Genomic DNA, 144,179 nt, shown 5'->3' with positions numbered 1-144,179 from the left:
GGCAATCACCTATTCACACCTGCCAAGGTAGGGTCACCTAGAACAGGTTATACAGCAACTGTTCCAGCTGCATTCTGCACATCTTCAGACAGGAAGACTCCAAAACCTCCCTGAGAAACCTGTGCCAGTGCTCTACCACCCTGAACATAAATAGGCCCTTGTTTGTGTTGATGTGTTTGCCAGTTATACCACAAGGGAAGACTTCCCTTTCATTTGCATTATTTTCACTACTCAGGAAAATTAAGCTTTGAAGTGAAAGCTAAAACTTGGAGGCCTGTTTTTTGAAAGGAGAAAGACTATTCCACTGACTCCATCCCAAAGGCTAGTCAGCAGAGATAAGACAAAGAGGTCCCTTCCATGAAACAGGTCTCTAGATACAGCTAGACCATAGCCATCATGAAGGGATTCCAGCACTTTCCTTCAGCTCCTGGACTTCACTGTGCAGGTGGCAAAAATTTAGCTGAAAGGAGGAAGTAGAAAGAGAGAATTCAGAGCTAAAGACAAATTGCCATTGGAAAAAAATGCCAGTGAAAATGCACTACTCAGGTGCATTGGTGCAGACTGGATTATTTCAAACTCTGAACAAGGCAGGACTGGGCTGCAGAAGCTATGGGCACAATCCCCAGCCTACAGACTGGCCATTGTGCCCCCCAGCACATGGCCCACATAAGACTGCTGTGCATGCACACTGCTGTAGCTGTGTGTAAATTACATGCTATTTATGTCACCCCTGAATTTGGCTTGTTGCTTTTTCCTTTTAATACAAGTTGGCTTCTACATATGGCAATTAAAACTAACCTGGCAAGTGGGAAAACACCTGTATAAACCTCTCATTATTCTGGCATTCCACATTAATTGTAACACATTTTAAGAATTCAGCTTTGCCTGAGGTGGACAATTTTTGTGACGTTTTACAGCCAATGAAGTTCCACCAGAGGAGCTGACACTTTCTCTGATCCCACAGTTTTAACATCACCAAATCCTGATTAGCTTTGTGGATTAATCAGGTTTCAGGCCTAACAGCCAAGATGGATTTTGCCTAAAGCTCTATTCACAGTTGACTGGGCAATACCTGTTATAATTTACAGGCACTGGCAGATCTGCTTCAGATAGCTCCTTGGAAGTAATTACCCGTCTTGCTTCACAGATGCCACGTGTAATATATTCCAAAACACTAAATTACATAGAATTTACTGATGGCTTGAATTTTTTTATTCAAACTCAAGACTGATCACATTCATCAAGAGGGCCACAGGCCTGGAACCAGCTTCCAAAGAACTGCAGCTTTCTTATCATGCAAAGGTAGTGACTTCACCCTGCTTTCCTGAGAGAACAAAGCAATTTGGATTTGGAACATGTTTTTCTTGGGCAATCTGAGACTGCTTAATCCTGAAACTACAAAATCCACATCAACTGACTATTTGCCTGAGTTTTGAAGAGAAACCTAGCTTCACAAATCCTGCTATCAAGGCAAAATCCTTTTAATTAAAAACAATCTGTTCTATGTACAGGATGCAGTTATAAGGATTGAGAAATACAAAGTTCTTCTACAATCCCAATTCTGTTCTCCCTGAGGTCAGTAATATTTTGGGCTGGCAGAAGGCACCATGCTGACAGAAAGGAACAAGATACCACAAAGAGGGCTTACCTGTGTTGATACCACAAGGGTTACTACATGGAGGTATTGGAGGCCAGACTGGATGGGGGCTCTGGGTAACCTGGTCAAGAGGAAGGTCCTCTGCCTGTAGAAAACCAGATTATCTTTAAGGTCACTTCCAACCCAATCTGTACTATGAAAACTTTGTGCTGCTTACTCTTTTGAGCCTTGAGAGCCCTACTTGACCTTCCCAGACCAGTCATGATCTCCATATTGGAAAGAAGGAGGGAAGCAAGTGATTCTGTGACTATCAAGAAGGGAAAAAACCTCTAGTCTCACTAGTGTGATCCTAAAATATCAGCTATCAATGAACAGAAGACATTCAAAATAATCCCTGTTAGAGAACAAAGGGAAGAGCAAGGGACAGAAAATTGCAAGGTACACAGTTTCATTCTTTAGTAGCCAAAATGATGCAAGAGCCACGTGCAAGCATATTATTAACCTCACTACAGTGAAAATAAAAATATTAAAACAACATTATTTGTTATTTGTGGTTTGACAGTTTCTTCTATCTGTTGGAATGAAGCACCATGTGAAATTTGTAAAACTAGAAGTTCAAACATGACTCCCCAGAAGAAATTTAGCAATGCCAACATCCCAATAACCTTGGAATGTTCAAGTATGCAGCTGAGCAAGGTCCTGCTACTTTAGTAACAGGTCTTGAAGCCTAGTATTTTCAGTAATATCAACGTCTGTCTTTTTGCTCTCCTATTTTACCTATTTTCCTTTATTAGTTTTCCTTATTTTTTAATCTCTTTTTTAATAAGGTTGGCCAATTATGGATTCCTGTGGAAAAATGGACATGTCAAAGTCTTCTTTCCAAAGACAGGTTTCTCATCCAAGTAGTGCAGCAGATGACTTCACAGCAGTTACATTAGATGTCTGGAAACAAGATGAGAAATCAAAACCTCAAATCTTTCATAATTTTTTTGCTCTCAGTGTTTATTTCCTGTAAGAGAATCTGAATCCTCTTCTTAAATTCTCAAAGCAGCTAGTAATGGCTTGGGGTTTGACTTGGTCCAAAAATTCAATCAAGTTTTATGTAACAGAGACAATAAACAAACTTCTGTAACCTACTCTAATTTCACTGGCATCTTTTAATTCAAATTCTATTGTGGGAATTTTTAACAATATAAGCTGTAAATCTGAATTCAAATCCATTTTTCCCCCTATCGCTCAGACCCAGTTTTTCAGTGGAGTCTGCTACAGAAATAAGAGTATTTACAAAAAACCTCTAGATTTGGATGCTTTTTAGTCAGCTGTTTTTCAAAATCATCTGTTTAAGAATACAAACCTCATACTTCAGAATTTTTGCAAGGCATTAGTGAGTGTCATCACACCTTCTCCCTTTGGTTGAATATTCACTTTTGCATCATCCTGTCCACAGGGAACTTTTTTTTTTATTTCATCAACTTCAACTGATCCTGTGTTGCATGCAGGCCTATGTGAGACTGAAGGACAGAGGGAAAGCCTAGGCAAAGTGAAGGAAAAAGGCAGCATCATTGCAATTCCCAACAAATCCTGGACAAAAATCCTAAGAAGGAGGCAATAGCATTGGGTGCTGACCCTAGCCAGCAACCAAACACCCATCCTTCCTCGGCTCACTCAGCTTTCCTGTGAGACAATTTTTTAAAAAAATCAAAGGAAGGAAAACAGTTTATAGATAGACATATTGACAATTTAATAAGAAAACCAAGTGCTGTGTAAGTAAAGCAAAAAGAAGGTATTCACACCTTGCTGTTGGCAAGCAGGCAGATGCTGAGCCACTTTCTAGGAAACAGTGCATCTCCACGTGTGGCAGTTGCTTGGAAAGAAAAACGCCACTTTTCCCTGAACTTTTACTGTTGAGCACATCATACAATATGGAATATCCCTTTGGTTAATTCAGGTCACTGTCCCAACTTTGTCCCCACTCAATCCCCACTGCTAGACTATTCACAGGGGGAAGCCCTGACACTGTGCAAGCAACATGCAGCAGCAGTCAAAACACCAGTGTTACCAACAAAGCACAAGCTCCTTGTGAGCTGCTATGAAGCCAAGTACATAACTTCATCCCAGCCAGGACCAGTACAAATACACATGCCATGGCAGGGTATAAACCCAGCCTGGGGTACTCCACCCTAAAAAGAGTTGGGATTCCTTGTTTTCAAGGAGTGCACCTCATGCATTTAACTTCACCTTTCCACAGCTTAATATAACAAAAATGCAGAACGACAGAACGTTGGGTTTGAGTACTTATCTGCCAAGTAAGTAATACAAAAAATGTTTAGTGTGATTTGATTAAATTAGAAGAAAGAAGTAAAAGCAGGACAACCTCTCATTCTTGCAGATTACTCTTAGATTTTAACACTTCCACTTTAACTCTCACTTTAATATCACTTCTCACTCAACCCACCTCCTTACAATCCCAAGAGCTCAAGCAAGTTAAAGTTGGTTTACTCAAGCTCAGCACTATCTTTTTTCCTTTAATTTTCAGCCTTCGATGGAAATGCTCTCCATAAGTGGTTCTGCTGCCAGTCTTATGCATGATTGCATTAATTAAAATGCTAGAAGGGTTGATTTAAGAGTCTCATCATCAGGCTTGGCATAATTAGACTCCCAGACCCAGTGTCAAATGCTCCCAGGGCTGCCCCAACCTTTCATCCTTCTAAGGCAGCTGTAGGCAGTACTATACACCATGCTTTGCAGCGAGAACCATTTCCAAAAAAAAAAAAAAAAAAAAAGCTTTAAGAGAAAGAAGACAAAGCCTTTCTTGAAACATAAAAAAATCTCCCTGGCACTTCTTCACAGAGTCCAGATTCCTGTTTATAACCACAGCCAAAGCAGCCCTAACATCTATGCCAGAAGTAGCCTTTTTTTTAGTAATGCCAAGTATATGAAGTTGAAAATTGCCTGGTGATCCCCTCTGGGGCAGAACATATGTAAATACATCACTATTTATATCCTATATAGGGCCAGTTTCAAACTAAAATGAGAAAATTAAATGGGAAAAAGAGGTCAGTGCACTTAGATATTCTCCAGCACTTGCCAGCGTCAATTAAGCACAACAGATCAAAGCATCAGAACAAGACTGTTTTCAAGGTGCCTCAGATCCTACTGCACTGAGTTGACAGCTGGGTCTGTACCACAAAGGCTTGGCAGACAGAGCCAGAAGTGAGCTGCTGCAGTCAGTGATATAGGTCTCTTAATTACTGCATTTTCTCTTTGTTCTTAGAGATTAGGTTCTAGCTTTTCCTGAACTATAAGTGCTGTTTTACATGCACTGCTTTTACAAATTAGAGAACGCTGGGGAATCACCCTAATTGTTAAAAACTCTCACCTGTTGTATAAAGGTAATATTACTACAAACAATCAGCTAAAATGCTCGTTTCTGGAAGACCAACTTAAGCAGGACATACACATTACTAAAATCTCACAGCTGGGGCCTTGTAGGGAGAACTTACACAGATGTAGTCAGTTTAAACAAGGCACATGGTAGTTTAAGTAAGCAGTTACCATAAATGATGCATTTTCACCACAGCTGAGGTGCCAGCCTTCAAGCTTTTCTGCACTCGCTATTTCTGTAAGCGTTGTTGTACTGCCATCTGGTGGGAAACACTCATAGGAATAAGGATTGTCATGAAGGTACATAACCAGAGGCACTGCAGTGAGTGAGAGTAAGGGAATTCTGAATTCCCTATTCCAATGGGAATATTGGAATATCATTTGTAGTTTAGGATCCAATCCCAAAGTAAAATGCAGATACATAGAAAACTGCTATATAGCTTCTACACAGTAAATAAACAAGACCAAGAGACTTGGGCTGAGTATCAGTGAGACAGATGCCACAGACACCAAAGACTGTGACCAGACCATGAATCAAGCCACATGAATAGATACTGACATTGCAATATGAATTATCTGAAGGCCCACATGAACAGAAACATTTTCTAGGGGAAAGAGATTTATATTCAGCAAGTAAGTCACTAACTGGGAACTATTATGAAAATTACTCCGAAGTGCACTGTGCTCAAAGGGCACACATAGCTCTATGGATGCATCCCTTCTTTGAGTTGGTCTACAGCTGGTCTGCATTTTACAGTCAAATGCACTTAACTAAAGGGCAAACTATGGCCTGTTTTAGTGAATTAAACAAATTAGTGCCTTACCTTGTGCCACTGGTTTTAATCAACTTGGGATGCAGTGCCAATTCTAACTTAGAACCGGTAAAAGGCTCTATTTACCCCATATTTCCTTGGTGGGGCTGGTCCAGTAGGGTCCAGAAAGGACCATCTGCCCCTCTTTAGAAGAGTCAAAGGTAAACTGGAAGGGCTGCTGGGTTCTTTCCTCTGCAGTGTCCAACCCTAATACAGATGGTGCAAACAGCTCTGTCTGGCTCTGAAAAGGAAGCAGAAGGGAAATTTCAGGGTAGACAAAGATGTCCTCTCACTTCCGAGACAGCCCATTTTGAAAGATGACAAGAAGGTCTTTTGAGGCGGTTTTTAGACAAAACGTATCCCATCAGTTGCCTTTAGCCAGTGAGTTTCAGGCCAGGACTTGAGATACTGGCATGGAAATGTGACTGATCTATCCATTAATACAGCATGTCACCATCAAATGGTATTAGTATTTATGTTTTATGAGGCTAAATGTATTTTGTATGTTTCTGAGTGTGCTTCCATTAACTCTCAGGCACAAAGGAACACGCTTGCATTTAGCAGCAGACTGTAGACAGTGTGTGAAAGCAGAAACTGGGAGAGTGCAGCTGAGGGCTGCCATTCTCAGCAACAGGCACTAACTCCACAGCAAATCCCTGCCTACATCCCAGGATAGCATGGTAGACTTAAAGAGGTCGGTGCTTCCATAAATACAAATTTGCTATTGCAAAAGGGCACAATTCATCTCACACATAGAGAGTTGCCAATAGCAATCAAAGCATTCTTCCTCTTTGGGTCATGTCAAAGTTGACATCTAGTATCTCGGGATCTACTGCCATGGCAATAACCAGGCTCTGGGCAGGGTATTGTTATCTTATTGCAAAAGTTCTAGACCTTCTTGGTGATTTCTTATGGGAACCTCCTCACAGCACTGACTCCTTCCTCTCAGCACAGCCAACAAACTCCCAGTCCCTTCTCACCCAGCTAACCCATTCTTTTTTAGCACTCATCCTTATTGGAACAGCTGTGGCCTATTAGGGAAGGCCTGTTCCTAACCTTTGGTGATTAGTACAGCTGCAGCTCCTGAGGGGTGAGATTGCCTTCTGCATTATTCTCTTACATTCTATCCTCCCACAAGTTATGGTCAGTGCTTGACCACAGATTTCAAAGAGCAAGGGACTGATTCACTCTTCATCACCCTGCTCTGAGTACAAGAACACAGTGAGTTACTGTGAGGTCTTATCCTGAATAATTTTTTATGAGTCTAGGAAATTAACAAGTGACAGACCAGGGGGTGTGCATCTCTATTGCTATTTGGAGGAAAAAGGGATGACCTTCTCAGGCTCAGTACTTAAGATAATACAAAGAAAATGATACAGAAAACCAAGAATATGGCACAGATTTTGAATAACATCCTTGCTTTGACAGAGTATCAAGCACTTAAAATAGTAGGGCCCAACCTAATTGGCTAATTTCTATTAGATGAGTCAGTAAACTGATGTACATAGTCAGGATTTGTCCCCATCATTATTTGTTCCATAAATTGTATCAGTTTAGAGTCCAAGTTAATTCAGTGTGAGTTTGGTTCTAGGTACCTCAGAGATAAAATCTTTTCTTTTTTGTTTTCCTCCCAAAAATGTGATTCTGTAGTCACTGAAATCCACAGACTCTCCCAGAAGGGCATCTTTTCATTTAACAGGAGAGATTGCTGACAGGCAAAAATTCACACTGCAGTAGGTAAGGGAAATGGAGAATTTTCAGAAAATGGCAATTAACTCTTCAGGAACATCACACAGTCTCTCTGCTTGACCAGATAACATTAGATAAGCTGAGAAAAAAGGCCAGTAAGAACTGCTCGAGTAAGAGGGAGGTGTAGAAACAGACCAGTGATGACAAGATAACTGTGCTGTTATTGCTAGTATCTTCTGCTCCTTGCCTGTGTCTTTAACTAGAAGCAGCTAAAATGCCTACATCTAGAACGGTGAAACTGAGCAAATGTTACAACAACAGACACTTCAGGAAGACGCATAGAAGCACAGAAAGGAAAAATGGAAGCAGATGCACCACTGGAACAGAAAAGACCAAAATATGATGAAATGGTACTTCAGAAACTACAGGGAGACAGACAAAAGAATAAGTTTACTGAAGTCAAACATGTATCTCCTCCTGTGGAAGATTGCTGGTCCCAAAAGAGGGGAAAAAAATTTGTAAGCTTACTTTTCTTGGTAACTATATTTGCTCCATTATAGCTTATATAAAAAAAGTTCCTCACAGAAAGGGTAGGCAGATGAATCAACAGATAACTTTACCCTTCAGTTCCACTGGGGATGTGATGGATGTTTAAGTATTTCCAGTCTCAGTGCCAGAAAAACACAAGGAAGTCTCTTGCCTCTTAACTGCAAATGTTTGGGAAGTTTGAAAAGGGTGGACACCATGACTTAATGGGAATGATATCATGACAATGGAACAAACCCCAAAACAGCAGTGATAGTCCATTGCTTGGGAACTTTATTGGTTTGGAAGCAGAAATTGGCCAGATTAAAAACACCCAGTGTTAACCAAGATCCAGACCTTGTATTACTATTCAGACTTGTACCAAATCAGCCACTTCTGAATTTTTCAGCAAGGTTCTATGTTTAACAACTTAAATAAAATAAACTTAAAGTGTTTAGAGAGCAGACAATCCAAAATCCAGATCTGGATCTAAACAGAAATAATCTTGGAAATATCACCTCTTCTTCCAAGAATTTCCAACTGAACAGAATCCACAGAACCACAATCATAGAATGGGTAAAGTTGGAAAAGATCACAGTTGGGTCATCTGGTCCAACCTCCCTGCTCAAGCAGGGTCATCCCAGAGCACATTGCACAGGATTGCATCCTGACAGGTCTTGAATATCTCCAGTGTGGGAGACTCCACAGCCAAATCTGTTCCAGTGCTCGGTCACCTGCAGAGTAAAGTTTTTCATCATGTTCAGGTGGAACTTCCCATGCATCAGGTTCTGCCTGTTGCCTCTTATCCTATTGCTGGGAACCACTGAGCAGAGCCTGAATCCGTCTTCTTGGCACCATCCTGACAAATACCAACAGACATTGACAAGGTCCCCTCTCAGTCATCTGTTCTCAAGGCTGAACAGGCCCAGCTCCTTGAGTCTTTCCTCATGAGAGAGATGCTCCAGTCCCCTTAATCATCTTTGTTGCTCTCCACTGGACCTGTGTCAGGAGCTCCAAGTCTCTTGGCCTGAGGAGCCAGAGCTGGGCGCAGCACTCCAGCTGTGGCCTCACCAGGGCTGAGCAGAGGGGCAGGATCACCTCCCCTGACCTGCTGGCAGTGCTCTTCCTGATGCACACAGGACACCACTGCCTTCCTGGCCACAAGGAAGGGCACACTGCTGGCTCAGGGACAGCTTGTTATCCACCAGGACCCCCAGCCCGTCTCTGCAGAGCTTCTTTCCAGCAGATCAGCCCCCAGCCAGTAAATGAAAGCTGCTTCCGCCTCTGCAGCAAAATGAATGAACTAACACATGGACAAACCTCCAGGTTCTCAGGACTTGGGTGCCCCTGTCCCTAAACAATTTGCAGTCTCTGGTGTTGGTGATCCTTTGAGCAGGGCACTCCCCCTTAGACACCTGGACAGGCTTCAGACTCCACGATCCTTCAGTCGGGGACCAAAGGTAATAACAAGGTAAAGCCTTGTGTTCCTCACTTTTAATACAGGAATGTATGCTAGTGATAAAAAGCACTGGAAAATGAACCATAATTCCACTGTGAAATTAACTAGGCATTTACAACCAAGTTGAAACAATTTCCAGCTATTTTATGCTACTCATTTAACTTCAAATATTTCAACTTTAAGATTTGTTATAAAGAGAAGGTACTAAAGGCAAGGATTCACTAAGTAAAGTTTCCTCCAGTTTTCCACCCATCAGATGGTTATTATCCTTAAAAATGCATACAAAGCAGAAAGCACTTCTCTTCCCACCACTTGATCCAGTATGCATCTTTTGGACATTATAAGCTGTCCCCTATCAAAAACCTATTATGTTTGTGCATACCAGCTTTCTCTCCCACCCTCCTGGGCATGAACAGTGCTTTTGAAATGGAACCAAATTAATTTCAGGGAGCTTTCTGTAGTAATATTTTATTCTTGTGTTGTCATGTCACAAATTCAGAGCTATTTCAGCAGTCTTTTAAACCTTCCTCTGCAAAAATTCAGTTACTTCAAATGAAAGGAAGGTATAAACAACAGGTACTGTATTTCTTTCTTGCTCCTTGTTACACAGACTTCATTTGGGAATAACAGCCTTGTTGCACATGGCAAGCAAGATGAATAAATAAGGATTCAGAGCAGTGTAATATTAGAAGCAAGCCTCACAATATAAAAAGCCTCATCAGTTAGTGTCAAACTACATTGGTATGGGCCAGTGGCTGCACAGCTGCATTCTCCCATCATGAGTCTGTTGCAAAAGAGCATCTGATAGTGTGGCTGTATCATGTCACAAGAACCTGCTAGGTGACCATGCCAGAAGAATACAACTGATGCTGTCACACAACTGTGATACCATAAAGGGACACTCCTGAGCCATTGTTGCTTGAGCCATTGTTGCACATTTCTGTCATAAAGGCAAATAATCTTCGGGCTGCAGCATATGGGATCATTAACATCTGATATGTATATCCAGATACTGCAGTGTATGGGGAGAAATGCCAAAAGCAAACAGATTTCATATCATCTGATTTTGGGTGCCTAAATTAGAAAGCTAATCACCTCAGATCATCCAGAGACAAAAATACAAGCATTCAAAATACAATTTATAGCTACAGTTCAAGCAATATTGTCCTTAGCTGCCTCCTGAAAGAACCCACTGCTACCACTGGGGGAAAACAGTCTAAGATAAATACCCACATTTAGATGTCCAGTGTTTAACACAGACTAACTTGATTTAAATAACTGCTTGTAAGATTATAATGCACAGGAGGCCCCACCAAACTCAAACAGAAATAGCGATATCTGTAAGTTAACATAAATCCATTTTTATCAGTAGAACTCACTAGCTCCAGACTGTCAAAAAACCACAACACAACTCGTTTGCTGCTGTATTCCCTTCCTGTTACAAACAGGCAGGCAGTATCACAATAAAGTATACTCAATCAGTAATTAAAAGCTTTTACACATGAATGTCACAGCATATATCACAGCTGAGACAGCCACAATACAATTTCAGAAAGCTTCAACCCATACACAGTAACAGCATACTGCATCAGAAGGCTTCAGGCATCTGCCCATACACAGTAACATCACTTCAGAAAGCTGCAAGCATCTGCCATTTCTTGTTCTTCAGCCCAGCCTTTTATCCCCTCATGTCGATGCCCTGCCCCTGTGTGCCTCTGTTCCCTCTGTGGTTGGTCAGTGCCCCTGGGCCCTCCATGGCTCATTGCTGTCAGTGCTGCTCACCTGCTGCTCACAGCTGTGCCCACTGGGGATGAGGCTCAGCCCAGCCCCATCCCAATCACCACAAACTGTGTGCCTACACATAAATATAAGAAAAAAGCCTCAGAGATAATTCAGTGATACGTTTGTTGGTATAATTTTTCCTTCTTTTCTTTCAAAATGTATTTTTAACAGGGTAGATGTGCACCTCACTGACCTCACTAAATGCCCAACTACATTACCACCATTTTAGTCCTGCTGTTAAATGGAACTGCATCGTTTATACATGTCTAAAAAGCTTATCAAACCAAGTTTTCAAAGCAAATAGAATAATCTCTTTGCAGTATTCTTGAAAAACACTGTGGTCCTCTTTCCTTTGAGCTGCAATTCAGAATTATCAAGATCTCACATAAGGCTATAGGAAAAAGATCAACAGCAGGCAAGCCAAGCCAAGTGCTTCCCCTGCTCTGCCAAGAATTAAACACAGAGCTCCATCAGCAGGAGGGCTTTCTTTGGTAACAAAATCTGTCTCAGACTGTATGTAAAAGGTTTCCTGAGGCTGAAAATTAAAGCTTAAAGACCACAAGAAAAGCCTCAAGACAAGGAGAGCTCCTAGAGAAAAAATGCTGTATAGAATTTCCAAAAATAAATAGGTAATAATTATTTCTAGTAACAACAAGAGTCCCTCTTTTTAATGATTCTCCTTCCCTAGAGATCTCAGCATGCTTTTTAATTTATATAAGCAGCAGTGTGCAGTTCATTTAATATTGAAATCCAGCCATCTCTGAGCACAACTGAAAAAGACAACATGAAATAACATTTCATTATGTAAGAAAAAAAAAAAGCTATGTTAATTTGAAATCACAAGGGAAGTTTCACAAGACATTTGGAGAAAGCACCAGGGCTACAAACCACTCCCTGGAAAAGTGCCATTGAATATGTAACAAACTGAAATGGTCAAGACTTCTTCCACGTCAAAAGGAAAAATTAGACTGCACCTCATCCCCTAACCCCTGCCCGCACTGCTCTCCATCAAGCTGGGGAGGCAGTTCTTCAGTGATTGAAAGGGAGAAGCCCAAACACTGTATGGGAGTGCTCTTAATAGCAGCTCTTAAAAAGGTTTGAAAAATGCACAGGCAGTACTTGCCCTGGAAATGGATTTATTGGGAGCATGAAGCAGCTTGCTAGTTCTGTTCCACATTGCATGTATGCAAGCACAGGCTGACATATGGACCATGCATCTGACTGATAATGTCATTCTAGTCTGACTTCTCTTAGCACAGTATTAAAGACAAAGGTGCAGTATGATGAATGAAACTATAGCAGTACAAGAGATTTCTGAAGGAAATTAGTCTGATTTGACAAGACTGTGCAACTCAAAGATAAGTATCTTTCCCATAGCAATTCTGCTTATTAATTAGCAGCAGTGAAGAAGGAGACTGAGCATTTCACTTCCTTCCCTTTTTATTAATATGCACAGTAAGTCAAAGTTTCTGTCATACAAAGCAAGATGGAATACTGTTAGTCCTATCCCAAAGGAACACATGGACCTCCTGTAATGTAGCACATACAAACAGTCCTAACTCCTTCTGCTCAGCTTTTCCACCACCCATCACACTCTCATCACTGAAAGCCACCAAGCATGTGGTATTTCTCAAGTACAGATCAAATGTTACACTCAGAAAGTATCATAATATAAATAAAAAAATATAAGCGGAGGTAAACAGAATTAAAACAGAAATTTAATCCTGTTTTTCTTTGAAAATTATCCTTGTATTCTCGTCAGACCAGAAACACTGGATTGAAAATTCTACACAAGCTGTCTCTTTGAAACTCCTGTCATCTTGGATGCAACTAGATTTTACAGCTAAAGAACCCACCACAAACAGATTAAAAAAAAAATAAATAAACACATCAGAAACATACTTGGGCTCATTTCATATTGTGGTACTGTGGCCAAAAAAAACAGCATCAGTCCCAGAGCTGATAATCTAGTAATACCCCACCACGATTAAAACATGCTTCATTTACTTTAATATAAAATAGCTAAAGCCAGCAAGACAGAATTGTCTTTTCCTTTTAACCAGCTGTGATGGCTCAACTGGCCCCTGATTACATGAGGCTTACAAGTCATCTGAACACATTTGTATGCAACTATTTAATAACACTACAGTGATTAGGTGTCTAAAGTTATCTTAGCCAATTCAGTGAATATCTAACGCAAAGTGAGCTAAATTTATAGCGGAAGTGCAAAAGCTCTGATTATGGCAAGAGTATTACAGCCATTTCTTTTGTCATAATCTTCTGTCAAATTGATGCCCATAGATATTACAGAATTATCTAACAATGAAAAGAGGCGATACTGTCACATTCTCAGAAGTCTTGCCAGCACAAGGAATGGATCACGGAGACTTAAACTGCTCATTAATGCTCATAAATACTCATCTTAAAAGGTGAAGCTCTGATATTGCACTGGAAGGAAGTTTTGCTGCAGAAAAGACACCAATTAGCACATTTTATTAACTTCAGAAACTTGGCAAGAAACAAAAGCCACAGCTTTTAGTAGCTTGAGAAGATCATGCTGAACATGAAGCGTCTTCACCAGGAGGGTAATGTAGCATTAGAAGACATTATCCAGAAAGATGATGGAATCTCCAAGCTGCTTTCAGACAAAACCACAGCTGATCTGATCTATCAATAACAGTCCTACTCTCAGAGTGGTGTTGGGTGAGAATATGCTCTGAGATCCCATCCAAACAACTTTTCCAAGATTCTGTGATCTTGTGAGCAGACGCAGACCAAGCCAAAAATTCACTGCAGCAGGAAATGGTTGCAGGAGCCCCTAGTACAGCAGTAAGGCCATACACACCAGGACAACTCTCAGGTAAAAGCTCACAGGAGATCTTGTGCAGATGCTTTTTTCAGCAACTGCAGGTTTTTTTCAAGACACTGATTTTGGCACTGCCTTCCACCTATCAGAAAATATTTCAGCTGAATGACAGAAGTACAGCAGCCACATCCTCATCTTTTCCCTGAGACACACTGTTTTGCCTATCAGACATGCCTTTGCTGAAACATGAAGATGTTCCACATGTTTAAGTTAGAAGGGAAGTCTAGCACAACAGGTTTCCTTCAGAACAGCTGGGGCTGGCATGTAGCTGGTTATAAATGCACAAAGAACCTTAGCATAGCAATGGGAGTTCAGTAGAGGAAAAAATGCTCTCTTTTGCTGTAACAGTCTTCATGGTTTAACTCTGAAAAAAATTCTCTGCTTCAAAAGCCTTTCATGCATATGAATGTGATTTTTAGCTTGTCTCTCAATTTCACTGTTACAAAGACTTGTTAGGAAAAAATAGTAACTGGAAGGACTCGAGGGTAAATGAAATATAAAAACTGACAACCCTTTCTTGTGTCTAGTTACACCCTTCACCCTCACTGGTACAAAACATCATTTTTCACATCACTTAAAAATTGTGTGCATTGGACACTTCTGTAGATGCCAGTAAACGTACTTGCATCTCATACTTTCTTGTAGTCACTGGTATGATTTGCTCTGCAGGGTAAACATAGTTTTAATGAGGTGGTGCACTCCTCAAGACAAATAATATTTTTTTTGCCTTTTATTTAAGTTTTGGCTGCAAGACCTTACAAAGAATCTTGGGGGAGGAAAAATAAAAAAGCTATGGGTGGGCCTAGCCTTCGAGTGCAAAATTTTTGCTCCATTTTTTAACACCTGATATCCTTCTCATTTCAATAGTAGAAAAGAGAATTTATAATAAATACAGCTCTTGCTGTGACTGAAAAAGTGGAAAATCTTTAACTCAAGCTAGCTGTCAGATACTGTAAAAAGAGCACTCAGAAACTGATAAATCTCCAAAAGATTCATTCTGTAGTCCAAAATGGAGTGGGCTAAAATTCAGAGTTCTGAATTCTTATGATCTGCTGCAAAATTGAAAATAACTCCCATAGCCCATGCGAACGAAATTAAAAGAGAAGTTACTGAAATGACCAATACATCATCTGTGGCAATCATAGCGAGGTCTTGCTCCCAAATGAAGCATTTTATTCTTCCCCATAATGAAAAGTAATAGGTCAAACTAATAAGTAAGGTATAACTAACAGGCATGAAATACGTACATGCTAAGACTGGAGCATCTGTTTGGAGTGTTTCATTCTCTAACATTTCTTTTCTTCTTGGCCTTTTCTCCAGTTTGAGGTTTAGTGTTTTCCTCCTACCTCACTAATACTTCTCTCCTTGTTACTTTAGTTTCATCTTCCTCCCCCTAAATCATGGCTTTACATTTTACCCCACACTCTTCCTTAGACATATTTAGGATGTTCATTAGACAAAGTCTTGACAAACTCAGTCAAACCAGCATGCCCAAGCAAACCATAGATCTTCACAGATTTTAATGCCTGCAAACTTTATCTAGCATGATTTCTTTCCATTTTAATACAGATTTCTATTAATTATATTTAAGTATGCTTTTTAAAAAGAAAATCTTAACATTTAAAACATCAGAAGTGAGGGCAAGTCCACCACATTCCCTAGTGCACTGCTTGAAACAACCTTCACTTAAATACTTCATCTTTTTTAGAGTAAACTCATCTATTTCATTGTGTTATTGCAATGAAGACTGAAAATTTTCCCTACTAGGGCATCATGTTCTCATCTGGAGTTAATAGTATATTTTAAGTCAACTTTGAGACTCCAGAAACAGAAGATAAATATACCTATGTATTCAATTCCATCTCCAGCTAAGGATCATTTTTGTGCCCTTCTCTGAAGTTCCACCAATGTTGCTATGTTGGTTTAGGATAGAAAGTTCTAAAATGAACATAAGAATGTAGCACTCTTACCAGTATTTCATGCAGAGGTAAAACTACATCTGTTTGTTTACCTGCTATTCTGATTTTCAGATGTTTCCAGTGTTCAGAGCAGAAAGGTTTTGAAGATCACTTCAGTAAAAACCTGTATCATGATAGGTACTCACATTCATAATTACTGCTCTAAGTTACTTCCTTTCGGGAGTTTCTTCGAATAGGTATGGTCAGTATTTTCTAATGCTACACACACTCTGTTTTATTTATCTGTAAAGAATGCAATAGCTTTAATAATTTAATTACACTGTAATAATGCACTATTATAATTACAGCATTATTGGCTATTAAATAATTTAAATAACATTTCAGAACACTGCTAAAATGCTGACTAATATAAAGCAAACAGGATTCCTGAGGTACCTTGTCAGAAAACAGACACCCTGTTTTCTCCCCAATAGCCACTTTTTAGATCAGCCATGAAGCCAGATTTTAATCCATCTAATATATAAACTCTTAGAGCCAACTTTCACTGGTTTCCCCCATCAAGATGTTAGAGTGATAAGACAAATGCCTTTGAGAAATTCAAGAATACTACATTCATTATGCTGTCTTCATCAGCCAGATCTACGATCTTGTCAAGTGATGACAGTTTTGTTTGACAGAACACGTTTCCATAAAACCATCTTGACTGACAATAATAAGCTCTTCATCTCTAACCTTTTGTAGATGGCATCCAAACTGTTCTGTTCTGCTGCCAAGACTTCTGTGAAGGTCGCTATTCTGTTGAGTGGTGGATAGCTCCTTTTATTCTCCTAACTATTTGTATTACCATGGCACTCCTGCATTGTGACAGAGCTTCTCCACTCTCCAACACTCTTTAATATTTAATTAATGGCTCAGAACACAAATGCTAGATTTATTTATCTAGTAGGATTTCAGAACTGCTGGTCATAACACACTTGCTTTTATCCAGTGCTCTCCATCTTGCACTTTGACCATAATGAATAAACATATACTATCTATCATATGAGGGCTGAAAAACAGAGCAGAAACAGCTGCTGAATATTTCTAGCTCTTCTGCATCACTATTTATAATTTTATTTTCAGTTTAGCAACAGATAACTCGACCCAATTTACAGCTATCAACTGGAGGCTGATTCATAATATATCTCATTCATAATATATTTTCATAATCTACCTTAAAAATGCCATCTTACTATTGTTAGATTTTGGTATTCACTTTATCTCCCATGAGTTGCTTTAACATAGGGACAAAGCACACATCAAGTTAGACAAAAATGTCCTTATATCAGTTTTACACTGAAAGAACTGGGGAAAAAAAACCAGTACAATAGGATTGTCTAAGAAACAATGTACATGGAAGAAAACATACTTAATGGAAAAGAATCAGATGAAACTGCAAGCAAAATTTAGACAATGCTACTTCAATGCTTTTCACTTGACTTTGAATGTTGGCAATTACTTTTTATTATTTTTATAGGATATAGGGAAATACATAAACCTAGAAGACTCTTAATTGCTGTACAATGTAAAAATGGAACTGTCACCTGTGAGAAGCACAGCTGAAAGAAATCACTTTTAAGGGAACCACAAAATGCTTCACCTTGGACACCAACACGCCTGGCACACACTCGCCATCTCATGTTTTTGAAGCAGTGCACAGGGAGTTGAGAGACAGAAAACCTCGCAACCCTAATCTTTCCCAACACAAACAGAAAACAAAGGTGGATTCCAAGCTGTAGTTTAAAAGTGACCGTCAGAGCTGGACAGACACAGAGGAGTTCTGACTCCTTCTCTTGATTAGATCATTGCCTAAGGTTTGGTGAATTTCTAATACATTTTTTTATGCAGCAAAAGTTTATTCCATTCTGTTTCCCTGAGGAGTGGGAGGAGATGGTGGAGAGGCATCCATACCTCTCCCAATATGTTCGGTGCTGTTGTGCTTGGCTGCGCATATGCCAGGGACACGAAGCATATGGCCCGGGGGCTGGCACTGTCCCGTTCAGCAGATGTCTTCAATACATTCTGCCATAAAAATCTTTTGGGGGACTGGTTGACTGCTTTTTATCAGACAATTCTCTCTCTAGTTGATAGAGAGCTATTCACCTTAGCTGAAATACTACTAAGTCCCTTTAGAAAAGTTGTGTAGCTTTCCATATCCAGCAACTACAAAATAAGATTTTACTACTTTCTCAAATTAAGTCTGCACCTAGCAGATCAATTGACTGCAAGCTGACTATACCAGGTGCCACAGGAAGACCTAAATCTTCCTAAAGTAGTTATACTGCTTCGTTTTTTTGGACCAAGGAATCAGAGACAGGAATCAATCTTCAGAGGCAAGCACTCTTCCCCTTGTGGCATTACTCCAAAGCAGCCAAGGATGAAAACACCTGTAATTTGTGCAGGGCTGCCATGCCAGCAGGTATAGAGGAAGACTCACATAGCTTACAAAAAAAGCAAAAGAGCAAGTATATATTTGGAAATCCAATGTAAATTAATCTTGCATGTTGGCAATGTAAGGATTTACCAAATTATTCAAATGGTGAACATTATTTAATCCTGTGGGCCGTTTACAAGCTCTGCCTGAATTGTTTTATGGACAGTTAATTCCCACTTTGGGTTTGTGCATTTGACAATCCCTTCCCCACGGGGCTTCCAGTGTTTGGCATATCCATCAAGATGAAGGACAAAATAATCCTGATAGGAATTATTCCTTTTTACCTTTGTAGAGGACACACCAGACAGTGGAGTAATGGCTGGATGGGAGAAGAAAATGCTGTTGCATAATATCAATGCCCTATACCAAATCACAGGACAAAACTAGAAGGTCAAAGCATCAAAGCCAACCAGCTCCTGTCAGTGAGCCGGTGAGCTCAAAGGCAGAAGAATACCCAAAACTGACTTAATTTCTAATTTCTTGCTTTAGTTCTTGTAATAAAGGCTGGACACTTTCACTAAGTATCATGATCTGTTTTAGTTGAGCTCAACACCTGTATCACCCTAAAACTTCTGCATCCTCACTTACAAATTAGAAGGGAAACAGTAGCACACTTTGTGATCCCTCATAAAAATACTTTACAAAATAAGACCCAAGAGATCCCAGAAGAATTGCCCTTCAAGTGTCTCAAACTTGGAAACTGATGTTCCACATTGAGCATTCTCTTCTCCCCAACATGTGGCAGAGCATTCTTGTTCCCTAGCTGATTATATGAACATGCCAGGCTTCTAACAGGTAATTTTTCTGATAACCATGCAAAGAACTCACACAAGAGTGTGGTCAAACACCGATGAAAAATGAAATTAGATTGCCTCAGCAAAGTCCACTCTTCAGCGAGCAAGGGTCTGCCTTAAAAAGAAGAATGGGAAGGCTTTTATAAATGACTCAACCATATATATAGCATATTTTCAATCAAATTAAAAATCTGTATTATTTCCCCTTCACCCCCTTCTATGCCCCCCTAGGGCCAGATTCCTTGTGTCTAAATCACAGATTAATCAATCCTTTAAGAACAATAATAAGCTTAGCTCCCCAGTGTTTCCACTACACAGCTGTAAGTAGCCCAATGGACAAACTTTTCCACCCCTCTTTGGGGGGCTATTCCCTAGCCCAATACATTTCACCATCCACTTGGGATTCAGTACTCCACAGGTCACAAATTCTGAACAGATCAAGGAAAACGTGTCTAATACTCCTAACAAATTACTGTCCATGTAACCTTAACGAATTTTCCTGTATCCTTCTCTGAGAAGTTAACAACTTAATTTCTGAGACTCTCACTAGTGTGTTACCATTTTGAAAGACAGCATAAGAAGCATATATGACAAGATTTACATTAACAGAGCTACTTTTGTAAGTCACTTCCTAGTCCTTAAAAATATTTTTCATTGGCCCCTACCTTGCAAAGCACTTACAAGCACATTCTTCCCCACCTATATGCCCCAAAGTCCCAATGAAATAAAGCATGATTCATGTTTTCCATTCAATCCAACACACAGACAAGAGTATTACACATAACTGAACTATTTCAATGTAGTATGAGCCCAACCTCTCTGCCCAAACCCCTCAGACATGTGCTGATTGACTAGACTAAGCAGATTACATGAAGAATTAATACAAGTTTTACATTATTGCCATCACCTGTTCAAACTGAGGACTGTAAGTGTCCATGTAGCCATTGCTATCTACATAAACCCTTACTCCCTGCAGCCCATGAGCACTATGGGCTATTGGATCCATGATATGATCACAATCTTTAACTGGATATTGGATCTATGATATGATCACAATCTGTAAACAGTCTTGTCTTCTGACTGTTCAGCTTTCCATCTCTGTGAAACCATAATAAATCCATGATTTGAAAATGGTAGTGCTGAGTGATTGCTTCAGGTGACCTCAGAAATGTCACTTACATTTTTGGAAATCAGACACTACTTTAAACATTTCTACCCACATTCTCATGAATAGCCTGGTAAATTGTCTATTCATATAAAAAGCAAAAAACAAAATAAATGACTGCCTTGACCAGGATTATTAAAGAAAATAAATGAGGGTAGAAAAAGTGATTTTCTTGATGCAACTCTTTCAGAAAGGAAAAAGACATTTTCAATTAAACCAAAAAGAAAAAAGTAAAGTATGATCTCTGTAGTGCATGGGTAGCTTGACACAAAGTAAGAGAAGGAAAAGGAAAGCAAAAGAATGTCAAGCACTGCCCATTTGTATATTTTCTGTGGAAAGATGCATGCTGGTGATAAACATAATGGCATGTGAATGGAAGTGAGGCAGTGGCACAGTGCCAGGCTGGTTTGTTTTATTTGAGAAAGCACTGAACAGTGATGTATGAGATCATTTACTTGAGAAGCTGGGAGAGCAACTCACAATAAACAATTTAGTCTCCAAATGCAGCTCTTTTACTATTCAAACTGACTACAAAGACTGAGCTATTTTATAGATGTTTGCTGTTTCTACTTATCCAGACAAGTATTTCCTTCTAGTCCATACCAAAAACACAGGTCCTGGTAAGTAAAGGATTCAGCACTCACAATGACAGCACTGTGACTGCTCAGCAAGTCAGCTGGCATTTCTACTGCTCCAGTTTAGCTGCATATGCTAAATTCCTTTATACAGAACTGAAACTTCTGAAAGTTACAACTCCACATCTAAATGTCTGGGGTCATTTGTCCCAAAATTTATTATAAAAACCCCTGCTCTTTCTGTACACTTCACAACAGATGTGAAGAACATGTCACCATAGCATTTTATTGTAAGGTTAGCCATTTTTTACTTATTTCTGCAGCTCTGCTTTAAAGCACACAGAGAAAAAGAGAATTTAGTAGACAGTCTGAGAGACAAGACAGGTAGAATTAGTCCTTTTTGTTATATGTGCTCTGTCCCTTTCCTATATCCTTTGAAATTCAATTTCTTGTTTGCTGATTTAGCATCTGATAAAAGCTTAACCAGAATACACATAAAACATTTCTTCTGTAAATCTGAGATTTATCTTTTCAGAAGGCAGGTGTAAGTGCAAGAGAATCATACAGCTACTTTTCTAAATGTAACTTGATTACAGACCTCATACAGCTCCCAAAATTATGGCATGGTGATATCACATATCAGGCAGGTAATTTTATATACATTCACTGTAGTTCACATGCATACTCTGTTTATTCATAATAAGCTGCAGCTGTTGAAGTACTTATGTATCAAAAAATAAAACCATCTGGGGTTATGCTCTGGGATTTTAGGAACCTGATGGAAAAGAAATGGGTTTTTCCCCACAATGAATCTCAATGGAAATACAACCATTTTCCATGAAGACTGTGATTCTTTGGGATAGTACAATTCTACCTACACTACAAGTCACTGTTAGGCACAATGTTCCCTAATAAAATTGGACATACTGCTTCATAGTATCATACTTCTCTGCTTTCTGTAAGACATACAAAAGTAACGGCACAAAATAAAAAATAATGTTTAAACTTTGTTCAAATCTTAGGTGCTGAAACAGAAAAAAAAACATTTGCTGTAATTTGGCACTGGAGAACAGATGAGATAAAAGTAGTAGAAGATTAAAAGAAGACATCTGGAAGTGCTCAAGAAGGATTGTGCTACCTCAGAATTAGAATATTATCAGTCATTGGACACCATGTATCCCTCGACTTAGAGAAAAAGAAAATCAGAGAGCACTGTACTCTGTACTTGCTTCTGGTCTGATAAATTTTTCCTCATAATGAGCTTCTTTTCATAAAATCTGACCCAGTAAAGCATTCACCACACTTTGGTTTTAGGTATAAGTGACACCATGCATTTCTAGGACACTATTCACATCACATAACAATTCACAGATTTCAAAGTTTGCTTCAGAACATCAAAATAATTAAGTTCTTGTATGATTAAACCCATTACTAAACCTCTAAGGCACATGATTTCACTGGCACAGTGCTAATCATCACGGTGCTTTCTAACATGATGCCTTCTGTCCTGGAAAACCTGTCTCATTATTTTAATCTTAATCTAAGATTTTTGGCAGTCCTAATAGAAATTATACAATTACTTTTAATTCACATTAAAAAAAAATCAAAATCTCTTATTTTTTTCTTATTCAAAAGTACAAATAAACACATTTGCAAGAAGAGAGAAAAATGTTTGACTGCAGCACCTACTTTTACAAAGCTATAAAGAGATTTTTAATGCATTAGAGGTTTTAGAATAATTATATTTCCAAGAGATTCCTCAAGGATTACAAAGCTCTTTCATATATACTAATCTTAACCTAATTAATATTTCTAATTTTACAGATGGGGTAATTGACATTACTGACATTTTCAAATTAAGTCTCCTATATTCAAATTACTATAGTCACTATATTGAGAACTGAAGGAATGCAGGATCTTTGAATGTCAAGACAACTTTTTTGGAACCTATGCATTGACTAAGCTAAGAATTATGAGAGTTAATTTTTGGGAATTGTGGTCAATATCATGAGACCATGGATATCATTAGGAAGAAATTAATATCTGGTCAGAAGTTTGACTAGTGTCTGACTATAAAGCTAATAGCTTTGTGGTCTGCAGGTCCAACTGAGAGGAGAGCTAGAAGTTTCTGATCTAAAGAAGTTTCTCATTAGCCCATAATACTGAGCCCTGGAACGTAGTTGCGGTGCATGTGGGTAGTTAGTTACACCAAAGAAGAAAAGCCACTCTTGGACCAAGCGTGAAGTCAAGGCCCAGTTAATTAAAAAATCCTGGAGCCTAATTGTTTCTCTGTGAACTTTGGGGAAAAGTTTAAAGCAAGGAATCAGCAGGCTACACTGCTTTTCAGTCACAAACTTTCAGCATGGTAGAGGAAACAAACGCAAATGGCTCTAGTCCATTACATGCAGAAAGGTGTAGGACATGTTTGCAAAGCAGCAGTTACACCCACTTACCCACACAGCCTCAAATATCTAGGGCTGTCTCCTGTCCCATTTTGCTTTATTTGAAATATGTGACAGTAACACTGATACACAAAGAAACTCTGACCTATGAACGGCTCCTCCTCCTGAGTCACTAAGAAGATATTGGTATCGCTACCTTACTGTTCCACACAATAAAATATCCTAGAGAATATACATCAAATAACAGTGCTGTCTTGATATTAATTTTATTTATTCTCTTTAAAGTCTCAGTGTCTTTTGCCAGTCCTCTGCACTAGTATGTTTTCATCAGCAAGTACAGTATACATTAAATGCTGATCTATTTCTGCCCTCACAATATCTGGTTCACTTCAGCAGCCAATAAACAAAAAGAAACAAAGACATAAAATTTGGGATAAAAAAGCCCATTAATTGTTACAAAACTGGAACTGGATGCACTTGGAATGTCAAGCTTCAGCTACATCTCCAGCAATACTGAAAGACCAGTTTTAAATCAGACAGCAAGACTTAGCAACAGTTAGCTGGAATGCGTTACATAAAAACTACATCATTCATGCTTCAATCTCAAATCAGAAAAGTGTGCTATTTCAAAATTAAATTGTTTTGAGTTATAAACTGCTTAAAATTCAAAAGTGAAAACAAAGTTACCTAGTGCGTCCCCTTCAGAGAAAATAAATAAACAAAATCCTGAAAACTTAAAAAAAGAACAAAACCCATCAAAAACTCACAAGCTAAAAAACACCACAGTAAAAGTAAACATAAAAAAGAAAAGGATAGAAACATAAACTGTTCCTCATGTTTTTGGATAAACATATGTCAAACATGTTTGCAGATTAAAATGTCTGTCTCTGAACACTTGTTTTCATGATGAGGAAATCAGCTATTATTTTACAACTTGGTGAGGCAGATTATGCACAATGATGCCACATGCTCTTTACTGTAATGAAGTCAATTTTGCCCTGCATTGGCTTTCTTTGTGGTGTTCACCCAGAGATTTAAACAGCTTCATTATTACAATACCAGGATATCACTCCACAAGCAAGTTCTTGTTCAGTAGAGAAGTGGTGCATTACTAATGCCATTTCACAGTTGAGCTATGTAAGTCTTGAGAGATTAAGGCAAGACTTCTCAAAAAGTGGACTCTGAACCAGAAAAACTTTGGCTGTTACTTTTATAGAATGACAGAATGGGGTTGAAAGGGATCTTTGGGAACCACACCGTCCAAGCCCTTGCTAAAGCAGGTTCACCCAAGCAGGCTGCCAGGATCGCACGCAGGCGGCTTTTGAACAGGAGGTTCCGCAGCCGCCCTGGCTTTCCTGTTCCAGAGCTCAGTCACCCTCCCAGCAAGGGACCATTTCCTCCAAAGGACGGAGCTTCGGTGTTTCAGCCGGCGCTCGTTCCGCTCGCCCTGTCGCTGGACACACGGTCCCTCGGGACAGTCAGCAGCAGTGGACCCGTGGAACTGCAGTTCCAGCAGTGTTCAGGGTGTTTTCAGACACTCAAAAGGAGACCCCTGGGTAAGTGTAATCGGCAGGGAAACCCCTGGGACACCCAGCGGAGCCTTCCTTCCTTCCTTCCTCCCTTCCTCCCTCTCTCCTTCCGCCCGGCCAGTCCCGACCCCGCGCCGCCCGCACCGCGCCCCGAGCAGCCGCACCGGGCCCAGCCTGGCGCCGCAGCGACACCTGGCGGCTCCCGCTAGCACCGCGGGCGGCGGGCGGAGAGCCCCCGCCACGGGCCGAGGTCGCGAACGCGTACAAATAAATGTACCCAGACAAAGGTACACAGGGCAGGCACGCGAATCTGTGGAACATATAGATATGCATACATCTAAAATTTCCTAATAATATGTTAACAACAACCTTAAAACACTGTCTGCAGCGTCCAACTGTCACAGCTTCCAGAAGCTTCGAGGTACCTAAGTTAGTACCCAGCAGGAAATTGCAGCAGAGAGGACCCCCAGATAATTCAGGACAAATCCAGTCTACATTGCAAGCGCATTTCTTTAAATTGTTATTTTACTTCAGTGTTTAGAACAGGCACTGCTGAGAACAGCACCCAATTGCTAAACCAAATGTGGCATGTATGGCAGCAGCAGTAGCACAGACAGCTTTATGCTCAAGTCAAAATTATTCTTAAGCCTGAACTCCTCCTGCACAACAAATGGATAGTTGGATCTCTAATCTAGTCAGTTTATAGCCAAGGATGCTGAAGTTTGCAACATGAACACTGAGCTCCATCAGAACTGTTTGTATGCTGTGGCTTACAGATCAGCTAAGCAGAAAAAAACCAAGATCACAACAGAAGTAAGCTGGTCACCAGTGGTCACCAGCTGGTCACCATTCCTGAGGGAACGTTAAGGAGTCAAAAAACATTAATATGCCAAACATTTAAAACTCACAATCACACTAGAGGGAAAGAAATCTGAAGTGCAGTTTGTACTCCTTCCCAATGTGAGAATCATGTCCTTCCATGGCGTGAACTGATGGATGCTTGCCCTGAGCAATCCATTGGAAAGCTCAGACTCCTGCAGCAGTAGATGAATAACCTGCCTTAAATCACATCTGACTGGCAAAACCTTAACCTGAGCACCATAACTCTGAAGCCATCTGTGACACCCCTGTGTCCTTCAACAAGGTACAAAATTTATGACACATAGCAATAAGAAAAATTAATTCCAATTTATATCCCAGACATTCTTACAGAATTTTCTTACATTTGTACAAACATTCTTACAGCCATCTCACTTTGTAGCTTGCACTTTTAATTAGTTAAACCATGAACAGAAGCAGCTAAATCATTAGAGGAATCAGCTTTTTCACCAAAGAAATATTTGCAGAATAAAATAGGTTTGATTCTTTTCCATTATTCTCTCTCTAGACATCTCATCACTTAACCATTGTTAGCGCATCAGGGGCTGGACATGAGAAACACAATGAAACTGACAGCAGTGGAAACTTCATGGGAATCAGTGTGACAATATCATTTGGTGGCAAGGTGCTGTTCCATTCCTGACGAGCAGAGCCCAACTCATACATTTCAGTCTTGGCTTTCTACTAGTCCCATTTTTTATATCCCAAGTTAGTTCTCTGATTATGTGCTTCAAAGAATCTTGCTGACATCTATTAGAATATCTGAATATTCTAATATCAAATATTACATTATTTTACACATAAATTATTTCTACATACATGTTTCTAAATGCACACAAGTAATAATTTTTACCATTCTCTGTTCCCAAATAATCTAATCTAAAAAAAAATCCCCTAAACATGTTCATTATTTGAAAGTATTTGTTGAACCATTTTTCTGAGTAAATTACACTCTGCATGAATGCCAAGATTATTTATTTATGATTGATAGTTTAAACCTTGTGATTGCTTTGTTTTTTCTACCTGAATGACTCACATTTTCTAAGCAAACCATTACAAATCCTAACTATTCACATTTGAGAGCTAACTCTGAAAAAGCCCAAGAAATAACAGTGTTGGCATACCGTAAACACAAATTAGATACCTGAGAGTTGACAGAAAGCTAGGGGATACTTAATATAGCAAAATATGATGTTTTCAGAGATGCAGTTTTCTTCATCTGGCATTGTGTACCTCCCAGAATTACATCTCCCAGCTCTGGACATGTTTCCCAGTTAATACCCAGCCCCATAACTGTAATAATTATCCTGTTTCTTTCCTGATCACTGATGGAGCTCTGGCTTTGGTCTTGGGCCTGCAGTTTGCACAAAAACTTTCAAAAAAAAGGGCTCACAAGCTGGGAAGAAAAACATCAAAATCAGGTCCCACTTACCCTTGAACCATTTCCATGCTGTACTTGTTATCTTGTCCTATTTTCCCTTGAAAGCTTTCAGTCCCGTTGAGGTTTTCTTCCTTTTAAGTAATTCACGCTACTCTAGAAATTGCCCCTAAAATAACTGACACTGCTAAATCCATAACTGCAACTGAAGTGCAACATATATGAAAATTGTGGCTTGCAGGCAGCATTAGGTTTAATTTCATCTGCAACATACAACACTTCTCTGGAAATCATGTGATAAACACACTCATACACAAAAAATCACATATATGTGCATATTTTAACTTGTTCATCAACAGCCTGGACAAAGGGATACAAGTTTGCTGATGATTTAAAATTGGAAGGAGCAGCTGGGGAGAGGAGGGGAGGGGCAATGCATCATCAATGCATATTAGTATCTCTAACATGGCTGTCAAGAGGATGGTGCCAGACTCTCTTCAGTGCTGCCCAGTGACAAGACAAGGAACAATGGCCATAAACTAAACCACGAGAAGTTCCATCTCAACATGAGGAAGAACTTTACAATGAGGGTGGAGAGCAATGGCACAGCCCAGGGAGGTTGTCAGGTGCCCCTCTCTGGAGATACCTCAAACCCACCTGGACAAGTTCCTGTGTCACCTGTTTTACAAACCCTGCCTTGGCAGATGGGGTGGGCTAGATGATCCCCAGAGGTCCCTTCCAACACTAACAATTCTGTGATTCTGTTCAGTAGTACAGAAAGGGAACAGACCGTCATTTGCAATTTCCAATTATAGACACTTAACAGTGAGGCTTTCTTCTTTTCTTCATTTTGTTCCATTTCTGAAAATTAGGGGCTAGAATAAAATTCTAAAGATTTTACACAGCCTTAAAACAATAATCTAAATGTTTTTTTAAATTATAAATACTGTGTTTTCACCAGACTTGAACACAAGTCAGTCTGTTGTCACTGTGTCCCCAGAATGGGCTAGCATTTGTTTTGCTGTAACACCTGCAAACTCACTTGTGCTTGCTGTTCGTTGTCAGCTAAAGACAGGAGTTTGAGCACACAGACAACTGGATAACATTATTTTTAGTGCAAGCACACCAACTGTTCTTGCTGGAGGATTCCCACACTAGGCACCGAGCTGAAGCTCTCCACACAATTTGTACACAGAAGAAATCTATATAAACAACTCAGTCATGCCTTTGGGACTCTAACATTACAACTGTGGTGAGCATCAATGTAATGTAATGTAATGTAAACTCAGGTTTTGTTAAATCCTATAGGAAATCTCATTGAAGATAACTGGAGCTCTTCCCTTGAGAAAATGAACAGGAAAAAAAGCAAATGATAGCAGTAACTCAATAACAGAGGCAAAACCAGAACCAATACAAAAGCAGCATGATTCCAGGACCTTAAATAAACAAGAGCATTTTTCCTCTATGCCAGTGTAAGAGTACATAGACTGTAAGAGCATCTGGTTCATTAAGCTCTCTAGTTAAGGACCATTCAGTGTAATAGAAGTAAGGAGTAACAAGGAAAACAATAAAGCAATAAAGGAAATGAATACACAAACCTTAATGAGCAGGTAATAAGGTAGACAAAGAGCAGGACATTTCAGTCACTGACTGATGGGCTGTTAGAAGCAACTACCTAGACACAGGCAGGGGCAAGAGGGAAGGGAGAGCAGAGGAGGGAACAGAGAAGAAATCAAGACTTCAAGACTATGATGGCATATTTGAAAGTCTTTGTGAGAGTGTACCAAAACCATGGAAAAGTAAAAAGAACTTGTGGGGCTTATGCAAAAATTATAGATTCATTATGAGAAGTGAAAAATTTAAGGAAAGTTAGAGATATGTATGGATAGCAGAGAAACAAACATAGGATGCTTGTCTGAGCCACATGATCAACCCGTGATCAACACAGCGTATTCTTTCTTCTTAATAAATTATATTACTGACTTTGCCTTTGTAACCTCACTCTATCCTACCTGAGTACTATGATGTCCAACTGCCAGCAGCTGGACAACACACCACAGCTCACCAGGTTTTAGATCCAGGTTACAACAGAAAGACTAGAATACAATTGAGATCTGAGTGCCAGCAACAGAGGAAGGGATCATTCCCCACTGGGAATAGGGTGTGTATTGGTGGGGTCTAAATGTCAGCAACTGGAGCAGGGACTGTGGCTCACAGGGCCCGTATGTTTAAGTGCCAGCAGTTGGAGCCACCAGACTGTTTGTACTTCCCTAGGGAATTTAACTGTGCATACACCTGTGTGTATGCATATCCATGTGTACACACACATACACTTTGCTAGCCAATCTTAAACTGGAGTGGCCATGAAATAGAAGACCTGGAAAGACTCCAGCTCTGAGTCAGCAGCTATGTGAGGGACAGAGTGTGCATGCATGGACATTGGATCACCATCCAGAGGGAGATCTAATATCTGAGCAAGGGTTTGTTCTTGTGAGAACAGTGCATGAGTGTGTGCATCTGTTCTGTGCTGAAGATCAAGCCAGACTCTCCTGAAAAGTAGGGGAGGCTCCAAATGGGTGAGGACCGTGAGCCTAGGCATGGATGTTACAGCCCACACTGATGTTACAGAGATCTGTGAATGCTGGTATATTTGGGAAGCTAGAAAGCAAGGGCTGATGTTTTCATTGATGAGCTTCAACCCTTGCCATTTGGAGAGGAGAAACAGGCGTGAGCTGTTTGCATTTCTGTCTCTGTGAATGCAGGTAGTTCACAGTGTTGCCTAACCCCTGCAATTTGTTACTGGTCCAGACTGGGTGACAGCTCTTCAAGCTACATCCTTCTTGTTCCTCTTGACTGGTGTCTTCACAAAAGCCTTGGCAACAACCTCTTTTCTAATGTATACTGGAAGAGTCCTCTTTCCTCTCTTCATCACTGCTTCTCTCTCCCTCATTCCCTGTGACTGGGAACTTGATTTTACAGACCAGGTGATAGGAGCCATGGAAATGTTCACCTCTTCTCCCCTAGGTTCCTTAAATAACACCTGTGTTGTGTCTCTTACTTTGCATATAGGCCTTGCTGGAATCACAACCCTCCAACTGCCATGAACACTGGAAATACAGAAGTATTGTGCTCCTTGTAATTGTTTTCTCAGAAACTAGTGTGCAAAAGCTTTAAAAAAGGCATAGTATTTTTTTATATAATTAAAAAGATATGAAAATTTATCTGCCTGAAACTATATATTTTGTACACTAATTTAGAAAACTAAACATTTTTTTGCCAGAAACATCTGTCATAATGCCAATGTATTTTAGGACAGAAATCTTCCCTGAGAGGTGTCTGAGGTTTTCGCCTTTTAGTTTTTCTGAAGCAAGCTGAAAAACTTTATGAGAACATTCTGCAAAGAGAACTCTTGGGAAATTGCTGTTCAAAATCTACCAACTTCATACCTCTCCCACTTGTGCCATTTTTCATTTTTAAAAAATACAAGAAAGTTTCTGCAATCAAAGTAAAAAGGAATGTTGGTACAACACAAATAGTTGTATGATCAAAATGCATAGAGAGAAGATAAGGGAGAGAATATGAGAAATAATGATAAAGAATACATATCACTAAAGCATTCCTAACTTTATTCCTGCACTTCCATTCTCCTAACTAGAGAACATCCAGTATTACATCATGCCACACAAGCTAGGCAGTACTTAACAGGTCAAATTTAAAAATCTCTTGAAAATTTATACCAGCTAATAGTTTGATAAAACATACCTAAGAATACCTGAAATGCAAAGGATGTAATTTGGGCCCTTATCATTTGTGTGGTCACTTGGACTGCTGCATAAAAGACCACAACATTTTGGCACAGAATAGAGAGGAAGAACACTGCAAAAATACCTAAGACTCCATTCAGAGCTTCAGAGAAGAAAATGCAAAATGGATTAAGAAAATTAATGGGAATTTTATGGCTGCTGCACACATAAATGGAAAGGCAGCAATAAATTTACCAGACCCTTAGAGTACAGAATATACTAAATTAATCAGAACTAACTCAGCCTGCAATATTATCTAATTTTATTTTGTTGTTTGAAAGGTTATTAATTAATTCAGAAAAAAAAATCTGTTTCCCCCATTGAATTTTTTCCTCTTGTTCTTCCAGTTCACTTAACCCCACACACAGAACTTTAGATGTAGAATAAATTTGGTTAGAAGTGACCTCCAGAGGTCATCTAGTTCAACCCCTGCTTGCAGGAAGGCTGACTGGGTCAAGTTGAGGAGAGATTTGTTCAATGAAGTCTTGAACAGCTCATGGGCTGTGAGTCCATAAGGGCTCTGGGCAGCTGTGATGGGTTGACCCTTGCTCATCACCAGGTGACCACCAAAGCCACTCTATCACTCCTGTCCTCAGCTGGACAGAGGAGAGAAAATATAAGGAAAGGGCTGAGGGTCAAGATGAGGACACAGAGAGATCACTCACCGATTACTGTTAGACTGTTTGAGCAAAACAGACTTGACTTGGGAAAATCAATTATGAATCTAATTCATAATGAGTAGGGTAATGTGAAGAAAACCAAATCTTAAGGACATGTTTTCCCCCACCCCGTTCTTCTTCCCGGGCTTTATTCACAAATTCTCTACCTCTCCCTCCCAGTGGTGCAGTGGGACAGGGAAAGGGCGTTACAGTGAGTTCATCACTTTCTGCTGTTCCTTGCTCCTCACGGGAAGGACCCTTCACACGACTGCAGCTACAGCATGGGCTCCATCACATATGAGACAGTCCTTCACAAACTCCACCATATGTCAAACTTGGGGCTGGTCTGGGCACAGACAAGCGCCCTGCTGAAACCCCTTCAGACCCATTCCAAAATGGCACTCCCACACCTATGCGGCTTCGTTCTGCCGAACTCTTTAGCCATGTGTGCTGTTTAGCTGTACTGTAGCTAGAAAAAAATTGACTGGTATTTCAGTATTCTGCTACTTAGAATCAGAACCAGTCGTTAGCTCTATCCAAGGCGCTTACACGCTCTCTATACACCTCCTGTCTGCAGGCGTTCCGTTGCCTGCGGACCCTGCTATGGCGGGCAGAGAATCCCTCAGCCAGCGCTGTGTGGGGCTGCACTCGCCACAGCTGCTGCCACTGTGTGCCATGGCATAAACAGCGGCTGGCGGCCACTCCCTCCCTGCAGAGCTCCCAAGTGCAGCGCTGTAAGGCTGAGGCGGCTTGACACTACTGAGACAGAGCGGGAAAAACGCACTTTATAATTTAGCACAGCATTGTGCAACAGGACAGTCCTGTGACGCGGTAACATTTACTGTGTGACAGGTCAGTCCTGTGACGTGGTGACATTTACCACCCAGCTATGCTTCACTCCTTTAAAGGCTGGGTTCCTAGTTAGTTCCCTTCCTCGTTTGCTTTTTTTTTTGACCCACAGGGAGATGAAATTCCTATGAAAAGTGAAGAGTTGCATCCCATATCTTTATGTTTCACATACTCCATCTACACTGGTTCAGGCAGACAATTTACTGCTCTTTCCATAGTCCTAGCCAACGAGGCGTAACGCACGCCCCGCAATTTTGCGGTCTGGAGTGGGCGGGGTTCCGGGCGGCGACGCCACGCTCGCGCCCCGCGCCGGTCGGCGCGGGGAGTTGTGGGTGACGTAGTCCCTGCCCCGCCGCGGGCCCCGGGTGCACACGCTCCCAGGCGGCGCCGCGGCCCTCACAAGGAACTGTGGGTGCTGTAGGAACGGCGCACGAGCCAATGGAAGGCGCCGTTTCGGAAGGAACGGCTGGCGCAACGGCCCTCGCGGAGACACGTGCGGCGCTATTTGCTAGCGGGAGGGCGTGGCGGGCGAGCCGGGGCCCCGCCGAGCCAATCGGAGCGGGCCATGTAGAGCCGGCCGTTCCCCGGGGTTGCGTGTGCTGCTGCCAGCGGCCCGTAGTCGGCCTTCAGCGCGGCCGCTGATTGGTGGCGGCTTGGCGCTGGGCGGGGCGAGAGAGCCGGAGTCGGGGGCGCTCGACGCGGCCCCTCAGAGCCCAGCGGGATGGGGCGGCGGGCGCGCTGGTTGGCCCTGCTGCTGTGCCTGGCCGCGCTGTCGGCCGGAGCGCTGCCCGCAGTCGGAGCGCTTCCCGCGGCCGGTGAGTACCGCGGCCCGCCTCCCTACGCCCCCCTCGGCCCGAGTGCTGCGGCGGCATTGCCCCCTGGGCCTGCGGCGGGGAACCGGGGCGCAGAGGTGTCTGTGCAGGTCCTGACGCCTGCAGCGGGGCGCGGGGGCGGCGGCAGCGGGGGAGGTGACCCAGTGCTCTCGCCGGGGCTTTGGGGTGCGTGGGGGCAGCGCCGACCTCGCCGGGGTGCTGAGGCGGCGGAGCGGAGCAGAGCGGGGGCAGCGGGGCTGCTGTCACCTGCGGGGTCGCGGGTGGCGGGACCGGGCAGGCTCGGGCTCGGCCTCACCGGCGCTGCTCCGTAGGCCTGGTAGGGGTGGGCGCGTTGCTCAGTGCGGTGCCTGCCTTTTAGCAGCTCGTTGGGAGCCCACTTCGTAGTGCTTGTACTGCTTGGGACCGAAATGAGGCGTTTTTTTCTCCCTAGAACGCATTTTCTCCCCGAGGCGCTGATAATGCTGATTTCGGCCTTATTAGGACGGTTTTCTCACCTCGATACGTAGAGAACTTTTTTGCGTCCTGTTTTATGTCCCCATAATATTTTTTTTCCCGTCCCTGTTTTGTTGTTATGCAGCTCGGGTTTTGTCTTTTGTCTGATTCTCATGTGTTGTCATCTACTTCCTTTCCTGGGGTTTCTACCTCCCACACCCTGCTTTCTACCATGGGCTGGTGGGGGGATGTGCAGTGCATTTATTTATAAAGCCAGAAGCCACTACCTTAACGACAGCCATATGCGGTGCTGCTGGGGATTTGCTTTTACACTGTTTCAGGAAAGTAACTTAACCTTTTCGCTAGAGGTAAGTTCAGTACTTTGGGGTTCATTTTCACACGTGCAGTAGGAAGTAGAACATAAAGTAATATTAGTGTATTATATGAGCTTTGTAGGTCACTCTTTAAGCCAGCAGGGCACTTTTGAAGTTATGGAAAGAATACACACAAGTTCTGTGAAACCAGAGAGATGCAGCCAAACTTTTGAACTATATGCTCTCATTTATAGTGTATATGACGAAAAAAGCTAAGGTGAGATGGGGCTGCGAGTGTCAGATGAGCCATCTGTTGAATACATGGAAGTTAGGTGATAAGGGCTAGTCAGGTGTCCATCAGTGGCTGTACTTCCACGCCCCTCTCCTCCCTTGACTGTTAGTCCGCTGTCACAAAGTTGTTTTGTGGGCATGAAGTTCTGATACTTTAATTCAGCTTGTATAAGCAAAATATTTAGATTCAATTGAACTAATACACTTAATAAGCCATAGAAAGCACAGTACACAGATGTAGGGTTAAGAGCTGTTTACAAACTAAAATTGCTACTGTGATGTCAGACTGTTTACTGATGTCCACAGTTAATCAGGGTAGGATGTTGGGAGTCCATAATTTGGCAGAAAGCTGTGAGAGGAGTACATTTCTTGCCCAGTTTTTGACAAGAATCGTGCTGAAAGTTTTCCTCATTTCATGCTTTGATTTCCCAGAGTAGCAGTGTGACTTTCTGTCTTTGAGACTGGTATAAGTCTTGGGACTGTGTATTAAATGCTTCCTTGAATGTTTAATTGTTTCTAATGTCTGGTCTGCAGAGAGTCATCTGGGATGTATGGTTGGAGGGATTTTAAGAAGAATGAGTAAAATTGCTCTGACTATGACATTTCCTAACTTTAGGAAGAGTTTTTGATGATGACTTTTTTAGTAGTGAATATTTTAAATTTAACTTGAGTATTTTAAATATAACTCTGTTGTAGTAAACTTCATTTAAATCAATTTATTGAGAACTTGAGTTGAATGCAAGAAAATTCAAGCCTAAGAGAAGGGGCACTGTATTTTTTTAAACATGATATTGCTGCAGATTATGAAGGCATTTAAAATAGGGACTGAGGAAAGACATTAAGAAGCCCTGGCAAAAGTAGCTAAAAAATGTTAAGCATGTGTGTGTTCTCCAGATGAAACTGGCTGTCTTCTGGTCACTGCAGGAGTGATGGCCTTCCCCTGCTGATCACTCATTAGGGACATTGAAAAAATCCTCTATTTTTGTGATTGCTGGTATTATTTGATTACTGGGATTGTTTCCTCTTGTTCACTAACTAAGGGGTAAAAATGTTCTCATTCTGCCTGAAGAGAGGAAGTGATGCTTCCTCTGACTCCTACGTGTTCCATGGCTAACTTCAGCAATAGGCAGATGTTTTATGCTGTCCCACTGATTGGTGGGATAAATGAGCACACTCATATTCCTGTAGGGAACTTCAGTACCTGTTCTTCCATAGCACAGAGCTCAGTGGTTTTCCCTCACCTTTCTGTTTTTACTTAGCTGATAGTAAGATATTCCCTAAACTCTTTGCCTTGTTGCCTGGTTGGGAATCTCAGTTCCTGCTGAGGAACTCCTGGAGAGTAAGCTCTGTAACCAGTTAGCCAGCAATTGCAAGGACACTGGAAAAAAGGTTTTTATTCAGGGTGAAGGCTGACCTATATCTCAATCTTGTAGTTGAACTGAAATGAATATGTTGCACAGATTGTGACTGGGAACAATTTACTTGCTGCCAAGGATACTTTGGAACTATTCTTGCTGAATAGGTGCCACTTAAGGATTTTACTTAACTCGCTGCATGTTTTAATGGGAATAGCATCTATGCTATTGAGTCTGTTTCTGTGCTGAATATATCAGTCGAAAAAATTGATGAGAAGCAGTTTGAGGTAATTTTTTCCTTTAGATTTCCTTCTTTCCTGCAAGAACTGGATAAACAGAATTTGCTTTCTCTTTCAATGTCTATCTAGTCACTTGCACAAAAACAACATTGAAAGAAATTGCCAGAAATGCTACAGAAAATCTCTCATGGGTGCTCTAAAGCAGTCACTGCCAAACCATTTCTGTTCATGCACCCCTCTCCAGAGAAAGGTTTTTGAGCATGCATTTCACATGTATTTTTTTGTAAGTTAAACATTCATATACTCTTGTCCTAACATGTTATGTGCCTCGTAAGACATGCACAAAAATGCGAATGAGAGAAGAATGAAATAAAGGTGGAATGACCGCTGTATGAGGAAAGTTTTATGTATTAACAGTCCGAAAGGTATGTTGTTCCTGCAGCCCCGTGGGTTGGCTGGCATACTCCCTGAGGTGAGCACCCCACTGGGGAGATCCCTGCTCTCAGCAGAAGCCCACTGGTTGCTTTGTTGTCACAGTGTTTGAGGCTTGAAGAGCTCGGCAAAAGCTGGAGGGAAACTGACAACGGTAATCAGTTAGGGATTCATCAGAGCTGGGGGAGACTGCTTCATTACTGAATTGTTGGCTGCTTCCTGAGTGTGGGTGACCGGTTTAACATTGAAACTAGTGGTGTTTCTTGGCTGGTACTAGCACCCCTTTAGGTTTGTGGGATGTCAGTTATCTGTTCTTCTAGCACAGCAAAACTTTGAAACTGTTGAACTCCCTGAAGCTAATGACCTTATTGCTGAATCACACTGCATAGCTCTTCTGGTTTGTACCCTTCTCTCCTTAGTGCTCTCTTGAAAGCAGTAATTCCCACAAAATGGTAGGAGCTTTATCCAGCATATGGTAGGATCTTTTTCTTTAGCATAGGCTGCCAGAGCACTTTTCCTATATTTACATAGCATGCTTGAACACTGGCCTTTCTAATTGAGGAAAAATTAATACTTCTTAAAGCTGATTTTAGTTATATATGAGCTGGTGGATAGTTGAAAACAGATTTTGGTTCTGTGAAGTGCTTTGAAGTCCTAGCTGGATGTGAGAGCACCCAGCAATGTCTACAGCTCATCACTGTTTATAAGGGAAGCATTCTGTACAACATTGTCATGTGCCCACTTGAGCCACAGGTATTTTTGCCTACCTTTTCCTTTTAATAGGTCATTTTACTCCCTAACTTGTTTTACAAATTGTGAGATTAATTTCCACTTGGCCTTTTTAGAGGAGGTTTATGGAATTAGACAGCCTTGGTAACAGATCCAAATGATAATAATAAAAAAAAAACTTAGTTACTTTTTATAATTGAAGGGTGGAAAAACAAGCTAAACTATCAGCTTTAATTTCTGAAACAGGTGCATAAACATAACATCTGTGACTTCGTTCAATAGCTCAGCCTTGACTAATAAACTGTTCTTAGGCCCAGCTGTGACCTTTCATGGACCTTTCATTAACACTTTCAGAATAGTTTTAACAGTTTCATAGGAGTAAACACACTTCTGTACATGGGTGCATGTTAGTCAGCAGTTCTGTGAAACAACAAGGCTGTAAGTGATCCCTCCTTTAGTCATACTCTTCATTATCTCTGCAACCTCATCTGCCTGCCTTAGAAAAAGTCTCAAAGCTAAGAAAAATTAATATTTTGGTTTTGCTTTAGTGCCTTGTGGAACCATTGTGTGAAAACAATTGTTCAACCACAACTTCTCAGTAACAAAGCTGGTTTCTTCAGAGAAAATTTAAATGATGCAATAGAATGGAAATAGGTTTATTTACTTTCAAAGAAGAAAGAGCAAACACTTAGTGAGCTCTAGCTGATGTTGCTCAGGTGTCTCTTGACTTTCAGTTTAGTAAACCTTTTGCATATGAAGCTACAATAAAATTGTTCTTTTATATGTGTGCATAGACAGTATAACCTATTTATATTTATTTTTGTGTGGTCTTTTGACATAAAGTGAACCTACCACTGCAGATTGAAATCAGTTAGTGAAGCCTCCTCTGAAATGTTAGAAAGCTCTAGTGCTGTCAGGCGTATAGGCTGGTTTAGTACAGACAAAAACAATCAATCTAGCTGTATAGCTGTCTAAAAAAACCCAAACATATTACCTACTGCAATAACAGGTACTTTATATGTGCTTTGTATATATTAGAAGGAGCACACAAGCTACTGGGTAGGTTACCCTTAGTTTTCCTGCTCTCCAGAAGCATGTCTGGATATCTTGACAACCTCTGAAGTTTGTAGGTAGCCTTTGGTCTAGGTCAAAGTTATTTAGGATAATAGAATGTAATATGTGGCAAACATGGTAAATGACAACTTCATTCATAATTTCAAAATAGAAACACCACCAAGTATCCTAAATGTATGTGTACTTTTACTGAATTTAAAGACCAATTGTCATATCATGATCTGGAGTGTCAAATTTCAGTGGCAGAACTTATGATTTATCACAACCACCCTTATCTGTTTGGTTCCTCAAGCTGCTAAGCCCTGAGGTCTCTACCAGAAATGCAGCTAGCCTTGTTTGTCCTTATGCCTCATAGTGGTTTTTTTTTTCCAAATTGGTGTTCATTCTTATGCTGTCTTGTTTGCTCATTGCAGAGTGTGTTTCATCTGAAGTTCTCTGCTGTCTCTACAAGTTTTTCTGAAGTGTTCTACACATCTTCATTTTCAGACCTGTAGAGTACAGCTGCTTACCCACATTAGCTGCTCTAGATCCTTTTTAATTCCATGACTGCTGGCAAACTCTTTGAGCTTTACATCCTCTTCACCATCCTCAACAGGCTGTTATTTATATGTCTCAGTTGTACTCATCTCATCACCATAGTTTTGCAGCTTCACTTACAAGTCTTCACATTTTTTCTTAATTTCGGTTACGCTGTTGCTGCTTAAAGTTGAATTCTCCCTCATCTTTTCACTTGTTCCAACCAAAGGTTGTACTTCAAGTAACAATATGGAATCTAGATTCCAGAAAGCAATTTCCAAGATGAACTCTTTCATTGCAAGGGTTATAGTAGTAGGCTTTGAAACATGACCCGATGAAGTGTCATGTTTGGAATTTGTTGCTTCAGAGATGGTTTATCTCTGGTAAGTCACTTTACTTGCATGAGAATGAAAATTGTGCAAGTTTTGTTTGCTGCTAAGTGCTTGCAGGAGTCAGCAGAGTTCTATAAACTGTTGGAAGTGTTTGTGCAGGTAGCCTTTCATGGCTAACTGTAACATACTGAATGTATCTCATGTATGGGGCATTCATTTCTATCAGTTTGGACACCTTTTCCAGTCACAGTGCAGTTCTCCAGCCCATCTTTGCTTTGCCACTGCTACAGGGCATTGTGCGCCCCAGAGCCTCAAAAAGGAGGATTTCTAAGCCTAGGAGGAGTTAGTGGCAGCTTTGTTAAGTGATCTCTTTGTTTTGAGCTTTTATTTTAATATGAGTTAGGTAGCAGAGAGAGGGAGGCCTGTGGCATCTTGTTTCAAATGTAGGGAGGTCTGTTTGCTGAAATGAGGCGGTATCAGATACTGATGACTCTGAACAGTCACATCTCAGTGATGTTAATTTTATTCCCATCAAAATGATAGCACAGACCAAGTTCTTTGAAGCCCATTTTAGTTAATGGAACAGAGCAATTGCTGCAGAAAAAATTCAGGAGAACAATGATAAAGCTGTCATAAATAAGCTTTTCTAATTATCTTCACCTTTTCACATGTATTCCTTTAATGTCTGCCTAATAGCCTTTCTTGTTTATCATTTCTTCCCCTTCCAATCTTTCTAATCAAATATCCTATAGCTTTTAGACAAAAAAGATGACAGTTAAACAAGACTTGCATCTCTTGAAGAGTATCTTAAAGACAAACTAATTCCACACAGTTTTGATGAGAAACCTCTATATAAAGGTTTGAATATGCTGGTCAGGCAGAATGAATTGGCATCCTAAAAAGGACAATGTTTAATTATAAGCGTGGGGGTATGAATACAACTTTCTGGTCACTACTGAAGCTGTTGGTGCTAAGGCTGATTTGGTGACTAAACACCTTATCTTCCACAGGCCTTTTTCACTTGAGGAGCACCTTTTTAAGTAGTTTACTTGGACTTGAGCCATTCAGACTATGACTTGGGTTTAGAAAAACCACACTTTTTTCACTATGGAACACACTGTTGTGTTGGCATAATTTAAGGAAGAGAATCACCCCTGAAACATTTGATTCCTCCTCGTCACAGTTATAAGGTTTTTCTGAAGTGTATTAGTCAACTTAGTACACTAGAATATTTCAGAACTATGGTACAGCATTGTAAATAAATCTTTTATTTTTGAGGTAGTTACTCATGGAAAAGCATTTTACTGACTTATGTCTCTTCTAGATGAAGAAGGAAATCAAGATGAATCACTGGAGTCAAAGGTGAGGAGATAAGTTTCTAGTCATTCTGATTTACCTGTGGAGTAAGAGCAAAGGTCTGAAATTCAGAACAATAATTTGTTTTTAGATTTTAAGTTTTTCTGTAGTTCTTGCTGTCTCATTAATTTTTCTGTGCATCAGAGAAATTAATACTGGGTTACAAGTTGGAAACATTTTTTTTTTTAAAGACCTGAAAGGGATACAGGCAATGAGAGCTGATAGAGGTAGCTCAGCTTAGTTTTGGTTTGACTGTTTAATTAATTAACTGTATCTTTTAAGAAGTTTTTAAATGGATTTTAAGCCAGCTGCTGCTTCTCTCTAATCTTCTAAATGATGTGGCTGCTTTCCTTCAGACTTTGTCTGCAGAGGACCAGGTAAAGGATCATTCCACAGGAACTCGAGTGGTCGCAGGTCAGATCTTCCTTGAATCTGGGAAATCAGACTCTCAATCAGAGAATGAAGAGAGCTTTCACAGTCAAGAAGAGGAAAAAGAGAATTCACTGGAAGAGTTGAACTCTCTAGAAATGTCAAATCTATTAAATAAGGATTTGGAGGAAGCAGAAGTACAGAGTCCAGGTAACTGCTCACTGACTTTTGAACAAGTGGCAGCATAGATGAGTCTGAGTAACTCCAGCATGTGGGTGAACACAAACAGTAATTTTGAACATATGAAATAACAAGTGTCTTAACCTTTCTGCAATGGAGTGGTAATTGCTACTTTTTTCATTAGAAATAGCATCAAAATGTTTGAAAGGCACTGTAATTGAAATGAATAGTTATTTTCAGATGCATTTGAAAGAATTTTCTGTTCCTCTTACTGTTTCTGTCTTGCTGGAAAGCTTTAACCATCAAATAGAGAAGCCCTGATTTCTTCAAATAGAAGTCAAATACAGATTCTGTGCTCTGTATGTACACCAGCAATACAAAGAGGAATTTGCATCAGTCTTTTTCAATCCCATGGCTGTTTGCCTGGTGAGTCAGTTGACAGAAAAGGAACAAATAGTAATGTAAAGACAAGCTTCCTGGAACAGCATTGAGAGCCTCAGGGCAGTAACTGAACTGCATGTAAACTTCAGGAAGTTTTTAAATATAGGTAATACCTTATGTATTGGGCCAAAATTTCCAGGAAATTCTAATATTACTTTTTTATTACATAATTTTATGATTTTTTGATTTGCAATTGGTAGTTGATAATAACAAGATGGCACAGTTGAGTACCTTAACCTATGCAGCAGACTTTTCCTTTTTACTTGTCCATAATAAGTAAATCTTCAATATTACTGAAAAATACAGTTGTGTTGTACTAATGATATTTATCTTCTCAACTCATATTGAAATGTCAAAAGAAAGCAGGAGCTATGAAATGAGCTCTATCATGTAATGACTGAGTGTTTTCTAAGCTGTTTCTTTATTAGAGCAGAACTAACATCAGTTTGTGGAAACTCAGTAATGGCTTAACCATTGCTGTGTTGTTGTTTGATGCTGTGTTGTACAGGAAAAAGGTATGTAAAATCCACTAAATATCTTTCTGCCACAAAACAGTGAGCTAAGCACCATATTTAGGCAGTGCAGTCTATTTCAAAAGTGAACTTGAAGATACTTTTAATCTCATACAAAAATATATCCAACTGGCTCCTCAGAACTAAGGTTTTTAACTACCTATCAAACATACTACAAGTGACTTTCAAAAACCATAAGTTTAAGTCTTGCACAGTTCTTGGAACATCTTAGGAATTTAATAAGCAGGGTGAATTGAGAGATTTTTTCATTTTAAAAATCAATTCTAAAAGAAAAGTATATGTTTTGTGTTAGGAGAGAGGAGTGCTAAAGGACAGCTTTACAAATGCTTTAACTGAACATCTATCTGAGGTACAGATGTTACACCTCCAGATGAGCTGCTGGTGACAGAACTGCATTAAGGGACATAAAAGCTTTTCTAAAAACAGTTTAGCTACTGTGTGTGGTCACAACATTGCATGGAACAAAAGTATATCCTGAAAATTTCCAGATACGTTTTATAGGATATAGAACAAAAAAATCACTTATTTAGAATTAGTGCTAGTAAAGGTTTGAAGTTTCTAAGAAAGTTTTCCTGCTCTCTTCTGTGTGATGAGATCGTGTGTCAAGAAAATTATATTTCTTTAGTTATTGCTATTTTGTGTTTTAGGGTTTTATAACACTGAAGTTCCATACTAACAGTTTTTGCTGAAAATTGCTCACAAGTTTATAAAGAGCTGGCAATTCCTATTGCACTTACTTTCCTTATTTGGAAGGATCTTACAGTAATATTGCCAGTACTTATAAGTAATCTATAATTGGTTTCCTGCAGCTTAAAGTATGAAACAAGACATATGTAAATTAGGACAAATAAAATTAAATACCATGTATTTTATTCAGAGATAGTAGAGGGAAATTGCTTCTGGAGCATTTGGATTGACAAAAACTAATTTATCCTCTGGGTAAATTGTTTGCCTCACTTAGTATTTATCAATGTCTAAGTACATAAATAACTGTGGTGAACATTAACCTGTGATTGCATTGCTGTGTTGCTCTTGGGATTAGTCTCTATTATTATTTGGGAACAAAAACAGCATTATGGTTGAATTTAGAATTTAAAAAATGCAAAGAGGGGAGCATTGGGGCGGAGTAATTTCATAACTTTAGTATGCAGCTGCATCTCATGCAGAGCCTCTGTAAAACTGCTTTCCACACAGGAGACAAGGTACAAAACAGTACAAATAAAACCAAGAGTTCTCAAGGAGTGCTCCTGGACTTGGAGCTTGTTCAAATGACAGTGGTGAGAGGTCCCATAAGTTGTAGTTACATGAACCCTTAGCAGGAGCTTGTATATTACTTTGTAGGTAACAAATGTCTGAAATTATTCTGGGGTAGTTGCATATTAACACCTGATTTTTGAGTACAGTTACTGAAAATAACAGTTTCTCTCTTCCGATGTCATTAACTTGGAGTGATGTGGTGGGACCCGTGTCAAGTTACGAAGAGCAGTTTGAACAGGTCCAGCTATACCTGAAGACTTTCTTTTGCTTCAAAAAATCAACATTAAATATTTGAATTAGTATAGTCTTTAGATCTTTCAATTATAAACCCTCAAAGAACTAATTTTCTCTGTAACTAAAAAATTTAGAGTTAACTTGAAAAAACTCTATAATTGACATTGTCAATTGGATGGTTTTGCAAATGTTTTCAAATTAACCTGAACCCAGCTGTTGGATTTAGCTTAGTGAAAGAGGAAAGCTTTTATAAAAGTCTAACTGAAATAATTCCACCTTCAAAACCTAGAGAGGGAATTCTTAGTCTTCATAGAAGATTGATTTTATTTTAAAATATTATGATACTGGAATCAGTAACATTTGAAGTTTTAGTGCATGAGAAATGATAAATTGTGCTGTTGACAGCCATTTTGAATGCAACTAAATATATTGGCAAAATGAAATAATGATTTTAATCTTAGTATTTTCAAGAGTAGAAAATTACCAAACTCATAGTGATGAGAATCCTTTCATCTACATCATAGTGATTTCACTTAAATATTTTCATATAGTTGTGTGTTCAAGTGTACTCCCTGCTGATACTCCAGTACTTTCAATGTAGCATTTTGTCATGTGTGGTGTTGTGTCGTGATTGTGCCTAAGAGCAACATAGGAGCACTTTTCTGTTTGTAACATATGATTTAAATTTAGGAATAAAGGAGAGTAATTTCTGGGTGTGTCTTTTCAGTTTTGACAGCTATTGGAGGCACTGCAGATGGTGAACCTTGCCACTTTCCATTTTTGTTCATGGAGAAGGAATATGCAGAGTGCACTGCCGATGGGAGGGAAGATGGCAGGCTGTGGTGTGCAACAACCTATGATTACAAGAAAGATCAAAAGTGGGGCTTCTGTGAATGTAAGCAACCTTTTGGCTTGTTCTTGTTCAAGGAATGCTTTTTTAGGCTCGTGTTTCCAGTCCTCTTAATGCTCTTGATTTCAGGATGTAGAAGTCTCTGGCCACTTAATACCATAATAAACAAGTAGTTATAAAGGCAAAGTTTTCATGATGGAAGACGTTTTAAAAAATGCCAGTTCCCAGACCTGATTTGGAAATCATGCAATGAAGGCATTTATGAAACTATTTCTGAGGCTGTAGGAGGATAGAGGTTTGACAGTGTTGCCCATTATACTTCCTGATTTGTTGCACAAAGGCAACCCTTCTCTAGGAAATGTCCTTCTGAAGGAGCAACCTGCACAGCTTGCTTTTGAGCAAGGAGTAAAAAGAACATTTTATCAGCAAGCTGATGCATGAGACATCACACAAGAAGAAATCATCTGCTAATATATCAAACACATCCATTAGAGAGCCTTTTGTAATCACTTTTTTTGTCTTCAAAAGCAAGTTTCTGGCTGTACTTACCCTTTAGAATGAAAAGCAATTTTGAGAGGATAGTCTTCAGTGGTATAATTTGAATGAATCTCAATGTATGCTTTTTTTTTTAGCTGAAGAGCAATCTAATAAGAGAAGGCAGATGCAAGAAGCTGAGGATGTATATCAGATTGGAATGAAAATCCTTAATGAAAGTAGTAAAAAGGCTCAGAAGAAAGTGTAAGTACACCTCATCTGCCCCCACAGGAGAAGGGTGATATGGCTGGTCGCTTTCGTTTAACTGAAAAAGAACTTAAGTGAGCTGTCCTGAGATTTTGAGCTTTATTGGACTCAACATCAAACCATGCAGTGATAGAAGATAGATAGTAAATACAGGGTATTTAGAAAAAAATTATGCCTGCATTCCTTTGAACGCAGCAAAAATTGTGTAAGATTAATTTCTGAAGAGTGGGTGTCATCAAAACATTGACTTAATGCAAGGTGATGCTGCAGTTCTGTAGCTCCAGTTTATACATGGCAACTGGCCAGGAAAAAACTGAGAATGTGTTATGAGATAATTGCCCTTTTCACATGCTTCTTGCAGTCTGGTTCTCATTGTGCTTCAAAGATGAAGTGGGAAAAATTGGTATCTCTTGTCCTGCTCTGTTTTTTCTCCTGCTCTCTGGTGGTTTTGGTCACCATAAAAATAGTATTAAAATTAACAAATCATTATAATTCTAATCATTAATTTTCATAGAAGAGGGTAATGCATGTAGACAAATAAAACAATTAGAAATTAGTGTTCTGTTCATTCTACTTTATTTTCTGAAGGCATCCAATTACTGATTAAATAGCTGTGGACTTATCACTGTAATTTAGAGTTGCTATGTTAATTTAGGTCTTCCTCCAATTCATGTTGACAAGTTCCTCAGTAAGTGGTGACTTCTGCTGATTAATATGTGAGTTCTATAACTATTTTAGATTCATTTGTGGAAATAAGGGAGTGTACTTCTACTTCGTCAGGGAAAGTGAGGAACATCTAAAGTTGTCTGCACCTTGGCAAAGAGAGGCAATGCCTTTTGAATTCTGAGTAGGATTTCTTCGAATAAAATAGTGTAAGAATTCTAAAACAATATTAGGTGTTAGTTCTCTTGTATACCTTACACTTTCTTAGAAGATGAACTTCTGTGAGGAACCAGGTATGCCTCAGTCTGTCCTAAAGAACAAGAACATGCCTGAGAATTGAAAGGAGGAGAGGTAAATGAAAATTTTGTAGTGCTCTCAAAGGTCCCTGAGGCTAAGCTGAAGCAGGCTTGCTGCTGCTGTGTAACCCTGTGTAAGGTTAGGAGGTTTTTAATTGCTGTGAAATTGCTTTGAAGGGCTACCAGTTCTGAGAGTGGAATAGAAAGAGGAGTATCCAGAGAGCCCCCTGTTTGTTAGCATGGCTTTTTCAGCACAAAATTGATCACATGTGCTGTTGTCTTGGGCCCAAGGCTTGGTGTTTTCACTGGAGTGGTTTTGTACTCAGATTGTAGAGAATACATCGTCTTTTTCAGGCTGCTTCTCTTTACTGCGATGTACAAGACTGTTACAGGAGTGGTTCTACTGGACACCTAGTACAGAACTAAAAATTGTTGCTACAAAAATATCATTTGAGCTTACATTTCTTGTATGTCTTAGAGGAGAGGAAATGCATACTGCTTTGCTTATGGAGTAGAGCAAACATTAAAATTCAGCTTGTCCATTAACTAAATCATGTGTTGTTGCTTATGTTGATGATGTGTAGCTGGAACAAATGATTGTAGGTAGATGCATTTTTGGAAAATAAAGGCTAAAACAGAGGAACAAAACCCTCTCCAGAATCTTCGGGTTTATAAATGGAATTTGCTACATTGCTCCAAGTTGACAAAGAAATTGTTTTCTCTTAAGAGCATATCAGTATCTTCTGAAAGCAGCTGACATGAATCATACCAAGGCCATGGAGAAAGTGTCTTATGCTTTGTTGTTTGGGGATTACCTGAAGCAGAACATCCAGTCATCAAAAGAACTATTTGAAAAACTAACGGAAGAAGGTTCACCCAAAGGACAAATGGTATGTATATCTTTAGATCCTACAGATGCTTCTATAGGTTTATAAATGAAATAATATAATCTAGAAATACAGTGTTTTAGATTGTACTTCCTCTAGGGTGCTTTTATAGATGGCACTTGTACCCTCAAAGTAAGCACAAACACATCTTCTGTTTGAGTTTTAAAATGTTTAAGTACCAGTAATATGAGATGATGCTGGTCTTTTAAATTTTTTCCCCTGTTATATGACTGACAACATTGGATGTATAAGTCAAAAAAACAAGTATATGTAGGTGACTCCAGCCAACAAACCTGAAACTGTGTACTTTTTATGTGGTTTTTTGTGCAGTGTTGTGACTTTTTATTTGCAGTTTTAGCTGAGATGACACCAGTTTATAATCTAGGAAATAAAAACTCCTAGGAAACTTGACATGTATTTAGTGGATTGGGACTTGCTTTGTCCCTGTGGCTTTGAACACAGAATTATTCATGCTTACTGTTACAAAATGTCATAAAATATGAATGTTAATGATTTTAATATCCCATACCTGCATATACTTATTGTTTAGTTATCACTTGTTTTGGAAAGGTTAGCTTCTTAAGGAGCTATTAACTTTCTCTTCTCTTTGGCTACCAAATCTACAGCTGTTCCCTGTTTAATGGTGGAGTACCTATTTACCATAGAAAGTAGGAGCATGTTTTCTCTACAGACTTTATTTCTCAATGATGAACTTGACTTTTATTGATCTAAAATTCAATACTGTCTGCATGAGAATTTTTGTGTATGCTTTCAGATTGCCTAGAATAGTTGTAGAACACTGAAACATAGACATCTTTACTTATACACTAGCTTCTGTGCTACTAGTGTCTATTCTGAGCCACCAGCTGTAACAGGTGTGATAGGTAGAGCAATAACTATGTAAATCTTAAGAACAAAAATAACTTCTGAAAGAACATCAGATAAATAGCTCAGAGCATTCTGATTGTTTATATTTATAGTTGCAAGTAACCAATGGCGGAGCAGATGCAAAACTGTGGATTTATAAGAACTGTGAATCCAACAGTACGAGTCTTCTATGCAAGGCTGTGGTTCACAGATGTTTACACTGGTGTCTGAGGCAAACTGGGTACATGAATAACCTGACAGATACTGCTTAGCTTCACTAGAGCATCTTTAAACTGGGATACTTTAACTGTTTGGGACCTTTGGATCTACAGTTGATATTCTGGGAAGTAGTAGTTTGCTCCTTGCATTTGATTCACTTGTCTGAATTCTGGTGAAACACTAATTTATGTTAGCATCTTAAGCAACTGAATGATTTTGAAGCTTCATACTTGGAAAGGGGCGGGGAAGAGCATACATATAGGCAGCACCAAACTGAAGGTAGAGCTTGGCATACTCTTTGCAGCTTTGAATCTCTGTGCCCATGTATTCCAGGAGAATTGATCTGTGGTTTTTTAAAATGTGTGCTTTTGTATTTCTAGGCACTTGGATTTCTATATGCATCTGGCCTAGGAGTCAATTCGAGTCAAGCTAAGGTAATTTAGAAATTTTCAGTGTGTGGTCTTGTGTTTTCTCTTGGGGGCTGATGTTAAATAACCAATGATTTTTGTTTTAAGGCCCTGGTGTATTACACCTTTGGAGCTCTAGGAGGAAATCTGATCGCTCATATGATCTTGGTAAGTAACATGGTTAATAACTTTAAACATGCAAGAGTGTTTTTGTACGTCTATGTTTTCGGTGTTATGATTTTCTTTCATATGAATACCCCATTCAAATACTACATCATTTTGCATGCATTGAGTGGGCAGTAGTATCTTCCCCGTTATTCTTTTTTAATTCAAGGATGAGTCTGCTCATTTTAAGCTATGCACCACTATGAATTTAGATGGAATTTGGATGTTTAAATCTCTTGCCTAAAATCAGAATTATCAGACTTAAAATTTTTGTAATCAAATGAGAACTACGAAAGAGATCATTATAGAAAATGCTGTTTTAGTCAGTATTGTGGTATTTAAGACAAAGTGCAGTATGTAAATAAAAGGCTTTACAGGTTCACTCTTAAGCATCATTCTACTTATTTGCTTTTTCTTGAGTGATATCTGAACTATGGCCATGTTTAACCTTTAATAGTGTCAGTCATTGTTTTTTTATGTAGCTACAAAGGACTCGTGGCCTTTGTCCAGCCTATTTTCTTGTCAAATCTTGATCAAGTAATGTGAAAGAAGTTTGTAACATTGCAGGCAGTGTGTTCTCAAGTAATTGATAGTCCCATATTTGTTATTTCCTTTCTAGGGTTACCGGTACTGGGCTGGGATTGGAGTCCTTCAGAGCTGTGAATCTGCTCTCACTCACTACCGACTTGTAGCTAATCACGGTAACAACTTTTTACTGGGGTAACATTCTTGACCTTCTGTGTCCTTCTTCATCATTCAACTAGAAGATACTAAAGTACTTACAGAGCTAATACTATAAATAGAGAATTTCTGATATTAAACAAGTTATGGCTCTGCATTGATATGCTATTTTTATCTGTATTGAAATGTCTTGGAGGGTACCAAAGTAATTAATTCTTTCTTGAGTAACAGCTTGAAGCTCTGTAGACATCTGGTTTTACTAAGTTATGGTGTAACTTTTGTATTGAAAAAAACTGTCTGAAAATTTATCTCATCTCTTTTCCAGTTGCTAGTGACATTTCCTTGACTGGTGGCACAGTGGTTCAGCGAATTCGCTTAGCAGATGAAGTAGAAAATCCAGGAATGGCAAGTGGTATGCTAGAAGAAGACTTGATCCAGTATTACCAGTTTTTAGCAGAGAAGGGAGATGTACAAGCACAGGTAAGATTAAGTTCACCTGATGACATTCAGACATTTTCAATAATTACAGGAACAGCTTTATGAAATATGGAAAGACATTGGAGTTTTAGTGTTCTATTCTTCCAGAATCAAGCTGTTTTCTATTTCCCCCTTAGTTTTTATGTGAAGAGACTTATGTTTTAGTGTGTTTAAGGTAGAACTTGGACAGAAAATGCAGACTTTTTTGAAAACAACTTTAGCATCTTAGGAATGAGATCTTGGCTTTCACTAGAAACCAGCAAGACTCTTTCAAGGATGGCTTCAGATGTTGTGCAGGAAGGCTGGATAAAAATACTGGCCTTGACAAGGGATTTCAATTTCTCACTGGTCCTGCTCTTACATGACTTCTGCATGCTGCAGTCTGGATCTCTTCTACACACAGTCTAGGAGGGGAGGATGCTAACAGAGGCAAATTGTCCCTAGTCAACTTGGTCCTATATCATTTAAGACTTAGGTAGACAGGATTCAAATGAGCACTTGTTACTTTACATCTAGGACAGTATGTTGCTTCTATCTAGGATAAATTTCTATTTAGGCTAGTGTGAAGAAGTAGGACTGTGCTGTAGTTATTGAATCAAGTCTGTGCTTTCAAACTTTGTGGCATCTTAACTCTGATATTGTCTATCTTTGTGCATGTAATTAGCTCACCTGTATCTGTATTGCTAGAAGAAGTCCCAAGGGAAAAGTGACTTTTGATGTAAAATTTTTTTTAGGTTGGCCTTGGACAGTTGCACTTGCATGGGGGAAGAGGAGTAGAGCAAAATCATCAGGTACCTTTTCTCTATATCTCTGATGCATATTATGCTAGGCAGAGGGGGAGTAAATACAACTGAGAAAGTGGTGGAAAAGTGTGTAAGTACCATTGTATGGTATGTAACAATTTCAGTAGCCTTATTCACTAAAACTTAATCTTTATGTGACTGGAAGATGGAACTGATTTTTTTACATAACTAGTTTAAGATTAACCACCTTAAAAATGAGAATGTCAAAAATAAAAACTTCTTATCAAGTAGTACTGGAGCTGGCTGAGCTGTTGTAAATGTGGTACAAACTTCATGATGCGCTGGGCCTGCATTAGTGATGATAGTGTAGTTTGTGGCTTGCAAGAACATTTTGCTTCTGTAGACAAAACTCTGTAACTTTAAATACTAAAGATATTAAGTGTGCGTAGAAAATAGAACTTCTGCAGATGTAAGGCAAGCTAGCTACCTTGCTTATGGAAGTTAAAATAGCTAACCTCATCTTGAAGTATAGATTGAAAAATTGAGAGCTAAGGATGTGTAGTCCTGAATACAGGAATTATTTATTAGTCATCATATTTAAAATACTTCCAGATGACTGTTTCAGGAGGGTTCAGAGATGATAGTGAGTGGTCAGAAGGAGTATAACCAATTTCTGTGTAAAAATAGAATAGGAATTGGCCCATCTCGCCTATTCTAAACAGGATTTGATGGTACCATAAGAAAGTGAGATTTACCTGTGTAGCTAGTAACATAGCATAGTAACAGTTACAGTTTATTGGGTTTTTCCTCTTCTGGTTTTTGGAATACACTGGTTAGAGGGATTGCTGCTTAATATTGCAATTATATAAGTGAAGAACCCTGTCACATATATTAAATTAAGTGGGATTGGTAACTTTACTCCCAGAAGAATGTGGTAACCTGGCAAACAAATCTACCTGCCTCTACTCCATTTGCCCGAAAAGTTGCTCAAATCATAGTGATGGTGATTAAAACACTTGCTTTCTTTTCTACAGCGAGCATTTGAATACTTCAATCAAGCAGCCAATGCTGGCAATTCCCATGCTATGGCTTTCCTAGGAAAGGTAAGATACAAATACTCTCAAAAGAAAACTGCCTTGCAGTGAAAAATAGAAAATGTTTCCTACTTTTTGCTATCAGTCAATCTAAAACCTGAATTCTGCAATCTAAGTATTGCAGCTTAGCTCCTATTTTGAATTTTTCTGCTAGATTTGAGTGTTTTAGTGTCTTATGTCTTTTCTAAGTTTTCCTTTACTTTAGAATTTTGGAGTATTTTTTATAGTGCCTGAACCAGGGTTTTGGTGGGTTTTTTTAATCAAATAATTAAATATTTGAATGTCCTTTTTCTGTGGTGGAATTCAAAACTCTAAATAGGAAACTATTCTTTTCCACACAATGTGTAGGGGAAAACTAGGCTTCTCAAAACTTTACCCATCAGGAAATACTAAGTTGTGAAGGAAATTCTTCCAGTTTCATTCTGTGTAGAGAATTGAGGCATCTGAGTCAGAAATGACAACAGGGCTGTACTTACTTTGCACTAAAGCTTGAATCTCTGCAGGGTGGGCCTTTGTTTCGGTTACACAAAAAACTCCTAAATCTGATATAAGGGCAGATCTTACCTGACCAATTTGGTTGCCTTTTGTGATGGAATGAAAACAATGGTCAGCAAGGGAAGAATGTCTGATATCAGCTATTTAGATTTCTGTAAGGCCTTTGGCATGGTCCTGTGCAACATCCTGGTCTTCAAATTGGAGAGACATGGATTGGAAGGGTGGAATATCTGGGAAGTAAGGAATTGGCTGGATGGATACAGCCAGAGAGTTGTGATTAACGGCTCTATGTCCAGGTGGAGGCCAGTGACAAGTGGGGTCCCTCAGGGCTCTGTTCTGGGACCAGTGCTCTCTAATATCTTCACCAGTGGCACACACAGTGAGAATCAAGAGCAGCCTCAGCAAGTTTGCAGATGCCACCAAGCTGAGCAGTGCAGTGACGCAACAGAAGGATGGGATGCCACCCAAAGGGACCTGGACAAACCTGAGATGTGGGTCCATGAGAACCTTGTGAGGCTCAATAAGTACAAATGGGAGGGTTGCACCTGTACAAATACTGGTGCAGACTGGGAGATGAACTTACTGGGAGCAGCCTTATGAAGAAGGACTTGGGGGATCTCATGGTGAAAGGCTGGACATGACCCAGCAGTGTGCACTTGCAGCCCAAAAGGCAAACATCCTCCTGGCCTGCATCAAAAGAGGAGTGGCCAACAGGCTGAGGGAGGCAATTCTCCCCCTCTACTCTGCCCTTGTGAGACCCCACCTGGAGTGCTTTGTCCAGGTGTGCAGTCCTCAGCACAGGAAAGACATTGGAGTGAATACAGAGGATCAAGATGATCAGAGGGATGGAGCACTTTCCAATGCAGACAGGCTGAGACAGCTGGGAGTATTCAGCCTGGAGAAGAGAAGGCTCCAGGGAGACCTCACTGCAACCTTCCAATACCTAAAGGGGTCTTACAAAAAAGAGGGAGAGCAACATTTTGCACAACAGGTAGTTACAGGACAAGGGGGAATAGTTTTAAACTGAATGAGGAGAGATTTAGGCTGAGTTAACATTCAGAGCCAAAGCTCTTTATTCAGAGGGTGGTGAGGCAGTGGAATGGGTTGCCCAGAGAAGTTGTGGGTGTCCCATCCCTGGAAGTGTTCAAGGTCAGAGTGGTTTGGGCCCTCAGCAATGTAGTCTAGTGGCTAGCATCCCTGCCCATGGCATGGTAGTTGGATCTAGATGATCTTTAACCCAATCTGTTCTATGATTTTTAATTTAAAACACAATTGGCAGACTGCTAGCAGTGATTATAGTGCACTACTGCTTTGAAGGGTATTTAGGTCACTTGTCTGAGATCTGGGTTGCAGACTACCTTCAGCCTGTGAGGAGCTAAATCCTTATTACTCCATTTGAGTACCTTCTAAGGTTAGGCTACAGTAAGCACCAGCTCTAGGTCATCTTTTTCAGGCTGTCATTGTAGTAGAGGATTCAAAATTAATATCCTTAAAGCCTAAAATAATAGCATAATATGCTGTTCAAGGCACCTGACAGAAGAGATTGCAGTTCCTGCTTTCTCTATTGGTTGTTCTATCACTAGTTATTGTTGAAGTTAACTGTGTTGAGTAACCAGTTTTTGCAAAGTATTTTGACTGTCAATACAGTTTGATTTCCACTGGTCTCAAGATTTTTGCTTGATTGTGTGTTTTTCACTGCACATTAGGAGAAATTAAAAATGAAGGATATTGTCCTGAAAAAAATTAATTTTATGGGCAGTTAATTTCCATCTGCAAGTTAAACTCTTGAGTTTTACAGCAGAGAGATGTATTTTCTGTTTCTGGACAAGTTTTAATGATTATTCAGTAATGTGATAGAGTAATTTAAGTACAGTAACTCCCTCTCAATATGTAATGTGAGGATGCTTCATGGTCTTCATGCTAAACTGAGTACTTGGGCTGTTCTTCAGTAATGGCTTTCTCTTTCAGATGTATTCAGAAGGAAGTGATGTTGTACCTCAGAGCAATGAAACAGCCCTTCAGTATTTCAAGAAAGCTGCTGATATGGTATGATTACCTGTAAGGTGAAACTACAACATGTGCACTAAGTTGATAAGCTCTGAAATGCTGAACATGCTTCATGTGCTCTTCCATGTGCAGACACCTATTCCCAGCTTCTGTCCCAATGAATTAGCCCATAATCTTGCTTGCCTAAGATGTCAAAAACAACTCTGGCCATGGTGCTTCATAAAGCTCTGTTCAGCATAAGGAGTCTAGCTCTCATGAATAGAGTCTAACTCTATTTCATAATTGTGAAATACTGCCCACCTAAGTAGTCTGCAATTCTGTGAAGTGCTAGTGTTTGTTAATTTGAAGTTGTCTTGTCACAGTGCTTCTGTTAAGTGAATATATAACAGTTTTATACCTCTCATCTCATTGGACTGTTTGCTCTTTGGGATGATGTTTTTTGATCATGTTAATCCCTTGTATCTGTCTTTGATATATCCCTTATGGTAGTGTTTGTACAATTAAAGCACTCCAGGAAAGGTGTTCAGCATGTGAAACACAATAGATTAAGTTCTGAAGGAACTGTTGGAAGATAACTGCCTTCATGGTTCTTATATTCCACACTCTGAATGCTGTTCCACAATTCTATGCTAAAGTGAGGATCTCTCAATGTGCTCACCCTGCATTGACTGAAACTTTCTGATGTGTCCCATTGCCTGTCCTGGCACTGAAATAGTGCCATAGTGCCTGCTTTTGCATGGGCAGTAGTTAGCAATTTAGTCCACAGGACAGCCTTAACACGGGTTCTTAGAGTTCCTGGAGTTGTTTTTGGAACTTGTGTAGCACCCAAAACATTTTGAAGTTGGAAAAACTAAAGATAAGTAAACTATTAATGTCCCATCTTTCTGAGGTTATGGGTTCTACATCTTGTATGACACTGTAAAAGTGCACAGTAAACTTTCATAAATAATATTGAAAGCTTTTCCCTGTTCATCAGCTGTGTAGTTACTGAATAAAAGTTACTGTAAATGCTGTTTCCTCCCTAAATAAGTATTACTAGGAGCAAAAAATTAATTTCTGTTGAGTACTGTATGTTTTCATGATGTTCAAGACATACCAGATTTGAAAAACATAGATGTAGGTTTTGCCTTTCTTTTCAGAAGTCTTTTTCTGTGTTTTCAGGGTAATCCAGTTGGACAGAGTGGATTAGGAATGGCTTACCTCTATGGAAGAGGTGTTCCAGTGGTAAGCTTTTGACAGTCGTCTTTCTAATCATAGGTGATTGTGTGACTTTTTGTTGTCAACAGATTTTTTCTTTTTTCTGGAGGGAAGTACTGTGGAAAGCTTAATTGTGAAGATTTCTGTTATGCTGAAAATTCCTTGAGGAAATCTGTAATGTAAAAAAAAAAATGCACCATGGAATTAGCATCTATGAAAGAAACACCCTGATTTTGCTCTCAGAAGCTTGAAAATGTTGCTTAAGCTGTTAGAAATGCATGGAAGTGTGCATTTTAACAGGAGATTTGAGCTTGTCTCTAATTTTCTTGTGAAAAAAAACCCCAAATCCTAACTGTCCCCATTTTGTGACTCTTGTGGGAGTGGAAGAACACTGAAGCTTTTAATTAGTTCATTTGCTTTATTGCTTTTCCCACAGGAAGGTTTCTTGTCAAACGTTTTATATTTAGCTATGCAAACAGATACTCAAAACTTGAAGTAGCCCAAAGTTGAGGAAATAAGTGTTCCAGAACCAGAACAGAGCTTCCATTCTGTTAAGCATAACTGTTCATAGCAATGGTGTATGTGGATACCAGCTTTGAGGTAGCTGCAGAGTTACAACAGGCTAAATATCATTGTAGTCTATTTCATTTTTTGCTTCCAGATTTTGAACAGGGGAATATTTTCACTGGAAAATCTTGCTGTGATTTTTCTGTAAAACAGATATGTCCTTTCACATATGCACATGCATATTATCTCTCTTAAACTTTGGTGTATTGCAAGGCTCTAATGTCTGGACCAAATCTTCCTGCAGAACTATGAGCTAGCACTGAAGTATTTCCAGAAGGCTGCAGAACAGGGATGGGTTGATGGACAGCTTCAACTGGGTTCCATGTATTACAGTAAGTGGCATCAAAACCATTTGCAGGTCTAAGCACCTGCCCTTTCAGTCACTGCTCACTAGGTGGCATTACAAGTGTGTGCATACTCTGCATGTAGAATGGGCTTGCTACATTGAACTTGTATTTCATTCTGGTTTTTCCTGACTTTTTCATGAAGTTTTTCTAGAGTAATTTTGAAGAGTAATAGCTGTTTCATACAATGCTGTTTTGTACAATGCTGCTTTTCAAGAGGAATGAATAGCAATGATTTAATCTTTCTTTTAGATGGCATTGGAGTCAAGAAGGACTATAAACAAGCTTTGAAGTATTTTAACTTGGCCTCCCAGGGTGGCCACATTCTGGCTTTCTATAATCTGGCTCAGATGCATGCTACTGGCACTGGAGTGATGCGGTCCTGTCATACTGCTGTTGAGGTAAGGTCACCTGTTCATCAACAGCAATAACGCTGACTGGCAAGAGATTGGCTGTAACCACATCAGCCTGTATAGGATGTTTCCATTTCAGTGACTGCAGAGTCAAGGCTGTCAAAGGGGAAAGTGATATATTAGCAAACTTGTTTGTATTTCATGAGAGAAATCTTTGGCTTTTTGTTATGTCAGGTTTGTTATTTCCATTACTAACTTCAAAGAAAATCAAAAGAATGCAATGCAAAGCAACAGTAATTTATAAGTACCAAAGTTGTGTTTTATACATGGATTTAAGTGTAACAAAACTAAGATACTAAATAATTCTGAGTAAGTATCTGAATTTTACGAGTGACTACTTACTAAGAATCTTACAAGTTGCTAAGCATCTATCTGCTTAGCAACTTGTGTTTTAAAGTAAGCCTGTCTTGAGCGGTGGAGTTTGCTTGTCATGTTTTCATGTGAAATAGAAATATTTTGAACAGGCATCAGAATGTTAAAGTGTTACTTCTTGCAAAACCTAAATTTTTGAAGCTCCTGACAACCAGTATCCTCCCCCTTCCTTTTTCCTCTGCAGTTGTTTAAGAATGTCTGTGAACGGGGGCGTTGGTCTGAAAGACTGATGACTGCCTACAACAGCTATAAAGATGGTGATTCAAATTCTGCTGTGGTTCAGTATCTTCTTCTGGCAGAACAAGGCTATGAAGTTGCACAAAGCAATGCTGCTTTCATACTTGATCAGAGTAAGAATCTGAATATATACTAAAAAAGGTTTTTCTGGAGGTGGCATGTTAGAACTTTAATGAAGCTCTTGTCCTTTTTCCTCCTCTTCACACTGGAAAGCAATCAGTTTTCATTTTCACTTCTAAGGATGACTTAGTAGACTAAAAGTTAAAATACATTTCATTTCTGACTTGGGGATTTTAAAATGGCATAAGCAGAGAGTCTTTAGAATATTGCACAGTGCTAAAAATTCTCTGGATTTCCGAAGCACGATTGTAAAAGTAGGGATTGTATTAGGTTTACTTTTGACCTGTACTATGCCTAGAAGTCTGTGTCCTTTGTTCTTTCTCTTGTAACGCGTTTTCTCAGCACTTTCTTCTTTGTGTGACTTTACTGATGCTACTCTTGAAGCAGGGGTGAGGAACTGGGCAGCTGATTCGCTTAGATTTGAAAAAAACTCATCCCATGTGTCTTACTGGAACTATATGGCTTGAACTTGGATTTATTAGAGTTTCAAGTCATTGGTAGACAGTGGAAGTACAATGGTAAATCTTTCTACAAACTGCAAAACCCAGTATTTTAAACTTTCTCTAAACCAAATCTTGGTCTCCTTGCCAGCTTTATATCTTAGTGTTGAAATCACCTATTGGTGGCTGATGGGCTAATCTAACATCTTCATTTCCAGTTAATGTTTTTAAAGATGTCTGAGTGAATCGTCTTTAAATAAGGTACAGTAATGACAGTCTTGGCTAGAAGTTCAAAGAAACAGCTTTTTTCCCCTGAGTTAAAACTCTGATTGTCTTTACTCAGATATATCTGCATCTCGACTGGAGATTGATTTAAAATTACTTTATATGTTTTAGACAAAATCTGTCAGCTGTAGGACAGTACAGCTGAAACCATCGTTAGACTAGAAGTTCAAGTTCTAAGTCCTTTGAATTGTTTGATAGTTCATGAACCTTCATATTGTGACGTGGACAACTTCTGAAGTAGCCGAAACACTGCCATGTAAGGGACTGCAGTCCAGCTGGTTAAGGAGTTTAAGCCTTTGTTTTACCTGACTAGTCCTGGGTTTCAGATGGCCAAAATTATAACAGGTTATATTTCAACCTTGTATTTTTCAAAGTCCAAATTATGTGCTCTTAAAACTTGCATTTTCTGTCATTCCTCAAGTATGCATCAGAATCTCCTACAGCTGGGATGGGAAAGATGCTTAGTAAGCCATAGTTCAGGGTGAAATTGTATAGTTTGTTCCTAGCTCTCTTATGTGGGCAGATATATGGAAAGGCTGTATAAATGAAAGGGGTTTTTAGAAGTTTCAGATGCATGGAATCTTGTTTGTTCTATAACACAGATTGCTTCAAGTTTTTAATATATTTCAGCAGACTGAAGATAAGCAGTGGTTGTGTATGCTATACCACAGTCATGTATTTTTTGGTCATGGATGCATATACCATGGTTCTATTTAACTGGATTATTTTCTTCTTTAGAAGAAGCTAGCATAGTAGGAGAGAATGAAACCTATCCTCGAGCTTTGCTTCACTGGAATAGAGCAGCTTCTCAAGGTAAGTCTGTTCCTCACAATTCCAGTCTGTTTCTTTTTATGTTGAGGAGTACATTCAGTGTAGGTTTGCAGCTACAGTGTGAGCTGCAGGTTGAGCTTTGGGTGGCTGGGGCCCAAGGCAAGGAGCCATGCACTGCCAACCTTTTCCATAGCAAGGGGCCTGGGGACCTGTGGCCCAGGCAGGTGACAAGACACAGCAGGAGCCAAGGACCCCAGATTTAAGTATGAACAGACTGTGAGGGTATAAAAGCCCAGAGATTCTTTTGTTTGGAGTTCCTCCTCGGAAATACAAGCTCAAGCTGGTTTTTGTGTTACTGTGCCATTATTAAGTTGTTTAAAAGATTCAGGCATCTGAGACTTTGCCCTTGGAAACCCAGGGTCAAACCAGTAAGGAAAGCTTGTCTGACTGTGAGAGTGGCACAGACAGGGAGTCAAGCACCCATCAGCCCTTGCAGCCAAGCTCTGTGAAGGGGGAAGGAGCTGCAGTCCCTGCAGTGGCAGTCTGTAGTGGTGGGAGTGTGATGGCCACAGTGCCTCCCAAATGGTCAGGAAGGTTTCCTTAACATTTAGTAGAGCCAATTATGTCTGATTTCATCTGTTTTGCTATGAAATATGTAAAGAGGGAAAGTTTACTTCCTCCTGTTAAGAGAAGTTGTATCCCAGATAGGATAGTTGGTGTTCTTTGGTCTATTGTTAGCTATAGTGTCATTACAATATCCTTGCAGGTCTGAGCCTTTCTGTGATTATAAAGACTAAAAGGACTAAAATACAAATGTACTTTGTGTTTCTTTTGTTGTTCCATAAGGAATTATAAAGCGATGTTAAACAACATTAGCAATGTTTACACTGACTTTTAGAAAGGTGTATCTGCTTGGAAAAGTAAATCCAAAGTCCTTCAGAGTAATTTGTTACTTTTCATCATTTATTAAGAAATACAATTTCCTATTCAAAGTAAGCATTGATGAAGAATGCATCCTTCATGACCAGACAACACAAATTTAAACTCTAGTGCTTGTTTACCTACCCTAAAATAACCAAAGTGAACTTAATGATGAAATATCTTGAGATATCTAACTTCTAAAGGGATGCATCTACACTAATGTCTGTCCACTAGTTTTTAACTTAAGAGCAAGACTACCATGAAAATTCAGACTTTCAGGGCTTTTAGTTTAAAATTAAGAAATTGAGATGGTGGCATGAATGATGAGACACTATTTTTCAAATTTCCAGTGTTACTGCTTTTAAAAAAACAGTTGAATCCTTTAAAGGCCATATAGCAAATGAAAAGTTTTTCTGTAGTAAGGGACTGATCATGAACATGTTGCAGATTTTCAGCTGATACCACTATATATCAATAAAAATGTTGATAGGATTACTAGGAAGAGGTCTTACCTGCAAATAGAAATTGTCTGTTTTTTGGTTAGCTTAACCACATTGTTAAAATAAAAGCTGTTTATGTGAGGGGGTGGTGAAAGATAAACAGTTTGTACAAACTGTCAAAAGTAATAATAATGCTCCTACTGCATCTTCATGGGAAGTCAAAAGGTTTCTTTGCCTAGTTATTTTATCCTTTTTTGTTGTTGTTTGATTTATAGGATATACTGTTGCAAGAATTAAACTTGGAGATTACCATTTTTATGGGTTTGGTACTGATGTTGACTACGAAACTGCATTTATTCACTATCGACTGGCATCAGAACAGCAGCACAGTGCTCAAGCAATGTTTAATCTGGGCTACATGCATGAGAAGGGGCTGGGCATCAAGCAGGTGAGTGAGCTGTACACTGAGAGTCTGCTTTGTTAGAGTACATTTGCTGATATTCTACTGAGTCCACAACTAGTGGAATGAGCATGTCTCCCAGTACGTTCACCAATAGGCAATGGACAAGTATATTGATTTCACCCTGAACTATGTGAAGTAGTGATGCATAGACATCAAAGGTGAACCTATCTTAGGAAAAAAAAAAACCTATGGTTAATTTTCAAGTTCTTCAAAACTGTACTTTGAATTTTCTTAACTTTAGGATATTCATCTCGCAAAACGATTTTATGACATGGCAGCTGAAGCAAGCCCAGATGCTCAGGTTCCAGTCTTCCTAGCACTTTGCAAGCTTGGAGTGATTTATTCCTTGCAGTACATACGAGAAATCAATGTAAGTAATGCAGAGTTAAAAGAGAAGAGCAAATGTGTTTTCCATTTTTTAAAAGTAGCTAAATTTGTAATTTTACTTAAGTAGAAGTATTGCTTGAACCTTCTGCAAACTTAGGATAGATTTGTTTTCTACTGTTGCATATTAAGAAAGTCACTGAAGCTTTCATTCCTATTTCCTATTTGTGCAACTCTGTGAATCTGAAATGTGCACAGGCAGTGCTCTTCTGCACTGTTCTTCCCTTGAAGAGAATTTCTCAAAACTGTTTAACTGTTCTTATCTGTGACCATCTGCTATCAAAATGAAGCAGATTTAACTGACATAATTGCTTAGGGGAAAAAAATTATCCCTGATTCTCATGTTATTTTATATTCAGCTGTAACAACCCCATTATATTTGTGTTTGATCTCTGTGGGGGAAAAATGTATTTGTATTAGATAGTTTAGGTATTTTGTATTGTTTTTCCTGAGTGGTGGACCTGAAAAAAAACATGTCTGGAATTAAAGTGAAGTCTTTCCAATATTTCTCAGTGTTGTGACATCTTACTGCCTTTTTGGGTTTTAATAAATGAAAATGGTATGGAAGTTATTACTACTTAGAGCAAATGCAGTTTCAGACAATTCAGCAGAGTTTGACAAATTATAGTAGTATTGAGGCTGAGGACAGTCAAAATACTTAAGTCAATTGGGCAAATACCCACGTAGCACTCACAGAAGCTGGTGTGCAGAGCGCAGATTTTCCTAGTTAAAAGTCTGCTGCTGCAGTTTTAAATTGGCAGTGACTGTGTAGTATCATCAGATACAGTGGTGAAGCATTGAAGTGTGTGTTAGCTAATCCTTATGCAAATGGGATCTTACAAAAAGGCTCTTCAATCAAAATTCCCTGTCCATTACCTGCACAAATCTCAGCATTGTACCCCACAAGTGTCCTGAGGCTTAATGCTCCGTCATTCACGGGAAAGCCACAAAACTCCATAGTGAAACTTTCATCTCTAAAATAGAAAGTAGAGTACCTCATTCTATATAGGATGGCTCTTACTCTCGATGGTGTTTTAGTTCCTGGAAAATAAGAATGTTGCTGATGTGATACTATTGTTTCAGAGACGAAAAGAGCCACTAAGTTTTAAAGCTGATACTTGTACATGAATAGTGTTACAAGTCAAATTTAAAATCAAAGTAATTTCCCATTTGTGTTCTTTGACATGATGTGGACTTTTTCTTTCTTAGATAAGAGAGGTATTCTCACACATTGATATGGACCAGCTGCTGGGGCCTGAGTGGGACCTCTACCTGATGACCATCATCGCCTTGCTCCTGGGAACAATTATAGCTTACAGACAAAGGCAGCACCAGGCAATTCCCAGAGCAGCAGGACTGCGGCCAGCTGTGCCTCAACAGGAACCGCCCCCAGAGCACCAACCACCACAATAGCAACAAGAGCCTCAGTCAAAGAACTGGATTTTTCCAAAAGGAACAATTTTCATTGTGAATTAGGACTTTGGATCAACAGTCCCTCCCCCAAAAGAGGCACAAAGAAGTTTAAAAAAATGTTTGAAAGCTGCTTAGAATGATGCCTTTTTTCAGGGATAAGAAAATTATTTTGAAACTGATTTGAATGTTATTTCAGTGCCAATGGAATAACACTATGGCTTTTTTCATGGAAACACAAGAGTGCTACTACAAAAATGTTGCCTGCTGTATCTAGTTCCTCTTTATTCAGAGTCCTTTTCATCTCCCAGAGAGACAGAAGGCTAGCAGTGGAAGGTTTTTGCCTGCTTGATAGCAGTTGCCCTTTAAAAGTAATAATTATAAATTTATGGCAAATTTAAGTCCAGGAAGCTGACCTATATTCAAATTCTGAAAAGACTAGGGCTGTTGGGAACTTAAATTCTGATCTACATCCCAAGTATTTCTATAGTCCTTATTTCATTTTTTTAGTATTTCTTAACACTTTGGTCCTTTAGGCTGTCTTGGATGGTTCAGCATAGATTATAGATAAACCCTGTAAAACTAAGCCAGCAAACATGCTACTCTCCATTTGTGCTTTTTTGGTTTGGGTCTTTTTCTCCATTCCCCTTAGACAGTTCTCAGCAGTCAGTATGTAGCCCATAAGGTGGAGTGGGACAGATGGGGTCTGTAAAGTTTGTCAGTTGAAAACTGTCCACACAGCACCCAGATCTCACATACTCCTAAAGCTTTTCAGGACCCTGCATACTTTGCAGTCCTTCATGACATGAAAACATATTGGTAGAGTTCCTAAATTTAAATTTGTCTTGGCTAAGAGGCTGAGTCTAGATAGCAGAAAGCACCAGTATTACTGCACACACTGAAGAAAGGAGAGAGCCAGAAATCTCAGTGAGTTAGCTGACTTGCTTTTGGCGTTGGAAGATCTGTGCTTGATTTTCAACAATTCTGTTAGTGATTTGCACTGCAAGAAAGAAATGTGTGTACCTCATGCATGCATCTGCTTAATGCATCTACAAAAAAGAGCCACAAAAATGCATGCTCTCTACAGAAGGGCATGGGCTTATGCCTGTGATGCTACTCCAAAGCCACAGGGGTGCTCTGGTTGTCACCAGCCTCTCTTGTACCTGGCATAGAGGAAAGTCACAAGTAATGTCTCTGGCTGGGCCATCTCGAGGACCCTTTGTAACAAGAAAATCCAAAGAGAAAGAAGACTAGTGGCTTTTTGATGCCACCAGGTCAGTGTAAAGGCCTTTCAATGGGTGTAAAGACTGTGACCTGTGGACTGATGATTTAAGACTGCAAGAGTAATCTTCACTTTGTGACAGTTTTCATTGTACCATAATTTCTGGGGCTGGGGATGGGAAGCAGTGGCAGAATAGTCTAGGAGCATGAAATGCATAAGTGTCTGTTCTTATTTTCCAATGGTAGTGAAATATTGGTTTCTGTACTAGCATTAAACCCTCTGAATATGCTATCGTAAAGCTTAATGAATACAAATGAGGAGGCTTTAGCTGCTTTCTGACAGAAGCTGTTGTGTTTAAGGGGTTAAGGGCTTCTTTTCATGCAAATGTTTTTCCAGTGTATTGGCAACAACATACCAATACACTTTATTTAGAATTGAGAGTTTGGTATGGTTTCATACTTGGTACAGGTGCAAGGAGATCATTGCACAATAGGCCTCTAGCTTGGGATGGAAGATAAACAATCCACTCATTTGTAAATGGAAGTGTCACGGATGACTAGTATTAAAGGTACTAGTATTATAGGTAGAACTTCTCAGTACTTCACAATGCTTATGCTGGTCATATGAAGACAAATCTTTTTTATTGCAGTGTGGAGGGTTGCAGCATGTGGTAGAGGAATGCCTTGTTCAGTCTCAATCATCATTAGCAGATGAAACAGTATTGAACTTACATGTAGTGTCTTATATGTACAGCATTCCCCAGCTGCATTTCTAAGATATCTGTGACTTCTGAACACTCCCTCTGACATATTTTGCCACTCTCAATAACTCGTTTTAGCTTGGCATGAGTAAATTAAAGATTATATGGAAAACATTTTTCAGTTAAATACCATTCATTCATTGGTATTGGTCTCTTAGGCAATTTAACAATTTTGTTACTGCTTTATTAAAATGTTTTGGTTGTTGATCTATTAGAACTAAATTCTAAAAGCTCTTTTACTTGCATGAGAATCTCTCATCACTGCTGCTATGTGACAGTCTTTTAGATGACTTTCAGTGAATCTGATGCATTTTTACATCCAAGAAATCAGCAGAAGAAAACAATTGAAGATGAGCAAGTTACTTCATTGTAAAAAAATGCTTTTTTGAAGGAGCAATAAGGAAGTCTTTCTCCTGCTTTTTTCCCTTCCACCAAATTACTACCACTAACTTTTCAGATGACATTCATTTGAATGTGGTGGTAGAAGAAAAAGGTACTTACCATAAATAATGGCAAGTTAACTCAGGGATTAAAGATATGAATAAGTTTTCTAAATCAGTTATCTACACAATGACTTAAGTTTTTGTGACAATCCCTTACTACTCTGTTCTGAAACTTGCATTTTGAGGAAAGTATATTTAACTCTTACTAGCAATATGTTCCTTGTTGTGTACTCAGTTAATCAAGCATCATTTTCTTAAAGAAGCTGAGTTGCTCAGTTTACTGCAGTGAAGTACTTTTCCCTTTTGGTAGCACACAGGTTATCTTAGATGCAGGAGTATTTTAGAAGGGAAACTTGATTTAAGAGAAACCTTTCTGGGTGTGTTCAGCATGGTTTGAATGAAAAGTTGTATTCTTTGTGTGTAGTAACATAGGCCAGAGCCTGCCTATTTGACCTTCATAGACCCATGCTCTTCTTTCCTTGCACAGAAAATGGAACTACAGAGCAGTAAGTGTTATTGGTGGGATTTTTATATGTAGGAAAACTGTGGGAAAATATGAAGAAACGCATTATTCTGCATCTCAAATTATTAATCAAAGACATTAGCTGTTCTTGGTAGTTAAAAGAAACACTGAACTGTTGAGAAAACAGGATTTTAGTTCATCACTGGTGAAACTTGTCCCAGAGCTATCTGTTGAAATAATTTTCTTGCTTTATATTGTCCATAATGGGACAGTGTAATAGAAGGTAAGGCCTTTGATACAAACGTCCTCATGAGACTCTTGCAAGATGGTTTTACTCACTTTTTAGTTATCTTCCATAAGTCAGCTACTCTTACTAAAAAAAAAAAGAAGTTTTAATTTGGGGAAAAAGCGTTAGGATACAGCTTGTGAAAGGACTTTTTAAGACTATGCATTATCTAATTTCCACCTATTATATGCTAGTTTTGGCCTATAAAAGGGGATTAGACTCACCTTTGCAAGTTGCTTTCCTTTTAGATAGGCAACAGTGAACTGAAATTCTATTTTTTTGTTTCAGAGAATATTAAACTGAAAAGATTTAGTTTGATTTGAACTACTGCAAATGCATATGGCAAATAGGGACTATTTGGGGGGAACCCTTTGTTTTTATCAGCTACAGTTCTTTAAAAGGGTCTTGTAGGAGTTTTGTAAATTTATTTTGTATTTAAAATCAGTATAAAGGCTGGTCAAATGTAATATAATTGTGTAAACAAATTCTGTTAATAGAAAGATGTACAGATTCATTTTGTACTGTATCTTTAATCTTGTGAAATAAAGATACCACCTGTGTGGTCACCCTCAGTGTTCACAGTGGTTATGATGACAGAAGATGTGAATTGCAAGTCATATGCACTGGTATGTGCCACTGCTCAATGCATCCCTTCCTATAAGGATTCTCATACTTTCACTTCCATTCCTTAGGAAGGGCACAGAGAGAGGGGGAATGTCTCCAGTTGTGCTATAAACTTGTCCTCTGTGTGTGTATGTGTGAGACAGTGTATGCAGTATTTGTACCTTGGCTGGTAGGCACAGCCATGTGAACTGCTGTGCGATTCAAGAGTAGTGACCAGTAACTTGAGAATTACTGCTGCGTTTTCAACACTGATACAGGGATAATTCAGTCAGTTGGAATGGATACTGGGGGAGGGACTACTCCAAGCTGACAGACTTGTTTGTTTTGCAGGCTGGTTTTGACCCAATCATCCCTTCAGGCTCCACCTGTTGAGACCAAGTCCACCCTTGTTAAATTCATTAAGCTGATGAGCTTTCCAGTGTGCTTGTTCATTGGGGAGAAGGAAAATAAGGACTGGGGGAGCAGTAATACCTAGGAAAGGTGTCAATAGGTAAGTGATCCTGAGCATCAGCCCAAATCACATAGTTTTCTGAAGTATTTGGAGGTTTTCCATGTTTTCTGCTCCTGCCAATACCACTTGTTGCAGGTAAAAGCAGAACTGCAGGTATTAAAACCAGCTTGAGTTCGACTAACAAAGCTCAGGCTTAGTGAGGTCATCCCTCACCTTTCAAAAAAGTCCACTATTTGAGATGTGAGTTCTGACATACTCGGCTGAGGTGGGGTCAAGTAGATACTTGATTTTATTTGTAGCCTGTAGTCAATGTGGAGCTGTGTTCTGTGGAGGGAACTGAGTACCAGGTAAATATATGGTGTGGTGTGGGGGAGTGTTAGAGATTTCTGTAGCTTGGTTGTCTTTAAAAGCTCCAGAATAATGTTCATTGAAAACTAGTATATTTGGTTGGGTTTTGGTTTTTATATTGCTGTATTTTCTATATTTTAGTCTTGAGAATAAAACCAATTAAAATATTATTAGAGAGTATAATTTCTAAACCTACAAGACCTGTTTGATTAGAATGTGTTACTTGATATAATGACGAAATGTTCTTCCTCTTCTCTAAACTATCATGATGTTATTGGAATCATTACTTTGATTCTCTTTTTTTATGAAGAATAATTGAGGAGAAAAGTCACTCTAGCCTACTTACTGTCAAAAATCTTCAGACAACTGTAATCAATTTCTTCTAAAGCCAAGAATGAGGGAGGGCAGTGTACCATATATCCAGATAATGAAAACTGTAACATATCATCTTAAATTTTATTATCAGAAAGAAAAGTAAGTGGAGATGGAGTACCATTGTAGTTGCACTTCGGGTAGTAAGAGAGAAAGATGTCATTTAGCTTCCACAGAGATGGGTTGCTCACATTTTTATTTCTTTGGTATCCAACTTTTTGAGCTTTCCATATAATGTGTTACAGTTCCAGATTTTTGAAAATAACTTTGAAGAATATCAGATTATTGTGTTGCAAAACTGAATTGTGTTGCAATACTGAAATTATAGCTCTTCAATTCTCCTGTCAATCATTTTCTGTATTTCCTTATTTTTATGTGCTTGTTTTTCTTCATTCTTCCTCCTAAACATAGGCTGTTATTTATAAAATTAGTTGTTCCAGTTCCCATCTGTTATGTGGCTCCATTTCTGTACAGGATTTATACCAATGTTTTTATTGCTTCTAATTAACTACTTTTGCTGGGGGGAAAAAAATGTTGTACCTGGGGTGTGTGTTTGTAGCCACAAGGGGGTGTTAGACAATAACAGCAACTTGGACTTGTTAAGTGCTTGAGGTCTCAAAGATTGAGAATGGAACAACTTCCACACTTTGAGTCACTGTCATATCTTGGGAGAATGTATGTGTGTATACACACACACACACAGAGATGTAAGAAGTCCTTGGTTGCAGGAGCTTTGGAAACTTAACAAAATTAAATAAGTCATTACTCTTATTTCTCTCATTTGTGGAGCAAAAGTTCAAAATTAAAAATCATTGTAGCTTCTGGTAAGACCTGGTAAACAATTACCTTCCCATGAAGGTAATTCCATACCTTCCCAACTTTTTTAGTATATAAATCATTCTAAAATGTGCCAAACTGTCTTCGAACATTGTTTGGAATATCATGTGCACAGCTTCCAGGAGAGTGGTTTCTTTTGCAAAGTTAAATCTATATTTTCTTAGAGTACAAAATCTTTCCCACTAAAACAAGTGAAAATGTTTAGCAACAGGTGATGAAGAAATTTTTAAAAATCATTTTTCACTGAGATTGTCTGGTGCAATATTTGAGCTATCCAAATAGCTTGAAGACTAATTAAAAATGTTACATTGTTTATTTCTGACCAATCTTACTTTAATGTTTGTTAGGCTCCAGGCTTTGCTATATTTGCAATATGTGAAATATTATATTGTATTTGCTATATAATGAGCTTCTATTAATGGCATTTTAGGTTTTGCTTTTTATATTGCTGTATTTTCTATATTTTAGTCTTATTTAGTCTTCTAAATAATTTATTATTATTATTATCACTACTACTATTTGGAAAATTTCCCAGATCTAGTCAACAGCAATTTTAAAGGAAAAGTCAGTTTGCATTGCTGATATTAAAAAGGGAGATGTGAAAAAGTCAAACACACTTCATGGACTTTGAAGTCAATCTATTAGCCAATGTTAAAATGACTGAGGAAATATGTGGAATGTTCCAGTTTAAGGGTTATAAATTTGCAATATAAAAAGGTACTCCTTGAACAATCGTCCAGCTTTGAATTCAAAGGGTGAAACCCTGACAATCTACATGTTGGTGAGTTTTCCAAAGTGATTTTGTTGTCTTCATTACTGGGGCAGTGAGATCAGGAGGACTTGAGTTAATTCTCTTCAGGTTGTATTTAGTTTCATCTCTAGTTTTCATCCCTAACTAAAGATTTCATTTTTTTTACAAATAATTCTGTGTTTGACTTGGTTGTTGAAATTTGGGAAGCATTGCACAGAAGGGAGGTGACTCTAGTAAGAGAATTCAGACCCAGTGAGATAAATGTGATCTCACTGCACGCAGCTGTGTTGGCCTTTCCTGCCTCTTTGCTAAACTAAACTTACTGAGTTTCCTTCTAGGAGTATGATTTTTTTGGAAGGCAAAGGGTGCAAGTAGACAGGAACTTCTCAAAACGGGCAAGAAAGAAGGATTTCTTCATTGATGTAATCTCTCAGCTAACAAACTGAACATTGTATATTAACTGTTTGCTTACTCTGTCTTGCATATTCATTGAATAGCTCCATAGAGACAAAAAATACTTCAGGTTTTTTGCACATGTAATTGCAAAAAATTGGCCTAATTGTTATGTTTGGGTTTACAAGTGCCGAAAAGTTCATTCTTCACTCCATTTGTCATTCTTAGTTCAGTTCCAAAAGGTAGGTTGATACAAAATACTTCTAAATGTTTCTGGTAATACTAGTTCAGCATCGTAATCACAGCTCTCATGTTTAGAATAAACAGTTTGCAAATAATCCTTTGGCTGAAAACTGAAAAACTCTATGGTAAATACTAAAACTAATAGATAAGTAAACTAAAAATAAAACCCCTTTAAGATTTCAGATCCAGTGTCTTATTAATTCCGTTTGGCACTGTGAAAGTTGCTAGAACAAACAATATTCTTTGTCATTTTAAAATACTATTCCTTATTTAAACACAGCAAATAAAATATTAATTTCCACTGTCTCCTTGGGATTTCTAAATGCTAAATCATAAAGACTTTCTTGCAGCTCCAGAAAAGAAAGATTTCAAATTACATAAAATGAGTATGTTTGAGCCTTTAGCTCTCTCTATGCTTAATATAAGCATTTGATGCTTCCAAATTTCTCGACTAGCCATTACATTCCTGGCACTGCTATTCTGCAAACTCTTCAGTTGCTCAGATTGCAGGCAGAACGAGCTCTGCAGGTGCTGGTAATTTGGTTTGCTGTTAGATGGCAAAACAAGGGTGTCTGGTCATTGAGAAATGCCCTTCTATGGGGAAAATATTGTCTGTGAAGGGGACGTGAGGGTGATGGCTTGCCATGCTGGAAATAGTGCATTTGTTCCAACAATAATTGTTTTAAACTAATCTTGCCATTACTGAGGTGTGCAGTTAAATCTCTCCTGAAGGATGTGATCTTCCAGGCTGGGCTGTGGCAGCTGGAGCAAAGACCCTGCAGGTGGTCTGAGGTAAGGGAGCTGAGCAAACAATCTTTTGGCACCACACATTTATTTTCTTTTGCTGCTCTGTGTCAATATCAGCTCACTGGCAGAGAAGTAGCACTCCTGTGAGACTCCTTTGTGATACAGTATAAGGGAATATGAAGTACAGACTTGATTGTGGAAGCAGGTCCAGATAGGTAAAGAAAATCTCAAAATGCTTCTGTGCACTTCTGAATGGAGCCTCTGTTGGCACACCACTAAGGGTTAAGTCACACTGCCTTATTCAGTATGATGAAATATATTGAACTCTGTTAACTGACAAATTTAATTAAATTTGCAATAAAGCTTGCATGAGAATCATTGTTTTGTATTGGAATAAAATAGCTTAATTTTCCAGGGTATAATAAATTATTAATATCTTTATAATGAAATATTAACATTAAAACCCCTAGTTAGCTGTCAAGTTGAAAGAACAAAAAGTCAGGTGATGTGTATATTCAAAATAAATTAGAACTGGGATCATTCTAGCCTTTAGTTACTCAGTAGATGTGTTTACAGTTATGATTTCACATGCTCTAACCCTGTAGAATTATATACTTATATCATAAATACATATTCAACATCAGTCAGAATATCAGGAATAGAATGCTGTATTTTTATGGTTAATATTGTCATATTGTAGAAAATGGAAGAATATAATCTTTGTTCTTCAAACCCAAACTATTTGAAGTAGGCAAATCACAATCTCCAGAGTAGGTTTAATTTTGGGGGTTTTTTTTGGGGTTTTTTTTTTTATTTCCCCTATGTCTTTACTTTGGTGGGGATAAACACTCAAGTATATTCTAACTTCTCTTTCAATTGTAGGAAAAGCAATGTTCAACCAGAAATTGAATATACTTATTTAAATAGGATAACTTTGGGTTTGACGCTCTGATGTAATAGAATATTTCAGTGGAAAAAAGGACCTGTAGTGACCATTAAGTTCAACTGCCTGACCATTGCAGAGCTGACCAAAAGTGTTTTCTGTGGTTTTGATTCTGAGAAGACTCAAGAAAATCTAAGAACTTGTATCAGGTGTGTTACCTGCTACTCCTTCCATTCCAGATCTTACTAGTAAAAGAACTTCAGAAATATAAAGCCAAAATTTCTTTCAAGTCCAAACAGAATAGTACTAAACAGAGTTGTGTGATGTTGTGGTAATGATGTTCCTAATTTGGATGGAATAAATAGTGTAAGAAAATTAAATGTTGTAAAACATGTTTTTGCTCTCCCCCCACCTCTGTCCTATTCTTCCTTTTTAAGAGGATGCTTTACACAGGAACTTCAATTTACCTAATATCAGAAAAATTTGCTAGAGCAAATTTAAGCCTGGTGATCTGCATAAAAGAGGACAAAGTGCTAAAAAAAATATAATATGCAAGCCTTTTTCCTTTAATGACTTCTTAAATGAGGAAACATCCCTTTCCTCAGCTCTTAAACCATCTAAAGGCTATCAGTAAATATGCTCTGGAGTGAAAAGGAAGCAAAGATGGAAAATGTATTTCTGGTGATTACAGTCTGACTGCTGACATTTCATGCTTTGTGCTTTAGCAATGAGAGATACAGCAACCACTGCAACTGTTGGACTGTTTGTGACAGTATTGGTAGCTGTCACGAGCCTTTGTGACTATAAGTTCAAATGCTGTTGTGAAAAGTTACTCTGTATTAGCTTTTACTTTTATTCGGAAAACAAAGAGGAAAAGGTAGAAGAAGCAATGGGGTTCAGAACTTGACCAAAACCAGGGAAGGATTGATGGCTTTCAAGTCTTTTTCTAGCCGGGATCTTTCATAGTACAGTATACTAGAGGTCAATAATGTCATTCTGGATCCTGGATTTATTAAAGATGGGGAAGATAAAGGGCAACAATTGGAGAACTAATCTGTAGTTCTTTTGGCTCATAAAACAATCCTGAGAAGAAACAAAGACACCAGTTGTACCTGAGTAGAACCATCCGTGTCCTTGCCGAGTTTACCCTGTACACATGTAAATGAGTCTGACAGCCAGCCTAAACCCATTTGGGCAGATTATTCAACTAAACATCTTCCAGGTGACTGGTTTTGTCCGGGCAATCAACATCATCTACTGCAGGATGAGACAGAATCAGCAAGTCTCGTTAGGGAATGTGCGAGCCGTGTGCTATTTTCCCCCAGCCGCCTCTAGCTGGCACTCGCGTCGGCGCTTTGGGGCACGCCGTGTCCCCGCTTGTGCCACGGGGGCTTTGGCCTTCGGGTCGAGTGTTCTCCGGAATGTGTCCCCGCACTGCTCTGCACCAGGACCCCTTAGAAAGCCCCTTCGAAACAATCAGGTGAACCAGACATGCCAAGCTGCTGAGTGGAACATCAGTTGTAACCCCATAGTTGTCTTGCACTTTGCATTTGAGATTTTCCCAGTGGTTTTGCACTTTTTAAAACTCTTTAGTTCACTCAGAGAAGAATAAAACTGCCATTTTCCTTTTTTTTTCTTTTTACAGTCAGTCCCCATTCCTAATTAAGGCTGTTATCATGTTTATTGCAAATGGTCAATAACATTTCTCAGCTTGCAAGGTTCAATTTTCTAGGAAGCTCTTTGGTGACTTGCTACTCCCTCAGCTCTCCAGAGTCGTTCTGTGAACCTGCTAATGGCTGTAAATGCACATATCTGCGCTCACGTTTGGGTAATGGTGCACATGTTCATTTTGCATAAGCTTCCTTTCAGCTGGAGTCTCGGAATGGTCCTGGGGTTGCAAGTTAATTTCTCCATAAAGACATTTTCATATGCAGATTGCTCTCTGAACTATTTAAAGGCAGAAATAAGATTAATATTACCATACAATTTATATTATTAGGTTTGTAATACTCTTACAGTTTAACAGCTTAAGCACAATTTGGTTAATAGGCATTGTATTAACTTTCTTATACCTGCCTAATCCATAATCTGCGAAATTCATCAGGGTCCAACAAAAGAAGTGAGGTGCCTGTTAATTGGTGTTAAAAGCGTGCACGCGAATTCACCAGTTACAAATAAATAGCGTTGTATTTAAGCATGCCCGCTGAATAACCCCGAGCAGAAGGATATTTTGTTTGCATTATCGATTGTTATTTGCACATTGCTATTTATTTTTGCCCGTGGGCGAACAGAGACGGCGCAGTCCGTTGCCTTTGAATCGTACTTAGAAGCGGGCCCTAAGGAACTTGGAAGGGATCAGCTCCGGGCGTGTGCGGGACGAGGCGGGCGCTCCGCCGCCACCTGTGCGCGGTGCGGGCGCTGCGGGGCGGGCGGGCAGCGGGGCCGGGGCCGGGGCCGGCTCCGCGCGGGGCGGGGCGGGCCCGGCCAATGCGGCGCCGCCGCCTCCGGGGAGCGCCCAATGGCGGCGGCGCGGGCGGGCCGGGCCGGGGGTGATCGCGCTGGGAGGGCGATCGCAGCGCCCGCGGAGCAGCGCGGCCGGCGGTAGGTGCGCGGGGCCGGGGAGCCGCGGGGAGCAGGAGGGGGCCCGTATTCTGCCTTCGGAGCCCCAGGGAGGGGGGCCGCGGCTCGGGGCTGGCGGGCAGCGCTGGCGCGGTCGGAGCACTTCAGAAACTGGAGCCGAGGAGCCCTAAAGCGAAGGCAGGTGGCCCTGCCGGCGGAGCCGGGGCCGCCGCCTGCTCCTCGGTGCTTGCGGAGCGGGGCCGCCTGAGGTTCTCCTCCGCGCTCCGGCCCTTTCCCCGGCCGGGGTCGCGGCACCGCTCCCGGCCGCGACCCTGTGTACCGAGCGCGGACCCGTTCCCCTCCGTGCCGGGCTCCCTCAGGGCCGCTCTCCGCGGACCGTGCCGGTGCCGGGCTCCCTCAGGGCCGCTCTCCGCGGACCGTGCCGGTGCCGGGCAGCCGGCAGCCCTCAGTTTGCGCGGCTGTGCGCCTGCGAGCGGGTCGGTGCTCCTCGGCTGCGGAAGGGTTAACGCTCATTAGCAGCAGCGCGGGGAAGCTGCTCGTATCCACCTACCCCTCAGCTGCTCCATGTAATTACTCATGGTTTGGATTTTTTTCTTGCTTGGGTCCGCTGAATTGTGCTGCTTTTGAAACGCTTCTCTGCGGTTCAGATATTGCAAGGCAGACAAAAATCTCTCATCTTTCTGTTGTCGCGTTTGAATACGCTATGTTAAATTGTAGGTTTAAAATGCTCAAATTACACATTTCCATGCAAAGTGGATTTTTGTGTTGATATGCGATCAGACAGCCTTTTCTCTGCCCATTTGTTTAGTTCATGTGTTAAGTATTCTTTTTGTGCTGCATCTCCACTTTTCTCTATTGATTTTTGTTAATTGTTTTGTGGATTAATTTATTGTGATCAGCCTCAGCTTTTCTCATTTGTTTTCCTATGGCTTAATCTGTTTGAGACTTCAGGTTTCCAGAGACACAAAAGTTTTAAAAGTGCTCGACTGCTTGAGTAGATCGGGTGATGCTTTGCAGCTCGTGTCTTGTCATACTTTAGTTGTGCCTTTTGCTGGAAATATCCTTAGGATAATATTGCAGTATTGGTTTGAGGGCACTTTTAGTATTGTCAAGGCAAAAATTTGGCAAACATAGACATTTCTTGTGAATCAGATATGAATCATTCTTGTCTCCTGTGAAATGTGTATTTTGCCAATTACTAGTCTGGGCAAGTAAATTTCAAACTACAGGTTGCTTGGAAAATGATTGTGTTCGCTAATTCTGGCATGTGACTCTGTTTTTGTTTTTGCTCTGCCAAGGGGATGGAAACATACCTTGCATTACACAGACAAGTGAGATCTGGACTTTGCCTTAATATTGTCCAGATAAACAGGTTTATTTTAATAAAGTTTGTGTTATCACCAAAAAGCTTAAAGAGCAGCTTCCCACATCTCTATGAGATATATTATGCAAGATTGTACAACACATTGGACTTTCCTAAATACTTTGTTTCTTAATGGCTAAGTTGTCACTTCTCCAAGAATTTTCAGATTTGATTGATTATAATTTAAAACAGTGTTCACTATGAATTAGTTTGTTATGTGATGCTTTTTTTCAGGTAAATCCTTGACCTTTTCTGTATATTATTAATGGCTTTTCATTATATTCCTATGATGCTTTAAAGTACAAAGTGAGTAGCAGTAACTTCCTAGCAGATCTAACATACAGATTTCCTTATATGTAGGAATACAGCTGGCAACTCTGCTCTTTTATAGTTTTGGCTTTTAAATTATTTTCAAAATATCAGTGTCATCAGGAGCATAACCATTAAACTTTCCAGTAAGAAAAAAGAGTCAGATGTTTTTTTCTCTCATATGATGCAGTGTATCTCAGTTCTGACCAGTTGTACGCTCTTATAATTTGTGTCCTTCATTATCATTAAGAACAGAACAGCATCCCTTGGTTTTTAACTGCAGAGCTTTCCTTGAGTTCCTTGCATCCCTCACTACCTCAGTGGCACAATTAATACTCTGTGGGGTTGATTTAGATTACAGGGCAAGGGATGCAAGGTAAAAAGGTAACAGCAACATCTCAGTAGTGGCCAATTCCCCGTGTCGAGTCCTTGTTTGTGCTGCCTTGCCACCTATCTTGTGAAGAACTAGCAGCTGGTACAGTTCCCTGGTTGGGAAATCCAGACTGTGTGTGGGTTACAACCATATTGTGAGTGGGCTAAATACACCATGTTTACAGAGTCCATAATTTTCAGCTATCTCAAGTCTGGCATCAGCAAGTGAAGATGAGAAGTGGTATCTAAGTGTGTTACAAACCTCTCAAGACGTTTTGCTCTGCAAGGCTTCTGTTGCCCCTGAAGCAGTGGCTTTTCCAGTCTGTGAGACAGTTTCCAAGGTGGCATCAGCTGTAGGGTCTTGGCTTGTGGACTCTCCTGCTCTGACACTTGGCTCCTGGTAGTACCCTTTCTTCATGCAGCCATCTAAAAGTTGTGTTTAACAAAGACAATGCCTTAAACTCAGCTAGGGGAGGACAACCTTCAAAAGGCAATTCTTGGCCAGTTTATCTGAGCTATTGGTTGCATTACCCCAAAAAAAAAAAAAGTATTCAACTGCAAAACCAGGTTATTTTGTCCTCAGATGTCTTAGTGCATTTCTTTTGAGTCCATCATGACAGATGTTCTCTTACAGGATTGTGAACTCTGCTAATGGATGTAATAACTTCACAAGTGGTTAACCTCAAGGAAGGAATGCCTGTCATTGGATGTGTCGGGTATGAGCATGTGTTCTCTTCAAGACTATAGCTGTAATTATGACCACAAGAATTTGAGTCCTAGGAAATTAGAAGCCTTACAACTCAGCTTGTACATCTGGAAACTTCAGGGATTAAATCTTTGCTCCTTGTAGGTGTGAAAGATTCACCAGGACCTTAAACAGGGCCAGAAGTCCATCTACAGGTGCCAAGTAGGTGAGACTGCTTCCCAGGAAGGGATTATGTATCCCCTAATGACTTCTGCCATCAATTTTCACTGTCTTCTGAATGTTCAAATAAGGTGAATGGTGTGGAATGTCCTATTTTTTCAAAACTGAAAAGGGAGTAAAATTTCAGAAATTATGATTGAAAAAAATTAAAAGACAGTCCTGTGAAAATACCAGGGAACACACAGCAGTGTTCCAGATTTCTCTTTTATTCTGAAAAAACTATAGATGAAAATACATGAGCACATTATTTAAAGTAGGAATACCCTTTTAAAATGAATGTCCTGATCACCTGCATTTCTGCATCTAAAAAAAGATTCACATAAACTGATTTTGTTTGAGCAGAAGGAGGAGCTCATTTAATGTACTCCAAGTGCTAATGCAAATTCAGCCTACAGGATCATTTTGGAGATAATTGTTAGTAAAAACCACAAAAACGGTCGTGTGAAAGTTGTGCCCTTAATGCTAAGTATTTCACTCTACCACTCAGCTCCTATTGGTAAGGTTTTATGCTGTTTGCTAGTGTAAACTTAGGATATAGTCTCTTGACCAACTGACAACTCAGTTTTAAATTTGGTATAATCATTATTATATATTGACAGAAAAAAAAATACAAGAAAAAGAATGAACATCTTAGAACGATACTGAAAGAGTTAATAGCAGACATCAATGCTAGGACAATGTGTGTCCCTTAGATAAACATAGAAACAAACACTGCTTTTTAAATAGGAAGTTATCTTAAAAGAAGTTGGTTACTGGAATGTATAGCTTTCTTATACATCAGTTCTATAGAGATACAGCTTTTGAAGGGAAACCATAAAGAGCTTTTGCTCTCATCAATTGTGGGAATTCTTCAATAGGTGCTTTTTTGACAGGAAATGCTTCCCATAATGCTGAAAATATTTTTTAGCAGTAATAATGTAAGGTTTGTCAGTCACCCTCAGTGAAATGTCTAGAAATGTGTGTAAGGCTTCCTTGAAGTTTACACCCTTAGATGTGAAAAAGACATGCCAGTCTAAGTTAGTTACCATATTCTTCTTGGAGGGGGATTCACCTCATTAGAAAATAGATCAGGCAGAGGACCCTCTGGAGATGTTGTGCTCCTTCTCCTGACTAGAAGCAGAGCCTTAGGTGACCATCTCAGATGTCTGACTGGCTGTCTGGAGTTAAAGGAGGTGTGATTCATCTTGCTTTATTAAGGTAACTGAACTAAATGTCTCAGCACAACTCCTCCAGCTTGAAACAGAGGGCAGAACTGACCAGTGTGCTTCAGGAGCCTACAGAGGTGCTCTAGTAGTTAAGAACTGTGCTGATATTCAAAGAGCAGTCAGTGTGCTCCAGAGCTGAGGTTCAAAGTGGAGCTCCTGGTCCAAGGGCCAGCAGACCTGCCCAGTGAGCTAGAGAAAAAGGATGTCTTTTTGCTGAGCTGTTTCTTAATTCATTATGCTCTTTAGGCCAAGTTTTAGTTGGCATTTATAGACACGAATATTTATAGAAACCAGTTCTCTCTGTGGGCTCTTGGGTTTGCCAGCTGTGAAATGAAATGAAAGAATTATCTTCAATTTACTTTTGAAATAGGGGATGGCTATACAATACAGTAATTTTGCTATCTGAATCAGGGGTGTCTGGTGAACAGAAGGTACTATTTTGCAGAACTTCATGGTGGTTTTGTGGTTATGTGGGTGATGGAAATGCATGAAAAAACATCTACTAAGCATTTTTGAAGAGAAAAGTATTACTAGCTGCAAAGCTGAAATTAGAGCTCGTCAAGCTCCACAGCACAAGGCCTGTTTATTTTCTAAGAGAGCAGTTTCAATTGAATAGCTGTAAGGAAGAATTTGGCCCATGAAGTTTAATGATTAGTTGCTGTTTAGTTGCCAGCTGCTCCTAATGACAGAAACTTGCCAACAGAATGCTCCTTTCTCTCTGATCCTTGCTAGGTTGTTTCAAGTTCACCACAGTTCAAGTATTTACCTGGAAAAAGCTGACATTCTATATATAAAAATTATACATGGTGGAAGCATCAGGTGCATGCTCCCAAATTTATCCTAAATTATCCAGTACATGAGTTTAGCGTGAGGAATGCTCAGTTGATCTGTGCATGGATTACTTTGGGGGCATTCACAGCCGGAATCTCAAGTGTCACTGCAGAGGATAAAACTGAGATAGAATAGTCTTGGCAGATCTGGGCTTTTCTGTCCTAAATAACACATCTCTGACCTCTGCAATTGAATTGTCCAGTCTCTCTGAATGGAGGCAGCTATATTAGCTTACCACACTACATACAGGCTCAGAGCTTGACACCTGCACTCAACTCTTTTTTTCCCAGAAAAGTTTGCAGATTCTCCCTGTATCCAGTCCAGGCTATTGATGTGAATGTGCTTGGAGCTGACCATTAAAAGATGATCTCGTGGAAGCCATGCAATAATGTTGGTATTAATTATTTATGTCTTTTAGCATGAGGTGCAACCAGTCCTCCTTCCTGCAGTTGGTATCAGACTTGCATTGTCTCCCTGTTGCAGCTTCCTCAGCAAAACACTGAGTGTAATAAAATACAAGTGCCTTGTGTCCTCCATATGCAAGAGGGGCCTGCATCCCTCACCCCATGTACCTCTGCATCACTTAAAAGATCTCACCTAGATAGATGGCCCTGTGTCTTGGATTCCTCTTTTGGAATGCAAAAGGCTGCCTGCTGTCTCACAGGCACTATCATCAGGGTGCTACCATAGACTACCACTTATTAGTGTGTGTTAGCAAAAGCAAAACAGCCCAAAACCTCAATAAAACCAAACAACAAAATGTGAGCGATTTTCTCATACCCTCTGTTCTACATCATGCTAGTATACTCTGCTTATGTTTTGACTTTCTATGTTTTGTTCAAAAGTTCAAAACTTTCTTATGTTTTGACAACTAAACAAATACAACTAGGCACAAATGCATTAGACAGTACCATTGCAAACAAACTCTTTATGTACTGTGTATAACTTGTCTTGTTATTTGAACTTGACTTGTCAGGAACTTTGTTTCTACTTCAGATATATTTTTGGTAATATTTTATTAAAAACTGGGTACCTTGAAATTCAATCTTTGCACAAGCTTTTTTTTTTTTTTTTTTTTTTTTTTTCCTAGGGCTGTTTTTTCATTCTCTTGAAACAGGAGTAGCCATGCTAAAGGAATAGGACGATCATGTCTAATGGGCCTATATTTAGGCTGTCTGAAATAGAGAGTGACAACAAACATGATATTTGTGGGTTGCCCTGAAGGACTGCAGTGTCCTGGCATCACATTAAGTTGCATTTGACTCTTCAGACACTGGAAATGAGGAAAGACCGGTTGGATCATTGAAAGAATTTTCTGCTAGGGCAAACTTGTTCCCTGTTCTATGTCCTCCAGAGTATTGTTTTTTGTCTGGCTTTAGATAGTCAAGCAGGGTTTCCTTAAACTGGGAGACAAGTTCACGTTTTAATGTTGCCTTTATCTATAACAATCAAGAAGGATCTCCTTTATAACAAAAACCCCTTTTTAAACTCTTCATTGGAAGGGTGCTGCTGATACAGATTAGAAGTTATAAAAGATGTCACATAGAAATACAATTATAGATAAATTAAATTTATGTAATTAGTTGTTAGCTACATGGATATACAGAGAAGGCTTGAACAGAAGATGACTTTCTCACTCAGTGTTCCTAATCACCCTTTTGAGCCAACATTCAGCTCAAGAAAACTTCTTTGCTTTCATTCAGGGCTGCATCACTTCCTCAATAGTCCTTGTCTTCCTGATGCTTGCACAGTTGGATTCTGTGTTTTTCTCTCACTCTGAATCTGTTCTCCCATTCTGTGCATACTCACAGCTCAGACACATCAATGCCCATCCTCTCTGTAGGCATACAGCCTCCAGTGAAGCATCTCTCTAGAGAATTCAGTTCTTCCCTTGTCTTGAATGTGGCTAGTGTTTGAGGCCTTACTTCTTTCTTTCTTGGAGTTTTTTTTTTTTTTTTTTGTTTGGGGTTTCTTTTTTCCTCTTCCCCCAGCTTAGTCAAAATGAGAGTTTAACTGATACTGATTGATGGCAAATAATTGTTCCCACCATCTTCACTGAAGGTTTTTTTACCCATCTTCTAGCATTTAACTTATTTGTAATCAGAAAATAAAGCCCTGAGTTCATTTGTGCAGGTGAAATACTCCACAATGGAATTACCATCCTTACTGATGGAAACAGGATCAGCTTTTGAGTTATACAGTGAATATCTGAAATGCAGTAATTTGTTGCAATGCATATAAGCAGTGCTGGAAAGTTAATATCTGTCACAACAGGATGGCGTTTCATACAAGCCAGGCTGTGTGTTTTCTGAAGGAGTGTTGGTCATCCAGAATGATATTCCAGTAAACTTATAATAGCTTCCTCCCTTCCCTGTTTCTTTTGTCATTAGTCCCAGCAGAGAAGGAGGACAGTAGATAGGATTTTATGAGCTGTGTTCACTTCTTGAAGGCTGTCTTCAGTGATGTCAGGCTGCAATGGCATAGTTGGCTCTACAGTGATTAATTGTAGAACATTGTGCTTTTTGTTTTAGTGAGATAACTTAAAAAAACACTTTTATCATCATCACAACAGCAAATAAAATACAGGAACTTTTGGAGGGTTTGGTAAATGGAATACATCTGGCTAGCTTGTCTGCAGAATTTGAATGAGAACATATGAAAGCATCAATATTAGATGTGCAAACCAGGTCACACAGTGGGAATTTTCTTTTGAAACACACATTCCTTGTATGACTCACTTTTTGAGGTTTGAAAGAAGAAATAAATTCTTAAACACAGTTCCCTCCACATACTGTGGACTGGAGCATCAGTTTTATACTAGTGTGTTGTGCAATAGCTGTGACCACTCCAAAGTCACCATCTTGAAGCAGAGAGGAATCTGTGGCACACATAGTGGGCAGGTGTTGAAGTCTGGGCTCTGGGTGCTGCTTTGGACTTCTGCCCTGTGAAGGCCTTGAGAAAACAAGAGTAGCAAGGACCCTGAACCCACCCTTTCCTAAGGGGATGTTAGCAACTTCTCCTCCCTTACTGCATTTATATTTCCTGTAGTCTATTATGATTACCAAGAGAATTTTGCTGAACAAAGTAAAACCTGAACTATTCTAGTCTTTGGGAGGAAAAATCTTAAATTTGTGGGTTTTTCTTCTGTTTTTTCTCCTGTTTATAAAATATTGACTAGGGGGGAAAAAAAGTGCCAGATTTTAGAGATGCAAATATTCTGCTAAACAAATTGCCACATTGCCTCTTTCCTGTGATCTTGTCCCAGTCTAGTTTTATTGCGCTGTTGCTCTGTATGGTGAGAGAAGCATTTTTCTGATTTTTGCCTCAGATTCGAGTTTGAGTTGAAAGCTTGGCAGTTTGGGAAGTTGTCCTTCAAGTTCCCATGCAATTACATGGCTTCAGTTACACTTTGAATGAATCATGTACCCAGAGTGAGCTATACTGAAAGTCCTGAGATGCAGAACTTCTCTTTTCCTGCTGTGACTGGTGATGTGAACTATCACTGTCAAACATTTTGTCTCACGTCCTCCTTTGGTTTTAGCCTGCTTTATATTTCTTCTAATAGTAAAAATAAATAAAAATACATAAAAATTCCTATTTTGTTTTGCACTGCTGGTCTTCTGCAGTGTCTTTCTACATTTCTCATGCTTTTAGAGTACAAGTAATAGAGGAGGTTGTACAGTTTATCTCCAGCATCAGACTTTGAATCTCTGTCTCTCATTATGAGGCATCCAGAATCCATGAAGTATTTCTGAGGCATGCCCTTGGCAGGAGAGACATCATTGCCCTCTGAACTGCCTAAATATGCTGGTTTTGCCTGCAGGAGAGCATTTTAGGTGTCTTCTCTCTGTGGAAAACAGAGGAGCTTCTGTGGCAGATAGATTTTGGTGCAGAGAAAGCAGCTGTTGACCTTCCAGATATTAGCCTTGACACAAATATTCCTGGGGGAGATGCTTGTGACTTTCTTACCAATGCATCCTGTACGGACTCTCCTCTCTTACTGTCACTAATTGTTCATTTCCAGGAAAATGGGGTGTGTGTTTGTGGCATATGCTTTTATGTGTGCTGGTCAGAATGAGGTCATTCCAGGTCACCTCAGCTTTAACACTGCTTCTGCCACGGACTTGCAGTGTGGATTTAGGCAGATCACTTTGTATCTGCTGGAATAATTGGGAATGGTCATTAGTGTGGCTGCACTGCGTCCTGGCTCAGGCAGACCACCAGTCTGCTTTTCTGTCATTCAGAGTGCCAGATAGCTCTAGTCACCTTCAGTACCTCTCTCCACCTTGCCCCATCCCTGTCCCAAATCACCAGGAGACAGCACTAATGACCTATCTTGTAATGGCACAAGGGGGATTTGCTCTGGCTCTGCAGACACAGCAGGCTCTTGTTACCATTCACTCAGGTGTAGCCCATAATGGGAAAAGCCATCCTTTCTCCCAGGGAGGCTGCAGGAGTTCCATGAGGCACATCCATTTGTCTCCCTTTGGGCCCTAGTGCTTCCTTTCATATTGTGAGTTTTTGTTTGTTCTGCTGTTGTGTGTGTGTTACGTGCACCAGGTAGTGACTGAGTTTTTTAAGCTGCATCTGAAGTCATGGAGCTCATATAAGAGCATGCATCAGAGTAAGTAAAACTGGTCTAAGATCTAAGACAGAGTTTTATCAGAGACTCTCTCAGGGCAATTTACAAGCTGCAGAGCTGTGTATGTGGAGAAAATATTGTCAATATTATGAATACCATAATCAACCAAATGTAACTTTATTCCTGTCATCATCTAGGTCATTCATAAGGTAAACTTACCTCAGGCATTTAGGCAGAGGTTGATGAAATGATTTTTTTCAGTAAGAATGATATCTAAATCCACTTCCTTTATTTTATTTGGTTTCTCAAGTTCATTGTTTTGGTTTATTTTCCTGTTGTTTAGCACTGTGTTTTGTTTATGCTGTTGCACCTTGAAGTACTTGGGACTTGCTTTTGATGCTGGAGAACAGAGTTGCAATTTGGAGTTTGTTTATTATTCAGCTCACGATGTGCTGATGGTCAGTGTTTATTTACAGGCCAAGCCGAGAGGAAGAGCCATGAGCTCTCTGTCACTTGGAAATTTTCCCAAGGCAGCAATCATTCCTCACTTCATGCTACCAGAATAGTTTCATCTGTACAGGTTTGCCAAACACATGGTCAAGATAAAATTACTTATTTTTCCTTGAGGCTTTCCTGGTGGGAGTGAAGCTTGTTTGTTACAAGAAAAGCCCTGCTCAAGTCTTTCCTTTTCTTACTGTCCCTTTGGCTTAGTTTCTCTTCTAAGTGAAATTTAACAGCCTGTCTACTTATTTTCCCACAATGGTCTCCTACAAAACCAAATGCAAGCCACGGTAACCAGTCAATGTTTCAGTTCCTGGAGCTGTAAGGGAATGTATAAGCAAGAAAAACAGAATCACTGTATGGATTACAGGATTTTTTTCAATAGTATTGCCATGTAAGGCAGTAGAGTCTATGCACTTAGCACAAGCTTGCTATTGTTATATTTGGAAAACAAGAAAGCAAACAACTGAATTTCATTCTCAGTATTTTTATTCTGGCTTTTTTCTCCTGTTTTCCCATTTAACTGTAACCTAGTAACTCTAGGTAGCGATCAGAAAGCCAACTGCAGCCTGCATCATATGGATGTAACTTGAAGCAATTGGAGAAATGACCTTAGTGCTTAAAATTATTAACTGTGCCAAGCTGTTTCTTCTCAGCAGAGTTGAAATCTACTGAGAAACTGTTTGAGTTTGCTGTCCAAACACATGAGTAATTAAATACTTGGAATGGTATGTTTGCAAAAATACCATGCAATTACAGATACTTCTGAAATCCATTACTGATACTTCTAAGCATCAATAATGCCACAAACATTTCTGCATACCAACATTAGTACTGTTGGTGTTGGTACTCCAAAGTGTGTAAAGGTCCCTTCTAAAGTGAGGGCTCATTGTACAAGGTGCTGGGTGTCAGACTTCTGGATAATTATGTGTGTCCTTCTCAAACACATGATTTTGGTTTACCAAGATAAAGGGAGAAGGACAATGCTATTCCTTTCATCTGTTGCTGGAGTGGAGTTGTACAAAAGGACAGATGTGTAATCACATCACAAGAAGGAATGGCTGTAGTCTGTGAATTTACACAGTTTTGAAATAAGAGGTTTCTAGTTATCAAAGCAGTTCTGTCATTTTAGAATAAACCTTCATCAGTTTTCAAAAGGGCTTGTATAATCAAAACACTGAGGGGACTAAAGAGACACAGAGTTTTGTTCCAGCTCTATGATCTCTACCTCCTGGAGACCTGGAAATAACTCTCACCTACTTGTCACTCATATTTACATGCACCACCGTGAAACTGTAATGTGAAAAAGGGACACCTGGAGCAGAAATTTCAGCTTCTTAGAGAGGTTTTTTTCCTCATGGTCAGGTCACTGCCTTGGAATTGATGGTAAGGATCATTGGGGTGAGTAAGTAAAACATTGTATTTACTGTGTGATAGTAGGAAACAAACTTCTGATTCACTGCTTTGTTTTTTATCAAAAATCTGATAAATTAGCTTACTTTTTTTTAACCACTTCAGCACTAAATGCTTAGTGCACATGCTAACACAAATCCAGAAGTAACGATCTAAACAATCCTGTTAGTGTAGAGAGAAAAATGTTGCTGGTCTGGCCTGGTAATATCTTGTTCCAAGAAATGTGTTTCCATCTGCTCTTATTTGGCCTGTGCAGCATAAGCTTTTGCTTTAATTGTAGCTCACTTAGAGTTTAGAAGATCCATTTGTTCTTAGTCCTAGTAGGCTCCAAAATTCATTGCTCTATGAATAGGCAGAGAGGTTTGAGATTTCTGAACAGGAAGAAACACTCTGAAATTCACTTGCAGACTACTTACTGCAGTGTTTAAATAGTGGTGCTGGCTGCTTTGGTACAGAGAGGATTCAGGGTTACCCACAGTTCAAGTGGTTCCTCTGCAGAGATTTACCTCTGTAGTGGTTCTGCAGATTGCAGCATGCTTGTGTTAACTGAATGCACAGTGGCACTGGTGTGTGCTGGCTGAGGCCCATTGGTTCACACTGGGATGGGCTTAGGTCTTTCTTGAAGGAGGATTTTGGAGAGTGAATGAGAGGTGAAGTTTGTGGATGAAGTATTTTTTCCATGTAGTGTGCACAGGTGTTAGCTATACATGATTCATAATTCTGTGCAGCCATTTAGGTCAAGGGGTGGGATTGAGGATCTTTGGTGAATGTTGAAAGAATGCAAAATTCTATCTTTTTCTTTTTTAACCTAACATATGCATCCTCAAAATGCCTCTATTCTGAATATCTTTGAAGTTATTAGTTACTCAGACTGCCTTTCTTCTCTTTCAGGCTGCTTGTCTAAAGGGCGTGATAACCCTGATAAGTCAACACAATCTCTTTTATTTACCAAACTGGGAAGTCTCTAGAAAATTCCAGTCATGGGAAAGTTGTATAGCCCTCAATGCACAGTATTCTGATGCTTTTCTGGGCTTATAATGATTACTATCCATTTTAAAGTGCTAGTTTTGCTGTCTGGTACTAAGTGGATTTTAAGAATTATAATTGTCACAGGGCAGTAGGGTACTAGAGGAAATCCATCTTAAAATAATGGTGTAATTCTCCCACATATCTGTACTGCTGAAACAGTCCATTTTCTTGCCTCCTTTCATATCTTTCTTCCCCTTGAAATTAAAAAGAAAAAGAAATTTAGAAATGAGCTCTACTGAAGTCTCTGTGCATACAGGGCAGGGTAAACTGTTTTCTTTTTTCATTTCCTGCCACTTCATGCTTCTGTCAGGACTTTTCCAGGAGAAAGGGCAGGTCAGTATCCAGTTGTCTGGGAAAAGAAAACTTAGTTACAGATATTTAAACAAGACCAAAACAAACTGCTTAATTGGTCACATGAGGAAAACAAGACACCAAGGTCATCCTCTCCTTCCCTTATATGGCCTCCAGATGACCCTAAACATCTGATTTTTTTTTTCCCTTAGCTTGCTTCTATGTTTAGCTTTGTAGTTTCTGTTAACAGCACCCAAAATAGCTATTATTCAGGGCAGGCGGGTGTACCTGCCCACACTGCATGGAGACAGGGGTCCTGCCATGGCAGTGGAGGAAAAGGGGCTCAAGTGCTGCTGTTCCTTGCAGGAGGGAATTGGTTGTGTAACAAGGGTGAGATGTGCAGGGTGACTGGTGAGGGTTCATAGCCTCTGGAAAGTCTATGGCAAGGGGGGATCGGTCCTATGGCAAATTGCACTTAACCATACGATTATCTCTGGGAATCCTTTTTTGTGTTTGCAGGAAATGGTACATTTTGCATTCTATTCTGCTCAAAAAGATTCATCTTCAGATAGGAATTCTAGTTGTCAGGCAGGTTTGTGACTTCTGAACTTTTGACGTTTTCAGCTCTTTCTTGACTGCTGATCTGCCTTCAGCTGACAAAGGACTTTGTGGCCCTGAGGAGAATAATAATATTGGAAGCTATTTGATGATCTGTCTCCTTCAGAAATGCTTAAAGATTCAATGCATTTAAATATGTCTGCTTTTTAGGCCCAAATTTTGTTAATATGGGGTAAAGAGTAGTCTCGCTGAAGTATCTGTGCTTGTACACTAACATGAAGCTTCCCCCTGAAAAACCCTTTAGTTAGGTGAGAGACAGGAGGCCAAGAAACGCTGCTTAAAGCTCTTTCAAATAGGTCTGAGTTTCAAGTACTTCAACACCATGGCAACAAGAGCTTCAGTGCTTGAGATAATTGGGGACAGAATTAGCATATTTCCCTAGGAAGAGTCTTCCGAGAGTTTTGAAGTGGTTTGCAAAACTGAGGTGGTCATGGTTTCCTGTCAGAGAGAATTTCTCTGCCTAGACCTGACTCTCCCAGTTTACTAGCTAACAACCAGAGCACTTTCCAGTGCTCCACTCCCTCTAGCAGATTCACAGATCTGTGTGAGGTGCATACTGTTGAAGGGCCTACTAAATTCAGTTTTCACATCTGTGAAAACATTTGCTGAGCTACAGCAAAATCGTGCTTAACTCTGGACAAGGTCTAAGATGGTTTTTAAAATTAAATGTGAAGTTCCAGTCAAGCAGCAGAGTGGAAGGTGCATCTAGATGAGAAGGCAGCTCTCTATACCCAGACCATGATGAGAGTCATTGGCCGCTCATCTTCATTCTAGAATCAGCTACATAAATGTTATTGATAATGAAACATGCAATTTATTGCTTGCTCTGCCGAGGGATTAGACATTGTTGGCAGCAAGGTGGGCAAAGACATGCTAATAGCTTGGAGTGGGGATTAAGTTACATCATAATCAAAATTTGCTAAACCTGGGAGAATCTCCTTATCTGCTCTTGCTGGGATCACGAGAGGTGTTGCTCCTTGAGTAAGGACTAAAACATTGGTTTTGGTGATGGACTGTTTTAACATGGAGATGATTGCTTTATATGAAGGAGTTGCTCAAGTTAACCCTCCTCTAAACACAGGTGACATTCCTGTCTCAAAGGTGGTAGTGCTTTGACAGTACTGTGACTGTGGAACATAAATTGGTTTAACATTCTATATTGTAAAAAATGGTGGCACTAGTTCCTCCCATTTAATTTTCTAAAAGAAATCATCTACTTTCTTTTCTTAACAGCAGTTGAAAAGAAAGTGCAAAGGAGGTGTTTCCCTCTACTGGCTCATCTTCGCTGCACCTCTCCCATTCTGCTTCCTCCTCCTTCTGATCCCCGAGTGAAGATGAGTGACCGGCTGCGAATATGACATCTCTGACAGGTGTCATTGCCTCCCACCAGTCCGAGTGGGTGTCCTTCCCTGACGAGCTGCTCCTCCCTGTTCCCCCACGAGGTAAGCTCTCTGATTTTCTCTGGAACTGCTGAGACTTCCTTGTTTGATTTAGACCAACTACTGGCATAAATCTAGCATATATATGTGATATATATGGGACAGCTTGCCTTCTAAGTGGAAGCAGTTTGTGCAGAGATTGAATTATCTCCTGCTACCCCTACATAATGGGAGAATTTGGGCCAAAAAGGCAAATCACTCTCCTTGTGTGATGTAATGTAGATCTACTACAGGTTTTGGATCTGTGCTTCGAAATTCAAGGCAGTATCCAACCAGCCATAGAGGACATCTCGCCTATTAAAATCAAGTGCAAGACTGCCCAGTGTTAATCCAAAAACTGCATTAGGTGAAGGAAAAATTCCTACATTTTGTGGCAAATTTTAGATGTTTCAATAAAAAACAATGAAATAATGATCAATCCTGTAAATCTTTCTATGTTACCTCTATTTTAGGTAGCACTGAGGCTCCTCCAGTGAAATGTTTTAATTCCTCTGACACATCTTCAGAAGAGAACCACAGTGCAAATGGAGGATTTCAAGACCTTTTCTGCTCAGAGCTGGAGGAGGCAGCTGAGCAGCCCAAGGTGGATTCTGGTAACCGTGTGTCTCCCAGCACTGACCTGTCATCGTCCATCGGTGCTTGGGTTCAGTTTGAAGATGCACCGTGGACCAGTGCTTCATCAACCCACCCACAAACAGGTGAGGCAAAAGCAATGAGAAAGTCTGTTCCAGTAAGATAACAAAGTACAATGAGAGCATATAGGATTTTTGCCTTGCTCTTTGGCTTCTAAAAGGTTTGAGTAGTTTGGCCTGTATTTTAACACAATTAATGTTATCAGAGTTTCAATGGGCTCACACTATCCTTCTGGATTGAACAAGAAATATTTTATTTTTGTAAAGAAAATGAAAGCCTTTTGTGATTCACTCCACCTGTGTCTTGACTGAGTCTTGGAGATTGCTGAAATGCATTCATGGGGAAAGAGCACAGAGGTGTTTTCAGCAGTGACATTTCTTACATAGAGATATGAAAAGCCATTGAAAGAGTCTGAGCCATGTTTGCCTTTGTATTCTGGAACCCAAAGAATGGTGATCACCTCTGTGATCCTCGCCTTTGCCTGATCTTAGTCCCCATATGCTTTTTGCCAGCAGTTCATTGAAACCAGCAACTAATGTGCCAGTGCTCATCAGTACTTCCTGCTCTCTTTTGATACTTCCTGATGTCTTGTGATTTAGCAGCTGGAAAATGACAAAGACAACAGGTGTTTACCTTAATTCCAGCACTGCATGCACTTTTCTTCAAATATAGCAGTTCTTTCTGGCATGCTTTGAACATGCATGCAAATCCTCTGCCTTGCCTCATCAGCTCATGGTAACTATGTGGCTATATGAGCTTCTAGCTTTTCTGCATGAACAGACTTCTGTCCTTCCTTGCAGGAGGTTGTGGAATAATTGCCCAAGTAAACAACAGTTTACTTTTTCAAGTTTCAATTGAGATTCTCTCTTATTAATTCCACTTTATGACTGCTGTTTATTAAAGCAGTTTAAAGAGTTATAGCTTTCCTCTGCTCACTGAGTCCATCAGATATTCCCTGTAACACATGAATAATACTTCTGTCCGAAAACTTGGATTGTCAGCTTTGGATTGGGTTTTGGATAAACCCCATCTGGTTTTCCATCTGCTATTTTGATGGATGCTACGGACTAGTCCTTTTGAGACAGTGTGGTTGGACCTTTGTGCACAAGTAAGGGAACCTTTAGAATCTCTTCTAAAAGAGATTTCTCTGACCTTCTTTATATTTATTTGTTGGTTCTTAGTTGGAAATACTTATTTATCGTTGTGATGTGGAGAAAAGGAAGAGTACCCATGAAGTGTAAATATGTAAAACTGAGATACTCTACCTCTCTCTCTAGTTTCATGGCTATGTGATCCTTATGCTTACTCACACAGCCACGTACTGTTTCAAATGGGGCTGTTGGTTGCTCTGACTTGGTATTTCCATCCTAATGTTGTTATATTCTTGTTAACTGAAAAACCTATAAATGCGCCTTCTTAATTAAAAAAAAACTTTTAATTAAATTAAAAATCTTTGCTCAACCTTAATAAAGCTAATCATAAGAAAAAGACTTGCATAAACCATATTTTATGGTATATTACCTGATGTCCTACCCTTGGAGGGATGTGGCCTGGTCTTAAGGTATATGATTAGCAAAAGCACTGCCTGTTGGTGTGTGTTTTCAGTCACAGCAGACACTAGTCTGTAGGCAGAGGTCTAGGACATCCAGATGAGGAGAGTAGAGTAGACTTTCCCAAAGCATTGCAGTTTTGTAGGAGACACTCATTTTTGCCCCTGTAGAGGTTTGTGCTGTATGATCCAGGTCACTGAGGGAGCATGACTTTGGCATCTGACTGCGATTCATGGAGGAGGGTGGTTCCCCTAACAGTCAGACCAGGATGTGCTCCATGTAATTCTTGCATGGGAAACTATTATTCTATGAACTATATAGGAACCCTAAGGAAGTGTTTCCTAAGGATGTTTTAAAATCCTTACTTATGAGCTGGTCCCACTCCTTTTCTGAACCCTGTATGATAAAGGGCCAGACCAGTGCAGCTGACAGGCTCTAAAGCGAAGCAGAAATGACAGGTCTTTGTTTCTGGTCCTTTACTTTGACACTTGACAGCAAGAGGTGGGATAAACTCCAGCCTAGTTGTTCTCCATTATTGTGCAGATCACGATTGAATTCTATGGGTGGCAGCAAAGCTGGAGAGCTGCGCTCGCTCGCTGACACCCGGAGTGGAAAGCCCGAGGTGACAGCAATTACTCATTTCCAGTAGCAAACACTCTGCATAGGAACAATGGCAAGTACCCAGCCGGGGGAGGGAGGGGTGTAAAGGCTAAGTGCAAACAGAAGGATTGGTGTGAGAAGGATGGCCACATTTGAAATCTGTTTCCTGTGCAGGCAGCTGTGAAGAGCAACGTCCTGGAGGCTCAGCACCCCTGTCAGGGCTCCAGCGCTGTTAGGAAATCGTCTGTCTGTCTGTCTGTCTGAATGTGCTTGAGCAGCTGCTCAGCTGACCAGATAATTACCCAGGCTGATGGCCAGGCTGCCTGGAAATACATTTTGAAAAGGGATTGCAAAGTGGGATTTCCAGAGTGCCATGAGAGCAAAGAGGATCAGTCCTCAGAGGGAGAGATTCTGTGCATTTGGGCTACAGTATTTTGGCACAGGTTTCCCCAAAAGCAAATGTTTCTCTCAAAATGCTCAGAGTCTAAAAAAATAGTAATTTAAATACAGTTGGAATGTAGTGGTTATTCTATAGGAAGTACATTTTAAATAAAACCAAGGCTAATGCTGAATGCTTTTTGTTCTGGGAAAACTGAAGGCATGGTTGGGGGACTGATGGCAAGAAACAGGGCTGAACAAACTGGCAAAGAATTTGGAAGATGAAAAGAAAGGTCAAAATCTGAGGTACAGAAATGAAAAGCACCCATAATAAGCCTCACAGTGAAAACTATTTTATTTAGTATGTTCTTGTAAACCCTTCCTTCTACCAGGTTCAGGCAGAGTAAATGCTAAGTAAAATGTTTGATTCAAAATATTTCAGCATTTGAGATTTATGTATAGTTAACTGACAGCTGCCAAATCATGTGGATTTCTCCTCAAGAAGCAAAAACTCTTAAGTGAGGCCACAGAAATATTAAGAGAAATTACGTATTGTGGTGTCCCATTCTCCTTTTTCCTTTTGGGGAGAAAAGGAGAAATTTGAATTTTATTATGATTATTATCAGCCTAGTCAAACTGTTACTGCCAAAGTGAAAAATGAGATTTTAAAGCTGACCCAAATGTTCCTATCACAAATGCTACACAATCTGTAAATGATCACAGCCAGCAGGTGACAAAACATTTGCATTTGTTACACAATGGGCCTCCAGCTCACAGTCTCATATTCTATCAGTGTTAGCTGCACTCTTCAATTCAATGAGGTATTCTTACTCACCATAATTAGAGTAAGGCAAGATCTATTACATCATCCATCCTGCTCAGCCACGCCCACTTCTTCCCAAGAGCTTTGTCTGGTTTTAAATGGCTCAAATTACTTGGACTCTTACCATGACCCTGGAGAGGCTGTCCAGCAGCATATCTGGGCTTAACTACTTTGTGCTGTTCTCTCTGAAAGTAGGCAATACTTGCAACACAAGATCAGCAGCTGGAAACTACACCTGTCACTAGAAACTGTGACGCTATGTTAAAATGAGAAAAATCTGAAGTCCTATGTAATAAGAAAATAAATGATGCTAACATGGTTTATTGTAATACAGTGTAGGGATCAAGGAACAGGTCCTCAAAACACCAAAAAGGAATTAATGCTTCAAGGTAAATCTGCATATTAAAAGCCAATCCATTGTTTTAAGCATAGATATGTCAAGAAAATTAAAGTGCATGTTGAAGGAAACGTTTTTTGTTTTGGGAATCAGTGAGTTGATTTTCAATATCCAGTGCATGCTACAGAATTTGCAATTTAGGGATAGTTCTGGCACCGGTCTTTCAACCTAAACAGATTTCTGAGAAATTCCTACAGCAGAAAGGCTGTGACTCTCTGGCTATTGACATTAGAGACTGAATTCAAAATTTCTACAAGAGCCCTGCCTCATTTAGGAATTTGGCTGCAGCACTTCCAGAAATCTGAATAGCAGCAAGCAGAAGCATCTGAAGAGAGATCTTAAACATGTGTAGATGTTTACTTTTGCTTGTCTTGGTTTTTTGAGATTGCTAGATGGTCTTTTGGCTCAGCATAGGGGAAAATGCTCTTTTGCTGGTTTTAATAATTAGTGTTGGGGAACCTAGAACAGTCACAGGTAGAAGGTGACTGTAGTAAGAATTTAAAGAACAGCTGTTGCAGAAAAAACTCCCTGTGGTTTTGGTTTTCCAAAGTACAAGACTCTTTTAAGGAAAAAAGCAAACAATTCTGTTCTTTCAAGATGGCCCAACTTGCCTGGAATAAAATTAACACGCCCTTACATAGAAGTATTTGGCAATGCTAGTCCAGTCAGATGCCTTCTTAGATAAAAACTGAGTTTGGAAAGCATAAAACTAGTTGGCAGTATTTGAGTTATTAGATCTTACATGTTTCTAAATTAGCCTGTTTTTTCATATTGCTGTGACTGACTTAAAAAACCACTGGAAATTTAAGATTTTTTTTTAATTAAATAATTCCACAGTTTCTAGGATATAAAGCACACTTTTAAAAAACACTTGCTCCTGTTAGTGATCCACATACAGAGCTCAGCTTTTCAGTTTGTCCTCTATGTCCAAATAAAGTGCTTTGTCTGTCAGAGCAATTTCAGCTGAAGTTTTAAGGATGGCTTTTCAGGTGCTGTGTTTAACAAAAGGACTGAGAGAGGGACTGACAGATTACAATCATACACTCATCATTCTTTCTCTACAGGCACTGAGCACCACACAGTGTGCAGTTACTGCAGGGAGGAGGAGTGGGCTTTGGTTCTGTGTCTGACACAACAGCTGTCAGCCTGTGCAATAAGGAGGCAGATCTGACTCAGCTCCTCATCCTCAGGGGTGACTCCTCGGAAGGCACTCGGTGTCAGTAGGCTCACAGCTGTACGCTTATAAAAATACCACTGCCTGCTTACCTGGGGCTATCAGTGCAGATATACAAAATAAATTCACACTTCTCAGGAGGCAAGGCAGAGAGCACTGTTTGGATGTTCTGTCTATGCACACATCAAGGTTTCCATAATGTGGAAGTGTCCCATCACATCATTTGGATGGAGAGAGAGAAATCTTCTCTAACTTAATTTGTCATTTTTTTCCAAAGTATCTGTCAACCAAGTAAGGGTTGTTTGTTTATTACATACTGAGAAGAGAATCTCTGTGTCAGTAGTTGTTCACTGTAACTGCAAGATTTGAGGAGCATCAAGATCTTTGTTGGTTTAATAGCTAAATACAGATGTACTAATTTAGAAAACAGTTACTAAGCTGATATTAAATTAGAACTAGTCTCTACCTGTACACTTTTCCTTAGTTCAGGAAGACTTTTTAACCATAACTTTCTTTTTTTATTAGCATTATTTCCTCACTTGAGCCGCCCATTGTTGCTAGCATTCAAGTGATGATGTGGGCAAAGAGCATGCAATACAAACAGTACAGAGTACAAACTCATAGCAGTGGATGTGTGTGACTGGGTTCTGAACTCTGGGTGATGGTTAGGCAGGTCTGAACTGTTTGACATGCAAGTCTGGCAAATGAGTAGAGCAGGATTTTTGGTCTACATAAAAAATGCTGTGCAGTATATTCAGATTGGGACTCTACATTCTGCATGTTCACAAACGAAAGTCATTCCTAGTGCACATGAATAGGTCAATTTCAGGTAATTTTTATACTCCCCCTCCATGCAGAGCATTCCTGAGATGATGACTGCATTTGAGTGGGTGTTACAGATAGGGAATGCTTAATTAAATTAAATAAAACCACTTTTAAAAAATCTGTGGTGCTGTAAAAACTCCACAGAGTTGCACAACAAACATATTCAGGTCTTATCAGCAGTGTCAGAAACGTGAAATCTTGTTCTGAAAAGTCACAGCTTCTCCAGTACTTGAGCAACAGGAAAGCATATGGCTGCCTGCAGCATGGAATCTAAGGCAGACAGCTGAGTAGTGCTGGAGGTGACAGTGCCAGGCACTAGCTAAGTTGTTCTGCATTTGTTACAAAATAACTGTGTTGCTGTGCGTGTTGGAATTTGTATTTACAGAGCCCCAGTACGCTGATCTAGCATGCCTTTGGAATAGTTGTGATCTCTGGGTAGGCTGCCCTGCATGTCTCTAACCAATACCTGTTTTCTGCAACCAGTGTCTGCTTCAAAAGCACCCAGCTGGACTTCTCCCTCTTCCAACTCTTCTGAGAGGCAGGCCCGTGCCTCAGAGAGCAGCTGGACAACCAACTCAGAGGACACCAGCAGCCCAAGCATTGCTCCCTCCTACACAGATCTGCAGTCACTGAATACCGAGGACTTAACCAGTGGTAGAACATCTGCTGCAGATTCAGCTGGTAAGAGGGAAGTTTCCATCTCAATCTTTTTGATGCTACTCAAACTCACTGTTCAGAATTTAGCCACAGGGAATGGATCCAAAGCAGAATAAACTCAAGGATTAGGCAGACTAACATTTTGTTCTACTCTAATTCCAAAAAAATCATACTTGGACTTTACACAGCACTGACATGTGCAGGCTCCTGAAGTTAGAGCCAAATGCAACTGTGTACCTGTTGACAGACTTGGAGCATTTCTGCTTTTGACATGCCACGTCAGCTTAAGCTGATCTAGGAACTGATATGTTGTGGGAGAGGCTAGATGCCTTTCCTGAATGTCCATGCAGAAATTTTCTCAGCAGTGTATTCAGCTGAGGCAGGCCCAGTTCTGCTTGCTCCTCTCTGTTCCAGTGAGTGCCAAGACACAGATCCAGTTTGCTGGAGGCATTCTTTGCATAGTGCTTTGCACTGTTACTGAACAGTAAATGCAGAGAGAGTGTAAGACATGACATAAGATGGTTCAGGAGCAGATTTTAACCATTTAAGGATCTTGTATCTGACCTTGTAGGGCTCTATTCAGACACAATCCCGATTGTGTAAAAATGTGCTACATGGCATTGTAGCTCTTTGCTCCTCAGTTGTACTCTGGGTAATCTGAAGCGAGAGAAATAGAGCAGAGTAGTGGCAGTCATGTCATGGAGAATGGGAACTGCTGAATGACAAAGCTTTCACAGTGCATAAAAAAGCTGACATGTCAGGACACAGAAAAAAATACACAGCTCCAGGAGGAAGCACCTGCACTATGTTGAAAGCTGTTCAACCCAAGCTGAGAAAGGTCAGTAGCTTCACAGTTTGGTGATGAAAATCAATTCCCTGGTGTTGTGATAGCTCAGACCTGGGAGATATTTAATGTGTTTTCTCTCCGGTGGTGAATGTAAAAATATGTGGGAAATAAGATCTGTTTTGTGAGAATGGGCTTCCCAAGCCTTGCTGAGGTCATATGTCCCTTCCTTAAGAAACATATGCATACATCACTTGCAAAGAGTATTATTTGGTGGTTCAGTGAAGCTGGGTTACACTTCTAGCAGATTTATAAACAGCAGCATGGTAGGTGCTGGCTCAGCACTTTAGACAAAGGATTTGTGGAGAAGTAGTAGTTACTTTGGATAAGTAGAGCTGTTTCTTTTTTCAAATAATGAAGTTACCACAAATTTGTCTGACCATTTTTGTTTCAGAATACTCTACTTTCCTGTACCTCTGAGTTTGGAAGCCACTTTTTGGTAGAAAGGTAGAATAGGCAAGTTGGAGTATGTGCTGGATATCGCTATTTTGTGATTTGGTATAGGCTGCTGTCACTGGGGCTGTCTCTATCTGAGCACAGGGAATGAGGGATGCCCAGCCCATAGATAACTTCACATTATATAGGCAAGTCAAAGACAAAGGGCTGCTGTATATGCCTGTCATACTCATGGGATTATATCCTACATATGGCCCCAAGTGAAGCTGATACTTCAGTAAAAGCTTTGTGTGCAACTTTCTTATCTCAGTCAGTCCCAAACTGACATATTTATTAGCAAGACGAGTACAAAAGCTCACTCCAGTCACCTAAGAATTTTACAAGTAAAAAAAGAGGTAATACAAGCAAAGCTGTGCTGTTAGTTAAAACATAAGGTACACTAATCATAAACATAAAATACATAAAACATAAGATACACTTACACTTCCAGTACCTTAGTGATACTGGAACTTGAAGTGTGAAATACAGGGAGCCTTTGTGTCACCAGGTGTAGAGTTTGCAAAAGAGCAGCATGAACAAAGTGCATCTGTTTGTCCTGTTCCTGGGATGCCTCACAGTCCACTCCCTGAGGTGGCTGCTGGCATCAGGAAGGTTTGTGGTAGTGGAGAAGCTGAGGACCTAGTTGCCATGGAATTGTTGTACAGTTCTGGCTGCTCTTCTGTTGTTCAGCCCACTGTCATCCCATCATAACAGTGCATAAGTGGACAAAAATTGTATGATCATTTTCTTCTCTCCATCCTCTCTGCCCCTCTCCAGAAATTCAGTTCTTTAAACCTGACTTGATTCAAGCATTTGATTTGCATTTCTCCCCTCAAAGAGACTGGCTGCCTCAGTCTGTAGTAAAGTGAGAAGGCTCCACCAAGACAATGAAAAATTGTATGATCATTTTCTTCTCTCCATCCTCTCTGCCCCTCTCCAGAAATTCAGTTCTTTAAACCTGACTTGATTCAAGCATTTGATTTGCATTTCTCCCCTCAAAGGACTGGCTGCCTCAGTCTGTAGTAAAGTGAGAAGGCTCCACCAAGACAATGAAATGGCATGTATTTTGCCATGAAGGCAAAGAGAGGAATCCTCATGCTCTGTGTGATGGTGAAGTTACGTTGACTGCTAACCAGGATGTTGACTCCAAGGTCAAGCTTGCTGGAGGGAAAAAAAAATCAGACTAATTTCACTGCTAAAAGCCTTGTGAAAATAATAAATCAATGTTTGATCTACTTAGTGATGGTAAAGAATCAGGTCTATGAAATAATCTGGGTTTAATACTATTTCAAGTGAGAAAAACCTGGTGATGAGAAAAGCATGAAAAATTCTACTCTGTGGTCAGATGCTAAGTAAAATAACTATTTTAGCCATGGTGAATTTTTATTGCCTGAACAGGATAAAAGGACACTCTATTCCATAATTTCACCACTTGTCTTGAATTAATCCTGCATGCAAAATGCTTAAACACCAGCTGCCTGTGGTAGTTCAGGACACAGGGTTTTGTGTGGGAGCAGATGAAAGCCTGAGGTAGGTCTGACTGCAGGCATACACAGAGACAAGTCCCAGCCATAAAAATGTGCATCTTGGTGTCCAGGGCTGGTGGGCTCTAAGCAGGTGGAATTGGCTGGGAATTAACTTTCTCACAACTGACACAAAATGTGAGTGTAAAACTTAAGGGGTTGAGCTTATATAATGCATGTGTTTATGCAAAATATAGCCTAGGAAGATATCTGAAGGAGGAAGATGAGAGAGACCTGAATGATGCAACCTGAAAGTTTACCCTTGCTACAGGGGACAGCAGAAAACCTCCTGACTGATGGAGTTGGGATAAGCATATCCTGATATCCTGTAAAGGCAGCAATGTTGCATGAGCAGAGGTGAAAAAGATTTGCTTTTCTATCAAAGTGCAGCTAAAAGATGCTGCACTTCATTGCCTATGCTTGTTTGAACTCTGGCACCAAGAAGCCTTTTATATTATCCTCAGCTTTGCCAGCACAAGGGACTCTTTAGCCTGCAGCAGCTAGCCAAGAAATGCAGGTCAGGTGATAGCAGACTGCCCATTTACCAGGGGCATGTTTATGTGGCTCTAACAGCAAGCACTTTGCAACAGCTGGGGTTTCACAGTGTGTGTGAAGCTGTGTTTGGTGCTGCTGAAGTGCCCTTGCCTCAGAGTTCTTACCATGCCTCGCCATGTCGCCCAGCTTGGATCAATGAGCATGAAAAGAAGTAGGAACTTTTGGCCTTTGTGCTGTGCTCTGCAAGATAAGTAACACAGGACATCTCTGTTACTGATACAATACAAGTATTTGTTCCTTCTGTAGCAGATGCCTGTCTCAGCTTTCAAAAAAGGCCAAATATCTACGAGACAGAGGAGCAACGGAGAGGCCTTCTTGTAATGTGGTTATGGATCTGTTCTGAGGTTGTGCCCAAATACCTCACAGCTTGATTTAGATTTCTGCATTTCACCATTCTTCTTTAAAATAATTTTATCTATATAAATTAAAATTATATTGTATACAAAATATAGTTATATATGGTCAGTATGCATGTAATAAAGAAGATATTATATATATTTACATAGCTCATAAACTATATTCTATTATAAACTTCATAGACTATATAATAGGGTCTCTCTGTATCAGATAATAAAGCTGTGTATGTCTGTGTGTAGGCATAATTTTCCTCATAGCAATTTTAGGTGCATTGTTGGTAGTTGTGTTGTTTCTGTTGTGATTTGTATCTTAGCAAAGCTGCAGCTATGCCATGTTTGATGTTAACGGTTCAATTTGCTGACCAGTTGTTCTCTTTGGCACTTTCTTGTATCTCTGGGACTACTGGGAGACTGAGGAAATTGTTGTGTTATTATTTTCTGAGAACATCTGCATGTTTGGAGATAGAAGGTTGCATGTGTGACCCCTAACTTCCAAAAATCCAGACAGTTCATAAATAGCACAAGGAATTAATTCTGAGAATGTTGTTATTTTCAACATCATTTAATGGGGCTCTGGTGCTTCTCTTCCAAAACTTGGAAATGGCAATTCTGACAAGCTCAGCTCCAGCTATCTCTTGACGATAACAGAGGGCAAGTAGTAACTTTTCAAACCTTTTCCTAATGCTTTTCTGCAGTGTTTCTGTTACACCACTTCTGTAACTGTAGCCAGCTAGATACTGAATCCTGATATGATGACTGCAAGAATGGTGTTCAGTGAGTTTCAAACAAGCAGCTTTGAACAGATTATATGGCTGTGCAATGTGGTTGCACTGAATGCCATGAACAGGGTACAAGCTCTGAAATTATTCCATGTTATTTACCATGGCAAGAGGGAGAATAGTACATGCTGATGATTACCACCTTCCATCCAGAGCTGCATTTCAGTTGTGCTGTGTAACTATTAACCAGCTCGTGCTGGGTCCCAGTCCCAGACACATGAAAACTTGTGCATGAGAGCCTGCCAAAGCCAGCTGGAGAGGCTGCAGAGAGGAACAACCAACCCTTGCTTCAAGGAGGAGGGGACTCCAGAATACCATGAACAAAGAGCACCTAAAATATACTCCTAAACAACTCCAAACTGTAAGGGCTAGATTCAGCACCAGAGGCAGGGTTCTTTATTTTTAATGTCAATACCAACCACCAATTCAGGAGTTTTATATCCTTCTTGTCGTCCCAGATTTTTCTCATGCATTTTTAGCTTCTTGGAGAGTAATGAATTAGTGGGACAGATCTGAGAAGCTAGGTCTAGATAATTCTTGGCAGTAGAAGTGCTGTGGTCCCAAGATAGACCTGTGTACTGGAAATTAGCTCATCTTCAAGGCTTCCTGGCTGCAGTGTCCCAATGACCTCTGCAGCAGAGTTCAGTCCTCATCCCTGTGTTGCAGTGGGGAAGCCTGCAGCTTGGTTGTGCAAACTGGACCGAGGTGAAGTAGAAATAGCTTTTGCCATATAGACTAACAACCTTGCTCTTTGATGAAGACTGCAGGTAAAAGTAGTGGGCCAGAGTCACTGTCTCAGTCCTGCCTTGTGGCAGGAAGGAGGGCTCAGAAAATCTGCCAGTAGGATGGGGGAACTATTAGAATGAGGAAAGAATAGGTACAACAATAAACAAATGTTTATTTCTGTCTGTTCAGTAGAGAGAAATAGAAAATAATCTTGGTGTGCAGGCATCTGGTTCATAGGCTTTAAGGCCAGAAAGGAGGACTGTGTTGTCATTATTATTGTCCAGTCTGGCCTCCTGCATGTCTCAGGCCAAAGAACCTCACCTGGTCATTTCTGCACCAAACTCTTCAGTTTGAAATACACAGCACAGCTGCAGGCTGTGCAGGGAATGCACTGGGAACAGCCCTGAGGAACAAGGTGTGGGGCTGTTGGTGGATGAAAAGCTCAACATGAGCTGGCAGTGTGGAAGAATCTCTTTGCTGTGAGGTGGTGAGGCACTGGAAGAGATTGCCCAGAGAAGTTGTGGATGTCTCATCCCTAGAAGTGTTCAGTGCCAGGCTGGATGGGGCTTGGAGCAAGCTGCTCTAGTGGAAGGTGTCCCTGCTTATGGCAGGGTGGTTGAAACAAGATGATTTTTAAGGTTGCTTCCCATTCTATAACACTACCATATCCTGAGCAAATATTTGCATAATATCTTTCTGATTATCATCAGCTGCAGCAAAGTTAGTCCCTGATCAGCCATTTCCATCCCTTCAAAACTTGATTTTTAAAAAGAACTGTCCTAGTGATAACATTTAAAGCAAGCTGAGATGTCAGTGAGCTCAACTCTACCAGCTCTTGTGGGCCTAAATGTGGTCTGCTGACTTCAAAAGGTCCAATACCTGCCTCCCCTACACCCCAGAAAATAACACTGATTATTTATCTTCTCTGTTACCTTGCCTTACAAAGAAGAGAGGTTGATGCTGCTGTAGCACTATCAGATTCTTGCTTTTTCTTCAGGAACAATGAGAAATATCAGGGTGTAGGAGGACAAGATTTAACATTGCTCTTATAGTAAGAAAGCTCAGAAGTGTCTGCTCCTTATAATGCCTACAAGGCTGAGTGTTATGGTGCTTATCCCTGTGAATTAATTAGGCTTTCCCTGCTCCTCCACATTATAAGAAAACCAAGTCTAAGACAAGGAGGAGGCAAAGTGAGAGAGGAGAAAGTGACAGCATTTCACTGAGTCTAATTTTCATTATTGCTTGGAAATGTTACAATTAAAAATTTATAACTTTATGTGTGTATGTTTTTTATATATATATAATAACTTTGTTGTTAATTTAGTGGTTTTTGTCTGCTTGCTAGCATAGAATCAGTTCTGATCTTGTGCCATGTCATTGGCCCTGTGCTGCAAACAGCTAAATGAGCATCTCCTAGTTCAGGTGCTGAGTTTTCTTCTCATGACTATTCAGAAGTGGAAGGTACAGTAACTGTGGATTTGTAGCAGAGTTATCTTTATTATAGAAGAGCTAAACACTGAGCCTACATGGTATACTTGATGTAGTTCACTCTTTTCACACCTATTCACCAATGTTTTTACATAGATAGCTGAAAGCACAGCAGAGAGAAGTCCAGGGCGAGTCACAGGACTGACCTTCTCATCTGCCTTTACATAGGCAATATCCCAAGAAAACAGATATGAGTAGGTGCTTTGTAGTTTTGTCTCAGTGAGGCAGACTAGGTGGTATGAAGCCCTTTATTTCTGTTTGTAAGGCTGTGATTCCTCAGCCAGTGTTTATGTTGGCCCCAGTTGGTCCCTAATGCAGAACGCCACATGCTGATATGATAAGCCTGAGGAGTTCAGCAGGAGATTTTGCAGCTGGACAGGACATTTCAGTGTAAAGCTTAATTGGAGATGGGATGCTTGAGTGCAGCAGCTATTTGTGATTGCTGCGTTCACAGAGGAACAGCTTGGTTTATTTGGACCAATTCTGCAGGATGCTAAGCGGCTTCCAAGCTTAAAGCTGCTGGGAGAGAAGAACACCAAGATATCTCCCCTATCTCTTTCAAAGTAGAAAACATCACTGGCAGTTTTCAGCGACATCATCTCGCCTGCTGCATTCAGTTCCTGGCAGCATGCTGCAGTAGTGCTGGCAGGAGGCAGGAATGGCACTGTAGCCATGGAGTAGCTCTGGAGAAGCACTGTCCCAGCTTCATGCTGCTGCCCTACAGCACTGGCTGCCCCCCAGGGAACACGGTTCTGCCGCTCCAGAACCACAGCGGGATTCACCGCAGGAAGGAGTCACCCACCTGAGAAGTGGCATTTCCGCCCCTGATTCTGTGGGGCAGAGAAGCAAGCAAGGCTTCACCAATTAACAAGAGTTGTAAATCATTGCATGTGCTCTTGATTAGAGATCCCAGTTCTGTGTGGAATTTCCTGTCTGATTATGAAGGGGTTGAATGGAGCTGGCAGAGTAAAACAGCCAGTGAAAAAGTTGGCAGCAGCAGACAGCAAGTAAGAATGAGAAATTTCACAATACCCAAATGCATGGATTTGCTTGTTTGTCTCTTGCTGTGATATCATCCAAAACCTAAGAAAGGCGGACTACACGTCACAGGAATTGGAAAAGTGATGATGAACGCCTATAGGCGATCAGTTATAGAGTCATCTCATCAAAGAACAGTGTGGGATAAAATGGGAAGCAGATTTGTCAAAAACATAAATAGTGAACAGAATAATTTAAGCAAAACCTTCAGCTTCTATATTCACAACTTAGTGCCCACTTAGAAACTTGTGTTAAATGTCCATTTTTATCAGGACTTCTGCCTCCCTTTTTCTTTTATTTAGTCCCAGTGTTAGGGACAAAATGTAACACTTTCTGTTATTTTAAGGCAGAAATGAGCAGACTTGGCTGACAGTACCCTAGGGAAACTGCTGATTTATGTCTTTGCTTTGATATCTCTGGCTTTCACCTCATCTAGCCTTGATCAACTCATATAATACTGGAGCACAGATATTACATGAATCTTAATAACCATGTTCATCTGTTATTAGAAGCAATTTGGTCTTAATTGTCCTCATGTTTGACAGATGGGACCAAAATCGTCTGCCTATATAAACTGGTATTTGCACTGTGACTGTGCATGTTACATGAGAGGAAGAAGAGACTTCATGCTATTTCTTCATTCTGATCTTGATTAGCAAGAATGAGAATTGTGATTCTGGGTTTTGTCACATGGATGCCAGTCCAATTTACTTGTCAGTACTCTTGTGGTACTGCAGTATATTTCATGGACACTGATTTGAACTAATCACTTAGGTCTCAGTTTTTTAAAACTATTAAGAGTGCTCAATACTTTTTGTGAAGAAGTCCAGATCTGGGTTTTGCACCTAAAACTGTTTCCAAGATTCTCCTGTCCCAGCTATTCTTGTTACAGTTGAACAAAATTTTCAGTTTGCTCCTCTCCAAATCTAGCCATTTAATTTAGTGTCTAAAAGGAGATTAGAGATCCTGCCAACATATGTCCTGCAGCTCTGTGTTCTCAAGCCCATTACAGGCTTTGTAGAAATTATTTCATTTAAGTGGATACTTTAGTCAACAGTTTACTGAAGCTGCTGCATTTTCACGTGTAGACATTTCATTTAAACATGATTTACTTAAGATCATAGGAATGGAATGGAATCTATTTCCCAGGACTCTGATGTAAATGTATTCATGACCATTTCCTATCCATGTGTTCCTGTGCCAATATTGTCTTTCAAATAGCTTTTTGCCCTCTCCAGTGTAAGCAGTTTAATATATTTATACAGGGTAATTATCTCTCTTTCTGTGTTCATTTGCTGAACTGAATGAGACAAGCTCTTTAGTATTCTGGTTCTCCATTCTCCTCTTCTTCCTAGAAAGTTTTTCTCAGCTCATGTTGCTGTTTGAATTAATCTTTCGGGTATGTGGTGTTCAAAACTGTGCAAGACTGAGGTCTCACCACAGCCTGATATCAAGATATTCATTTTCCCATCTTCAGGAATTGTCTCCTTGATACATCCCAGGATGTTATTTCCTTTTGAGCCAGTGCATCAGGCAAGTACCCTTGCAGTATATTCAAACTGATAGTGTATATGTGCTTGCTGTGTCCTGCCTCTGCTACACGTGCACTTGTATGCTTGGTGGTGGGCGTGAGTCTTCAGAAGGGCTGGGTGGAAAGGGAGCATATGGCACACAGAGGGAACAGAGAGGCACACGGTGCTCCTGGCAGAGCACACAACTGGAGGTGTTAGTGCATTTGTCACAACAGCCACAGCACCAGTGTCATCTCTCCCTGTGCCTTGGGGCTGCACAGCGCTGCCTTCAGCACGGGCAGCGGGCTCCAGAGTGGGACACGATCCACTGCACTGCCTCTGCAGCAGGCCCTTCACCAGCCAGCCAGCATTAGGGTCTGGGTGGGAAAGTTTACATAAAAGGAGTAAGGGGGGCTTTCCTGGTGGCTTTGCTTTCATGAACCCACCACTCCTCCTCCCCTAGACTGATCTGTTTGTTCAGGCTTGGTTGCCTCCAGCAACACATTATTAGTGCGAACTATGGTGTATCCTGGGAGACCTGCAGGATTCCTCGCAAATCTTTTGAGTTTTTCGTCTCCAAGGAGGAAGAGACACAAAGGCATTTCACTCTGTTGATGCAGTTGCATGTGCATTGTTCCCCTTCTTTGAGTGTTGGTGTGTCTCTTCAGCAAATGCTGTAATTGGCCTGCTGCACAGTCTTCATCTTGCATCTTCGTCTCAGCGAGTAGATTACGCTTTTCTTGGTAAAGCCACCAAACTGCACTGCTTTGAAGGCTGTATTTGAAACCATGCTTAGCTGAAGAGCAGAGTTGTGTGCTTATTGTTGCACACACAGATCTGTCCTTGCTGATGGTAGACCTCAGGCTTTCAGGGTAAATCTGGCCTTAAGATAAATACAGATTGTATTACACATGAGCAATTTTCCTTGATTTAGCATGGCTGCAAAGGCAGTGAAGACACAGTGGCAATGGATTAACAACATGGGCATGTTGTCAGGGCGCTGCTAAGACCATACATCTCTGCTAAAATCAATGCCACTGCAAATTCTTTAGATATAGCAAGTGTAATGAGAGCTTCCCCACAATATGATCAAACTCTGCAGGTATGCTTTTGATCTCTGCTTGGTTTGAAATTACAGGACTCAGCTTCAGCTCCTTTGGCTGTTCTGTGTCCCAGGCTTGCAGGAACCAGTCTGTGTGTCACAGCGCAATTCAAACATCATGAAGAGCACTTGATTTCCTGATTAGTCACGTATGTGTCCAGAGATGGACAGCATCAGATGAACTGATCTCCCATAAAGGTCAAGGCAGCTTAGCTAAAAGAGGTCGGTGCTCCAGTAGAAAAGGCATCAACAACAGATGGCATCCCAGTAACAGAGCAGTCAGAGGCAATGGACATGAGGTTCTCATAAGGGTAATGCTGTCAGTAATGGGGGGCTATTAGAGGGCAAAGGAGTTGGGGAAATGCAGAGAAGGTGTTTTGAATGCAATCTGCTTTCATCAGGGGATTCAGTTGCCAAGAGACTTAGATGTTAAAAAGTGGTGCCTGGAGCTTCAGCCCTGTCTTCTGTCCTTCTGCCAAGCTGATCCAGGTCTGCCAGAGGGTGGGAGACTGCTGGGGCAAAAGGGTGAGCTGTGCTCTGCTGAGATTGACAGTCCAGCTGCATCCACAGAACAAAACCAGTTTGTCTCACGCTTCTGAACAACCTAAACCTGAACTAATGGAACAAACTGGGGTGAAAGGAGAAGGGTTTTGCCAGACCCAGTAGCTCCTTGTCTACTGGATAAAATGAGAAACAGGTTCAGTAGAAATCAACTCATCCTTCACCATATGGCAGGGAGAAGAGTCACTCTACAATGAGCAAAGGCATTTGAGAATAACCTGGTAATTCCTGGATCATTCTCAAGGCAAACAGCATGGGACCAGGACCCAGGAGGCTTCTCCTGCTAGACCTGGAAACCCAGCTCATGTGCCTCTTGTATCTTTCTCCAGGGAAAAAGTAAGGGAGAAGAAAATACAACAATGGATGACTAGGCTGTACTTTTTCTGCATTTCAGTTATTTCTTAGTGAACAGCTTTAAACAGCTTCAGCCCATCGCCTGCTTTACAGAAAAGTTTCAAGGTGTCTCTTGAGCCATTGCTCTAAGAAATGCTCTTTAACCCACACGGTTCCTTTTCCCTTTCTTCACCATGGGATTTTCTCTCTTCCTGCCCAATTTTTCTCTTCTGGGTGCTGCTCTACTTCTATTTCTTTACAATTTAAAATAACTTAAATACTTAAAAACTTTGATGCCAGTGGCATCACCATGTTTCTAGTGGGTGACCTGCTGCATCCTGCATTCCCTTCTGGCAGGGAAGGGAAAATGAGTAAAGGGACTGTCATTCCCCTTTACTTGGCAGAAGATCCTTCTGCATAAGAATTTCTTCTGATCCTTCTGCAGAAGAATTTCTTCATAATCTAGTTCCGAACTTAAATTTCTCTTTGTTGACTGGATAATTTAAAGTAGCACTGTTGCAAAGTAGTGAAGTAATATTAGTCCCTGAGAAAATACATACCAATTCTAGCAGTAGCTAATGCTTTACTGGAGTGCCCTGCAGTGTCATTTAGATTCCATCAGTGACTATAATTTCTGCACCTTACAGGAATCTGAAGATGCAGTATTTCCCTAGACATTTTCTATTTTGTATGGTGCTGTAGGATTTCTTACACCTAGATTTCTACCATCAAATTAAAAACAAATGTGTGTTATCTTTAAAACTCAATTTTATGGATGAAAATTTTGTGGATATTTTCATTTTTCTAACTTGATTCATTAAATCATTCTCCCACCTCTCAAAAAAAAAGCTTTATTTTCTATACTCAAACACTATGAGTAGTGTTTGAGTATAGAAGTCTTTGCTTAAATTAGCATAAATTGGGAAAATGCTGCTCAAGTTGATGAACGAGTTTTGGAGGCAAGTGGTCTCTATGCTTAGCATCACAACCACACAGAGTCCCCATGCAGTAGTCTAGACAGACATGTAACACAGCCAAGTTGCTACAGTCACACCGAGCCTGTCACCTACCTGAAATGAAAGTGTAAAATATGTTCTTGTGCTGTTTTTAATCTAATTGCCTAGTAATCATCAGGAGGTAAATATTCCTCACTGTCTTTCCTGAAAAGTTTTGCAACTTAACACTCCCTATATATTTATTTAGTTTTTTTGTTTCAAAAGCCTTCAATCCCAGTTCGCTTTGGCAAATGCAGTGTTTTATATTTTTTCCATGTAAATGGAGCTGGCTTTGCAATGTATTTAATAAAGTCAGTTTCCACATTGACTATGTGCAACCAAAAGGGAAGATGTTTAAAAAGAGGAAAACACTATGATGAATATACAGTAATGGTCTCCAAATTGTATGCTGCATCTGCCAGTACAGTTTACTTTAAAAGTTACTTTAAAAATTTTAAAATTACTTTAAAGTAATTTTCAAGTCAACACTTGTAAAAAACAGTGAACAAATGGTAAAAATGGTGAAAATACAACTTCTGTTAAAAAACAGCTGCTAGACTCACTAAGGCAATGAACTATGGCCATGGCATGTTTTTTGATATCTCTGTCTTCTGTTCTGAATGGCAGGACTGTTGAGCACTATAAGCATAAAGTAATTTTTAATTCCTGTGATGAGGTAAGATAGTGGGAAGAGTGAAGATCCTCCAAGATAATTTTTTACTCTATGTTTTCTCCCACAGAAATTTGAATACAAAGGCTGCCTTTATCAACTGCATGGGGTTTTTTTCCCCTTAGTTTCTCATACTTTATAATTTGGCTATGAATTTTAAAGAATGGAGCAGAGATTAGAAATTAGCACCCTTTGTGTCCTTTTGAAGGCATATCAACCCCTCCTCCTTAGACACTGCAAAATTCCTTGCTAATAAGGCTGACTGAACAAGTCTTCATTAAACTGCATGTTGCTGGCCTGGAGAATTTGTCTCCATCAGCCATTCAGACCATGACCTGGACAAATCAACCGTGATGCCTTGGATGTGAAAAGCCTTTGTTTGGCTTCTCACGTTCTGAACACAATTAGTAGCTCTGCAACTCATCCCCTTGGCCAAGGTAGAGTCACTCTGTCCCTTGCTGTAACTACTGGTCTTGAGGAAAGTCCTCTGAGCGTTCCTCAAGTGATTCAGTAGAATGTGATTTTAACCATGTAACTCCCAGTCTCATGGAAATGAGTGACAGGTGAGAATAAAGCTGGTTACACCCAGTTAGCATAATCATTCTGTATTGTCTGTGCTGGCAGTGTAATAGGAAATGCAATTGGACAAAATTTCCACTAAACTGAGGTAAAGAAACTGACTTATGCAATATGTCTGTCATTAAGGTGACTGAGGCTTCTCTCAGCTTCCAGACACTGTGGTCCAGATGTTTACCACCTCTTTCAACCAGGAGTTAGTTACAATAGATGTGACTTTTGTGTAACGTGGCAGAATACACAAGTCTTTCATTAAAAATCATCTTCCACTTGAAGATAAAGTTTTTATAAATTATACAAATAAAGAAGGGAGCTTTTTGTAATAGTCATTAAAGGCTTAGGAGCTGCTTCACAAATATGTAACTCCTTGAGCATGTCAGAGTTTGCTTTGCTCCAGAAGAATGAAAGGCTGGAGTTTTAAGCTTTATTTCCTCCTCATAAATTCTGAGGATCGTGCATTTACTTTGGCACTGGTTTTGCTGCTTCTTCAGATTATGTCTCTGTTCCCTTCAGTGTTACTGCACTGGAGAAGCGGTACACCTTCTACTCATTATGGTCAGGAGTTAAGATTTCAGATTTTTTTGCCTCAGGCAGTGTTTGAAGCCTTTCTCTGTTACGTGCCAGCAAGTGACAAGGCAGCAGAAGCATGCAGCAGGTGAGTCAGGGTACTCTCTCTTTCTGTTTATGCATATAATTATCTGTATTTCTATATACAGGGGGTTGCATGGATACATACTCTCATTTGTAAATTCTTGAAAGACTTCAAACAAAAATCTCAGTTGTGTTTTTTGTTGGAAGTGTTGGCTGAACATCAGACCAACCCAACCAAGTGGCTCTTCAATCAGACAGGTCTTAACAGTGCCTTGTGTTCCCCCTGGCCTCCTCACCCACCCATCCCTCTCTATGCACACAGGTCCTGGTCTCCTCAGCCACAGCACCGATTGCTTCACAGCAGCAGGAGAAATGTTTTCTGTCAGCTGGAATCCAACCAGGATGTGAGGAAAATAGCATTCTCAGACACTTCTGAACCAGCCTTGTCATTGGGGCAGAGAGCTCCTGCCTACAGCTCAGAGGCCAGGAAGGGCTTGGTCACTTGTGATAGGAGGTGCATCTGAAGGGATCCATTTCAAATGGATTTAAATGGCAGGCATGGTTAGGACACCCTTAGGGTTGGTTGAAGGACGGATCTCTCAGGGTTCTCAGCATGAGAACTGGACCAGCTAGACAGTGATCTGTCACCTGTGAACTTCTCTACACACTTTTCTTCTCACAGACCTTAAACGCTTATTGGCAAAAGGCTGCTTCAGGCATGTGGATTTATGTAACAAGCAGAAACTTGTCAGAGACTATGTCTCATAGATTTCCCATGTATCAGTGGGTTTGGGTATTCATATTTTCAGTCATGACAAGTTTTATTTAGCTCTGACTAGAGCCTGGATTATGCCATGTGTTATGTAGCTGAGGAGTATCTGGCTTTCAGTTAACCTTTTCTCCTAATGTATTTTGATGCCTTTCATTCATTCTCTATGTTTGTTTCTCTTTTTTTTTTTTTTTTTGCTTTAATTGTATCCTGGCCTAAACCATCTTGTCCTGCTAGGATGATACTACAGAAACCCATTCTGGACTACTGAGCTTTAATTTTGCCAAATTTTCCTCCCAGGGAAAGGATCCTGGAATAGCAACTGTTCACAATTCAGTGATTGCAAAATAATTGATAAACACAAGCCAAATGCTGCTGACTGAGGACTATGTTCAGCCTGGGCTTGGTTTATTCTCTCTTTCTCAACTGCTGCAGGATGAATGCAGGCCAGCAGTGACAAGATACTACTCAACAGCAAGTCCTTATCTGTTATCTATGCTTCAAATGCCTCAGGCAACAGAGTTAAAAAAGACTTTCACACAGCTTTCATATTTTGTAAGGATGAATAGAAATAAAAAAATATTGTCAGTGTCAGGTGTGATGAAAATTACACCTCCTCAGGGGTAGCTGGGAGAATGTAGAGACCCCTCAATGATTTGCTCTGCAGTGAGATCCATTAGGCTGACAAGCAGGCCCCAGCAGTAAAAGCTTTATTGGTTTGCTATCTACAACACTACCTGCCAGAGAGGTGTCAAACGTCCACAGGACAATCCTACAAGTGCTGAACTGGACACACTGTATTTATCAGCTGGCTTTAGTTTTTCTGTAGGGGTTGTTGGAAAGGCATTGTGGCCACACTGGATTTTGACTGAGCTTCCATCAAAGTCCAAGGTGGGGTTTTGACAGACTGGACCCAAACTGGCAATATCAGGGTGGGTAGGATCCTTCTCTAGGATGAGAAACATGAAGTTCAGGTTGAGCTCTTGTGTAAGGAAAAATAGAGTTGAATTTAGGTTTCCCACAGCCAAGCACAGGCTGAGTTACCAGCTTAATAGGCATTTTGGAGTGAAGTTATCCTTTACATTTTTTACAAAAGCTGTTGACAGTTTTTGAGACGTTGTGGTTAGAGATAACAACAGCTCTATACTGCATGTATTTTTTGGAAGGCAGATTTTTTCTTTCCCCACAAATCTGATTTTGTCTCTAATCTGAGTTAATTAATGTGCACATTTTAAAAGATTTTTTGTATTAGACAAAAGGTCAAGGGACTGCCACCTTATGAGGAAAAAACCTGTTTCCTGAGAAACAAGCTTGCTTCAGTATGTCTGTGACATCCCAGCACCCCATGCAGTGCTCTGTCGTGGTGGCCAGATTAATTATGGACCCTAATTGGGAACAAGAAACAAAAGAGGGAGTCTAGGGAAAGATGACTTCATCTCCCTGCTCATCTTACATTACTGTTCTGCACAAAAAGATTGAGGCAACAGACAGAACAGCAAACAAAACTATCTACATAGAGTTTTCCCTTGGCTGAGGAGAGAAAGGATAAAATGAGAAAAGGAACACTATTCACCTGGAAAGTCACAAGAGCAGGTCTGAGTTTTCATCTTTTCCAGCCAGAATGTTTGTTTAAGCCCACACCTTTAAAAGTCTTTGTTCAAGCAGTTTGTCCTTGGGCTAATTTCTCCATCTCATTCTGCTTTAGCCTCAACTTACTATAAGCCTGGGAATTTTTAGGCTCTGTGAAAGAAGCTTTTTCTTACACTGACAGAGAACGCCTTGTCTGCTACATGAAGTTGTTACAACAAGGTGTGGGAGGGAAGTGAGGCATGATGGTGTTGCATAAGGGACAGTTTCACGGTTGGCAGACCGGGGGATTACAAAACAAATGTTCCGCTTCTTCCATTAATTGTTTCATTTCAGTGGAGTAGTATAGGCTAAAATTGGCAATGGCCTAGACAGATGGGTTGCCACAAGTAAGGACAGCATGTGGCCATTCCTGATTTACTAGTTGTTTTGGGTTTTTTTTCTTGGGAAAGGCATCTAACCCCTGATTCTGACTCCTTGCCTATCAACACCAACGTATCCCTCTAGTAAGGCAGCCCTGTCTCTTCTGCAGGCTGGCAGGCACCAGCTTTGCTGCATGCTGTGCAGCACCTTTCCCACAGGAAAGACTCACACAGTTGTCCCTGCAGTCCCTGATCACACTCATTCCATCACCTACCCTCACCCCCTTTCATCATTTGATTCACAATCACCATTGTACCAACACCCAGAAGTCATAGATTGGCCTCTTGTTTTTGGTTCTGCATGCTGCCACACTCCACCATTCAAACCATAAAGCCGTTTACCTTCTGTGAGTAATTTCATGTACTTAAAATTATTTTCATACTGATATAATTTAATGAGTAAATGGCAAATGAATTCTTTTTCTGTATGCTAGGTACTTTTTGGCATTACTTCCCAAGTATCTAGACAACTTTGCCTTCACACAATCTGTTTTCCCCAGTGTGTCAAAATATCACATATATTTTTTTTCTACAAAGCAATCAATATGGAGAAATGAGGAAAACCTGAATAACCCAAGGAATGTCACAGAGGAGCAAAAGGATGTTAGCTGTTTCTCAGAGGCACTGACAGATTGTTCCAGTGGTTTTCAGTCTTACACCTGAACTGCTTGTGGTAGAGGTAAGGGCAAGGAAAGAAAAAGTACAGGCTAAAACCAGGGCATTTGGGAACACCTAGAAGTGTATTTGGCAGGTGGAGCACTCTGTGTTGGTGGACCTGGCTGTTTGGTATGTAGGTTGGGTCTCCTTCGCCTTCCTTTTATGGCAAGAGCTGGCAAGAACTTCCTGGATCATTAAGTCTAATTCCTGCTAACAGAAATGGACATATCCTGTTATTGATGTCATAAATTTGTCTTGCTTGGTGTTTAAAAACAGGTGGTTCATTCCTTCTGTTTTCCATCTGTAAGATTGCACTGGAATCTCATGTCCTTCCAATGATCAAAAACCACCCTCAAATTTCGGTCTCTTAGTTTGAGAGAGACTCATGTCTATGACTGAAAAACATAGGAAAATGTTTCCAAGGAGATTAGAAATGACTGGCTGACTGAATTCTTTAAAATGTGATATGTGTTTTGCATTTGAAAGTTATCTCTATCTTTACCCAGCCTGGAGTAAATCCAAAACAGTTTCACCTGAGAGGACAAAAGGAAATCCCAATCCTAAAGCCAGCTGGTGACGGAAGAGTTAACGGGACACAATGGTTCCGCTGCTGACACGGGGAGCAGCCTGCTGCATTTCTGCAAGGTGATGAGCTGAAATGTTTGGCAGCTCGGTTTAGTTTCGGGAAAAAAAAAAAAAAAAAAAAAAAAAAAAAAAAAAAAAAAAAAAAAAAAAGGCAGCTTTATTACTGAAGCAAACCCAAAACTTCGGGGGTTTTGTTGGGCGGAGTTTAACGTGAAGTTTCGCTCCCGTTTTGCCGGCTGATCCCCGTCCGTCTCCTACCTCCGGCTTTTCGGGGTGTGCCAGACCTGCCCCCAACCTGCACATTCCCCACCTCCCCGCCCTGCCCAGCGGGCGGGCCGGCGCGGGGCGCGCTGAGCCGAGCTGAGCCGAGCCGAGCTGAGCTGGGGCGGGCAGGGCGCGGGCGCCTTCCTCCGCTGCACCGCGGGGACCGCCAGCCTCCGAGGAACCCGAGCCCGCCGAGCGCAGCCACCAGCACCGAGCCCTTCTTCTGGCCGCCTCGGGTTAGTGTTTTTGCTTCGGTGGGAGCAGGAGGAGGAGCGGCGCATAAACTTCTTTTAGAAGGAAGGTACTGCAGCGGCGCGGCCGGTGCGCGCCTGGGCAGGCGGAGGGATGGCTGATACTGCAGAGAAAAGAGATTGGGGAAACATCTCCAGCCCATGAAGTCCAAGGGAACCTCCAACACGGTGTTATTGACTTGGGAAAGTTTTATTTACAGGCAGAGTTTGTTGCTGTGAGCACTACTGGTAGGATGAGGCAGAGAGTTGGCGTTTCGTCCCTTGAGAACGAGTGATTAAAAAGAGAATTGTATGTTTTATGTATGCAGCTAAATCGGCATTTGATTTCCCCCCGTGCCGTATTCACAGCGCGCACTGCGCTGGCAGGAGCGCACCGTGTTGTAGAGCCGAGGAGGATGTGGGGGAGGAGGGTGTTTGGTTCGTGAACTTTCGTGGGATGTTATTTCTCTTCTGATCAGACGGAGGAAAAGTTGTCTGTTTCTCTGTAGTAGAAGATAAAATGAAACATACGAAAAGAGTTATATTTTCTCCAAATATTGTTGAAATTATCATGGAAATTTGTGTCTGTGCCCACTGAGATGTTCCAGAAAGGGAAGGTTTAGAAGCAGGTTTTGCTGTGCGCTTAACAGCTCTGAGTTGTTCTGTATAGAATTTCAGTGGGTGAGTGAGCAATTCAGATTCGTCAAGGCTGCATTGTTACGGGATTTCAGTGCCTCGGTATTTGTTGAAAGCACAAGCAGCGCATTGCCCTCATGCATGCAGGAATAAGCAGCTGGATTTACACAAAAGTGTACATCAGGAACCGAGTTTTGAAGTGCAAAAAAGCAACTTTCAGCTAAGTTGTTCTCTATAAGAAAGGACAGTCACGTATAAACCATTTTATTTCTTCTGTTATTTTCAACATCATTTAGTACTACAGTATCATGTGTAGGATCATGTATGTCTTGAGCACTTTGGAAGCAGGTTGTGTGAGGACATCCTCACAAATGCGTTTATATTTGGCCTTCTGAATATTGGTCTGGCTTTCTTTGTAACTTGAATTTTTCACTCTTCACAGCCAGTTCCAAGATGCTCAATTTGACATCAGCTCTCCACATCTAATTTAGTTTTATTAATATTTTTCTGTGAGGGAGCAGCACTAAAATTCATTCAGCTGGTTTGAAATTGATCACACAACAGGGGAGTGAGATGGAGGTGCTTAAATAACCATTGCTGTATTTTTTCCCATGCAGATTAAAAGGTCAAGAAGCTTTAAAGTGATCATGTAGCTGGAGCTTTTGCATATCAGAAACCATAGCACATCCCTGACTTAGTTCTTGTGAGAACTAGAATAATCTCACCTGCCTAAAGCACTCCTGTGACTTCACTGAAGAGGCTTTTTTGTAAATCAGTTCCGTGGTTAATTGCCTCTGCATGGTTTTTAATCTCAGTTTCTCCATGTTGCCTACCAACTACCACATATCACTTATTAGATCACAGCAGTTTTTCTTTTATCATTTTCTGTGTAGGTGCTTACAGACTGATTGTTCCTGAATCTCCTGTAGAGCCAATTAAATAGGTTGAGCTTTTGTCTTTCGGTGTGTGGTAGGGTTTTTATTCCTTTATATTGTTGTGAATCTTTTCTGAACAGTTCTCAATTTTTCTGTCTTCTGAATTCTAGACGAAAGATCAGGCTCCACCAGGAATCATACGAGTGAAATTATTTCCCATCCCCTTCATGTTTTTCTCTTCCTAAATCCTATTATATTGGTTCTTTTAGTCTCAAGATCACATCAGAGATGATAATCATCCAAATCTTCTCCAGAATCACTGCTTCCAAAGGTGCCATCCATCCCATGATGTTGCCTACTTCTCTCTGACCCTCTTTACCTGAGGGAAACCCACGCACATTACCCCTAAGTACATACTACTGAACACACCATTTATGGTAAAACACCTTTACAGTCAGCATTAAATGAGGTGTACAAAATTACTTCCATCTAAAAGTGTCTCCTACTGGCTCAGTGTAGCAAGAAAGGCTCCCTTCTGCCATTTCAGCAGAATTGCTGCTTGCAGAATATAGGAGGTCTGCTTTACATATCTTTTATCTGCTGCATCGTGCAAGTGCAGACATCTGAGGAATATATTCACTCAGCAGTGTAATCTGTTGGCATCTGGCCATCCATGGGCAGACAGGGCAATACCCCTTTTCCAGGTGGTCCCTTGTTAGGAAATGAATGAAGGAATGTAAATGAAAAGAACCAACCTGAACTTTCTACTTCCCAAATTTAAGCTGAACTCCAGAGCTCTACTGAAGCTGGAAGCTGTTCAGTTGAGCTTATTGTCTGTCTTGCAGCTGCCTCAGCATGTACAGGTTCCAGCTGGGACCAAGAGAGAATCACTGAAATGCTGTCAGGAATGCTGATCCAGGAGACTCTGTCCTGACCTGAAGTTCATATACTCTTGTGAGAGCTCCTGTTCTCAAGAGATTTTCAGCCTGCTTTGCAGGTCAAAAAGACAATGAAGAAACACTCAGACTTTGGTGTACTTACATAAAACTTACAGTTTACAAACTGCTGGAGTGGATAGCTGCTGCAGGCAGGATCCTTGTTCTTCCAATCAAATCAAAAGTAAAGCTGGTCTTGGCTGAAAAGGGAGTTGCTTTGTCTGCTTGATGTTGTTTCCTCAATTTCTGTACCCAAGCATGACAGTAAATAAGAAGGGAAATAAGAAGGTAAGAAAGGAAATAAGATAACAATAGATCTTTTTTTCTTTTTTTTCCCCATCAAAGATCATTGAGAAAAGGGTCTTACCTATCGCAAAAGCAACCAGAACTTTTCAGTTTGGACAGTGAGACTCAGGTGTGGATTATAAAAATCTGCATACTCTAGAGCTACACGTACATACAGAGACACAATGCTGGGAGCCAAAAGTTGGGGAAAGCATATAGGATTCCAGTAGCTGCTGTCTTGTTCAACTCTACCCTATCTTTACAGAGGATAATGCAACCAATGCTATCTGTATTTATTCTTCGTGTTGAGAAAGTGTTGCCACTTCCATTTAATGACTTTCTAATGGTTCCCACTGTTGCCTGCTTTGCTGGAGAAGGAGATAAAATATGTAGAATTGGTTGAAAATGCAAACCGTCCACTCAACATCCTTGATCAGCCAGGGCTTCCTATGAAATGACTGTAGCAAGGGACCTCCCGTGTTTTCCCAACACGGAGATTTCTGGTGGACCCTGAAGGATGCCAGTTCCAGGCACGCAATGCTGTTAACGTGTTTGGTGCATGTTATTTTGATCTAGTTCAGATTCTGTAGTTAGCGCCCAGGCTTGTCTGTACAAGCCGGTCCTGCGGAGCAGCCTGTGGCGAAGGCCAGCCCGCAGGGAGCGCCGCGCACCCCGGTACTGCCTGGCCCTGTCCTCAGCGGTGCCCGCACAGACACCCAGCCCCGGGCTCCTGCCCTGCCCTCAGCGGGCCCGCACGGCCACCCAGCCCCGGGCTCCTGCCCTGTCCTCAGCGGTGCCCGCACGGCCACCCAGCCCCGGGCTCCTGCCCTGCCCTCAGCGGGCCCGCACGGCCACCCAGCCCCGGGCTCCTGCCCTGCCCTCAGCGGGCCCGCACGGCCACCCAGCCCCGGGCTCCTGCCCTGTCCTCAGCGGGCCCGCACGGCCACCCAGCCCCGGGCTCCTGCCCTGTCCTCAGCGGCGCCCGCACGGCCACCCAGCCCCGGGCTCCTGCCCTGCCCTCCGCGGGCCCGGCACCGACACCCAGGCCCGCGCTCCCCGCAGGCCGGCGGGGAGGGCAGGCCGCTCGTCCCGCTGCTATGGCAACAGGCCGGGAATGCCTCTGGCTCAGGCGCCCCGCTCTCCGCTCCGAAGCGCCTGCTCTGCAGACAGCTCCATTGTCTGCCGGACAGTGGTCTTTCCATTGGCTTCCAGCGAAATAGCCTCTCCCCGAAGACAAAAGGCTCGTCACAAAGAGATTGAACAGGGCTGAAAGTTTAAAGGGGAAAAAGAAAATCCCCTTAATTTGTGTTTTAACTGTAGGGGAGAGAGGAGAAAAATAATTCTGGCTTCTCTAAGTGATAGTTGGTGATGAAGGAAAGGGATCATAAGTAGGTTTTGTTGGGATTTGGTAATTGCTTCCTGATGCATCCTGGAACTATTCACAAGGAGACTGGCTCACCCACGGGACTGTGACATGGTTTTTACCCCTGCACAGTCAGGCTGCTGCCAACTGACAACTGTTCAGATCATCTAATGAGAGATTTGGGTTTCAGTTTGCTTTATGGGTGAACCACTTTTCATATCCAAAATTATGAGAGTTAATCCCAAGAAATAGTTTTGTTTAGATCCAGCTCAGAGAACTCAAGTGCAGATTTGCCAAGTGTCAAAAGATACCTTGTTTTCTAGAGTTTCTCCCTTATGTTGTGGTGTGGTGTTGATGGAGAAATTTAGGGGGGGAGGATACTGCTGAGTTAGTAAATACAGGATTTAATCTTGCAAGTTGTCAGCATTTCTAGAGCATTAAAATTGTGGTTCAAATAAACAGACTCCCAGTACATTCTCTTTTCTTGTCTCAAGCAGAAACATGCTTTCCTGAAGCCAGTGGGAAGGCAGAATTCTCCTTCATGACTTCAGTTGCTCAAATGTGTGTTTCTGAACAAAGCTTACAAGAAATGCCATTCCATGTGAGAAGTTAAATTCAAACCTTTCCATGGGGTGCCTGTCCTTGTCCACATGACTGGCCTTTTTGTTTCTGCCATTTGACCTTGATGTGACCTAGATGAGTGGTACAAATCTGCAAACTGAAGAGATGCAGTGCAAAAGATCAGAATACATTACATTCCTAAATGAATTTAAATATTTCTTCCAGACTTGTTAACCTAGTGGAAGTCTGCTGGTGGTACTTTCTCATCTGACAGCTATTTCTGACATTTTATAGAAGTCCTTTATCCAGATAGACCAGTAGATGAAAAAAATTTCTCTCGTCCCCATTTTCATAACATACTGAAGCAATTTTGCAGCATTATCTCATGACGAAAAAAAATCTCTTCTCCAAGAACATGATCAGTTCTTGAAATGGTAGAATAGAATGCTCATCAGTGAACCGAGCAGTCATTCTTGTCCACAGCAATAATGTTGTTCTTCTTAGATAGCTCCTGTCAATGTCCTCCATAAGTCAGTGCCACTGTGTAAGATACTGCTTTTGGGTATTTTGGTTACACATTAAGTGTTGCCCATTTATTTCCTGAATGTTCATTTGATCTTTTTCTAGGAGTACATTAAAATATATATTTTGTAATCTGAGTACCTTTTGTTTAAGCTAAGTGAAGTCCTCATCTTATTATCCCATGTTCCTCATTTCTCTAATCCCTGTTGTTTCCTTTGGGCAGACCTCAGTTTTTTCAGGACTCTTCTGCAAAATCTCACAAGGCCCTTCAGAAAGCTGAGCTTTGTTTACAGGGCACAGCAGCTGTGGGGGCCCTGTTGTTTTCCTTCACATTGGTCACATTCTGTGCTCAGCTCTTGTCTCTCTGGCGCCGCCACCAAACCAGCCACGCAGTTTGGTGATAGAGGCAGTAAGGCTTCCTGTCACGCTGTCCGTACCTTTTTTTTTTCCCTCCGTTGTCCTGTACCCTGCAGAGATCTGTTAGGTCCCTTCCACATTTCCAGAATGTAGAAGTCTATTTCCATTTAGCTTTCTGTGGTGTATTTTGTACAGGGATTGTCCTGACACCGAGAGCTCCACCCTATCCAGTCCTAGTACCCTGCCTAATTCCTACTTCTGGTGCCTCAGGAGAAAATTTTTCAGGATTCTCTGTTCCTTTCCTCCCCTCTCTGCATTCCCAACAAAGGAATGGTGAGCATCATTTGTGGATGAAATAGGGCACATAGCTAAGACTAGGTAGTGATGAGTGTTGCTAAAACTTAAAAATTATAAAATAAATCAGTTGTCTAAGAAGTTATTTGGGACTAGCATTCAGAAATTTGCACCTTGTGTTTTGCCTCCAGCCAGAATTATAGCTTGGATTGAAGATGCCTGTTAAAGATGGAAAGATGGGAATTTAAAATCAGCTCAGAGGACTGAAGTATAGGTTTCTTCTTCACTTCTCTCCACAGTGCTGTGATAACATAATGAGTTACATCTTTCCATTCTTCTCGTGTGGGTCATTTTTGCTCAAACTTTCACACTTAACAGAGTCCCATGCCTTTCTGTTCTCTGTAATCACACCAACACGGTCCAAGGGAGGGAGGAAGAAATTGCTTGTTGGATCATTTCTGTTTGGCTGCCTCTGTGGAGTGACCCTGAATAATCCTGTGTACTGTGGCAGCTACACACATACATACAAAAAGGAAAAACAAAACTCCAAAATGACATAAGATAGGCAACAGCCCAGTATTTGGTTCTGTTGATTTCCTGCAATTGTGAATAGCTCCCCAACAGCTGGGGTTTTATGGTGGGAGCCTGGACTGGTTGTGCTAAGGGAGTCTCAGGCCTGGAGCAGATGAGTGTAGGAAAGGGGGAATGGCCTCATCAATCACAGCAATATATCGTAAAACGAGCCAGTCTGTCACAGCAGCCTCCTAGGCTGGTGGACTGCTGCCTGAGGCTGGAGATGACATGCTGATAACACCACAGGATGATAACAAGACTCTCAGACTTGGGTAGAGGGCTGCATAGCAGGACAATTAATTAAAATGTATTTGGATGAGCAAGCTAGAAAGTTTTCTGTCTTCTACCCTCTTTGGGAGTCCTTTTGTTATATGTATACAATGGGTGAGCTGGGTCAACTCTGTTATTTTCCAGAGTTGGCTGAAGTTGTTGATGGTAGGTTGTGCTCATCAGACTGGCAGGGCAAGCACAAACTCTGACAGTGCAGCCATGTTTTTCATAACACCCTCCAAGACAGCCCCTGCAGCATCACTTTTTTTTGAATGGGCAAAAACTGAGATCAGTGTCACTATAAAGGAGGCTGGAGTTAGGTTACCACCAGTGGGAATATTTCTTCCTACTGTGTTCTGTCTCTGAATTGTCGTGCTCAACATATATCCAAAACACACTTTAAATATCTTTAAAGGCCTCAAGAGGTGAAAATGACAATGCGGCATCCTGACTCAACCCTGTAACCACCTTAGCAACAGCCCAGTATGAATTTTGAAGACAATAACAGAACAATAACCAAATAAGCTGATGCCTATCTCACTGTAAGAAACTTGTTTCACAATCTATTACTGCAAGCATTTTCTTTCCAAGGTCTTGATAAACCTTTTTCACTTGCCTCCAGTATTTTTTGTTAGAATCCTCCTTGCCTCTAAATAGTGTGGACAGTACCCTGTTTCTTAGTCTGTGGCCAGCATTTCTCCTTGCAGTTCACAGCCAGCCAGTCCAGTATGTAAGCATTGAGCCTCAGCTGTTTACTCCAGTCTCTCCACCTTTCTCTTTGTTTTCATCCAGATACACATGCTTGCAATGGCCAGTGCACAAAGAGCTTGACACACATAAGTTTTGCTCAGCCAAGGGCCACAGCTTCTACTCTTTACAATTGTTTTGTTCCCTGCAGGAGCTTCCTTGCTTATTCCCTTTATCCTTTATGGTTTCTAGAAAACCCACAGGCTTTCACATGACTTATGATAGCCTGTTTATCAAACATACATGACAACAACCATTAACACTTCCCGTTTCATCAATATTTTTGTTTTGCTACAGAGAGAAAACTTGTGGAGCAGAGGCTGTAAATTGCTAGCTGATGGTCACTTAGACAGTCACATGGTTCAGATTAGCACGTAAGACTTTTGCTGCTCATTCCTGTGTCATATTCTTTGTATCATCCTGCTTCTCAGGCACCTTTAATTACTATTTTTTTATTGAGGGTGTGGATGAGTGTTGAACTGGCAGGTTCATCTTCAGTGATATCTATGTGGGTCAGGCATTGCATGTCCTTTTTGTTTTATCACACTATTTCTGGCCAGTTACCTTCAGTCCTTTGTGTTATGTGTCAAAAATCCCTCCAAAATTAAAAAAAAAAAAACAAATTCAGACACACATGGCTTTGTTACAGCTCTTCTCACCTTTTCACTGAGCACCTCACCTGTTAGCTCATAAAACTTCCCTGTAGCCTGGAGCTCACATCTGCCTTGAGGCAAGAAGAACTTGCCAAACTGTCTACTCTCATGCAGTTACATGGCCTTGTCTGCATTTTAAACAGAAAATGTTTGCATAACAAGCTACAGGCATGAAAAGTATTAGCATTAGGCAAAAGTTGAGCACTGCTATCTTCTGTAATTTATAGCTATATGTCACCTGTCTTGTCTATGAAACACATTTTTCTCCACAGTTCACCAGGCAACTAAATTATTAAAATACATGACTGAAATTGAAGTTTCCACAGAATCTTAAATTAGAAGTTTCTAAAGGGGTCTTTGGGTTTGTTTTAAATATCAGCAGTGACAAACTTGTAAATCATTTTGATAGTGCTCTGGGTGAAGGTAGTGTATAAATATGAGATTACCTCTTGACCACATGACCTGAGATATGCAGACAAATCTGGCAGACAGGATGTGAGCTGCTGACTTGATATGATATAAAACTTGATCCTGGGAAATGCCTTAGGCATAGGCATGAGGAAGTTATTGCTACTATTTTTAAATGTTGTGAGGAGCCAGTAGAGTTTGCAGTAGTGTTTTTGAAGATGTAAAACATCCTGTCTCTTTCTAAATGATGTGCAGTGTTTATTTTTGTGAGCAGTGGATGGAGCAGTGGTACAGGCTTATTCAACATCTCTGTATATTGACTTGTCTTTTTATGCTAAAGAATCAGCACAAGACTGAGCAGATAGCTGGGGTGACACTGGTTTCAGCCATGCATGAAGTGTCCACCTAGGAATCAGAGAACCAGTTATTTTGCATTGACTACCAAGTTGTCATCAGCTGACGTTACCATTTGTGGTCACTGCCAGTTCAGTTTCTGAACTGATGGACTGGCAATAGCAAACCCAGAGTGCTTCAGCCACTTAACACACACAATGGTCTCCTGCCTTGGATTTTCCTATAGCTATGGGAACATTTCTCACATTTATTCAGCAGGGCCAGACCCCATACCTGTGCAGTACTGCAGCAGCCATTTGAATCCATAACTCAAGACATGAGACCATAGTGTGTTGCTTTGCTGTCAGGGTTATGCTGCTCAGTGGGACCCCAGATTCTGAGGAGATGCAGTAGCTGGCACGTTTCCAGTCTGGCACTGCAAATGAGAGGCTTGTTCCCTTTGGTATTACCTCAAGTACTCAAGACAAAACTAACAAGGTCTGCAAACCTTTGTATTTTGTTACTGGTTCACCATATATTGCTTGAAAAGTTATGGCATAATGAAGTAATGTGTTGTCTGTGTGTGAGAGGTTTAAGTGATTGCCTTTTGCAAAATAGAGCTTGTTCAATGGATGGTAGCATCAGCTCTTCCAAGATGGAGTGGGATTATCTTTGCATTTATAGGGCTGGCTGCAGATTTATCCTTCTTGCCAGATACCAATTTCATTAAGTATCCTGGGCTTGCAGACACATTTCTCTTTCCTTATTCACTCTAATTTCTTCATGAGGTCAATAGTCTCATCTCAGTGGCAGCTCCACTATTGAAGGATATGTTGTATGTACTGTGGATTAAAATCAGAGAGGGAGGCAGACATCTTTGGAGAGAAGCAAAGTCCAAAGTACGTTGAGGAAAACTACCTTCATTTATCTTTGCCAAAGTACCTTTAAAGGAACCGCTTTTGAAAAATGTTGTGAATGTCTTGTTCTGCTTTGCTCCTTGAAAGATGAAGTAGTGTGATTCATTCTTCTGCAGAATTCTCTTATTGATCTCTCTGCTGAAACAGGTTCATTTGGTGTTTTCCAGCTCTGCTCTGTCTCTTCACACACAGGCTTTGCCTTGCCTACCCAGACTGGGAGTGCAAGTATTCCCATGCCAGTAGCAATGACTAAGTCTAGGGTGTAGTCACTGTCTTGGTAATCTCTGCGCTGAGCACACCTTGCTGAGAGCTCAGTTAGATGACATAGTGGGAAAAATATGTCAGTGATATGTGCGCCATGTCTTCAGGGGTAGAAATGAAGGTGCTTTGTAATGAATCATGTAGGCATGCTTACTTGCTAAGACAATTACTTTATGAATATACCTGTTTGTTTAATAGAAATAAGTTCTCAGGTAGAAGGAGGTTTGATCTTTTCTCCACCACTTAGGTGAGATCTGTTCACAACTTGGATTTAATTATAAGCAAATAGTATGATGTCACATGGAGCATGTGAATTCTTTGAACAGGCATAGTGTTGTCTAAATCTTGTGAAAATCTTGAACACTTCTTACAATTATATTAGTGTAATGTACCACCTTCTGGCCAGCTAATGGAAACACATGAACTGATCTTCAGGAGCTTTCCTGAGCTGTGGCTCTCAAATGGGATAAATCAAACAACCTCTTTTTCTATAGTAGCTCTGGGACCCATTCACTACCATTGTGTTACATGAGAGAAGAACTCCACTCTTTCAATATGTAAAGAGAACAAGAAGTGTTTACCTCAATTTCTTTTTAGAGTAGCCATACTTACTGGAAAAAAAACCAAAAAAACCAAAGAAATCTATGTTTAAGTGATAAGCAGTGCTTTTACTTGGAGTATGAAATGTTTTCTAGCTATGAGTAGGAGAATTTTATTCCCTTTAAAAGTAACTGCCTCTTAAATGTAATTACTGCCTGATATAAAGATGTAATGGTTTATTCAAGACACTAACAACCTTGTCCATTATTTTCATGAGCTGCTGGAGTACACTTACATGAATTTGGAGTCTACTGTTCAAATGATGAATTGGTATGAATTGGAGACACAGGCACTTACACTTCAAAGCTGTATGTCTCTCTTTGCTGGTGATTTTTGGATAGGCTGTGTGCTTGTTCTTGACTGTAATTCTGTCTAAGAATATTAGTACACTAACTTCGAAGTGTTTGCAGGCTAAAACGTAAGCAGTGATCCATATTCAGAAAAGCATTTTCTGAATATGGATATTTTCTGCACGAATCTAATTTATCAGTTTTGTACACAATATGTCACAGATGCTTGGGGTTTTTTAAGACTAGCCAGACACATTCTGATTTCTTAGGGCACTGCATAGTACACACTGCAGAACACGTAAGGAACTTCTATAAAACTGTAGTTGCAGCCAAGATCTGTACAAGAGAAAGGGGAATTCATTGTACACAGACTATGAATTGTTGAAATATTTTTTCAGTTATTCTATACCATATCTGACACGCTGGTGGTACTTTTTTTATGAACCAGAGTTCATAAAAACCATATCTGACATGCAGGTGGAATTTTTTTTATGAACCAGAGTTCTAACTACTCAATAAACATAGCACAATAAAAATACTGAGTGTTTTTAAATTAAATCACTCAAGAAAGTTCGTTACAAACTAATTTTGTTCTCTTGAACATTTTCTTTATTCAAGGAAGAGTGAAAAGGCTCTGATTTAATTAATTAGTTTCTCCAGTTGAATAAAGATAAACAGAGAAGAGGAAAATGATTGATAACTTCTTGCATAGTGCAGTGAGGCTTACAACTGCAACTACTGCTGTTCTGGTGCTATGAAACCCGTGTCTTAATGGTTAGTTCAGTCTTGTTTGTTGGGAAAATGTTCTTTTCCTTCTCCAAGCAGCAAGGGGTGGTGCGACTGGAGGGGACACCAGGTGAATAATTCTGGGCAGTGAAGCACTATAAGCACAAACGCCTGAAATGCAGTTGTCCTTCTTTCCCATAAACACAGACTTCTGTGTAGAAAGATAATTGATAGAAAAAGTCAAAACATCGATGGAAAAAGTCAACAAAAGCTTCTAGGGTCCTTAAAGATAGTATGTCGAAGACTGTCCTTTTCAACAGTTTTGCAATGCATGGGTAGTCTGTAAAAGCTGTCTGTTCTTGTTATTGCTTTGTAGTGCTGTGGCTTGAAAAATAAATTGGTATCATTCACCTTCATATATAATTTTCAATTGTAATAACCCTTAGAACTTGGTTGATGTGTTTTGTCCTTAGATCAGAAGGTTGGGTAGACTTACTGGAATGAGAGGACTAGAATATCAAGTTAGCCAAGAGATTATAATGAGCTCATGGCAGCACTTCAGCTAGCATGATTATTCCCTATTTCATATTCTAAATTGTAGCTGAAATAAAAATTCAAATTGTCTGTTATGGTTGAGGCAGAATGGAAATCAAGCTCATCTTTTTTGGGAAATGGTGGCAATTTAAATAATTACTTAAAATAGTTCGGTGGTGTTGTTGCTGTAAATTACACTCAAATCACAGGTGTACAGCTATACCACAGTGCTACATTTTACATTTACTTCTTGCTTGTACTGAAGAACAGTGACTTGGGTAAAACATGGGATTTCTGGGAGAAGCAAAAAGCACAAATGCCAGCACTGCTGTGTCATGTAGAACAAACATGGTGCACTTACAGAGTTTAATTTCATGCTGGCAGCTCATTTTTTAGAGCATTCTGATTCATTAGCTCAGTAGGAAAAAAATGGGAAGAAGATCATTACATTTCTTAACACTGAGAATTTGTGCTCATTTTGGAAAACACCTTATTACCACTACAACAATCCTGGAAAGAGCTGGGACTGAAATAGCGCACTGTGGTACAGTTTTCTAAGAAGTGTATTGGCAGAGCCTGAGACTAGGAAAATAGCATTCAAAGGTGCCCTGTCCTGGGAGAGCATGAGGACAGCTTCCACAACACAAGTTAAAACCATGTTTTTCCTTATCCTAACATATATCCCTAGATCACAGCTTCGCCAAGAGATGTTTCAGACACATCCAAGGACTGTCAGAGTCTTGCACACTGGGTACAACAAAGAGTCTCTTTGCTGAACACATCCTGGGGAAAACTCACACCTGGGCACCTTTTGTAGTTCCATCACCATACCCCATGTGCTTTTGTGGTAATGGCAAATGCACAGACAAGTACGTGGGAACAGATTGCAGATGTGCTCTTCCTCAGTGTTCATTCCTTTTCCTACTGGATTATTCTCTGGAGCAAAGGGTATGGTGAGAGAAAAGGGAGGAAAATTGTAACAAGACTGAGGGAACATTCCAGGCAAATAACAGAAGATAACAGTAGAAACGAAATGCATCCTGAAAGTTTAGAGAGGGAAGTTTTAAAAAATCACTGTGACATGTGGTTTCTCCTTTAGGTCATTATGTTGGGATGAGATCAGTATAATCATTGCTATCATTCCTTTAATATGTCTTTCTGGATTCCTTTTCTGTGTTCAACTGTGTATCTTTTAATTAATTCTTGTCAGACTCCTCAGCATTTTAGCCAAGTCTTTTGACTATCTTATTCTTGCCCAGCATATGAATAGGCCTTCCTTGAGTGTGCAGACTCTGAGGGTTTTTTTGAGGAGTGAACTAGGTAATTCCGGAATAATTAGCTGAAATTTCCTCCCCTCCCCTCTTTTTTTAAAGACAACTCCTCGTCTCTCCAGGAAGATGAAGAGATAGATATGGAGGCTGTCAACTGGCAGCTGAACAACACCTCCATGAATGGCCATTCATCTGCCTCAACCACAGTTCGCTTTCCCAGCTGGGTGACTTTTGATGACAATGAAGTCAGTTTTGCACCACAGAGCCTTTCTCCCTTGAAAACAGATACCCCACCTGCAGAAACACAGGCTCCAGATGTTAACTTTAATCTCACTACGTCTTTAAAGAAAAGAGAGCGTCCTAAAAGTACATTGGGAGACCTCTCCAAAATTCAAAAACTAGATCTCTCTTCTTTAACCAAGTTGCCTTCTGTTGAAACACCACCGTGGAGTGCTACTAATCCCTTTCTGGATGAATCTCTTCGAGATGTCCAACCCTCACCCATCAATCCATTCAGCTCATTCTTTGAGGAGCAAGAGAGGCGTTCCAAAAGCTCTTCTGTCTCCAGTGCTCCAGGCAAAAGCCAAAGAGACTCTCTCATTATTCTCCATCAAGAGCCTGATACCGTCAGTTTCCATGAGGCAAACAAGACTGTAACGCATACAGATGCTGTAGAGCAGCTCAAACAGCTCCAGATTGGAGACCCAGATGGCGTAAGCAGTCCTACCTTGCCTGATGATGACCCCATGATGCCATATGATCTGGATGCAGCTTTATTTAACCTGGCACCAGTTCAGCCAAAGGATGGATGGCCAATGATGCTGAGGATCCCAGAGAAGAAGAACATTATGTCATCGAGGCACTGGGGACCAATATACGTCAAGCTGACTAACAGTGGATGTATACAGCTTTTTTATGAGAAGGGACTCGAGAAGCCTTTTCGGGAGCTCAAACTTGAAATCAATCATGAGATTTCAGAGCGCAAGCTGCAGAACTACGATGAGAATGGAAGGATACACAGCGTGCGGTTGGATCGCACAACATACAAGGAGAAAAAGAAGTATCAACCTAAGCCGGCCATTGCACACACTGCAGAGAGAGAGCAAATTATCAAGCTTGGGACTACAGATTATGAAGACTTCCTTAGCTTCATCACTGCTGTGCAAGACACACTGATGAACTTGCCAGCTTCATCAACAGATCTGAGCACAGTGGGACTGAATTATCAAGAAGAAGAAATCACTGTGGATGTCAGGGATGAGTTTCATGGCATCTTGGCCAAGGGAGACAGTGGGATTCTCCAGCACAGTGTGCTGACTCATATCTATGTTCTCAGCTTCCTTTCTGGCCTGGCAGAATGCAGACTGGGCCTTAATGATATCCTGATCAAAGGGAATGAAATAGTTGCAAGGCAGGATATTATGCCCACTACTACCACTAAGTGGATTAAATTATACAGCTGCCGCTTCCATTCATGTGTGGACGAGGATGTGTTTAATAACTCCCGTATTATCCTGTTCAACCCCTTGGATGCCTGTCGGTTTGAACTGATGAGATTCAGGACTGTCTTTGCCGAGAAAACTTTGCCTTTTACTCTGAGGACAGCTGCCAGCATCAATGGTGCTGAGGTGGAGGTGCAGAGCTGGCTGATGATGTCCACGGGGTTCTCTTCCAACCATGACCCTTTAACTCAGGTCCCTTGTGAAAACGTGATGATCCGCTACCCCGTGCCAAGTGAGTGGGTGAAGAACTTCCGCAGGGAGAGTGTCCTGGGGGAGAAATCTTTGAAAGCCAAGGTGAACAAGGGAGCCACTTTTGGATCAACCAGTCTGTCTGGTTCTGAGCCAGTAATGAGAGTAACTTTGGGAACTGCCAAATACGAGCATGCCTTTAATTCCATCGTATGGAGGATAAACCGACTGCCTGACAAAAACTCAGGTGAGTGCCATATACCATCTCTGCAGGAATAAACTAAAACAAATTACGTATTTTGAAAGATAAGAAATACTGAGTTTAAATGGTGAGAGATATATCATCCTCTGTAGTGTACCAAAGGCATAAGTTAGTTGCATGAAGTATTTGTCTGACCCTTCATTGTAATAGTTTTACATATACTACAAATACAGCTAATGATAAAATCAGTTTTAGGTTTTCTAGATGCAAAAATATGTGTTCTGTCTCTTCTTGGAGGTATTTCAAAGAGGTAGTACTTAGGGAGATGGTTTAGTGGTAGACTAGATTTCTGCTAGGTTAATGGTTGGACTTGATAATCCGAAAGATATTTTCCAATAAATGGTTCTGTGATTCTGAAACCTAGGCATCAAACATTTGTGTGCTCAGTACTGTGATTGGAAGCAAGGCTTTTTCATGTAACTTGCAGAAGCAAGATTCTACAATGTGGGGCTGAATGACAGGATCAGATATATTGCTGTAGCTCCAGCACTATGTGTTATCTTTTCCAAGCATACTGGGACAGTGCTACGTATTTCAATGCATGTGCCACAGTTAATGCCTCTGAATTGTCTGATGTGGGGACTGTAGGAGAACAGAAGACATTGCTCAACCATTAAAAAAAAAACCAAAAACGTTTCCAAACACCATTTTGTGGCTATGTTTGTGTCATTAGTACAGACAGGGAATTACAGCTTAAACCTGAAGAGAGAATACCAGCATGAAACCCGTTTTGTATTTCTATCCCAAGTCTTTGTATTTCTAGTAGCATGGTCATAATTAAACATGAAAATGATGTAGGCAAGCTACTGTTCCCTTTGGCCATTTCTGGTAGTCGTTCTATTTGCTGTCTGGCATCCATAGTGCACAATAAAGCTGGACAAGTCAGGCTTATTCTTAGGTGTAGTGAATTCTACTTCTTGACCTATCTGATCTAGAATTTTACAAATGATACGGACTTTTCAGTATTAATGCTGTAGTAATGCATCTGAGTCACTGGGAGGGTTTCAGTGTTCCCTGAAGGAAAGCTTATTGTCGTACCACATTTGGCACTCTCTATATGTTTTTCCTGAGTTTGAGTTATAGTGTCAGCAAAACAGTGATCCAGATATCCTAGTCTTTTGGGTCACGTTTCAGCCCAAGGACAGCAGTTTACACCACGTGTTACCAGTTTGGAGGGGTATCACTGGCAAAAGGGAAGGCTCCAGGTTTGCTGTAGACTGAGGTGGAGGAAGACAGAGCTTGGAAGCTTGAAGGAAATTCAGCAATGAAAAATTCACCCCAGGCTGTTTATGAGCAATAACATGCTTATGAAGAAAATCTCAATATGCCATCTGCACAGGCTCTGGGAATGGTATGCTGTGAAATTGGGCCTTCTGTGGTATGTTCTCTGCAAAGATCTCAGTGTGCCATACAGACATCACAGCTGAGGAAACGAAAGCCCTCAGACCTTAACACAATCACAGAACATGTCAGTAGCAAACCAGGAGAAGAGGCAAACCCCTGTCTCTGCTGCCTCCTGCAAGGTGATGCTGCCTTACTCATTGCTACTCTGAGGGAGATACTGATCTGTGCTTCTTGTTTCCTTCTCTCCCATCGTGACTCTTTATTGTATATGCACTGTGACAGGGGGAAGGAAATACATTACAGAGTTGTTGCTGCTGTTGGACCCCTGCCACAGAGCATCTATCCATCAGTGTCATCATGCAAAACGCAGGGCACTTGGTATTTGTTTACATCCTGAGAGGAAGAGAGTGTCCTCACCCCTCCGGTCAGATCAGATGTTATTTCAGGGAAAGGAAGAGCCTTGGAAGCACTGTCTTGGCCAAGACACATGAGGTATGTGAGAGGGAGGGAATCCCAGAGTGATGACAGGGCAGGCCAAGTAGTTTAAATCTGACCTTGCCCTTCATGAACTATTTCTGTTTATTGGTGGTACTTCATCCCATGGTTCTCCTTTCTCAAAGCATATGGCAAACAAAGAGGTATATTAAGTGGTACTCAGAGGGATTCATTCCCACTCCCTCTTAGATTTGCCTGATGGACAACATATGCTTTTGTCCAGGTGATAGTCATGTGGGATCTAACTACCAGCCTTGTGCACGTTTGGCTGTATCCAGCCCCATCCACAAGTCATGTAATAACTCAACTTCATGTATTTGCAAAGTTGTCATAAATGATGCAGTTCTCAAGCACTAAACACAAAACTATGAGTCCAGTGACTCACACTTTATGCTGTCTTACTGTGATGTCTGTTACTCACCCCTAAGAGCGCTCTGGGTCTTCCATAAATATCTGGCCTGGTAATGACCTGCTTTGATGCCTGGGACTCCACAGTAGGGGAGGAGTAGTGGCATCACATTGGAACTGAGGGAAGTGCTGCAGGTGGTCACAGCCTGCAGCTCCACCTGCCTCCAGAGGCCACACAACAGGTCCACACCACTTGGGCCATATGCATTGCATGTGTGCTGCAGCACATGTGCCTGCCTGCCAGACATGCTCACAGGAGTACGCATGTAGGCACACGTTTTGGGACTTCCTGTTCATCCACAGTGTGTGCTCTGACACACAGTCCCTTGCAAACACAATCCCAGAACTCCAGAGGTCTCCAGATAGCCAGCTGTGCTTCACTCCATTCCCTGAATGTGGACTGGTGCAGTCTCTGTGTAGAGTGAGGAGCATGACCCCCAAACCTGCCGTCCCCAGGAGAGCGTGTCCTGCCATAACTCACTGCTTGTATGCAGGTTGTAGCATCCTAAGCTCCCAGATTGTTAAGAATTTATTTCAGCAGCTTTGCACTCTTATCTTTTTCTTTCTGTGCTTTCTAATGGGATGGGGCCCTTTGCACTCTCACTCTAGGAGACAGTGTTATCAGCACTGTCTGTATTATTTTGTAGCCAAAGTATCTGCTTATGACTGAACATTGAAGAGCATGTGACAAGTGAAGGACAGTGCGTACTCTGACTGTGATTTGACCTAAAGAAAAAAATTGGGACTGGATTCTACTGAGCACATTGCTGAAATCCACATAGCAAATATATGCCCATTTTTACAGTTTGGTAAACTTTATTGCCTGTGACATATTTAGAATTATTATGAACAAAAGATCTGAGGAAGAATGCCTATTTGCAGGCTATTTACAGATCCAGTCGCTGCTTCACAGGGGCTTCACATGTTCTTTTTTTTTTTTTTAAATCCACCAGTAGAATACTAGGGAAATATCCAAACAGTCTTTGATCATGGGAAAAGGCTCTTTCTGTGAAGCAGGGATGTAACATCTATGCAGAGCCTTGGATCTGGATTTGAACTTTCTCAAGTTTGGCTGTGGCTCCCAGGCATGCTGCCTGGAATACTTTCTGAAGTAGATTATATCTTTTAATCCAAACATGTTGGGACATTTGGAGTGTCATGAGTCATTTGGAGCACATTCTCTCCAATCACAGTTACACTTGCATATGTATTAATTATCAGATCCTTGATTGTCAGAACAAACTGGTAGTAGCTCAGGGAAACAAGAGGTGTAAAACAAAAGCAGTGTGTTGATTCCTCCTGATTTTACTAAGAAGGGTACCTGTTCATTAGAGAAAGAGCTCTGAATGAGTCTGTTGAGCAGTCTATAGAGGTGGTGCCCTGTAAGCCTCATGCCCAGAACAGTAATGAACACTGATGGGCTAGGTAATTTTGCAGTAGATTCAGTGGATCAGTTGCTTTCTTAATCTGTTCACCTTGTTATCTACCACAACGAGCTGGTTTAAATTAATAACGTTCACAATTTTTATGCAATTGATGGGGCGGGAGGGGATGTTACCAAGTATCCAGTTGAAATTATGAAAATTATGAAGAGTTGAAAAGCTCAGCTCTCCAAAGTGCTGCAGTGTGCTCAAGCCCAGTTGAACACTTCCCAGTGATACCTTCACACACATCTCCCCAAAAGCAGCTGAGCACAGGCCAGCTCAGGAATGTCACAGCACAAGCTGAATGTTCTGCAGTGTGGATGTGGCCCGCACCAGGGAACAGAGCCACTCCTCCTGGGCTGCTGGCATTCTCCAGCTGGAGGAGGGAGCAACCCACAGCAAACTAGAGAGGAAAAGCATATCAGAGCAGATGAGCGGGAAGGATTACAATGAGGAGTCTGCTGACAGTGGTACAGTGTGAGGAGAGATATGAAAGTATGGGGGAGCCTGAGACTGGGGGTTTGTTGCCAGTACTGGGTGCTGAACACAGATTTTTGGAGCCAGTTTTAGGCATCTTCATAATGCAGTACCAGAGAGCAGTGCTGTGTCACCCAGGGCCCCGTGTCACATCCTGAGCTGCGCTGCCACCATGGCTGTGCTCACCACAGCCACGCTCAAGAACTGGCCAGGAGCAAAAGCACTGCAGTGCTAGAGGGCACAGTGACCTCTCTGAGAGCTCCTGGGGCTGCTGCTCTCCTGTGGTGGGCAGGACCATGAGGAAGGCCTGCTGTGTACCACAGCTCTTGATCCAGAAAAAGAATGTCCACATATGAAAAGCCAGGAAGGGCTGTCAATCAGAGATCCTGGCTCGCTCTAGAACCAGGGCAAATGAGTCAGTACTCTGCTTGGGATAATTAATCCTGATAAAAAGCAGATGTATTTTTAATGCTTGCAAGAACTTGGGCTTCTATATCTGCTTGATAACTGCACCCATTCATTCATAACTTGTCTCCAGCTATGGTGCTGCATACCCTTGGTCTCTGCTGAACTGCACAGCCTCTCACTGCATTTGCTGCACACACATTATTTTACAAACCTTCCAGCAGTGAGGGAGCTTTGGCTAGACCTTTTTGAAATATGAGGCTGACTCTAGATGAAATTCTTACCCAGACTTAAGCCGAGTAGAATTTTTTTCTCAGTTCTATTTCAGAAGTCAGGTGGGATGCTGCAATGCCTAAGCCCTCTAAAGACTGCCTGATTTCATCCTGTTGAGACAAGTCATACTTCAAAATCGTACATCTTGCTTTTCAGGCTTCAGTTTAACAAGGCTGACTTTGGGCTAAGCGGGTGTATTCCAGCTTTTCCCAGTGGGAGCTTCTGGGCTTTCCCCACCCATTTCTCTTTACTTTGCCTTCCTCCGTCCTTTTCTCTGTCCTGTACACCTTGCTGACCTGCATGGAGAAGAATTTTCCTAGTGAACAAGTGTTCAGGAATCCTAAAGCCTGTAATAAAGGCAGGCAAAGATTCCATTCATTTACTTACACATTCATTTACACATACATAGATTATGGGATCCTTTCAATCAGAAAGCCCTGTGTTGCTGTGAAGGCTTTCATCCTCATTTTGCAAACAGAGAAATTGAGGCAGAGACATTAAATTACTTGCTCAAGAGCTTAAGTAGTTGGCAGCAGTCAGAGGAAAAGCAACTTAGTTTGACTAGAAGTCCCTGCTTTAATTTTTAAACATCACTGCTGTCCAGGAAAACAAAGAAGAAAGGTTATTTACATATGACAGAGCTAAACATTACCTCCTCTCCTTGCCATCCTTAATGACTAGCCACCTTGTCATGGGTTCCAGTGAGGAATAAATTGATGTTTTGAAGCTTTGCAGAAATCTGCTTTTTGAACACAAGTTATTTAACCTTATCCAGTACATTTTCTTCTGTTAAAAACAGGGAAAACAATTTCATATAAACATCAAATATTTCCAAATTCTGTCTTTCCTTACTGTCATTTCACAGCATTTCAGAAGGATGTGCCACAATGTACTTAGCATGTGAAAGACACTGAGGGAATCAAGAGGACAAATACTTTCACCCTACTGTGCTTGATTTACTTCTTGTATTTGCACCCACTAAAAGCAAACTAGAGTGATTAGCAATCCTTTTGCATTTGGTTTAATTCCTTTGTTAACTTCAGCCACAGTGAAGCAGGTAAGACACTTGCTATGAGCTAATTCAGCGAGGGAGATTCTCGGTTTCCTGCAGCTTCATGATGCTGCTTTCTCCTGGGCATTGTGTTTTGATTCATCTGACACAATTCTCATGACTGTTTACTCTCTTTTTCCAGCTTCTGGCCATCCTCACTGCTTTTTCTGTCACCTAGAGCTTGGCTCTGACCGGGAAGTGCCTTCCAGTTTTGTCCGCTATGTAGATGTGGAGTTTGACATGCCCACCACTTCTGCGTCCAAAGCCGCTGTCCGCTCCATCTCTGTCGAGGACAAGACCGATGTCAGGAAGTGGGTCAACTATTCAGCACACTACAGCTACAAGGTAAAACTGAGCAGTGCTGATCACCATGGTTACTTTGCATGCCATGCATTGTCATTGTCTTGAAAGTATGGGCACACAAAGAAAATACCGTGGACAATAGAGATGGGGATTTGGTTCATGCCAGGCTGTGTGCAGTAGCTGCCCATGTGCAGCTATTGATTCATGGCAAATAAGCAGCGGATTATCACAGCAAAGATGGAATAAATTTGCTTGCCGTTGTCTGTGGAAGAGCGTGCACACAGCCAGCTCCTGGAGATTAGCTGATAGGGAGAGTTTAGATAGGAGTTCTGCTGCTCTTCCCTGGTGGGAGTGCTACCGTGGGAGTCCTACTGCAGACAAAAGAATCACAGTATTACTCTGCCTAAATACTTCTTTCTTCTGCCTGCCCTAAGGAGAGGAGCAGATAGGAAAGTGCACTATGTATATACCTGCCAAAATATCTCAGTAAATTTGCATGTTAGCTGAATACTCAGCAGAGAATTTGGCATCCTACGTTGCCTTCTTTGAGAGCAATGATAAAGAGATTCTGAAAAGATTCTCATGGCAAATATTTTTACTGGTAATTGTAATTATATTTTTAGTAGTTTCTTAAATTCACTGGAGATAATATTTCCTAAGTATCTCTTTTAAGAATTAAAACATTGGGTTATTCCCAAGTTTTTGGAGATGTCGAAATTTAGAACCCAAACATAGATCCCCTTGGCCCTATCCCAATCCAAATTGGTATTTGTAGGCCAAAGCACCTCTGAGCCTGAGGACAGCAGGGAGTGTGCTGAGATTTGGGGTAATGTTAGGCACTGCTTCAAGAAGCAGGGAGTTGGATTTGATGATTCTTATGGGTCTCTTCAAACTCAAGATCATTTTAAAACTCTCTTTGCTTTGTACATCAGTCTTCTCAGAATTTATAATTAAGGCTGATTTTCTGCTGTCACGTAGGAAGCCACCTATCGTCTGCAGATTTGGTTCTGCGCTTGAATTCAGAGTACAACTGGGAATGGCAATGAATATAAAGTCATGTGAGTTCTCTGCATGACATTATCTCTTTTGGGAATTATTTCATGACACTGCTGAATTGTAGAACTGCTTAGATTAGGCTGAAAATCCTTATAGTGAATAAAATCCAATTTTCCCTGATCCTCAGTCTATTTTTCCTCACAGCCGTCTCAGGTCATCAAGAGTTTCTTCACATGAGCACAAGAACACCACAGAGAAAGATTTGTGAATCTTCTGTTTTCCGTTCTCATTACAAATATTCTTCCTCTTTTTCTTCTACCAGGTCGAAATAGAGCAGAAAAAAAGCTTGAATGAGGATCTGAAGGGAGAAAGGACTGCAGATGTCAATGAATGTGCTACACAGTAAAGGAAGATCAGTCTGCAAGTCCCAAGAGGGTTGGTCAAATTAAAGACCTGGAAGAAAGGACTTGCAGGGCTTGGGTACTTTTCTTTTAAAAAATTAGTGACTACTACTTTTAAAATAATGCTCTGAAGAGTATAATTTTTTATAATTCCATACTCTGAGAAGAATGTGGTCGGGGTTTGTTTGGAGGGGATCCACGGGTTTTTGCTGGAACCAGTACAGTTGTACAGTACAGTACAAGCCTGCCTTTTCTGCCTTTTCACCATTTAGGTTCTGCACTCAAGTATGGTCTGGCAACCATCTCAGCCACACCAGAAAACAGCCTTTATCTCACAATCTTGCCCTCCCACATTAAGTATTTTGTTTCAATGCCTTTTGGTTTGGCCTTTGACTGAATTGCTTCCTTCTGAACTGCCAAATAAAATTCAGGGAGGATCGAGTGGAAAATTATATAAAATCTCCTTTCTGAAATGGTCCACAGAGTGAAAACCCTGAGCATCATTCTGAAGAATCAACACTCTCTGCATCTTAAACAAAGAGAATGGTCTCTGTGTTGAAGGAGATGAACTACGGACAGGAGAGCTGATCACAGAGCTGTCCCTCTGTTCAGCCCTTCCTGTCATCCCTGGAGTGACATGTCACTGTGCACATTTTCACAGGGTTTGCACAAGTTACAAGAAAGCCTCTGCGATTTCTTAAAATTCTTACTTTGTAGTCTGAGCTGTTCTGGTACCTTGACTGAACATGGTCGTGGCTGCTAGTAATAGGGAATGTGTGTCACAGTAGTGGAGGTACCAGAGGGACTTTGCTAAGATTAGATCATTCCTGCCTAGAAAGATACTTAAGGGAAAAACATGGGGGTTTAGTTTTGGGTTTGGGGGTTTTTTGTATGTTTTCTTGGATGGGTAAAATGGGTGGTTATTGAAAATGTCAGAACACAATTACTTTAACAGAAAATGTTGTTTGTTTTCCTGAAAATCCTTGGAAGCCTGTCCAGCACAATATTATTTTCATGTTCTATCTTGAACCAACAATATAAGTAACTTGTTTCTTTATAATACTCCTATTAACTGGGCTCCAAAATCTCTTTCCAAAAATTAACAAGCTTCTATCATGGAGATTTTTTATCCCCACTTACCTGGAAGTAATAGCAAGTCTTAAAACTTCTTTCTAAATAAAAATGCAGAAGATAAAAATCACTCATTCACACATATTTTCAGAGAAAACAGTGTTAAAAGTACCCATTTTTAGTTGTTTCTATGGCTTGTGTAATATTTTGTCTTGTAATGTTAAATGTAAAGTAAGTAATTTATTAAATCATTTATCTTTTGAAAGGTTACTACTGACTATAAAATACACATTTGGAAAACTTTGGCAATGTAATTTAAAATCATAATGAATTAAAATGAAAGCTTTTTTATAAATTTATTTCATTTTACATTTAATATAAAAAATTAATACACTCTTGATTTACCACATTCACTGTGACTTCTATAAAAATTACTACAATGTTAAAATCACAAATAAATAATGAAATTAATTTCATTAAGCCTGAAACTGGTAGTCGTAGAATTTAAAATAAATTGTAGGGAACTTTAAATGCCTTTTTTATATGCACCTACATTTCAAGCCTGCATCACCCTAGTGACACATACGTGGACAAGTACACCACTGTAAATGGTGTACATGTAAATGGTGTAAATATGTAAAGTCTCAATTCTTGTAGGACTTACTGACAAGCCTGTAATACTCCACTGTAATACTCCACTCTGGGCCCAGGATGCTCCTTGGAGCACACTAGTTAACACTAAGCATTTGCAACATCTCTCTGTAAATGTAAGAATGCTATTAACTTTTATTAAGGATTTTGAGATCAATGGATTAAAATTTCTGGTATTAGTCATGATAACTTGTATAGGTTGTGAAATACTTGGGAGCACAGGGCTGAATTTGTGACTGATTCTCAGCTCTGGCACAGGCTGGCTATGATAAGTTGCATGGCAACTCCTCTTCAAAATTCACTCCTGTTCAATGGCAGTCAAAGAATTTATAGGTGATCTTCCTGCTTTTCACTGCAGCTCCTAATGTACAGTTTCTGAAATCTCACCATCAAGAAATAAAAAAAAAAAAAAAAAAAAATTTAAAAAACCAAAAACAAACAAAAACCAAGCTGAAGCAGTGCTGAGATGTTACTGAGGAAATGTGAGAATGTTTTGTGAAACAAATGGAGATATTTCTACTTTGACCTGCAGGCTCAGTGTCTTGATTTTTTTGCCTATTGCCCCATAGCTCATGGAAACACAAATAAGTAAGGCAAGTTAGCAAAGTTATGTTGTACACCTTAAGAGGGGAGAAAATAAAAGGAATATAATTTTCCATCACTGTTGAATTGTTAAACTATTCAGCCTCTGTCATACTTGGGCCACAGAATATTCTGTGTTCCAGTAACTGAAAGATAAAAATACCGGACCTTTATGGATTTACTTAATTTCTCTACCACTTCATCACTGGTTTTTTGGTTTTTTTTAAATTCAGAATCAATGGATGAAAAACCTGACTCTCATCTTTCTTGTGTAGTTGTACACAGAAGTATTTCTTCCAGTCATCATGAATTCATGCAGGCAAAACTGGATAAGTGTTGTGATTTATATAAAAGTTATTCTAATCCATTCTTATCTCTGGAGAGATTTTTAGATGTACCTGCCACTGAGTTTTCAAGTGTTAAGGATGAATACCCCAGCCAGAATCTCAAAAGATCTTAATTTCCTTATTTCCTAAGGACTGGACTAAGTAGTTTGATTTTTCAAGAGTGCTAATAACCAAAATTTTTAAGAAGTCTATTGTTGGTGTCACCAGGTGTCTCAAGTGAATTATTTTTTGAGTCCAGCACCATTACAAGCATTGAGAATTTGAACACTGGGATCCTAAGTGCCCTTACTGAGGTCTCCACTGTTTTTCATTGATTAAATTGTGCCAGTTTTTCAGTGTTACACACTGTCGTATATGTACTTTATGTACATATACTCTTCACCCATGGGAGTATAGTAGTAATTTGAACAGACTTGATTGGAGTGAAGGGAAAAGATCTGAGAAGTTTGTGAGTTTGAAAGTAGCAGAAATTATTTAGATAGAAGCAGTGCTTGTAGTGGGGATTTTTATTTGTTTTTTAATCATGCAGAAAAATCTCTCTGACTAGTTTCAGATTTCTGCTTCTTTTGAGAAAGATGCAGTCGCTGTCCTTTGGTATATTTGAAAGCTTTGTAGTACTCAAACACTCCATGCAGGAAATGTGCCTTCAAAGTAAGCATACCTTTACTCCCTGAAGTGATTACCACTTTCAGTCCTCTTTCTATTTCTCATTAGGGTTTTAATATTTGTACTGTGGTAAGACTTGGGGTATTGTAGGGAATTTTGCCTAGAAACATGAAGTGTCTTTGATCACAAGGGGTAAAGATGAACAATATCTCCAGGCAGCTGAGGTTATTTTAGTTAATATTTCTTTCATTTATTAACTATGGACACTCTGCTAGAAAAGGAAAATGGGTGAATTCATCTGAGAAATACTAAAACTGACTGATGTTATTTTGGTTCTTTTATTTAGATTTAAATGTAGTCATCCTATGAAGGAGTCAGTTATAGCAGTAACATTATAAACACTACAGAAATAATCTTCATGCTCTGGTGGGTTGCTGGCTGACAGTCACTTGATAGGATGTCCAACATCTGTCCACATTATTTGGTAGCTGCTAAAACTCCCTCTTGAACAGTCACCTCCCAGGATAGACAGCAATTGCACAAGAAAGGGCATGAAAGCAAGTGGAAAAGGTGTATGAAGTTCAGCCTGGAGGTGCTTGCTCTTTTGCTTGCACAAAATTCTCAGTCATTTCCTTGGCCCTTCAGTGCACTGATCAAGTCCTTGATAGGTCACCTTTGTTCCAGTTGGTGAAAAATTTCTTTCAGTGGCTCTTAGCAGCTCGTGTGCATAGCTGTATTAAAAAAACTCTCTAGAACTGACCAGCACAAGAATTTACAGCACACAGAGATCACCTAATGGATGAAGTACTTACCCACTTCTGACACTAAAGTTAAATCTACATCATGACATGTCTAAGATACAAAATTTTGTGTGATAACATGCACAGCTCTTCCTAATGTTCCTGTTTTGTTCAGTCAGCCAGCCACCCCTCACACATTCAGCCATCCATCCTCCCATCCATCCTACCCTCCTTCCCTGTCTCTCTCTTTCATACTTGCAATTTATTCTTTGCACTATTGACATTGATTGGTTTGATTGTTATTTTGTAACATGTTCCTACCTTCTTATTTTGTAAAATAAGTAAGTCTATACACTGGCTAACTTCGTAGAAGTGGTTTGTTTTATTTCTTTATATCAGTTGAAACGGGATGTCATGTTTTTGTTTAAACTACATGAAAATTTAAATAAATGTTAAGATGAAACAGCATATCCACACTTTCACTGTGAAATTGAAGTCATATGTGCTGTATATTCTGATAAATCAGAGATCTTGAATTCAGAAGAGGAAAAGGAATATTTTGAATGGTATAAAGGACAACATAAATTAGAAGTTTAGGGACTACATACAGAAAAGAGAGAACTTCATTTGATCAGGCAGCTTGAACAATAGACTGCAAGGGAAATGGAGCAGCCTAGAGCCTGAGCCATGTAACAGTTTGAAGTAGTACTAACATAATATGGAAGATGGTCTAGCATTTGGAAACAAAGTAATTGAGGATTGTAGCCTCTTCTCAGTGGTCTCTTCTTTGACCACTAAAACCAGGAGTACATGAAAGAGTGAGCAGAACGTGTTTGCAAAGCAAGTATCAGGTCTAAGGTACGTAGAGTCCTCTGCTATGATTCTCTGAGTTCTTTCAAAGTTCAGTAAGCCATGTGCCATTTCATACATCTTTCCGCTTCATTCAAAGTCACTGAGACACACTTCAGTCTGTTGTTTTTCTCAAAAAGCATTCCTTGTATCAGACTGAAGAGCTGGGCACTTCTCTTGGCCAAATAAAATCAGATACTCATCATAAGTGCTGTTCAGAGTATTGCTCTGAGCTCAGTACAACTGACAGTAAGTCAACCATTTTACAGTATCAGAAAATGGAGGTACACAAGGTACAATGCCTCATGTTTGTTATTCAAGAGTAAATCGGGTCAGCCAGAAGAAACAAAGTTAGGATTCAGCAGCTGTTAATGCTAAGAGTTTTTTACTACAATTCAGATACTCAGTGACTTTTGGAAATGAGCATATAAAATAGGGAGGGCAGGATTTTATTAACCGTGATAGCTTGCTAATATGCATAATGTTTTTAAAAAGAAAAACTTAGAGAAACCTAGGACATTTTAAAACCAAGGAGCTCAAAGTTCCTTGGCAACAGTGTAGTCTTTAGAGATAAGCCAAAATAACACCCTACAAGAGATGGGGAGGTCAGAGTGCCAGTGCAGTGTGCACCCAAACAAAAGACATGACTAGAGGGAGATAGCACAATTTGGAGAGGAAAAAAACCCACAATTTTCTTTCAGTACTCTTAGTTGCCATGATTGCCAATCCTGACTAGTCCAGATATGTTGTAAATGTTTAAGACAAAAAGTGCTGAAGGTCAGCTGGAGATGAAGCAAAAGATGGAGGAGCAGCCCACTGTTTCAGCTTAGGTGCAGGTGTGGGTCACAGCAGATGTGTCTGAAAAGTGAGGTGCACCAGTCCCAGAAAAAACTCTTGTCCTCTTGGTCGTAGTATTAGAAGCCTAACAGCAACTGCTGTATATAAAATAGTAATTGGAATAGTATTTTATACACTAGCTATGAAAGGTGTCTTTCTCAGCTCTGAACAATGGGACAGGGGTGACTGTAGTACTGCCTTCAGTAGCACTGGGGTAATTCAGCAAGTGCCAGACACATGCTGGGGTTCAGGAGGTCTGGGCAGACTGGTCCTTCCCCACTGGGGGCCTTCTGCAGCCTCCCAGTTGTTACTACCCCAGGGGCTGTAGATAAACTGGGAGCAGTCAGCTCAGCCTAAAGAGCTTTTGAAGGAAAAGGTTGAATACAGGCTGAATACAGCTGAAAGTAACCTCTTAAATTGGGAGGCTCTTTTGTAAAGGTTTTCCTGATGCAGGACTGAAAAGGAGAGCTCACCTCTGTGGAAGCAAACAAATTTGTTAGGGCATGGTCAGTTCAGTAATTGTACTAATACAGAGAGTCCTCAGATTGAAAGGGAATGAAGTGGGAAAACCTCGTGTCAGTGCACAGATGCAGCAGAATAGCAGAGTTCTGACTTCAAGCCAGCCAAAACAAAAGCAAAATTGCAGACAGTTTCCAAGTGAGATTAGGAGTTGAACTGCTATGGCATCCCCTGTGCCCATCTCCCTGTTATCCAAACCTTGTTTCTCACTGCAGCAGGCAGCAGGTTGGGTTGATTTTTTTTCTCCACACTCTTAACAGGTATCCTTTGCTGTGGCTCTCAGGAAGTGGCGGTGCAAGGGGAACACCCAGGGAGAGCTGGTGGCAAAATGGGATTTGCTGAAGTTACAATCTCAGCAGAGAAAAATGTGTACTAATACCTCATGAAATCCTGTGACAAGTCAGGAACTATGAAAAAAAATTGTGACTTGGGGAGTCCCAGTCTACAAATACTGATCTTGGGAACAAAGGAACAAATGCTGTAAAAAATAATATGAATATTACAGAAGACTGAAAGGATTTTGAACAAATAGAATTAGATTTGGATCTGAACCACAGTGTCAAAATCAGCTCTCAAATTTTTCAGGGCCAGCAGACACGGCATGATGAAGTTGTGAGTTGACTGACAGTTCTGCTTGGTGAGTTGGGGTCCGTGGCATGGGTGTTCCCTGGAGAAGTGAACCACAGATGGGAACAACAGGTACCTAGCT

The 144,179-nt window shown here is 40.5% G+C and overlaps 2 protein-coding genes across 2 annotated transcripts; both read left to right on the top strand.

Moving 5' to 3' along the window:
- The first annotated feature begins 33,260 nt into the window (after nt 1-33,260).
- SEL1L (SEL1L adaptor subunit of ERAD E3 ubiquitin ligase) lies at nt 33,261-66,152 on the top strand. The gene is made up of 21 exons (XM_054275461.1): nt 33,261-33,354; nt 40,411-40,448; nt 40,799-41,021; nt 44,184-44,351; nt 44,939-45,044; nt 46,734-46,896; nt 48,360-48,413; nt 48,495-48,554; nt 49,171-49,252; nt 49,558-49,712; nt 50,444-50,500; nt 51,487-51,555; nt 54,010-54,087; nt 55,210-55,272; nt 56,057-56,144; nt 56,409-56,557; nt 57,126-57,291; nt 58,762-58,836; nt 60,431-60,603; nt 60,860-60,988; nt 62,212-66,152. Exons 1-21 carry the CDS (start codon nt 33,261-33,263, stop codon nt 62,413-62,415), a joined length of 2,394 nt encoding a protein of 797 aa, XP_054131436.1. The 3' UTR covers nt 62,416-66,152.
- Nucleotides 66,153-73,625: 7,473 nt separating this feature from the next.
- On the top strand, nt 73,626-139,411 carry STON2 (stonin 2). Its single transcript, XM_054275030.1, has 7 exons — nt 73,626-73,644; nt 88,488-88,696; nt 89,146-89,391; nt 95,557-95,754; nt 127,841-129,676; nt 135,711-135,913; nt 137,190-139,411. Exons 2-7 carry the CDS (start codon nt 88,609-88,611, stop codon nt 137,271-137,273), a joined length of 2,655 nt encoding a protein of 884 aa, XP_054131005.1. The 5' UTR covers nt 73,626-73,644; nt 88,488-88,608; the 3' UTR covers nt 137,274-139,411.
- The last annotated feature ends 4,768 nt before the right edge of the window (nt 139,412-144,179 follow it).

The sequence above is a fragment of the Melozone crissalis genome, unplaced genomic scaffold (genome assembly GCF_028551555.1).
Source record: "Melozone crissalis strain CALT ecotype California unplaced genomic scaffold, PUWL_Pcris_2 ptg000018l_1, whole genome shotgun sequence".
Lineage (NCBI taxonomy): Eukaryota > Metazoa > Chordata > Aves > Passeriformes > Passerellidae > Melozone > Melozone crissalis.
The sequence above is the reverse complement of the archived record's forward strand: the minus strand, read 5'-3'. Positions and strand labels throughout refer to the sequence as shown.

Coding starts and splice junctions, on each gene's coding strand:
- SEL1L (XM_054275461.1), top strand. CDS start 33,261: ATGGGGCGGCGGGCGCGCTGGTTGGCCCTGCTGCTGTGCCTGGCCGCG. Junction 48,555..49,170: donor TGATCGCTCATATGATCTTG/GTAAGTAACATG, acceptor TTTCCTTTCTAG/GGTTACCGGTACTGGGCTGG. Junction 56,558..57,125: donor CCTGTCATACTGCTGTTGAG/GTAAGGTCACCT, acceptor TTTCCTCTGCAG/TTGTTTAAGAATGTCTGTGA.
- STON2 (XM_054275030.1), top strand. CDS start 88,609: ATGACATCTCTGACAGGTGTCATTGCCTCCCACCAGTCCGAGTGGGTG. Junction 95,755..127,840: donor ATCTGCTGCAGATTCAGCTG/GTAAGAGGGAAG, acceptor CTTTTTTTAAAG/ACAACTCCTCGTCTCTCCAG. Junction 129,677..135,710: donor ACTGCCTGACAAAAACTCAG/GTGAGTGCCATA, acceptor CTCTTTTTCCAG/CTTCTGGCCATCCTCACTGC.